This window comes from Capsicum annuum, unplaced genomic scaffold, assembly GCF_002878395.1.
Source record: "Capsicum annuum cultivar UCD-10X-F1 unplaced genomic scaffold, UCD10Xv1.1 ctg3524, whole genome shotgun sequence".
Lineage (NCBI taxonomy): Eukaryota > Viridiplantae > Streptophyta > Magnoliopsida > Solanales > Solanaceae > Capsicum > Capsicum annuum.
This window is the reverse complement of record NW_025842141.1, coordinates 421,076-565,254: the sequence shown is the minus strand read 5'-3', so window position 1 is coordinate 565,254 and position 144,179 is coordinate 421,076. Positions and strand designations below refer to the sequence as shown.

Sequence of the window (144,179 nt, the reverse complement as noted above, 5' to 3'; positions counted from 1 at the left end):
AAGGTATGGAGTAGAGAATATGAATTGCAAGTATTGGTATGACGATACCAATACGGATAAAGCCATAACAAACTCAGAATAAAATAGAAATTAGATTTCACTCCAATTTTTAGATTTTTGAATTTAGAAAGTTACACATTTAGAAAAGGTTAAAAAGGGGCTTAAATAGAGTTAGATGATTACTTGTAATACCCTTAACTTTTCCTTAAGCCTAATTTCTCTTTAGAAGGTTAAGGAATGACTTCCTAAGTGAGTAATGTTTAAACCATATAGAGTTTTCCTAATTTTGATTTTTATCATGTGGGAAATTTAATTATCTTTCCAACGATATAAGATCCGTCCAAATCCGATAACCGGACAAGAAGTTATGGCTAATTTAAATTCTAGTCATAAACCACCATCATTTTAGTGTTTGGCGCATCACGGAGAGGGTCTATTTAACAATTTTTAAATTTTAGTAGAACTCTACAATAGTGGAGCGTCATGGAGGACCCCAATTTCCCAATAGTTAATTTTCAGTGGCCTAGCGCGATTGTGATGCTTCGGCTGAAGTTCTAAGTTTCAACCAATGGGACAATGCGATGGCTTCACGTCGTGGTGACTCCCAAATTCCCATTTGTCAATTTTCAGTTAAATTTTTTAGTTTCGTACAGAAGTTAACAAAAGGCACTTTGAACTTTTTACAATCCTCTTAAACCAAACAAACATCAGAATTAAGGTCACTACAAGCGTCATATGAGATTTTTCTCAATATTTCCCTCTACCAAAAACCCTAAGCATCAAAATCCTCTTCCAAGAATCTCAAGGGTTCACTATATATTTTCTAAATTGAGTCAAGTTCAAGGTTCCTAAGTCAGAGGCTTCAAGAACCCTCATTCAAGAGTACGAATAGAGTTCTAAAAGCTAGAGTTGATCCAAAGCTTCTAATTCAAGGTATGTGGGGTTTGAACAAGAATAATCCTTTCGTTCATGTGCCCAAAACTAGATTTTTATTACGAAAGCTATTTGATTTTAGATGTTTCCCTATGAAATTGATGTATGGGTTTATACCCTATGTTATTATTTCTTGAGATTATGATGGTTTCAATGTTTTAGAAATTGAAGTACATGAGTATGTTGAGATTATAATGCATTTTGCTAAAAAAAATTCTAGATTTCTATATGATTTATGAATCTTTATGATATAGAGTATGAATTTTGGTACGTCTTAACCTGAGATTGAATTATGGGTCATTAATCAGTACTTGAGATTGTAATTTTAAGAATTTTGGGGCTATAAGCACCCATGAATTGAGTATTTTGAGATTATTGAGAAAGTTTTGACCTTGATGGTCATAGTAGCATTGAAATCCACTTTACTAAATGAGATCACAGATTTTATAGTTGGGTTATTTATGAACCATGAGATTATTTTAAAGTGGATTTCCATGATATGAGCGTAGCTAACTTAAGGGATTAGTAGTTAGCACCGAGTCGGGTAAGTTACTATGGTTTTATACCCTAGAACTACGTGCCACCATAGGATTGAGATTTATGGGCCTGAGGCCGAGATAGTAATCACTGAGTTGAGGTTATAATCCCTGGCAAGATTATGACTCCTCTCCCCAACGTGAGGTTTCTTCCTTAGGATAACAAAATGTTGGAATCCATGTAGCTCGCATGGTGTATGTCGGTTAAGAGAACCTCCCTACTAGTAAAACTAAATAATCAGCTTTTGAGTATTTTTCCCTAATAGTAAGATTTTCAGAGTAGTTTTCTTAAAATATATAAAAAAAATTCTTAAAGAGAGTATTTTTTTCCTACTAGTAAGAGTAAATGATCAGTTCCTAAAGCAAAGTATATTCCTTTGAGATGAGTTATTGTTCCCTAAATGTAAAGCCTCACAGACTTATCCGAATATTATTTTTACTTTAGATTTCAGTTTTAAAGTTACAGTCTTAACTTCCAGATGCAGAGGTGAGAATTGGATCACTTAGTCTATATGTTTTGAGAAGGCACTAAAACTACAGGTTTCTGAAACAAGTATATTGACTCACGAGATTTATACTAGGTGTTCCATTATTCATAATGTATGATAATTTTGAGTTAGTCAAGCTATGTGAGTCAGTTATATCAGCATGCATGATTTCTATAAAGATTGATGACATTATTGTTTAATTATTTGATATACCCCCATATACTCAGTAAATCCTCAAAGTACTGATCCACATATACGTCTGTGTGCTACATTATCTCATAATGTAGGTTTAGGTGCTCAACCCCAGCAGCAAAAGTGATCTCTGGGCACCTCATCTACATCTTTATCCTTGGTGAGTCCTCATAGTTTGACGACCTATATCTGTAGTTTTCCTTCTTTAATAGTGTTTTGAGTATTACTTTTAGACCAATTCCAGTCAGTTGGGGGTCTATCCTAATGGCTTTCCAGTTTGAGTATAGAGGCTTTGTCAGACTAGACTATCAATTGTGTTTCTGAATTTTTAGTATTTGATATTCAAAATATGTTTTCTCGTTATTTCAATTCAAATTTGATGTGATACGGCGTTATTGCTTAATTATCCATCTTAAGGTAAGTGTTAGATGTAATAGTAGTCTCAAAGGGTTAGCTTAGGGCTACTAGTAGCCTTAAGCACAATGTGACATCTCGGGATGAGATTTTGGGGCGTTACAAACTTGGTATCAAAGCCTAAGGTTTAAGGAGTCCTAGGGAGTCTGACAAACCGCGTTACATAGATTCTTGACCATTGGTGTGTAGCATGCCACATCTATGAGTAAGAGGCTACAAGATATTTTAGGAAAAAGTCATCCCTTTTTTTCAGAATCTATCGTGTTTATAGTTGTCTCTCTCAGCTATTGGCTCATGCTCTGTTATTTAAAAAAATGCCTCCCCGAAAAGCGAATGCCCACAGAAACAATAATGAGCAAGCCCAGCCTGTTGATCCCTTGAATGAGACTGTGTCTCATGCTGAGTTTTAAGTTGCCTTTCAAGCATTAGCCCAAGCAGTCACCGTTAATGTTCAGGCCAATAACCAAGCTGCAGTTCCATATTAGAAAGGAGGTGATTTAGCCACTACTAGGATCCATGATTTTATGAGAATGAATCTACCAGAGTTCTATGGGTCTAAGGTAGGTGAGGACCCACAGTTGTATCTCAAGAAGGTAAGAAAGATCAAACAAGTGATGCATATTTTTTAGGAAGAAAATGTTAAGCTAGCATCTTATAGGTTGAAGGACATTGCTTATGACTGGGTTGTTGTATGGAGGAAGGATAAAGGGGAAGATTCTGCCCCTATCACTTGGCGGGTATTGCAGAATACATTCTTGGATAAGTTCTTCCTACTTGAGATGTGGGAATCAAAGATTGAGGAGTTTATAAACTTGAGATAGGGCTCCATGACTACTAAAGAGTATTGTCTTAAGTTCAACCAGCTAGCTAAGTATGCTCCGAATTTGATTTCTAACACCTGAGCTAGTATGAGTAAGTTCATGACTAGAGTATCTAGACTGGTGTTGAAAGAGTGTAAGACTGCTACGCTCAATAGGGATATGGATCTTGCTAGGCTGTTGATGCATGCCCAGCAAATTAAAGCAGATAAGATAAGGAAGAGGGACAGAGTAAGAGAAAATAAGTGGGCTAGATCAGAGCAGTATGAGCATGGTCAGAGTAGATTCCATGGAGGGAACCGTCCAGAGTTTCAGAGTCGTTCGTCTATTCCAGCGCCTTTATCAGATAGTGCTCCCACACCCAAAAACAGACAGGAGCAAGGGAATAGGCCTTTTATGTCTAGATCCCAGAACACTGTAAGTAATAGACCTCATTATCCTCCATGTAGTAAGTGTGGTAGGGACCATCCCGGTGAGTACTTGGCTGATTAGAGGGGTTGTTTTGGTTGTGAAAAGATGGGCCATAGACTTAGAGAGTACCTACATACTAGGTAGGGAAATAGAGATGTCCGACCTCAGACGTAGACTACCAGTGCACCAGCTCCTTTAGCCCGTCTAGATCCTTTTTAGGGCGCTTCATCTAGTACCAGTGGCGGTCAGTGCTAAAACTGATTGTATGCTTTACTATCCTGTCAGGAGCAGAAGGATTCTCCTAATGTTGTTACAGGTATACTTCATGTCTTTTGTTTGATGTGTATGTGTTATTAGACCATGGGTCAAGTTTCTCTTATGTGATCCCATTAGTTGCTGTGAACTTTGAAATGAGTCCCAAAAAGATTCCTGAGCCTTTCTTAGTTTTTACTCTAGTAGGTGAGTCTGTTGTTGCTAAGGAAGTGTATAAAAAGTTCCATGTTACTGTTCTTTATAGAGTCATATTTGCTGATTTGATAGAGTTTGATATGGTCTATTTTGATCTTATTCTGGGTATGACTGGCTTTATTCTTGTTATGCATCTATAGACTATCATACCCGCATGGTTATGTTCCAGTTTCCAGATGAGCCTATTTTTGAGTGGTCCAAAAATTCTGTATCTCCTAAGAGTTATTTTATATCCCATCTCAAAGATAGAAAGCTAATATCCAAAGGTTGCATCTATCATTTAGTTAGAGTTAAAGATACTAAGTTTGAGACTCCAACTATTTAGTCAGTCAACATTGTTAATGAGTTTCCTAATGTTTTTCCAGAATATCTCCCAGGGGTACCTCCCGATAGAGAGATAGAATTTGGGATTGACCTTCTTCCTAACACACAACCTATTTCTATTCCTTCATACCATATGGCACCCGTAGATCTTAAGGAGTTAAAAGAACAAATCAAAGATCTTCTAGATAAAGGTTTCATAAGTCTCAGTGTTTCGCCTTGGGGCGCACCTGTCTTGTTTGTGTAGAAGAAAGATGGTTCTTTGCATATGTATATTGACTATCGCCATCTTAATAAGATCACAGTCAAGAATAAGTACCCTCTTCCTAGAATTGATGACCTAGTTGATCAATTGCAATGTGCAAGTTATTTCTCAAAGATAGACCTTAGATTCGACTATCATCAACATAAAGTAAGGGAGTGTGATATCCTAAAGATAGCCTTACGAACCCGTTATGTACACTTTGAGTTTTTAGTCATGTCTTTTGGGCTAATCAATGCTCCAGTGGCCCTCATGGACCTCATGAATCGAGTGTTCAAGCAGTACTTAGAATGACCATGCAGATCATCTTAGAATTGTTTTGCAAAATCTTAGAGATCATCAATTGTTTGCCAAATTTAGCAAGTGTGAGTTTTAGCTAAGGTCCGTAGCTTTTTTAGGTCATATTATTTAAGCCAAAGCCGTTGGAGTCAATCCCCAAAAGACAGAAGCTGTGAAAAATTACTCTAGACCTATCTCTCCTTCCGACATTAGGAGTTTCTTGGGTTTAGTTGGCTATTACTGCCGTTTTTTGAAGGTTTCTCATCTATTGTGTCTCCCATGACCCGATTGACCAAGAAAAAAGTTAAGTTCCTTTAGTTAGATTCTTGTGAGAAAAGTTTTCAAGAGTTGAATACTCGACTCACTTCAACCCTGGTGTTGACTTTGCCTGATAGTATGGATGGTTTTGTGGTTTATTACGATGCCTCTAAAGTTGGCTTGGGTTGTGTTTTGATGTAAAAGGGTAAGGTTATAGCTTATGCCTCTAGACAGTTGAAGCCGCATAAAAAGAATTAACTAACCCACGATCTTGAGTTAGGAGTTGTGGTCTTTTCTTTGAAAATATGGCAACACTATCTTTATGGTGTTCATGTTGATGTGTTTACTGATCACAAGAGCCTGAAGTATATGTTTACTCATAGCGAGTTAAATTTTAGATAGAAGAGATGGTTAGAGTTGCTAAATAATTATAATATGATTGTGGTATATCACTCGAGCAAGGCTAATGTAGTGGTGAATGCCTTTAGCAAGATGTCTATGGGTAGTGTTACTTATGTATAGGAAGATAAGAAAGAGTTAGGTCGTGAGGTGCATCGTTTGGCTAGACTGGGCGTTAGGTTGCTTGATTATGCTGAGGGGAATAGTTTGGTTCAGAGTAGTTTTGAATCCTCTTTAGTTTCGAAAGTAAAGAAGAAGCAAGATAAGGATCCCAGTTTGGTCAGACTGAAGGAGTCAGTTAAGGACCAAAAGGTAGAGGTTTTCTCCCTAGTGGGAGATGGTGTGTTGAGATTACAGGGTAGATTGTGTGTTCCTTGTGTTGATGATCTGAGGCAGAGAATTATGGTTGAAATGCATAGAACACGGTATTCCATTCATCTCGGTGCCACCAAGATGTACCGCAACTTTTGGGAAATCTATTAGTGGAGTCGCATAAAGAAAGATATAGCAAAGTTTATGGAGAAGTGTAAAGCCTACCAACAGATTAAGGTAGAGCACCAAAGTCCTGGTGGTGTGATGCAAGAGTTTGGTATACCCACTTTGAAGTGGAAAGAGGTGAATACGGATTTTGTGACTGGTTTACCTCTTTCACGTCGTCATCATGATTCTATCTGGGTTGTGGTAGATAGGCTAACTAAGACAACGCATTTCTTGCCTGTGCATATATTTTATATAGCTGAGGATTATGTTAGATTATATATTCGAGAGTTAGTCAAATTGCATGAAGTCCCCTTGTCAATCATCTCATATAGGGGTACTCAGTTTACCTCCCAATTTTGGAAAGCTTTTCAGAGAGGTCTTGGTACCCAAGTGCATTTAAGTTCCACTTTTTATCCGCAGACAGAAGGTCAGACTGAGAGGACCATCCAAACCTTAGAGGATATGTTGAGGGCATGTGCTCTTGATTTCAAGGGTAGTTGGGATGAGTATTTACCACTGATTGAGTTTGCCTATAACAATAGTTACCATGCTAGCATCAAGATGGCACCATTTGAGGCTTTGTATAAGAAAAGGTGTAGATCACCTATAGGTTAGTTTGAAATAGGTGAATCTGCTTTGGTTAGACCTAATGCAGTGTTTGAGTCTATGGGGAAAGTGAAGTCGATTAGAGAAAGGTTGAAGACAGCTCAGAGTCATCAAAAGTCATATGCAAATATAAGAAGAAGAGACCTTAAGTTTTAAGTTAATGATTTGGTGTATCTGAAAATTTTGCCCATGAAAAGGGTGGAAAGGTTTTTCAAGTAGGGGAAGCTTAGTCCTCGGTATGTGGGCCCTTATAGAATCCTAAGTCTTATGGGGAAAGTAGCCTATGAGATTAAGTTACCCATAGAGTTGTCAGTTGTGCATCCTATTTTTCATGTCTCCACGCTTAAGAAGCACATTGGTGATTCCATTGTAGTGGATCCTTCAGAGAGCCCAGATATCCCAACTAGCCTTTTGTTTAAAGAGATTCCAGTTGAGATTCTAGATCACCAGATCCGTAGACTGAGGAACAAATAGGTTCCCTTGGTCAAAGTGTTGTGGAAAAACCAATCAGTTGAGGGTACTACTTGGAAAGTCGAGGCAAATATGCGATCCAAGTACCCGCACCTCTTCTCCGCAAGTTCAGATCAAGTCAATAGTACTATTCTTCCTTAATTCATCCCCTTTTCCAATTAAAGTTTCAGCTATATATCTATTCTTAATATAAGTACATGCATTCTCCGAGATATTCTAGAGTTTAGAATGATGTAGAGTCAGTTTAGCAAGTTTTTTTAGCTGTGCATACTCAGTTTTCTCCGTATCCTTAGCCTAGTTAGCGACATTCGAGGACGAATGTTCCCAAGGGGAAGATATTGTAATACCCCAAACTTTTCCTTAAGCCTAATTTCGTCTCTAGAAGATTAAGGAATGACTTCATAAGTGAGTAACGTTTAAACCATATAGAGTTTCCCTAATTTCGACATTTTATCATGTGAGAAATTTAATTAGCTTTCAAACTATATAAGATCCACCCAAATCCGATGACCTAGCAATAAGTTATGGCTAATTTAAGTTCTAGTAATAAACCACCATCATTTTAGTGTTTGGCACATCGCAGAGAGGGTCCATTTAAAAATTGTCAAATTCCAGTGGAACTCCGCGATAGTGGCACATCTCGGAGGACCCTAATTTCCCAATAGTCAATTTCTAGTGGCCTAGCACAATTGTGATGGGTCGTGCTGAAGTTCCACATCCCAACAGTGGGACAACGCAATGGCTTCGCATCGTGTTGACTCCCAGATTCCCATTTGTCAATTTCAAGTAAGCCACCGCAATAGTGGGGCGTCGCGGTGCCCAAAAAGTTGGGTTTCCAATTCAATTTTTCCAGATTTGTACAGAAGTTAAAAAGGGCACTTTGGGCTTTTTTCAAGCCTATTAAACCGTACAAACATCAGAAATATGGTCACTACAAGCGTCATATGAATTTTTCTCAAGATTTCCCTCAACCAAAAACCCTAAGTATCCAAATCCTATTCCAAGAATCTCAAGGGTTCACCATAGATTTTCTAAATTGAGTCAAGATTCAAGGTTCCCATGTCAAAGGCTTTAAGAACCCTTATTCAAGAGTATGAATATAGTCCCAAAATCTAGAGCTCATCCAAAACTTCTAATTCAAGGTATGTGGGGTTTGAACAAGAACAATCCTTTCATTCTTGTGCCCAAAAATAGTTTTTATTATGAAAGCTATTTGATTTTATGTGTTTCCCTATGAAATTGAAGTATGGGTTTATACTCTATGTTATTATTTCTTGAGATTATGATGGTTTCAATGTTTTAGAAATTGAAGTACATGAGTATGTTGAGATTATAATGCATTTAGCTAAAAAATTTCCAAATTTCTATGTGATTTATGAATCTTTATGATATCGAGTATGAATTTTGATACGTCTTAACCTAAGATTAAATTATGGGTAATTAAGCCCTACTTGAGATTGTAATTGTAAGAATTTTACTATGTTATAAGCACCCATGAATTGAGTATTTTGAGATTATTGAGAAAGTTCTGACCTTGATAGTCATAGTAGCTTTGAAATCCACTTTACTAAATCAGATCACAGATTTTACAATTGGGTTCTTTATGAACCATGAGATTATTTTAAAGTGGATTTCCATGAGATGATCATAGCTAACTTAAGGGAGTAGTATTTATCACCGAGTCAGGTAAGTTACTACGGTTTCATACCCCAGAACTTGATGTGTGAGCAGATGCTAAAACATTTGAGGTTTTTAACTGAGAATAATTGCAAAGTCTTAAGCAACTTTTGTTATTTTTGATTGTTTTATCTTTGATTTTGTAGTAGAAGCCAAGATGCAAGAGAACCACCAAGGACGAAAGCAAAAGAGTTGAAATCTGAAGCAAATAGAAGAGAAGTATGGCTGACGACATTCTTGATAAGTCATCAGCCTTATGATAAGCTATCAGAATCGCTATTAGCCTTAAACAGAGAATAGACCACAACTGAAAGTTGCGACGACATTTGGTGATAGGCCATCATAAGTGTGATAAGACGTCAGGTTTGTCGTTAGCCTAAGGCAGAACATGAGAACTGAAGTGAATAATTGACGACATCTATGATAAGTCATCAAAAAGTTGATAAGTCATCAGGTTTCATCGTCAGCCTTAAGCAGGAAGTGCTAAAACTAAAGAAGGAGCTGAAGATATTTTTGATAAGTCGTCAGACTCCTGATAAGGTGTCATGAATGTCATCATCTAATCCGAGAAATTACTGAACTTGGTGATTTTGTTGATATAATTAGGGTGAACTATTTAAAGCATAGTTTAGGGTTTTCTAAAACGATTCCAAACCTGCTTTGGGACACACATATTTCGTTATTTTTCTCTCTAGTTTCTTGGCTTGAAAAATAATTAACTTTGAAGATATTTTCATCAATATTTTGGAATTTCTATTGTGATCTAAACCAAGAATCACTAGTTACTATTCTTCTTGTGGTAAGTCCATATTTCAAATTATGAATACATCTAGTTGTTTTGCTTATTACATTATGAGTGGCTAAATCTCTTTAACTCAAATTATTGGATCTATGGGTTAAGTCTTGGTAAGATGCTATGTGTTTAAGATTCTAAAGGTAGTAGGAATCCTTGATACTTTCGAGATTTTAATTATTGTCTATTGGTTGCAAACGATAGATAGCACCACCTACTTGAGATAAGAAATCAAATATAGTAGGAAGTGAATTATTGACAGGGACTTGGAAACACTAAAATTCCATTTAATAATTGACGCTGTAACAACGTTGATTAACCTGAGATGAAGTCTAGTTAGTAAATATAAATTTCCTAAATCCAAGAGGATTAGGTAATTAAATGCTTAAGTAGGTCGAGAGACATTTAGGCATAACTTTGATAAATATAATCTGTTGTCCTACCTACTATGACAATCTTGAATCACTTTTAGCATCTGTCAAATACTAAAACCCATAGTGAACATAATTCTGGTTTTCCATAAAATCTTGATTACAAACACTGAAACAAAAGTGACCAACAATTATTGGCTAATCTCCAAAATCCCCATTTTAGGAAACATCCAACTATCAGTTGATTAAATTGCAAACAACTTAAGTTCACACCATATTCCCTGTGGGATTCGACCCCAGCCTAGTTGGGTTATATATTGACAACCAAATTACACCTCTCTTACGAGAGAGTAAGCGGTCGCTGTCAAAAATAGAACCCAACCAGGTTGGGTGTCGAATCCCACAGGGAATACTGTGTTACTAAGTATTGTAGTTGTTACTGGACCGTTGGTCAGAGGTTCCTGAATGGGGGATTTTGGTTTAAATTTGAAATGATAGTTACAATATAACAATGAAGCAATATGTGTATTAATATTTGATCACAGAGAATGACAAGTTAGGGTTATGTCCACCTTGTAGCTTTTACTTCTCTATTAACTATGAGTAATAAGGATTTATACATGCATGCACTTATAGAGATATGCATTCTAATTCTAAATCCAAGTGTTTCTCAACCATCAAGGATTTATTCACCTTAGTTCTCTCAAAACCAAGTAGTTAATCCTGCTAAGGCATTAACGTGTAAAATAGAGGTTGGAAACCCTATTTTCTTATCACTACTCGCTTTTCCAAACAGTAACTTTTCTATCGAACAAGTTATTGCTATAATGGCACATTCCCTATTTTGTAACCACGAGAATTCAATCATAACGAAGAGAGTAATGATATAAGTAATTTAACACATCATAAATTCAAAAACCCATAGCAATAGAGAGTATACTACAAGGTTTCCATAACCCTAAAAAATAAACTTAGCTACTCATGAATAAAATGGAAATCACAATAGAAATATTCAACATAACAAAACTTAGAACGATCTTAGAGGAGAAGATGAATAGCAAAAATAAGAGAGAAAAATATTTCTCTCTTTCTCCTCAAGCTAAACCACTTTTTCTCCTTTTTGAAATAATATAGAATAATGAATAATCCCTAAAAATTCAGCCATAAGGCTTTTAATAACATCCTTCTCTAATAAATTGCTACTACATCCTTAACTATTTAAAAATATTGAGTTTGCCCAGGAAAAAGTTTCCATATATCACATTCAGTCCGAAAGCTGCTTTCCTTTTATGTGAAGTTTCCTTTGCTATTCATAGGTCCCCAAAGTGTTGTAATCTTCCTCATTAGTACCTGAAAAGCATGCTAATCACATAGGTCAGCTCACTTAACTAAAAATAGACAAAGTGCAAGAATTATGTATTTTATCCTCAAAACTTAGCTAAAATATGGGTAAGTTATGGCGATTAGACGTATAAATATGCCCAACATCACCCAGCCTATTGATCCCTTGAATGAGACTATGTCTCATGCTGAGTTTTGGGTTGCCTTTCAGGCACTAGCCCAAGCAATCACCACTAACATTTAGGCCAATAACTAGGTTGCAATTTCGTATCAGCATGGAAGTAATTTAGCCACTACTATGATCTGTGATTTCATGAGGATGAATCCACAAGAGTTCTATGGGTCTAAGTTAGGTGAGGACCCACAGTTGTAACTCAAGAAGGTGAGGAAGATCACAACATTATTTCTTCATTTCAGTTGTGTTTTAGACTTTTCAGTATTTGATATTCAGAATATGTTTTCCAGTTATTTCAGTTCAGATTTGACGTGATATAGCGTTATTGCTTGATTATCCATCTTAAAGTAAGTGTTAGATGTAGTAGTAGGCTCAAAGGGCTATCTTAGTGCTACTAGTAGCCTTAAGCATCGTGTGATGTCTCGGGATGAGATTTTGGGGAGTTATATTACCCGAAGAAAGTACGAGTTGTAAGACTCTATGCTAGAAACCATGATTTGCCGACACGGGATTATGGTACCATGCTTTGTGATTTTGTTTACTGTAACAACCCAAATCTGGTACCCGAGATGTTACATGGTGCTCATGACCCCAAAGGACCACAAGCTAACCCATGACTGATATCTATAACTGAGCAGTGAAAAATATACTTAAATTATACAGAATACGTAAAAGATATAAGGCCATAAGGTTCAAAACTGAATAAACATTTGATAAAATAATGTCTGGAAATGGTACAACAAATGCCGAAACAAATCTAATGTAACTATCTAGCATGCTATAGTCTGAAAGCCTCTAAACTATCTGAATAAGGAGTTGATGGGATATGTCCCCAACTAACTCCGACTACTAAAATAAACTGAAAACTGAAATAGTAATGTGATCATCATGTTCTCAAAGAATGAGGACTCACTGCTAACTCTGATCGCTGAACTGGGATACTACTGGTTCTCTGGAGCTCATGCTTCTAAACCTATGGTATAAGACACCATTGCATAAATGCATCAGTATTTTGAATATACTGGTATGCAAGTGAGGTAGGATAACTGAAAATGGTTCATATGCATGAACAATTCTAACTGACTGACTAACGTAAATGGGAGAATGCATGCATGACTACGTAACTATAACTAAGATCGTGATAGGACTGGATGCTGAATCTAGTTATATTGATCCCTGAATTACTGATAAGTGAGAAAGACTGATACTATATTACTAAATACTGAGTGTCTGAAACTATGTTACTGATACATGAATAACTATTTCTAGCAGTTCTGATTATGAAGAACTGGTCTGGTTGACTGTATTTGACAGTCCTGAAGCTGAATACTAATAACATAAGTTCTGAGAACTAATCTATCAGATAACATATGTGATTGTATCTGACAGTCCGTAATTTGATGGAACTAGATGAGTTTCGTACTGTATCTGAATTTGACTATATCTGACAATCCTGAAATTTAAAAAACTATCTGAGTTCTTTTACTGAGACTCAGACTGAGACTGTGGGAGGTAATCATCGAATTGACATGCCTCGAAACTGAACTGGTGGGGTCCAACTTGTAACCCCAGTTGCAAGCAAGGGTGTCAATACCATGCCACGGGTAAAGACTTGCTGTGAGTATACCCTCGCTTATAGGGAGCTCTTCCGTCAACCCTTCCTAGTAGGTAACCTAAATGATATGTATATATATATATATATCCCTAAATACGTAGGGTGAATCTTAACCTATTCTGGATATGTAGTTCTGGAACACAAGGATTACTTCTAAGGATCATACCCTCCACTGAATAACAGGTGAGTCCCCATTCTTAGTTAACTAGATGCTGAATCCTACTCCCAACTGAATAGACACTAAACTAATTAACTAAAATGGACTGATTAACTGATGGTATCATTTAGCAAAGATAAAACTGAATTTACTGAGTTTTGTTGACCAACGGAATGCTACTGAGATCTGAGGACTGACTAAGAGTACTGAAGTTACTAAGACTTACTGGGAATACTGAGATCACGAAGGTTACTGAACTACTGAGATTACTGAGATTTCTAAGATTTTTGAGATTTCTCGAGTCACATGACTGACTGAGTTCTATGGATCATTACTTGTATGAGAGTATCATGAAAACATGATATGGATCTAGGCATACAGCTAAGTTGTCGGGTACAAGTACCCCCAGGACTTGATGGAAAGAAACTGACATAACATGACTTACTCGAACACATGACCAACAACACAATTCATAATTCATATATTGAAACACTTCATCAAACATGTGATATGCATAAACTTGTACATAAATGGGGATTTCATAATATCATGCTAGTTGGGCACTTTTCCTTCATATAGGCTTTCAATCAAACACATGGTAGGCATAGTATATGTAAACAACAATGTACAACAATTAGACATCATGGTTCAATTCTAATTTCATTGTTATAGGGTTTAATCATAAATTCACATGAATATACATCTATACTAATCAATTCCACATAAAATTGATCACCCAACATAGATTAGAATTCATTTAATCATTCTCAACATGAACAAAACAAACCCAACATGAAACTCATAAAGAAATCCATAAAGTTGAAGTTGGAAAAAAGATTCTTGGGCTTTATGGACGTAAAGAGTCCATGAATGAACACTACACATACCTTGATTCATAAGTACACGAAGATTGATGGAGGAAATTCTTGAACTTGAATCTTCTATGAAAAACCCTAATGTGTTCTTGAGAGGATTTTGAGAGAATAGAGTATATTTTGAGCTTATATAGGATAGGGAAATTGATACTTTTAACCCTACGACACATATTTTAATTCTTGTGAAAATTTCCCAATTTTCATCCTTGACGCGCGCGCCACTATCGCGTCAAGTCACTGGAACTGGACAATTAGAAATTTGCATGGTGGCTCGACGCGGAGCTAATGCATTGCCACCTTTTTTATGACCTGGAAGTTTGGCGCGATGCGACACTATCACGGAGCAACACTGGAAATTGACAATTGCTATTTAAGATGGCTCCGCGACATGCTAATGGCTCAGGTGATACACTGTCTCACTAAAAAGGCTCTAAATCTTTGTCTGGGTGTCGGATTTAGGCGAACCTGGTATCAATGGAAAGCTTATAGAATTTCCCATATGAAAAAAAGTTAAAATCTTAAAAATACCACATCTATAAAAGTGTATTAATCTTTCAAAGAAAGCTTCTAACATTCTTGGGGGGAAATTTCAAGCTAGGAAAAGTACAGGTATTATAATATCTCCCCCATGAGAACATTCGTCCTCTAATGAGACTGAGTGAGAGGGGAGAAGATGAACTGATGTACATACTAAATATGAATAACTAAAACATGATCTCATGAATGACATGACTGAAGAGCTGAATATAACATACTAAACATACATGTCTGATGCTTAACTGATAAGCTGAATTCATGCATATCTGATGCATGGATATTGACTTATGAATACATGACTGAATATTCTGATGAACTAAATTTCTTGCAGTTAGAATTCATATCTGATGCATAATTACATAATTGAACTGGTATATTAATGCATGACTTAATATGCAAGAGTACCTAGTATCAAGTTTGTAATGGGGATTTGAGCATGAACTGAATACCAAGTTTGTAATGGTAGTTTGAACTTGGAGCTGAGTAATTTTAAGAAAACTATTACATGACTGAAAGGCACTGATGACTCCATGATTATGCTAGAAGTATGCATGAACGGGGACCTGAGAACATGACTGGGGCTGAAACATAGAATATAAACTAAATTTCATGAACTGGTCCAAGCCCTTAAATACATGGCTCACGACTGAGATTCGAACTTAAGGGTCAACTTATGAGTATAACCTACTTTAAAATGGATTTATTTCATAAGAAGAGAATGGGATGCTTATGTTATAAAGGTTCAGGGGATCATAGCATATCTCCCCCTTAGGACACTAGATCCCTCTAGGAATACTGTCTTGGCTGAGCTACTGAGGGGAAACTGAGGTGATGCACAAGGCACCTTGTATCTAAATTGTGATTCATTATCTAAGATATGAAACTTGAGGCCTGATACATCATCTAAGATGAAGAAACTAAGCTTCATGCACTACAATTGAAACTACTGAAAGATTTATGAGGTGCAGAGCACAAATGCATAAACATACTAACTTATCTAATTAACTGGATAAATGATAGCTGAATACTGGGTATGAGACACTGGTATGTACTTAGTCTGACTAGCAGGACTAAGGCTGTAAAACCTTATGCATAGGAGATAATGATTGACTGGATAACGTGAGGTAACTGAGAATGAATGAGCAAAACTACATCACCTTAAAAATGCAAGACTAGACGTATATCATGGTATAGAAACATTCTATTGTCTGAGATACTAAACACTACTAACTGAGTGACTAATAGCTGTAGCATTGGTCAAGCAAGTCTGGAACTGAACTGAGTTTCTAATCTGATTACTGAACTGAAGTTGGTATTATTTCTAAAACTGTAACTGAGATTCTGACTGGAACCGAATGTTGGGTTCTGATAATTAAGGTTTAGACTGATATTAAAGTACTAAGACTGGATACTAATAACTACTTGGGGAAATATTGGCATAGGCAAGGATTCGATGCTCAAATAAATACTATATCAACCTAAACAATCGACTAAGGCCTCAGGAACCGAGTACCAACATTATGGATTTATCAAGAGATTTAAACTGGAGGTATATTTGATGTAATCTGAGCTTGACTGGTCACTAGGATATGTCATGAGTCATTTAGATAGAACATATAGTAAAACATGACATGAGTGCCTGAGTCATGAGCTGCATAACTTAAGTCTGAAATTTCTATGTTCATGGACCGTGGCTCATACTACTGAGGGTGTTGGAACCCGTCCTGCTAGGAATTCAATACGCACATGATTCTATGGGAAGCATGTGAAACGTGCATAGGTAAGGTGATGACTGTGGTACAAAATAATTGCACTAAGATAAGAGTAGGTCGGGAATCATCTTCCCTTAGTGATTACCTACACATACTGGAACTATAACTAGAATCTGAAGGCTTAATTTCTGACCCTATGGTTTAACTGTTATGCAAGGTTTCAAAAGAAAAAGGAACGCATGAATATGAAGAAGCATGAACATATAAATGAGAGATCTATAACATACTCGTGACTACATCAGGAGGATTTTCTTGATTCTGCCAGGACCGAAGAGCATAGAGTCTGCTTGGGCGTTGCCCACTGATAGCACTGGAATTAGCACCCTACTGATTCAGGCAACCAGACTGTAATGATGAGAAGAGATGACTCTGATAACCTGACTGGGGGCAGTCTCTAACCTTATGACCTAACTCACCATACCTAAAACACACACCATTGTCGGCTCTACACACACCCTTATGATGCTTACCATACTCAGCGCAAAATAGATAATTAAGAATCCTACTCTTACTATTTTGAGCCTTGGATCCTCATGCCCCATTCTTATGGTTATTTCTGAACTTTGGTCCTGGGGCACTAGCTGAAGAGTGAATTGGGGATGAATATTTCTGGCACAATTGAGAACGGTTACCACCCTGTGACCAATGTTGTGCAAAACTATAACTAACTATTCTGGCTCTCTTATTTTATCTCTCCATCTTCTTAAGCTTCTGCTCCTCCATCTATTGGTCATATATCATAAGCACAGATATGTCCATGTCACCAATCAACATCGCAGTCCTGCACTCCTTAACTACTCTATCTGATACCTCTGACACAAACTTACTCATTCTAGATCTGCTATCTGCTACTACATGGAGAGCGTACCTGGCTAACTTAATGAACTTGAAAGAGTATTCTTTTACGCTCATTGCACCTTGTCTGAGATTTATGAACTCTTACACTTTATCCTCCTTCATTTCTATGGGAAAGAACCTATTTAATAAAGCTGTAGTGAACTCTTCCCACTCTATGGGCTCTAAATCTATACCCCTATCTACCTTTCACTATTTATACCACGTATGGGATATATCTTGTAGCTAATAGGTGTCTAAATCTATGCTCCCACTAGAAGTCACTCCCATGATGTCAGTGACTTTCTAAACTTGATTGAGGAACTCCTATAGATCCTCTTTAGACTTGAAACTGGTAAATAGAGGAGGATTCATTCGAGTGAAGTCCTGAATCCTAATTGCAGCAGAATTTTCCACTGGGATGGCTGGAACAGCAGCTGGCCGTTCATTCTGGGTTATGATAGAACAGGCTAGAGTAGTGAATACAGTCCTAAATTCTACATGAGAGACATACTCATCCAGAGGATCTGGCTGGATGGGCTGAGGTGCTGACTGATTTCCCTTTCCCCTATTGCTAGCCTTTTTGGGAGGCATGATCTGTAAATGAAGGAAAAAAGTAGATTAAACTGAGAGTTTAAATTTGAGCCTATTCTCACTGGCACGACATGAATACTAAAATAAGGGAAACTGTTCCTAAAACATCTCATAGCCTTCTGCACATAAGTGTGGTGCATGACACACGTATGTACAAGACTCTACTAGATGCGGCTTTTCAGACTTCCTAGGACACTATTGAACCTTAGGCTCTAATACCAAGTTTGTAACACCTCAAATCTGGTACCCAATACATTACATAGTGCTCATTATCCTAAAGGACCAAAAGCTAACCCATGACTGACATCTATAACAGAGCACTGAAAAATATACTAAAATTATGTGGAATACGTAAAAGTTGTAAGGTCATAAGTTTCAAAACTGAATAAACATCTGATAAAACAATGTATGGAAATGGTACAACAACTACCAAAACAAATTTGAAGTAACTGTCTGGCATGCTATAGTCTGAAAGCCTCTAAACTGTCTGAATAAGGAGTTGATCGGATATGTCCCCAACTAAATTTGACTACTAAAATAAACTGAAAACTAAAATAGTAATGTGATAATTATGTCCTCAAAAGATAAGGACTCACTTCTAACTCTGATCGATGAACTGGGATACTACTGGTTCTTTGGAGCTCGTGCTTCTAAACCTATGGTATAAGACACCATAGTGCAAATGTGTTAGTACTTTGAATGTACTGGTATGAAAGTGAGGTAGGCTGAATACAAATAGTTCATATGCATGAACAATACTAACTTACTGACTAATACGAATGTGAGAATACATGCATGACTACATAATTGTAATTGAGATCGTGATAGGACTAGATACTGAGTCTAATGATATTGACCCCTAAGTCGTTGATAAGTAAGAAAGACTGAAACTGTATTACTAAATACTAAGGGTCTAATACTATGTTACTGATACATGAATAACTATTTTTTATAGTTCTAATTATGAAAAACTGATCTGGTTGACTGTATCTGACAGTCCTGAAGCTAAATACTGATAACATAAGTTCTGAGAACTGATATAACTAATAACATGAGTGACTGTATTTGACAGTCCTGAATTTGATGGAACTAGCTGAGTTCCGTACTGTATCTGAATTTGACTATATATGACAGTCCTAAAATCTAAAGAACTATCTGAGTTCTTTTACTGAGACTGAGATTGAGACTAAGACTGAGACTATGGGAGGTAATCATCTAATCGACATACCCTGAAAATGAACTGGTGGGGTCTAATTTGTAAACCTAGCTGGAAGGGTGTTAATATCATGCCATGGGTAAAGACCTTTTTGAGTATACCCTCGCTTACAGGGAGCTGTTCTGTCAACCCCTCCTAGTAGGTAACCTAAATGAGATGTATATATATATATCACTAAATGCGTAGGGTGCATCTCAACTTACACTGGCTATGTATTTCTGGAATACAAGGATTGCTTCTACGGATCACACCCTTCCCTGAATAACAGGTGAGTCCCCATCCTTGGATTCACTTGGTGCTAAATCCTACTCCCAACTGAATAGACACTGAACTGAGTAACTAAACTAAACTGATTAACTGATGGTATCATTTAGCATAGCTAAAACTGAATTTACTGAGTTCTATTGACCGACAGAATGCTACTGAAATCTGAGGACTGACTGAGAGTACTAAGTTACTAAGACTTACTGGGAATACTGAGATAATGGAGGTTACTGAACGACTAAGATTCCTAAGATTTTTGAGATTTCCTGAGTCATATGACTGACTGAGTTCTATGGATCATGACTTTTCTAAGAGTATCGTGAAAATATGACATGGCTCTAGGCACACAGCTAAGTTGTAGGGTACAAGTACCTCTAAGACTCGATAGAAAGAAACAAACACAACATGGCTTACTTGAACACATGACCAATAACACAATTCATAATTCATATATTGAAGCACTTCATCAAACATGTGATATGCATAAACTTGTACATAAATGGGGATTTCATAATATCATGCTAGTTGGGCACTTTTCCTTCATATAGGCTTTCAATCAAACACATGGTAGGCATAGTATATGTAAACAATATTGGACAATAATTAGATATCATGGTTCAATTCTAATTTCATCATTATAGGGTTTAATCGTAAGTTCACATGAATATACATCTATACTAATCAATTCCACATAAAATTGATCACCCAACATAGATTAGAATTCAATTAATCATTCTCAACATGAACAAAACAAACCCAACATGAAATTCATAAAGAAATCCATAAAGTTGAAGTTGGAAAAGAGATTCTTGGGCTTCATGGACGTAAAGAGTCCATGAATGAACACTATGCATACCTTGGTTCATAAATACATGAAGATTGATGGAGGAAATTCTTGAACTTGAATCTTCTATGAAAAACCCTAATGTGTTCTTGAGAGGATTTTGAGAGAATAGAGTATATTTTGGTGTAATAGAGGCTCAAATCAATATTTTTGAGATTATATAGGGTAGGGAAATTGACACTTTTAACCCTAGTAAATTTATTTTAATTCTTGTGAAAATTTTCCAATTTTCATCCTTGGTGCGACGCACCACTATCGCGCCAAGTCACTGGAACTGGATAATTGGGAATCTGCATGATGGCGCGACACGGAGCTATCGCGTTGCCACCTTGTTTGAGTCCTGAATGTTTGGCGCGATGTGCCATTATCACAGAGCAACACTGTAAATTGACAATTTCCATTTAAGCTAGCTCCGCGACACGCTGATGGCTCAGGTGATACATTGTCTCACTAAAAAGGCTCTAACTCTTCGCTCGAGTGTCGAATTTGGGAAAATTTGATATCGATGGAAAGATTATGGAATTTAACATATGAAAAAAAGTGACAATCTTGAAAATACCACATCTATAAAAGTAGATTCATATTTCAAAGAAAGCTTTTAACATTCTTGGAAGAAAATTTCAAGCTAGGAAAAGTATGGGTATTATATGTACCTTAATTCATGTCATCCCAAATTAGGACTATGGTTAGGATCCCTACTTTTTGATATTATGCACTACCAGGACATGTTGACTTGATTGGGGACTATGACACCCTGCTTTGTGATCTTATGTGTCCCCCCTTTGCTGATACTCTAATCCTTACGGCAAACTTGGATTGGAGGCTTGGCCGCTGAGTCAAGGGTGAATTCCATATATCCCATGGACTTACAGATTGTAGGGTGTACCATTTAGCTCAGAAGTAACATAAAGAGTGGTTTATAATTTTAAAAAAATGTTTCAAGATTTTTAAAGTGTGCCCATGTGTTTTCATATATTATATGTAAAATATTTTATGAATTACTCTCACCTATGTTTTATATAAAAGTACATTATTTTGGATTGCTCTGCGTACCAATACATCTGTATTGACCACCTATATTTCAGAATTCTGAGACACAGTCTTGGGGTCTCGATAAGCTGTAGATTGACTTGTCAGAAGTTGTAGTTGGTGAGCCTTCTCTATTCCGGAAGGCCTGATTTTTAGATTTCATTGGTTCTTTTTTTATGGTCTACTAGGGGCCTTGTCCCAGTTTTGTCTCAGACGTATGATGATTATTGTAATGTTAGAGATTTTGTAGATGGTTGTCACATGTTTAGCATATTCAGAATTTTGCTTTTTAAATTGTTCATGTTTATGAGATTTACCATGGTTCTGTCATGTATTATTTTTCATAAATTTTCTTATACTATATGAATATTGTGCATGATTACCAAATTAGAAAAGCATTCGGCCCTTCAGGGTTCGGGATGTTCATTACAGCCAGGGGCCCGACTCGGGTCATGACAAACTTGGTATCAAAGTACGGTTCATGGTCCCAGGGTGTCTACAAAATCATGTCTAGTATAGTCTTGCTTATGGTTGTGTTGTGCATCATATTTATAATCAGGAGGCTACCAGGCATTTAGAAGTTATTTCCTATTTTTTTATACTCTAATTTGTACTATAGAGTCATCCATAAGAAATTTATCCAAGTTCATTCCTCACTCTAATTTCATGGTCCATGCCTCATTATCAAGGCGATATGATTCCAAGTGTCTTAACTCCCCCAGTGATGTGGTTCTCTCTAATTGAGTTGTCCATAAAGTGTGTTGGTTTAAGCGCATGATTGAGTTCATTGAGTTGTCTAACTTACCCAGGTGATATGATTGAGTTTTCTAACTCTCTCAAGCGATATGAATTTGTACAAGGACTCAGGAGGAGTCCATGAGTGCTCTAAAGTGTGTTCGTTTAAGCGCATACCCCTATCTATATCAGTTGTGTGGTTGAGCCTAAGGTATGGAGTATATTCAATCTCCTTTAATAAAATTATTGTTAGGGATGTGATGTGTAAGGGTAATTATGTGTAGTAGAATATTGGAATCATATTTCTACCCAGGTAGTAGTGTATGTTAAAGTGTCATGACTTATTTATAGTAAGTTGGTCCAGAAGTTGATGATATTAAGTCACAAGGGTAGAACTCAGAGTTAGGGTGACTTTTATGTAAATAAATAGTTTTAGTTGTTTAACCATTGATTGAGATATGGTTTGCCATTTTATAGCGATAGACTAATATGGTAGCAATAATTGTAGATTGTATAGTAGTCTGTGAAAGAAGTGACTGGATATGATTATTACTTATTCAAAATAGATAAGGAGCTTAAAATAGATAGTTATGGTGGTTGTAGAAATCATTTATAGGTTGTAAGTGAAAAGGGGTAGGTTTGTTAATAAGTTGTTGGTAGAGGCTCATTAGTGTTTATTGAATTTTCAAGATCATTGTGATGTATGATTGGGTAAGTAAGTATGATATGAGAAATTAAAATATGTTGATAAGATTGAAATGGATTATATTACAAGATTAAGATCGACTAATCCTATCATATAACTTTACCCTTTTGAAGGTCTTTTTTTTAGTAGTAGTAAACTAGTACTTCATGTGAGAAGGTATATAGTGGATTTTGAGTGGTAATAGTAAGGTTATGGCAGGGTTGTGATAGTAGGTAGTAGGTAAGTGAAGTGAAATATTTGGGTTGATTTCCCAATTTGATGGACTAGTATAGTATGTGGCATGCTTTACCAGTGCTATATAATTGAGAATAGACAATAGGCTTAAACCTTAGATGGGGTGTGTAGTGGTGGTGAGAATAGTAGCTCGAGATTGATAATGCATATTTTATTTGAATGAATCCGTTGGGTTGTAGTGTTAGAAATAGTGTAGGTTGGCGACCTGTGAAATAAGGAGTGAATAATTATGATATTTATGTACAAGAGGACGGGTGTTAAAATGATAAATTATGGTTGAGTCATTAAGGTGATAAGAGTGGTAGTCATATAAGAATAAGTTGAACCCCAGATAGCATGTTGTTAGATAAGGTTTTATGGTATAAGTGTCATGTCCATCTAGTTGTGTTTTTGAATTTTGTAGTATGGAGAAGTCTAGGGAGTTGTTGTATAGTGTTCATTAAAGTTGAACTTTAGGAAATATAGGTAGAAAATATGCGCCTTTGGTATAGTTTTTCAAGTTTTGTTAAGTTCTAAGTTATGTGATTAGAGGTGTAATGATAGTATTCTAAGGAATTAAGCGTTAAGTGTTTATAGGTGTAGGTGTCTATGCCCATGAAAATATTAGTTGTAAGTTGATGACTTTGGGAGTTAGAGGAAGTTACGATTAGTATCCCTGGAAGGGGAGTCTTAGAAAAAATTTAGTGTCTTTATATCTAAATTATTAAGGGGAGTTATGTTCATGTGTATATTGATACCCCCCCCCCCCTTATGATAAGGAGTGTAGATGTGTGCGCTCATGAGAGTGAGAGTTGTAGAGTGTTGGCTATAGAGGCTAGCGAAAGTTAAGAGTAGCGTTTACAGAAAATCAAGGCCTTCAAAGTATAGTTCTTCAGGAAGAGTTTAGAGTTTAAGTATGTGGTGATGTTTCTTGTATGTTGAGAATTGTGGCTATAGATTTGATAAAGGGATATGTCTGTAAGTCTAGGATTCTGACTTTGATCTAAGGGGGAGATGGTGAATTAAGTTAGTTCCTGAATTTTTCTCAATATGGTAAGTTACGCGGAGGAACCATGATGGACCTAATTCTACTTAAACATAATCCTCCTACTTTAATTTAGGAGAGTATCCTGCCAATGTCTTACATCATCTGTTCAAGTCATGCCTATGCCTATGGTTTGAGTTCTCTATGGACTTGTGTTTATGATCTGACCTCCAAACTAGAAGCAATTATGTTTCACAGTAATTCAGTTTTTCATGTATTTAAGCCATATGTTATCTTGTTCGTGATCCATGAAAAATCTATGTCTGTCATCATGTTTGGTCGTAAGGAAATATGTTCTATATGTCACCGATTCATCCTTTGTCGGATTTAGCCAAAGAAATAATGTTTATGCTAACTCATGGAAAATTCCAGCTCTTTAAATGAGGATCAATCGCATCAAGTGGCAATCCTTGTCTTAGTTGTTAACTACATAAATTTTGGCTTTATGCCATATAGCTCATGATATGTGCATCCAGGTTTCTCATTTTGGTTTGTCCTAAGAAAACCATGTTGTGTTGTGTTCATGCCGAATGACTCTTTACTTATGATCCAAACATTGATATATAACGCATGTTGTGTCTATTCAATCGTATCTTCACCTTATGTCCCTCCTTGAGAAGTGTAATGAGTATAAGTTATGGGTTGACAAGTGTTACTTCCATTTATGATGTTTATGCTCAGATCCCTCAATGACCCTCCGTATGTTAGTATGATGGTTGTTGTGGAAGCGTAGTAATGGGTTAGGTAGGGGAGTAGATGTTCTTGAAGGTGAAAATTTTTATGTAGTTTCTTGAGCTAGGGCTATAGGAGAATGGGGAAGAAGGAGATGAACTTTCGTTACGTGAGACAGTTAAGAAGGAGTTATTTTGCGAAAACCTTAGTGAGAATGATTGAATTGGATGGTCATAGTGGGGAGATCCATGAAGGGGGTGTAGAAATGGTAGGCTTGAATGTTGTGATTATTGAAAATACAAAACAATGTATTGTATGGTTAGTACTCCTTGATTTAAAACTCGAGTATGTTTGATGGTGGTGAAAAGGTGAAGTAATTTTCTTAATGGGGTGTGGAGTATAGGCTCCTGTAGCTAAAGCTAGCACCTCTTCCCTCCAAATTAGGCTTCAACATAAAATTACTATGAAGTGAGACTCAAACTCGTGTGGTTAGATGTTTATTGGGAGAATTATAAGTTGGGAATGATGAGGCATGTAATTTATTGTTTGGGGCGTAGACTAGTAGTGTCTCTGAGTTTAAGTCTATTCATTGTATCAGGAAAGGTAGAGAATGCTTCTATCCCTATCTTCCGCAAAATCTTAATTCTTGATTAGTACCGATGAAAATCATGCCTATGATAACCAAATAAGCTCATACCATATTTTGTGATGATTTTTATCCCTATAATTTATGTACAAGGTCATATCTATGTCAATCATTATTACCTCACGTATCGTGCTTACACAATTTACTTGGCGACGTCAGGAACATTTTTGTTGAGGTATGTGTAAGTTTCCTTCAGAGAAAATTCTTAGAGTAAGGTTACATCCTTTATTCCTTATTTTTAGAGTGTCAACAAGTCCCTACCCATCATTCGGGAATGAACGATCCCAAGGGGGAGATAATCTAACACCCCGCATTTTCAAGCTAGAAATCAAAACGTCATTCCTACACGTGTAAACTCTAATCCCATAATTTGATTTTAAATTCTGGTGTCATGATCTTTATCATAGTATATTAAGTGATTATAAGGTGAAAAATGTACATAGAAATGGCCTAAAGCAAAGTTGAGCTAAGAACCTTTCATTCATCCAAAAATTGGATATTCGACTATACAAAGATCTACTTTGAACATGTATAACTTGTGATACACATAGAATTTTGCATATCAAGACCCACTAAATTGTATATAATTGAATTACCTTTCCAACGATACCAATTTCGCATAAATCAGTTAACCGAGTAAAAAGTTATGCCCATTTTTGTATGAGGCAGTAAGGGGTCGCGATAGCCCCGCGACGCGAGGGCTGCTTGACCCAAATAGGGGTTGCGTCGATAGGGCTGCTTGATCCAACTAGGGTTCGCGACGTGGGGGATATTCCCCCACAGTTTTAGATCCTTAAGTGTCAAGGGTCACTTTGGTCCTTTTCCCTCAACCCCAAACGTCCAAAGCACGAATTATAACACCCAAAAGAGCATTTTTTGCCTATCTTCTTCAAATCAACTCATGTAAAAACCTTTTCCCTTTCCCCAAGAACAAAATTCACTCTTCTTCTCCAAGTAATCTATAATTCAATCCTTTCAAGTTCAATATTCTCAAGAAAGTTTCAAGAATAGGACTTCATTCTTCAAATCAAGAACACAATAGTAGAAAAACAACTAGGGTTTGGGCACTCAAGCTTAAAGGTCCAATCTTTTCAAAATTTCTTCATGATTTCTATGAAACCTAAGGTACGTGGGGTTTTCCTAAACTACATGGGAATGGTCAAAACGTTTTTAATAATGTTTTATATGTTGAGAAATCATTAACTTGCAATGGGTTTTGAATTATGTTTAAAATCTTGCATTATGAATTTTTTAATGGTATTAATGTTTTGGTCTTGGGGCCTTTCCCCCAAATTGATTTGTACTCGTGTATATGTATGTATTAAATTGTATTTGAGAAATTAATTGAGAGCATGAAAATATAGAATCCCTCTCTTGTTATGATTTCACATTCTCTTCATACGATATGGATTATTTTGAATGCATGTTGAGAAGCATGATACAAATGTCTCAATTCTTGTTTATGACTTGATTATGTTTTTGAATTGAAGATATGGGGTTTTACATATTGATAAATGTTGAACATATATAATTAAAGAATTGCATGATTTGTTAAAAATACATAACCACCACATGTTTGTTGAAATATCGAAAAGAGAGATTCTTTGCACTGTTTAACATATGTTTTAAAGTATGAATTCTCTTGAACTGTTTGAATGATTTGGTGGTCCAAACTTTATGTTTTGAATGAGTAGTGGTAATATGATAAGGTATGGTATATAGAATATGAATTGCAAGTCTTGGTATGACACTACCAATACAGATAAAGCCATAACAGACACACAATAAAATAGAAATCAGATTTCACTCAGATTTTAGAATTCATACAGTTACATGTTTAGAAAAGGTTAAAAGGGGGCTTAAATATAGTTATATGTTTACCCTAAGAAAGTACGAGTTGCAAGACTCTGTGCTAGAAATCGTGATTTGCCGACACGGGATTATGGTATCATGCTTTGTGATCTTGTGTACCTTGATTCATGTCGTCCCAAATTGGGACTATGGTTAGGATCCCTGCTTTGTGATCTTGTACACTACCATGACATGTTGACTTGATTGGGGATTATGACACCCTGCTTTGTCATCTTGTGTGCCCCCCTTGCTAATACTTTAATCCTTACGACAAACTTGGATTGGAGACTTGGCCACCGATTTAAGGGCAGATTCCATATAGCCCATGGAATTACAGATTGTATGGTGTACCATCTAGCTCAGAAGTAACATAAAGAGTGGTTTATGATTTCAAATAAATGTTTCAAGGTCTTTAAAGTGCGCCCATGTGTTTTTATATATTATATGTAAAATATTTTATGAATTGCTCTCACCTATGTTTTATATAAAAGTATATTATTTTGGATTGCTCTCTTGTTATGGTTCTGTCATGTATTGTTTTCCATAAATTTTCTTATACTATATGAATATTGTGCATGATTACTAGATTTAGAAGAGCCTCCGGGCCTTAAAGGTTCGGGATGCTCGTTACGGCCAAAGACCTGGCTCGGTTCGTGACATCTACCCGATGTGATTTCACAAACACCCTGGGACCATGAACCATGCTCTGATACCAAGTTAGTCACAACCCAAGCCAGGGCCCAAATTATGAAGGCCCGAGAGCTATCTTAACTTATGATCATATGCACCATTCTTCTATTATCAAAATACGGAAGTAAATTTATATCAGTTAAATAATATGGATATAAATTTATAAGATGCAAAACTATCTAACATAAGTCTACGAAATTTCTATAAACTGAAAACAACATCTGTATGAAATCGGGACAAGGCCCCCAATCGGACCATGAACTAAAAAAAAATGAAAGCATCATGTGAAACAAAGCCTTCCGAAATAAGGGAGGCTTACCAACTTCATATGTCTGACAACTATCTACTTCTTAGTGATACTACTAGACTGAGCCTCTGATCATAAAATATAGAGCCTCAATATAAATGTACTGATACGCAGAGCAATGCAAAATAGTATACTTTTATACAACATACGTGAGAGCAATTCATAAAACATTTTACATACAATATATGAAACACATAGGAATACTTTAAAGACTTTGAAGGCTCTCAGATTCTTGTAGTGATGTCAGTATGATATAGAATATCAGGAAGTGAGGGTGAGACTCAACCCATTCTTATCTCAGTATTTTTCAATTATCCCAATACTTACTCATGCTTTACGTTTTAGTTCCATTATCATAGTTTATGCTCATGTATATAATAGAGAATCACGTGCTCTTCTAGTTCTAGAATGAGGAGTTCCAGTTTATTCAGTAGTCGAAATCATATTCCATATGTTATGAACTTCAAATTGAGGTCATGCAGCTGATGACTCATGTACTCACTCTTTATAGTGTGCTCAGTTACTATAATTCATGTTATACTCTTTATGATTGATGAGATTCAGCTTATAGTCATGTATGCCCCAATTCAGATCACTTTGATGAATCCCTGATATTGATTTGCTATTCTTTCGACCTCAGTTAAGTGTCAAGTCTCGTATAATATCCTCCCATATTTCAAGGTCTTACGTTCTAACCTATTAGTGACTCCTCCATATGTGAAGATGGTGATGATGAGTAAATATTTTTTGTCAAAAAAGATCATAGTATACTTGTTTTGGATAAGGCCATAAGTGTGAAGTAAGATCTGGGGCCAAGTCTTTGATAGATATGATGGTTAGTGGAAATTTGTGTGTGTATATTCTTGGGGTAGTGTGTAGGAGTTATGTTGTTAGTGGATTAGAGAATATGTGAAGTATGTCCTCATAGGTGTTTGCCTTGGAGTTTATATGTGGTTATAAAGATAGGCCGGAATAACGTGTTGAGCTTTAAGTAGAGGAACGCAATATGCACTAGTGAATCCATAGTAAGAGATCAGAGTTAGTCGTTGAAGTAGTAAGGCATATTATGATTAGGGTGTGATCTCTAAAAAGGGTATAGAAGATTGAATCATATGGTTTGGACTATTATCGTGGTATGGTATGTTGTATTTTGTGATTTAAAGTTAGGCTTGATCATGGTGAGAGGACTTATGTTACTTTAGGCATTAGTAGAAAGATTTATCAATGCTTATATGAGGATTATAATTTGAATCAACGAGTATGGTATTTAAAGGGAATAATATATTTAAGGGAGTATTCGAGAAGTGCACTCAGCGTGAAAGTAAGAAGTCCATTGCCTAAGGCCTGGTAGTTTTATCCTAGTTTATAAGTTATATATCTATATTCCATGCTATAGAGTAGTGTCATTGTTGTGATTCCTTAGTTGGATGTCTTGTGTAACTAGTGCCTGAGATTCTTTGCTCCCTAACACTGCTATGACTTCTTTAGAAAGAGTATTGAATGAGATACTCCAGTTAAGTATGAGGGTCCAGCATAATTCAATCTGTATAGCCAGTAAATCATTTGAACAGTCAGATAGACAAGCTACTGTGGTTTTCCATCTTTTCACTCAGTCCTACTATCTGAAGTATCAAGCGTATGACGATACCAAGAGATAATATATTTCATCCATGTAAGTTGCAAATTCAGTTCAGTCAAAGCATCATGTTTCAGATTCAGCTACTTAGTCATGACTCGGTTCATAAAAATGCAGAGCATAATTTCAAATGTTTCCAAGTATTTTAGCTCAGGCAGTACAGTAACCTGGTGCGATCTTAGACATATTGCCTCATGATTTGTACTTGCATAAGTTATCAATTCTCAGTCAATATGTATGATTTGAGCATGAACACTTTAATGGAATCTTAAACTCTCAGCATGAATTAGCCCCTTGAAGTAAGTGAAGTCAAGTCAACTCAAAATTCAGTTTCATGATAGAAGTTTAAATATTTCAGATCAGTCATATCTTTTCTTAGAAGACACATCAGTTCCATGTTATTCCATACCTTTAAGCTTCAACGTTACTACCCATCATTCGGGGATGAATGATCCCAAGGGGGAGATATTGTAACGCCCCGTGTTTCAGGCTAGAATAAATACCGTCATTTCTATGTGTAGATGATCCAAAAGCCATAAATCCTACGCAAATTTTCCATGTTAATCAACTATGTAGTGTGGTAACCTATTTGAGCATGAATTAAGATCATAAAGGTCCCCTAACTCAGGGTCAAGTTGAAAGTTTCCTATCGTTTGAGTTTTAGTGAGCGTCGAAACTTGAGTCAACTTCAATCGATCATATATCCTTTTATAAAATGAACTAGGTGGCCTACTATATATCAAATGAAATATCTTCAAATTAGCTTTCCATCGATACCAAATTTGCCTAAAATAGACACTCGTTGAAGAATTTAGAGCATTTTTAGTGTCAGCATTCCCGATTGACTGCCACCGCATCGCGATGAGCCTTAAATTGACAATTGTCAATTCCAGTAGCACACCATGATTTCCAGTGCATTGCGGTAAAGCTTTTTATGGAGTTCTAGTCCTGGATTTTAAATTCTAAGTTCAAACTAGACATTTCCCATGGCCCCAAACCCATCCAAATACGGGATTTAATCTTAAATAAATATACTTTCACCAAAATTCATCAAGAACACTCTCTAGAGTTTCAAACAAGAATCCCAAATAACTCAAGATTCAATCATGGGTTTTCAAAAGCGATTGAAGATTTGGAATCCCCAATCCCAAGCATTGAGAATTACCTATTATCTTTCGAGGTTAAGGTACGCAGGGTTTTCCTAAAATCTCATGGGCATAGAAATCATGTTTTTAAGAAAGGGGTTTTCAGATTTATGAATACATTCAAGTTTTAGAAATCTTGACGGTATTGTTTTGGTCTTTGGACCTTCCCCATATTGATTTGAAATTGTATATATATATATATATATATATGTATGTGATTTAAGTTACTATTCAAATTGAGAGCATGACTTACATAAAATCCCTCTCTTGATATAATTATTTCCATGTTTCACATAATATGGATTGTTTTTGAAATGCATCTTGAAAAGCATGTTACGAAGTGTCTTGATTTATGAATGATTTGGTTATGAATCTTGAATTCAAAAGAAAGGGTTGTTTGTATTAAAAAATGTTGAAAATACATCTAATGAAAGAGTGCATGAATTTTGCCAAAAGCACATGACCACCTTATGTTTGAAAAGTTCTTGCATAGTTTTAACTTATGCTTTCGGAACATGAAATCTCTTATACTATTTGCATGTTTGGGTGGTCTGAACTATGTTTTAAATAAAAAATCATACTTAATGCATATGGCTCAGAAATAGGACTTGCAAGTCTTGGTGTGACGACACCAGTTCAGATTATGCCATGATAATTTCATAACAGAATAGAATGTATGTTTGAAATCAGACTTTTCAGATATTGAAACTAGAAAATACATGATTCAAAACAGGATAAAAATAGACATAAAGAGAGCTTAGGTGGTTCCCCGAAGAAGGCATGAGTTCAGACAACTCATTGTCCAAAATCATGATTTACCAATCCGGGTATATTATATTACGCTTTCCTAGTGTTGTCTGGCGTATCAGAATCAGAAACTCTAACCCTTGCAGCACACTCGGGTTGGGGGCTTCCCCGTCGAGTCAATGGCAGATTTCATACCACCTGTGGAATATCAGAATTGTAGGGGAGTGCCACCTAACTCAAAATTTATACAAAGATCAGACATTGCATTGACTGGAATGATTTGTGATTTTCAGAAAGTTCCCATGTGCTTTAGAACTATTTCATGAATGGTATTTGACAAATTGCTCTCCAACTATTTTATTTATATAAAAACTTTATTTTGGAATACTTTGCATATTAGTACATCTGTATTAACCCCCTTCCTCCTTTTAGGTTCTGAGGCTCAATCTAGGGGTCTAGAAAGGCAGTAGATCATTTCAAACAGAGTTATTGTGTCCAATTGGTGAGCCTTCTCTATTCCAGAATGCCTGTCCTTTCAGATTATGTCACTTATTATCGTTTTGGTCTATTGGGGGCCTTGTCCTAGTTTTCAGATAGTTGTCAGATTTTTATGTAGCAGAGATTTTGGAGACTGAGTCAGATATTATTTAGATGTAGTTGCACTACAATTTCCATACTTATGTTGAAATTAGAATTTGATCATGTTTCTGTAGCTAATTATGTTTCCGCATCTTCTTTATTTATATGAATGTTGTGCATGATTACTAGATAGAGAAAGTCATTTTGGACCTTCATGGTTCAGGATGTCCATCACGGCCAAGCCCTAGTTCAGGTCATGACATAATGTTACCATGAGTTCCGGTTCGAGTCCGGCGTTTGATTATTATTATTACTATGATCTCCGGTTCGAGTCTGGCATTCGATTATGGTTGTGGTTCCTCTGAGTTATGGTTTGAGTCCGGCATCTGATTATGAGTTATATATATGTGGCCTATCATTATTACCCACTATGTCTAGTTCGAATCCGGCACGTGTCCTCTTGTTATTATCTATTACTACCAGTTTGAGTCCGGTGTCTGGCCTCTCGTTACTACCCATTGGTGCTAGTTCAAGTCCAATGAACATCTGGATGACTATCATGATTTATTGGGATCAGCATAGTTATAGATTATTTATGTTTATTTTCATTACTTGTGTGTCCCACCGGCTTATGGGGGTACGGTTTGATTAATTATCTTTTTCAGTATGCCTCGTGGGCTTATGGGGGCCTAGCTAAGTTATGTTTGACTTGTCTATTATTACTACATTATTTATTTTCCGTACAGCTTACATTTATTCCTTTATCTCATTAGCGTAGCTTAAGAGTTGTTTACTCTTTCTGTCCTTTTACTGTTGACTTGGATTACATCTTGGCATTGTAGTTATACCTTTTTTATATTGAGCTCAGGCTTTGATACTCATACTACACTTCTGCATCTTTTTCCTAATGCAGATCCGGGTACTAGCAGTCGATGCTAACGTGACTCCTACCTTCCAGTACTGATTTAGAGTAGGGTGAGCTTGTTGTCGTCCAAGGTTGATCCCCTTCTATCTACTCTTGTTAGTCTTTTACACTCGAGACTACGTATGTATATTGTATACATTTTAGATTTTTGTCTAGTGCTTTGGGTACCTGTTAGTAGTGGCTCTAGTATTGACCTTATCAGGTATTGGGAGGGATTCATTTGTATAGTTGGTACTTTTTCCTCCTCTCATTTTGATATAATATATATTCTCCCTTCTTATTTTTCACTTGTTATTGTTGTTGTTATCATTATACGTGATTTTTTATGTGGTCTCTGCCTGTTAGCCTGTTACTTATCATGTCAAACTATGGCTTGGCTTGCCTACTGGTGGTTTAAAGTAGGCGCCATCAAGACTTGAGAAATTGGGTCATGACAGCTTGGTATTAGAGCTTAGGTCTTACTGGTATTATTAAGACTGGATTCGATGTTTAGTAGAGTCCCGCAGATCAGTATGGAGATATCTGTATCCTATCCTTGGGAGGCTACTGAGCATTTTTAGGGAAAAATCTCATTTTCTTGATCTATTTTTGTACATTGAGTCTGAGTTGGTTGTAATCTTTTTTATTGGTTCACTCTCTACGCAGATGGCTAGGACGCGAGGTTTAAGAGAAGGGGCTCAGGACCGCGGGTCTGCTTTTAGAGGTCTAGCTTGAGGTCGAGGTTGACCCAGATATCATGGGCAGGGTAGATCAGTAGCCCCTATTCGGGATTAGGCCAAGGATCTAGTACCTAATCCTATTATAGCTCCGGGGATTGAGAGAGCTATAGGTATTCTGCTATATCTGTAGGTGGGCCAGGGGGCAGCCCAGGCTCCACCCGACTGTATATCTTCTTTGGTTATTTGGGATACATTAGTTCAATTATTGGGGTTAGTTGGCGGTCCACCGGTCGTAGGAGCTCAACTAGTAGCACAGGGTGGTGTTGATTTAGGGGCACAGCCTGCGGCAGCGGCGCCTAGGGTAGAGGTTCCGCCAGCACCAGTAGTCCTACAGCCGGTAGTAGCGCAGCCACTTATGTCTATAGAGGAGCAAAATATGTTGGATCAATTTTTTAGATTGACTCCACCTAGGTTTGCCGAGGCCCCAAAAGAGGATACTTATCAGTTCCTATCTAGTTGTGAGGAGCGGTTGTAGAATTTAAGAATGTTTAAGGTGCGAGGAGTAGACTTTGTTTCTTATTAGTTTGACATGGCAGCGAGGAGGTAGTGAAGAGGTTACCATGATTCCAGACCAGCTGGATCTCCACCAGTGACTTGTACTTAGTTCTCTGAGGTTTTCTTGGGGAAGTATATGCCTTGTAGCATGCGTGAGCGTCTTCGGGATAAGGTTACCACATTGAGGCAGGGTTCTACGATTGTAGCTGAGTATGAGGCGAGGTTTCATGAGTTATCCTGACACACCACTATGATTCTAGATACGGAGAACGAGCAAATTCGATGCTTTGTCAGGGGATTGAGATTGTCACTTCGTAGGGCTATACAAAGTTTAGTAACTTTAGGGATGTCTATTTTAGAGATAGTCGGGCATGTTTATTCCATAGAAGAGATGGATCGTGAGGTCCAAGGGGGCAGCATAAGAGACCACACTACCAGGGCAGTTACAGCAGTTCAAAGTTCTCGGGCTGAGGATTTCATGGTCACTACCCTTATCAGCAGGCTTCTCAGCATGAGGGTCAGCCTAGTCGGCCAGTTCAAGCATCACTTTAGATATCCGACAGGGATCATCCCATCTATAGTAGTTCTAGTGGTCAGAGTAGCAACCATCCGCAGAGAGTTATTCAGTCAAGATCGTCGAGTAGAGGTGGTTATTTTATATTTTTCGGACCTTCTAGACAGATCAGGGTGCCTGGGGTATGTTATGACTATGGGGTTGTTGGTCACTTTGCCCATGAGTGTCCTCAGCATAGGATGATTGTGATCACAGGTACTATTTCTGTGTTCCATCAGCCAGCTTCTATTTTGTTTGATCCCGGTTCCACATTTTCATATGTTTATGCTTATTTTTCATCGTGACTGGGTTTATGTTTGGAGTCTTTATCTGTGCCATTACATGTGGCTACCCCAGTGGGTGATTCTTTAGTAGTGGATTGGGTATATAGATCTTGTTTGGTGACTATTCGGGAGTTTGATACTCATATTGACATCATTGTCCTAGATATGGTAGATTTTGATGTGATTCTAGGCATGGATTAGCTAAATCCTTACCATGAGGTCTTGGATTGTTTTTTCTAAGATCGTTACTTTAGTTTTTCCTGGCATACCCCTAGTTTTGTTGCCGCACACCAAAGGGGATTATTTTATACATCTGGGCTAGGAGACTAATATCGCGGGGTTGTGAGTCATTTCTTGAATATGTTCGGGATGTTTTGACTCCGTCCCTATTGTTTGCAAGTTTTCTAATGTATTTCCGACCGACCTACCTGGACTTCCTCCTGAGCGTGATGTAGAGTTTATTATTGACCTCGAGCCAGGCACTTAACCTATTTCTATGACTCCATATTGTATGGCTCCTGCTGAGTTGAAGGATCTGAATAGTCAGCTTTAAGATCTTCTGGGTAAGGTTTTTATCAGACCGAGTGTATCTCCTTGAGGTGCTCTATTTCTGTTTGTAAAGAAGAAAGATGGCTTCTTGCGTATATGTATTGACTACAGGCAGTTAAATAAGGTGACTGTGAATAATAAGCATCATTTGCCTCATATTAATGATTTTTTTGATCAACTAGAGGGTGCAACGATGTTTTCTAGGATAGATTTGAGGTTCGGTTACCATCAGTTGAGATTTAGGGCTGCGGACATCCCTAAGACAGCCTTCAAGACTCGTTATGGTCATTATGAGTTCCTAGTGATGTCTTTTGGGTTGACCAATGCTCCAGCAGCTTTTATGGATCTGATGAATCGCGTGTTCAGGCCATATTTGAACTCCTTCATGACAGTATTTATTGATGACATTCTAGTATATTTGAGGAGTAAAGAGAAGCACGAGCAGCATTTGAGGACTGTACTCCGCACTTGAGAGACCACAAGCTTTATGCCAAGTTCTCAAAGTATGAGTTTTGGCTTGAGTCTGTAGCTTTATTGGGGCACGTAATGTCCAAGAACGGTATTACGGTGGACCTAGCCAAGATTGAGGCTATTCATAGTTAGGCCAGGATTACGTCACCTTCTGAGGTTCACAACTTTATTAGGTTGGCAGGTTACTACAGGCGATTCATTGAGGGCTTTTCTTCTATTACAGCCCCTATGACTAGATTGACCAGGAAGGAGGTTCTATTTCAGTGATCTGCGAGTTGTGAGGCGAGCTTTATGAAGCTCAAGGATTTGCTTACTTCAGCTCCTATTCTGACTCTTCCTGTTGAGAGCAAGGATTTTACCATCTATTGCTATGCGTCTGGTGTTGGTTTGGGGTGTGTCCTTATTCAGCGTGTCCGTGTTAATATATATGCATCGAGACAATTGAAGGTGCATGAGCGCAACTACCCCACTCATGACTTAGAGTTGGCAGCGGTAGTATTTGCACTTAGGATTTAGATAGCTTATTTGTATAGGGTTTGCTGTGAGATATTTACTGATTACCACAGTCTTCAGTATATTATAACCTAGAAGGAGCTTAATTTGAGGCAGCGTAGGTGGATTAAGTTGTTGAAGGACTATGATATCCTTATTCTCTACCATCCGAGCAAGGCGGATATGGTAGCGGACGCCTTGAGTCGGAAGTCAGTAAGTATGGGTAGCTTATCTTGCATTTCAGCTTCTCAGTGGTCGTTGGCGTTGGACATTCAGTCCTTAGCTAACTTGATGGTTTGTTTGGATATTTCTGACCCTCAGAGAATCATTGCTAGTGTTGAGGCCAGATCTACCTTGTTGGAGCAGATTCGGAGTCATTAGTTTAAGGATATAAGGCTTTGTAGCATTTGAGAGCACGTGTTGAGAGGTGAGTCTCAGTGTGCTACCCTAGATTCTGAGGGTGTCTTGAGGTTTGACAGTCGTATTTGTGTTCTAAGGGTTGGAAAATTGATCTAGTTGATTCTTCGTGAGGCTCATAGCTTCAGATACTCTATTTATCTGGGGACAACTAAGATATATAGGGATTTGAGGCAACATTATTGGTGGAGTGGTATGCTGAGAGATATAGTAAGATTTGTGGCTCGATGTTTTTGTTGTCAGGAGGTAAAGGCCGAGCATCAGAGACCTGGTAGATTGCTTCAACAGCTATCCATTCCCGAGTGGAAATTAGAGTGAGTTACTATGGATTTCATAGGTAGACTGCCTCGTACTTCATGTAGTTTTGATAGCACTTGGGTTATCTTGGATCGATTGACCAAGTCTGCACATTTTATCCCCGTTCGAGTTTCCTACAGTGTCAAGAGATTAGCTCGTGTTTACATCTAGGAGGTGGTTTGCCTACATGGGTCCCTGTGTCTATTATTTCCGATCGTGGCTCTCAGTTCACTTCTAGCTTTTGGAGGGCATTTCAAGAGGAGTTAGGGGCCCAGGTTGACCTTAGCACAGCCTTTCATTCCCAGACGGACGGACAGTCAGAGCGGACTATCCAGGTCTTTGAGGATATGCTCCATGCTTGTGTGTTAGATTTTGGGGGTCAGTGGGATCAATTCCTACCTTTGGCAGAGTTTACATATAATAACAAATTTCACTCGAGTATTCAAATGGCCCCATTTGAGGCATTGTATGGTAGGCGATGTCGATCTCCTATTGGTTGGTTTGAAACTTCTAAGGCTAGGCCTCATGGAACAAATTTGATTCGTGATTCATTAGACCGATTTTGAGTTATTCAAGATAGACTACGAGCAGCTCAAAGTAGACAACTGAGTTATGTTGGTCACAGACATCATCCATTGAGTTTCAGAGTTGGTGATAGGGTCTTCCTACAAGTATCGGCTATGAAAGGCGTGATGAGGTTCGGGAGGAGGGGCAAGCTTCGCCCTAGATATATTGGACCTTTTGAGATCCTACAGAGAATTGGGGAGGTAGCCTATGTGTTGGCATTACCACCTGTCTTCTCAGCCATTCACCCGGTGTTTCATGTATCTATGTTGCGGTAGTATATTCCAGATGAGTCACACGTACTTCAGTGGGACTTGGTTCAGTTGGATGAGGGATTGAAGTTTGTAGAGGAGCCAGTGTCTATTTTGGCGAGGGATGTCAGGCGGTTCCGCTCCAGGGATATTCCGGTTGTTAAGGTTTAGTGGTGTCACCATCCAATTGAGAAGGCTACCTGGGAAATCGAGGGTGATATGCGCGCCCAGTATCCCTACCTGTTTGAGACTTCTGGTATGGCCTTATGTTTTATTTTCATGGACAAAAGTCCTTTTAGTAGTGGATGTTTTAATGACCCTCGGTCATTTCTCTGTATTTTCATATAATTTTAGTACTATCTAAATGTATCGTGGATTATTTACTTTAATTTGGCATTTGGTAGAAATATAATTTAGTATTCTTCTAGAATATTTTCGATATAGGTAAAATTCTTTAAGTGGTGATATATTTATATTATTTTATAATAAATTTTATGATTTATTAATATTTTAAGCGGAGATGGTAAATTTTGAAATGTTAAAATATTATTATTTTTATAAATGTATTTAAATATCTATCAAGATCTAGTTGGTATATATGTCTTTTAGTCAGAAACTAGGAGTATTTTTCCCTATAAATAGAGGGCTTTTGTTCCTTATATTCTTAACAATCTTATAATCTCATCTTCAATAAAGAAGTTTCTCTTATTCTCTCTATTTATTCTTGTTCTTGCTTTATATTTCATAACATGTTATCATCACGATGGTGTAACCAATTGAGCTATAACCAATTGAGTAATTGAAATAAAGCCGCCCAATGTTTTCAGTCCATTGCTTAACTTGTTTGAGGTATGATTTATTTTATTAAATAATTCCTTATCTTTATCTGATCCGACATCGAGCAACAGTCCACGTTTTGGATAGAACTTTTTTTAATTCCACAGCATTAACATCTTAAGCAAATATTAATTAATACTCAATTGAATAATTTTGATTTGAAAAAGAAATTTTTTTTTTTAAAAAAAAAAAGATTATCGTACAGAAGTCCATACATATCTCGATTTGCATGATACGGGAGATTGAGAAGAAAAAATTGATTGAGAAAATTTCCTTCTCTCTGCCCGTGTTTATAATTTACACAATCTTATATATTTCTATATTATATTATTATAAGGTATCTGTTGACATTAAGTCTTCTATGTAAATTCACAATTTTGGCTTTTAAATTGCTTATATTATGGATATAATCACTAAAAGTGATTATTATATTTTTAAAGTGCTGGAAGGTTAAATTTTAATGCAGTGTCATTCATTGATGGTGAGATGGAAGATTTAAAGTCGATCTAATTATAAGGGCAAGACATCAGAATAGTTTCAGTGCACCAAAATTGGTTTATGCCTAAGACGTCTTTATATGGATAAGACATTGGGTTTGAATCTCAATGCATCATATTGATGATATTATGATGGCTAAGGCAAAATAATGTATTTTGGATGAAAAGACATGAAATCTGTCCATTGAATATGCTTCATTATGATAAGTCTGAAAGATGACAATTTGCTCCATTCTTGAAGTGAATGTGATAGCAACATAGAGAAATTTTCTCTATCATATTTATGCCTCGATTTACTCCTGAAGTAGCAATATCATGAAAGAAGTTCTAAGCTATCAAAATTTGATAGACTTAAGACACGATTATATTTCATTTCTGGGGAATGAGAATTTCGATTGTTTCAATACAAACGTGCACTTGATTGTGGTGGTATCATAACTCACCCCCGAAAGAGGCAAAATAATTGAGAAGAGTTATTTTGAAATCTACTTCTGAAGAAGTAAATTCGAAAATTTTCATGTAATAGTAAATCTGAAATTTACTAAAGTAAAATGACGCATGTCATGGTAAACTTGGAGTTTACTAGAATAAAAGTTCATAAATTGATATGAATGATTGTGACAGTTCGAAGATGTGCATATTGAATATTAGACATATATTGAAGAACTAGAAGATTCTTCGAGAATTGTTTATGTTGCTTGTTCTCATAATAAGTTGGTTGGACCAACTAATATTGGGATTGGATCCCTTAAAATTTTAAAAGTATAAAAGGTGAAAAAAGGCTCGTTCACCTATTATGTGATATATTGAAAAGATGCATCAATAAGATGATCACATGTACATTCATGGTTAGCCTGCAGTTTGACATTCATTAAGTTGTTGCTCAATAAAATTGAGTTAAGAGCATAACTTTCAGATTGTGTAATCAAGACAATTCATCTTGATGATGATGGTTTGACATTGAATGTCTTCAATAAATAGCTAAACCATTGTTATTGAGAACAAAGCTTCATGTGTTGGTCTGAAATATGATATGTTGCATACAATAGCACATGTATGCATTAGACCAATAAATTATGATTATTTCTTCCCTCTCAATTGGTTCAAGGCCAGGAACTAATTATTCCATCTAATAATTTTGATGTGTGGTATACGATTAATAAATATACCATGATGTACAAAAATGGATTCCTCAAAGAAGATGGAGGATATATGTTAGTTTTCCTAACATAAGGGGAGATTATAAGCAGCTATGAAGTATGTTAGGAATTATCATCAGATCTTCTTCAAAAGATAATTCAAGTCAAATGCCGAAAGCATCTCATATTAAGCTGCAAGTACTCCTATTTTGTGTCCTTAAAGGACAAAGTCCATGCATGCGTGAAGTATGGTAGACCAATCGGTTCCAAATGAAATAATCCTTGAAAAATAAGGAGCAAATAATCATAATAAGAAGGCAATGTGCTCTTAAAGAGCCTATGACATAACACTTCATGAAACCTTATGAGAGGTTCAGGTACTTGAAAATAATGAAGTGGTGAGATCTCAAAATGTTATGTCAAAATATGAACCGATACGAAATGATATATCATCATTATCTTTGATACAATATTATGAAAGACTACGAGGATCAGAATTCTACGTTTATTTAAGTATGCTAACGTAGAAACATTTATCAAGTGACCTGAAAGGATGCATTTTGATAAGCGTAAAACTTACTTGATTTGCAATCCATACACTTGAAGATGTCACACTTGACATGTTGGATATTGTTACTTGACAATTCATATGAAAATCCCTAAAAGATTCAAAATGCCTGAAGCATATAAAGTTTCTGAGAAACTTGTTTATTATCCTTATAAGGGATAAATTGATGATTTGAAAATTATTAAAATTCTTGGAGAGTTTTCAAAAGCAATAAGATTCTTTGCTGAAATGAGAAACATAACGAATTGGATTGGTCCTGAAGTACCATATCTTAGTTCAATTGGTGTACTAATGTATCTTGCAAATACTACAAGGCATGATATAGCCTTTCGGTTATTTTGTTAGCAAGGTATATTTCTACTCCTAATAGGAGACATCAAAATAGGATAAAAGACATGAGCTTACTTTATTCTAAAGCTTGCCCGATTTTGTTGGCTATGCTGATGTTGGGTGCTTATCTGATCCGCATAAAGCTCGGTCTCAAATAGGCTATGTGTTCATATGTGGGTATACTTCCATATCTTGGAGATATACAAACAGTCTATCTAGCCACTTCATTAAACCATGATGAGATAATAGCAATTTATGAAGCTAGCCGAGAATGTGTGTGATTGAGGTCCATGATATATGTCATTCGAAAAAAATATGGTTTGAAATGTGATAATGTTCTCACAGTTTTATACAGAGATAATGTAGCATGCATAACACATCTTAATGAGGGATTCATAAAAGGAGATAGAACGAAGCACACTTCATCAAAGCTTTTCTAGATACATAAGCTGTAAAAGAATGGTGATATTAACGTGCAACAGATTCGTTCAAGTGACAATGTGGCTGATTTATTTACCAAGTCTCCTCCAATTGCAACTTTCAAAAAGATGATGCACAAGATCGGGATGCAAAGGCTCAAGGATGTTCTCATTAGGGAGAGTTAATATGCGTTGTACTCTTTTTTTCTTCTAAGGTTTTGTCCCACTGGGTTTTCCTTGTAAGGTTTTTAATGAGGCAACCTATATGCGTATTGTTAGAGATGCGTACTCTTTTTCCTTCACTAGATTTTTTTCACTGAATTTTTCTAGTAAAGTTTTAACGAGGCACATTATCTATCTAGACATTCAAGGGAGAGTGTTACAAATGTATTTACGTTATAGTAAATATCTATCAAGATCTAATAAGATCTATCAAGATTTAGTTGGTATCTATCATGATTTGAAATATCTGTCTTTTAGTCAAAAATTAGGAGCATTTTTCCCTATAAATAAAGGGGTTTTGTTCCTTGTATTCTTAATAATCTTATGATCTCATATTCAATAAGAAGTTTCTCTTATTCTCTCTATTTATTCTTGTTCTTACTTTATATTTCATAACAATTATATTTTCTCTATGTATTCTTGTTCTTACTTTATATTTCATAACAATTATTATATAATAGAGGTTTTGTTAGAAATAATTTTTTATTAATTATGATACATTCAAAATATTATAATTATTTTATCACAAATTTATGCAATATCCGAATATATTCGTAGTGTAGAAAATTAATTGATATGGCCACCACTATCATACGTGTAAATGTGAAAAGGGTGGACCACTTTTTGGATGGCTGCCTACCATTACCTCTACGTGTAGTAACTTTAACTTTTTTTTAGAAAAAAAGGGAAAAAAGGGTGAAATTTCATTCAATAGCTTTTATATACTATAAATATCCATGTAGGTCTGTATTTTTTCATATATTTGGTCTTTCTTGATTTGCTTTCTTATTTTAGAAAAATTGATTAGAAATCTTAGTTAGTCTTATAAAGTTGCATATAAATTAAGAGGCATGGTGGAAAATAATTTCTTTGATGTCATTTAAATTTGGGTTCTTCCGAGATACTATTTGGAGGTTTCGCAAAAAGCTAATATAGCTTTGGCGTCCAGATAGGCTAGGTTTACCTTACCTTTAGATTAAGCTTACTTATGGAAATTGTAAACTATTATGCTAGCTTTGGATAAGTGCTCGTAGATGCATATTATTTGATATATATAAACTGTCTTATTTATCCAGATTAGGATCCCGTTCTAGTAATTATTGGAATTTTATCTTTTAATATAATACAGCATCTATTACTTTAGGATGTGAAACTAAAATGCAAAATCTTGAATTTATCCCTTTTTAATTAAAATTGGCGGATGATTATTTAGACATTGACATTGTTATGATATGGTATGAATTTTAATATTACCGTTGGGTATGACTACTATGAGTTCCGGTTCGAGTCCGGCATTTGATTATTAGTGTTACTATGAATTCCGGTTTGAGTTCGGCATTTGATTATTAATGTTACTATGAGTTTCGGTTTGAGTCCGGCATTTGATTGTTAATGTTATCATGAGTTTCGGTTCTAGTTCGGTGTTTTATTATTATTGTTACTATGAGCTCCGATTCGAGTCCGGCATCTGATTATGGTTGTGGTTCCTCTGAGTTCCAGTTTGAGTCCAGCATCTGATTATGAGCTATATATATATGGCCTATCGCTATTACCCACTATGTCCGGTTTGAATCTGACACGCGTCCTCTTGTTATTATCCATTACTACCGGTTCAAGTTCGGCGTCTGGCCTCTCGTTACTACCCATTGGTGCCGGTTCAAGTCCGGTGCACATTTGGATGACCATCATGATTTATTGGGATCAGCGCAGTTATAGATTATTTATGTTTATTTTAATTACTTGTGTGTCCCACTAATTTATGAAGTACGATTGGGTTAATTGTCTTCTTTAGTATGCCTAGCGGGCTTATAGGGGTCCAGCTAGGTTATGTTTGACTTGTCTGTCATTACTGCATTATTTATTTTCTGTCCCTTTACTGTTGACTTGGATTACATCTTCGCATTATAGTTATACCTTTTCTGTATTGAGATCAGTCGGCCGATGATGCCTACTGAGTACCCATGGCTTTGGTACTCACACTATACTTCTGTATCTTTTTCCTGATGTAGATCCGGGTACTAGCAGTTGACGCTGATGTGACTCCTACCTTCCAGTACTAATTCAGAGCAGGGTGAGCTTGCTATTGTCCGAGGCTAATCCCCCTCTATCTACTTTTGTTAGTCTTTTGCACTCGAGACTACTTGTGTATATTGTATACATTTTAGATTTTTGTCTAGTACTCTGGGTACCTATTAGTAGTGACTCTAGTACTGACCTTATCAGGTATTGGAAGGGATTCATTTGTATAGTTGGTTCTTTTTCCTCCTCTCGTTTTGATATAATATATATGCTCCCTTCTTAGTTTTCACTTGTTATTATTGTTGTTATCATTATACATGATCTTTTATTTGGTCTCTGCCTGTTAGCTTGTTACTTATCACTCCAGACTATGGCTTGGCTTACCTACTGGTGGGTTAAAGTAGGCGCCATCACGACTTGAGAAATTGGATCGTGACACAAAAAAACTGCTCTTATGTTTCTCAGAACAGTTGAATCTGTTAAGTCAAACATCGCACATAGCAAGACAATCAGAATAGGAGGTGGTCCATCTAATGCTTAGATAATTTTTCCATTTAGAGACCATCTCATAAAAATTAAAGACTATGGAAGTGGAAAAGAGGAAAATCACTTTTCAAACGAAAGTATAAAACAATAAGTTTCACTGGTGTCATTCTAAGTTCATTATCTTCTTCCTACCATTAACGCCCCAGTACCCAACCTTTGACCATCCTGCCCCCAAATCCCCAATTCTCACCTTCCATAAAATTATGCTAGATTATATATAAATACTTTTTGAATAATATATTTTTTTCTTTTACAAAATTATGCTAGATTATATATAAATGCTCTTTGAATAATATTTTTGTTTGCTTACTTATCAAATAGTAGAAACTAAGTAAGAAATGCACCTATTTTTCAAGAGACATTTCCCGTGAATAACATTTTTCTTCAAACTGAACACACTCATTAACAATGTTTGCCAGGAAAATATATACGTGAATTTCTTAGTTATTTTCTTTTGTTTGATAAGTCCACATGAATTTCTTAGTTGTTTTGCTTGTGTTTGATAAGTACTGTAAGAGTATTATCCTAAAAATATTTCTATATAATAATTTAGATAAACACTTCAAGACGGGTGGGGTAAGGGGTGTGGGATGGTAAGGAGGGGGACTACGAGGGTTGGGGTGAAAATGAAGTGTGTGGAGGCCGGAGAGGACACCATAAATGTAGAATTATAGAAAAAAATCATATTATTATAGTGCTTTTCATTAATTCATCTTCAAGATTTGATCCCCCTAAGAATGTAGGTTTGGTTCTATTAGGCATTTGTCTTTTAAGTAATTATAGAAAATGCTACATAGAAGATCGGATTGAAAGCGAGGATGCTTATCATTCGAACAACTCCCTCTTGTCGATTTTGTGATATTTATATTTTAAGAGGCCTTACTCCCTCTTGCCGATTTTGTGATATTTATATTTTAAGAGGCCTTGCAATTTCTGTACAATAAATTTTTTAAAAAAAGATTCCTTAACATATTAAACCTAACATTTGTGTGGCAATACGTCATTTTATGAAGGGTAAAAGTCAAATTTCTGAAGTTTTATGGAGTAGTACTGTCTGATAATAGAAAAATGATAATCTTTATGGTACAGATTTTTTTTTTAGAAAAAATGTGCCTATACAAATTGGGAAATAAGAAGTACCATTTAGGCAAACTTTTTTATTTTGACCATGAATTACGGACATACAACATTTAAGTTTTTTTTAGAAATAATATACTTATCTAGATATCACATAGTATAAGATACAATGATTAATTAACAATTAAAGTACTTAAAGGACATATGAATAAATCATGGTAAAAAAAAAAAAATTATTTGACGTTTGAAATCTAAATTATGTCACATAAATTAGGACGGAGAGAGTAACGGATAACATGTTGCATGTGTTTAATAGCCTAACAAGTAGGGGAGGAGCTAAGGTGGTGCTAGAGTGGTGGGCTGAACCCACTTTGCTAGAAATTAATTATATATGTAGGTCAAATCTTACTTTATATTGTTACAAATTGAATTTTGAACACCCTTTGAAACAATTGAAGTAATTTAGTTAGATACATATTATTGCTTAGTTTGATTTTAACAATTTTTGGTGCACCCAATCGCCGGGGAAATAATTTTATTTGCTATCTAAAATTTGAACATTCTTCGTGAGATTTTTGGCTACACCACTAGTCACAAGAGAGTAGAAATGATTTTCAGTAATTTGGTTTCCATTTCGAAAACTTGCAGTTTCTTGGATAAAAATTGTGCCACTTGGACTGCAGGTTATAGCCTCAAGGTTTCTGTCAAAGTTGCATGAACATAATGCATTTTCTCATTTCCATCAAAATGAAGCTTTTCAGATGCGTGTTGATTGTTCGTGAACTGTAAACTGCGATGAGATAAATTAAAGTTCATATAACTTCTATTCGTAATTCAGGACACAGGGGTTATTGCACATTTCCACTGAAAATAACAAACTAACATGGCATGGAAATGGCGTAGGAGAGTAAAACAAGGAAAATGTGAATGTATAACATTGACACCTTCGTTAGATGTTGGACCTAATTTTTATCGGCTCAACAATGTTATTTCATAGGCTATTTATGGATACTGATGTCATACATGGTGTTCAGGAAGAAGATGATGTCATATTTTCTATCTTTGGTTTACAGAACATAGTAAATACATGTAACATATATATTTATTGCTCTCTTTTATGGCCCTATTTGTGAAAGGCATCAACATGCAGTCCCCCGTTGATGTGAAATTAATCAATGTCATGTAGTCGACAATTTTCTTGTCATCACTCAACTTGAAAACAAAGTAATGTAACAACACAGCAGCGAATATCTTCATTTGCCTATAAGCAAACTCCTTCCACAAGCAGATCCTCGCCCTACCTGTTTCATCAACAGAAGAATGTCACAATATATAGGCGGTAGGCAAATTAAGTATATACTCATGATCAGGCTTTACAAATGACAAATTGATAATTAAAGCCAATAACGAGCTTTGATCAACCTGGAATGCTGAAATTGAAGGGGTTCTCTGGCCTGAAGAGTGAAGAAACCATCCCCATCAAGCCATCTCTCTGGTTTATATTCTTCTTCATCATCACCCCTTATAAATTTCGTTCTTCCCTTTGCATATGGTAGGTAACATACCATGTCCCCTTTTCTCACGTTGAATCCAACTGGTAAGGTATCATCCTGAAAAGCATATATTCCATCCTGCAGTAAGTGGAAAAACAAAAGTAACAACTTAGAACCTGCATCTACTTGGCAGTTTATATATGATAAAAGAAGTTCTTTATTACCAGTCGAACTGTTGCATAGAGCCTAAGAGTCTCCGTCAATGCTGCATGAAGACGTTGCATGTTTTCAAGTGCTTCTTCACTCACATTAGCAGAAAAATCCGTTATGTCAGTTGCATTTTTTTTCTCAGTGGTTGTTTCTTTAATCTCTTGTGCTATTTTTTCCTGTAAATGAGGGTACTTGCAAAGCATATATACGAACCAAGATAGGGTGGTCACAGTTGTATCTCTGCATGCTATGATGAAGCAATATTATATCACGCAAATTCTTTGGATCTTTACCAGTTATTTTTGCGGAAACCGTATGTCTTCTTTCTTCCATTGCAACAGGCAAAAGATTCTAATGTCTAAGCATCTATCTGCACTAATAAAAGTAGTAGCCATAAGGCAATTAACTTACAGATAAATCAGCTTCTGGTTTACTCATCTGCTCAGTTTTTATGAGGATCAGCTTATAAACAAGTGAATCAACAATTCTTATATTGTACCGTAACTTGGCCTCCTGAGAGCTCTTTTTATCTTCCATAAGACATCAACATATCTCCAAACTGTTATTGCATTTGCATTGTCAAATGCATCTAAGTTTTTTGCTCTCTTCATTTGAAACACTCATGCTGTCTAGCTCAACTCCAAAAGGAAACACTGAATATTGAATCTAAAGTTGATTTCAAGAATAGATCCTAGATTGACAAACTAGGTTTACTTGTCTGGTAAAAAACATCAGAAGGGTTGTTGAAGCAGAGTCATATAATGTAACACCCCGCATTTTTTTGGACTAGAAATCGAAGCGTCGTATATTGACCCGAACTAGATGATTCTTTGTTAATATATGTGTGGTGATAAATCCTACAGTGTGGGAATACCTTTGGATACGAATTGAGGTCACAAAAATCCCCGTACTAAAAAACGAGTTGAAAACAATTCCATCGAGTACGTTTTAGTGGACACTTCAACTTGGGTCAACTTTCGTCGAACATAACTTCTGTTATATAATGAACTGGGTGGCCTTCTATATATCAAATGAAAGGCCTTTGAGTCCTATTTCCAACGCAATTTATTTCGTCAAAATCCAACATCGGAGTAAAAAGTTATACCCAATTTACTTCAGCATGTCAGTCTGTCAAACAGAGGGACTACAGCGGTGTTTTTTATTTCCTTAGGGGTATTTTGATATTTTTCATCATCCCAAACTTCTTCCACACGATTTAAATCATCTAAAACACACTATAATCCATTTCTTTTATCAGTTTTAATCTCTCAATTCCTCTCCTCTCTCAAGAGTAAAATGGAAACTAGGCTTCTTTCAAGATCAAGAATCAATCTCGTAAGTCCAAGATTTCTATAAAACAAATCAAGATTCAAGTTCTACTCTTCAAACCTTGTAATCTAAGGTACGTGGGGTTTTCCTGAATCTACATGGGCATGGTAAATTCTTATTAATCATGTTAAAGGTTTAGAAATTATGAATTTACAAAAAAGGGGTTTTGGATTTATAATTAGACTCATGCTTTTAAAGTTTTTGATGATATTAATTTGGTCTTGAGGCCTTTCCTCCAAATCTGATTTATAACCATGTTTAAGTAGATATATGTATTAGTTTGATGAGTTTGAATTATGAATTGAGAGCATGAACTATTTGAAATCCCTCTCTTATTTACAAGTCTCTTAACTTCGTAAAATATGATGTGTTCGAAATGTGATATTGGAAATATAATTCAATATAAAAGCCTTGACTTTGTTTATGACTTGATTATGATTTTTGAATTGAAGAGAGAGGGTTTTACATGTTGGTAAGTGCTCAATATATATATATATATATATATATGAAAAAAATTTCGTAGGTTGTTGAAACTTATGACCACCACATGTTTGTTGAAATGATTGAAAAGAATGACCTTTGTGTAATTTGATAAATGTTTTGGAAGAATGAATCTTTCGGAATTGTTTGAAGTATGGTGGTCTAACCTTTGTATTTTGAAAGAGAAAGCTGTAAGGGATATTTTATGGCTCAGAATTATGACTTGCAAGTCTTGGTATGACGATACCAAATCATATAAAGTCATGATAAAACTCAGAACAGGATACAAGTTTCATTTTAGATTTCAGATTTTGAATTCAAAAAGATGCATGTTTAGAATGGGTTAAAAACTGGGCACTAAGAGAGTTAGATGGTTACCCGAAGAAGGCACAAGTCATATGATTCATTTTTTGAAATCGTGCTTTGCCGATACGGGTATATAATTATACGCTGGCCTAGTGCCCTGGGGCGTATCAGATTCAGATACTTCAACCCTTGCGAAAAACTTGGGTTGGGGGCTTGGCCGTCGAGTTAATGGCGGATTTCATATTTCCCGTGGGAAACTTTCAGATATGTAGGGTATACCACTTACCTCAGAAGTAAAAAATTAAAGAATAGTTTTACATCTACAGATTTGCATTGAATGATTATTTTAAGTTGCCCATGTGTTTTAAATTATTTCTTGCTTAACATTTTTATGAAATGCTCTCACCTATGTTGTATATAAAAGTACATTATTTTGGATTGCTCTACGTACCAGTATATCTGTATTAACCCCCTCCATCTCAGGATCTAAGGCATAGTCTCGGGGTCCAGTTCAGCAATAGGTTTGAGTGCGTCGGAAGTTGCAATTGGTGAGCCTCCCTTACTTTGAAAGGCCTATATTAGAACTTGTTATTGTTATTTCATTTTGATTCATAGCCCGACTGGGGGCTTATCCCAGATTTTAGACAAATGTCATTTTCAGTTGTTAGAGATTTTGCATACTGATGTTAGACGTTGTTTAGAGGTTTATGTTTTTCATTCCAGATTATTCAATTGAATTATGATATCGACCACGATTCCGTTTTGTTTTGTATTTCCGTAGTTCCCCTCTGTAAATGAATGATGTATATGATTACAAGTTAGAAGGGCTCTCGAGCCTTCATGGTTCGGGTCCCCGTCACGGCCAGGGCCCAGGTTTGGGTCGTGACATGGAAACTTACTTGAATGTCAATTGTCTGGCAGGAATTGGCAGCTTCAGACAATATGTGAGCTAGCTTTGTCACATCTTTCTGAAGACCACACTGCTGAAATCCCTCAAGACCCTCGTGGAGAAGTCTAGGGGCAGCTCAACAAATTTGGTGGCCTAAAACCAAATCTTAATGTTGAAGTGGGTAAAAGTCCCACATTAGTTGGGGAATGGACCGATAGTTTTCTTACATGGACTTGGGTAATCCTCCCCTCGTTAGCTAGGTTTGGGGTTGAGTTAAGCCCAGGTGTTGTTATGGAGATAACGGAGTTCTGAAAATTATCCATAGAAACCACTGTCATGTCCTTGTGCAAATTTGGCTTATCATGTATTGCTAAAATACTTTTTTTTTACTTAATTCATCTTCATCTTGAATTTTTTTTTGGTTTTATACAATCTTTTTTGCATCAGCAATCTTGTACAATTTTCTGTGCATCAAAAATTTATGTATACTTTTTTGTCTCTATTATTTCCTTGTTTGTCTTTTTTCCTGAAAAATCTTGTGAGCTTATTAGTCTGATGGTCCTTTTGATATTGGATAAATCTGAAGCAAAGTGCCAAAATGTGTACATGCCATGTTTGTCCGTCCTGCTTTATAGGGTATATGATCTGATCTAGTCAATCAAACTTTATGATCTATTGTGCTATATGTTCCACTAATGAGGCAAATTGGACAACAGGGAGCTACATAATTTTGAGTTGTCGAAATTGAAGTAAAAACACATGAGATGGATAAAATCTCCATTGTTGCAGAGAGAAACAATCCGCTATGTATGAGCTGGGAGAAGAAGAGAGAGGAAATATTTGTGAAAATCCAAAATTAACAGTCATTATGTGGATGTAGCTCAACATATATACAAGTGTGGAGGAAGATGACAGTTGTGGACAGCTGTAGATCATTCTGCTAACTACCTGAGACTACACTACTTGACTACAAGCACCATTATGATTTCAACTAACTAACTAATTATTACAATAAAGTCAACTAATTAATCTATAAAGATAAACACTCATGTACTTGATGCAAACTATTAATGTTTCAACACCCCCCCTCAAGTTGAAGGTGGAAAATACACTGCCAACTTGTCAAGAACAGTGTGATATTGTACTCCAGTTAATGCCTTTGTTAAGATATCAGCTAGTTGTGCATTAGTGGAAACATGTTGCAAGAAAATGAGTCCTTCCTGTAGTTTGTCTCTGACAAAGTGGCAATCCACTTCTATATGCTTTGTTCTCTCATGAAAAACTGGATTGTGAGCTATGTGAACTGCTGCTTGACTATCACAAAACACCTGTATAGGTTTAGGAGGAGAATTATCAAACTTAGCGAGTAGCCTTTCTAACCAAACTAATTCTCCAACCACCTTTCTGATGGATCTGTATTCTGCCTCTGCTGATGATAGTAACACTGTAGGTTGTTTCTTTGATTTCCAACTAATAGGACAATCTCTAAGGAACATAATAAAACCACTAACAGACCTCCTAGAATCTGGACATGCTGCCCAATTAGAGTCACAATGAGCTGAAATTCTGAAGTCGGGATTGTTGGACAAGAAGATTCCCAGACTAGGATCTCCTTTCAGATATCTAAGTACATGAAGTGCAGCCTTGTAATAAGTTTCTCTTGGCACTTGCATAAATTGACTCAAGTGTTGTACACTAAATGCAATGTATCTTCTTGTATTAGTGAGGTAGTTGAGTTTTCCTACTAGCTTCCTGTAACATGTTGGATCCTTCAACTATATCCCATCAGCTGCTTTCAACTTAATAGTAGAATCAAGAGGAGAGGGGGCAGTTGTAAAATTTAGACAATCATATTCTCTAAGTAAGTCAGTGCAGAACTTTCTTTGTGAAATAAGTATTCCACTGTCCTTGTATAATACCTCTAAGCCCAGAAAGTAGTGTAGTTATCCTAGATCCTTGATTTTGAATTTGTTATGAAGAAACAACTTGAGTTGGTCAATTTCATCAAGGTCATTTCCAGTTATGATAACATCATCAACATAAATAGCAACAAACACCACTGATGTCCCATTTTTCTTATAAAACAAAGAATAATCATGCATGGAGTGAGTAAAACCTTTTGAAAACAAAGATGTGGCAAGTTTATCATACCATTGCCTACTAGCTTGCTTTAAGCCGTACAAAAATTTTCTTAATCTACACACCATTCCTACAGATTCTAAAACCAGACCTCGAGGAGCTTCTATGTAGACTTCCTCATGTAAATCTCCATGGAGAAATGCATTATTCACATCCAGTTGGAACAGAGTCCATTCCTTCTTCACAGCTAAACCAAGTAAAACTCTTACAGTGGTCATTTTCACCACTGGGGAAAAATTCTCAGTATAATCTACTCCATATTGTTGAGTGTAACCTTTAACCACTAGCCTTTCCTTGAATCTCTCAACACTTCCATCTGCCTTGTGTTTAATTTTATATACCCATTTGCAGCCTATTGCCTTCTTCCCAACAGGTAACTCTACCAATTCCCAAGTATGATTAGCATATAAAACTTCAAATTTTTGTGTCATTGCAGTTTGCCAAGAAGGTTGCTATGCTGCCTCTTCATAACAAGATGGTTCAAGATCAAGTGACATGTTTTTCATTAATTGCTAACTATTTAGACTAAAAGAGGTAAAATAAAAGTGATCTGAACTGGTGATTAATGATTTGGCTGAAGTAAGTGAAGTAGGAATATGTAGTGATGAAGAGGAAGGAAGGTTAGGCAACTTGTAATTGTAGTCTTGCAAATATGCAAGTATGTTGTGTGGCCTAGATGACCTTCTACATTCAGAAACAGGTTGGTTACAAATATTTCTATCACTAGGTAAAGTTGGAATATCAATATCATTTGGTGTATGAGATATTAAATTCTCTGATGTAGATGGTCCTTCTGTGAGAATGGAGTTGGATGAATTGCTACAAGTATCAGTAAAAGAACCAGAAGTTGGAGTTGGATCTATATAAATTGTGTCAAAATGATTTGTGGCATGACTTAAACTATGTAAATTAGTAGACAACAATCTCAACACAGAAGGAAAAGAAGAATGAGCAGAATCTAAAGAGAGGAAAAACATGTTCATAAAACAATACATCTCTAGAAATATGTAATCTTTTAGTTTCCAGGTTTAGGACTTTGTAACCTTTTGTGCCAAAGGGATATCCCATGAATATGTGTGGGGTTGACCTTGGTTCAAACTTATCTTTGCGTGTCTTGGTGTGGTTGGAAAAAACAGACAACCAAAGGCTCTTAAATGAGAATAGAGTGGTTTTTCTTGATAAAGAATTTCATAAGGACATTTTCCTTTCAAAACTGTAGAAGGTGGCCTGTTTATCAAGTATGTGGCTGTTAAAACACATTCTCCCCAGTACTTGAGGGGTAATTTGGATTGATATAATAGAGCTCTTGCAGTTTCAAGGAGATGTTTATGTTTTCTTTCCACTATCCCATTTTGTTGGGGTGTATAAGGGCATGTCTTTTGATGAATGATGCCCTTCTCCTGGAAGAATGCGGCAGATGCATTATTTACAAATTCGAGCCCATTGTAGGATCTAATGACTTTGATAGTAGTGGAAAACTGATTTTATATAAGGTTGACAAAGGCTTTAATGGTCCAAAATGCATTGCTTTTACAACTAATTAGTTGTGTCTATGTTGCTCTACTGTAATCATCAACTAGGGTGATCAAATACCTATAGTTATCATGTGTGGAAATGTGATAAGGGCCCCGTATGTCAACACGTAAGAGATCAAACAACTTAGTAGTGATTGAGGTTCTCTGAGGAAATGAAAATCTAGTTTGTCTGGCCATGGGACAAATAGGGCATACAAAAGTTTGTTTTGGAGCGAAGTGAGCTTGTATACATGGAATCCCTTTCATCTTCACAAAAAGCACATGCCCTAGACTTTGGTGCCATAAAAGACCATCATTATTGCTATGAGAAGATGTAGAAGATAGGCAAGGAGTAAAAATAGAACAGATTCTTTTATTAAAATGACATGACTTATTTACAAGATTAGATGAAAGAGGTGATGAAATCTGTTTATTACTCACAGGAGAACTATCACACATAGAATTGACTAAAACTTGTAAGGATGGATATACAGATGAAGGACTTAAAGAGCTGGTTTTGTGACAGCTGGTGCAAAAGTAGTATAGTCCATCACTAGCTTTACCAATCACCAGAGGCCTCTTCAGTGAAGGGGCCTGCATGACACAGAAAGAATTGCTGAAACTAATAATGCTTTGAAGAGAAGAGGTCAAGCAATGTATAGAAATGAGATTGAACTTGAAACTTGGTACAAACAATACCCTACATAATGTTAATGTAGAACCAAGATGCACATCACCAACTTCTGTTACTTTTACTTTGTAACCATTAGGTAAGCTCACTAGGCCAGGGTAAGGTAAAATCACAATGTTAGTCAGTAAGTCTTTCTTATAGGTCATGTGATGGGAAGCACCAGAGTCTAGTATCCATGAGTCAGCAGATAATGTTTTACAAGAACAAGAAAGATTACCAATCTCAGTTATAGAAGAATGGCAAGCAAGTACACCTGCTAGATTCACTGCTCCACCAATGAAGCGATTAGGATCATGACCTGCAGTGTCAACAACAGAAAAATTCTTCAGCAGCTGCATAAGTTGATTGTACTGGTCTTGAGTGAGATTGTGAGATGCTGGAATGTCACCACTATGCCCATGAGTTGAGGTAAGTTTACCATATGAAGAATCACCACTGGTGATATGAGTATTAACTGCAGATGTTGTGTTCTTTCCTTTCAAAAGTTTAAAGTCTGGGGGGAAACCATGCAATTTATAGCACTTCTCTTTAAGGTGCCCAAGTTTCTTACAATACTCACAAAACAAATTTACTCTATTACCGTAGCCTTCTCAATTCATATTAGATCCACTAGCTCCATAATGGTTTCCATAGTGGTTACCAGTAGAATTACTGACATGATATAGATTCCCAGAATGATTTCCTTTATTATACTGACTTGCACTAGACCTGTCTGACTAATAATTTATTCTGAATGCTCCATTCGCATTAGCTTGAGTGTCGAGAGATGTAGACTCTAAGAGGAGTTGATTTCGGGGTCGAACTTCTCTTTGTTTCTTTTCTTGGATCAAAATAGAGAATGCTTGAGCAATACTAGGCAACAAATTCATCATAAGAATGCTACCCCTTACAATCGTGTAGACCTCATTTAAACCCATCAGAAATTGAATCAACCTCCTGTCCTGTTTAGCTTTGTGTAAACTTGCCTTAGCACCACAAGTGCACTCATATGAGCAGCTAGCGCTTGCATCAATTGTCCCAAGTTCTTCCCAGAATCGCTTCATTTTGGTATAATATCGGGTAATATCAAGAGTACCTTGAGAGAGATCATTTATCTCCTTTTACAATTGATAAAGTTTTGCACCATTCGTTTGATCATACCTATCTTCCAGCGCTTGCCAGAGTTCTTGGGCATTATTAACGTATTGAAGGCTATCAGCCAAATCCTTTGAGAGAGAATTTAAAAGCCATAAAGTGACTATATCATCACACCTCTCCCAGTGTGTTCGGACGGAGAATCCTCAGCAGGTCTTTTGCATTTTCCATTGATAAAGCCCATCTTATTGTTTACAGAGAGTGCTTGAAGAACACTACGGTTCCACGATCGGTATCCATTTTCATCGAACACGACTGGAAGAAGTGTGGATCCAGTATTTTCAGAAGGATGCACATAAAGAGGGCTAGTGACGTCAATAACATCAGGTGTGTTATGTGGTTGATTTACTTATTCAGTAGCCATAGATCAAGGAAGACAATGAAAATAGTAACAGTAATTATAAGAGCTTTGAGAGGAAAACAATCGAACAGTTGTCCAGCGAAAACAACAATGCGAACCAAAAATTTGATTGAAGAACTAACCAATTCGATTGAAGAATTGCGAACAACTGACCAGCGAAGACAACAATGCGAAACAAAATTCGATTGAAGAATTAACCAATTCTTAGCTAGATCCAGCAAAATCAAAGGCTAAAACATCCACAATCAGCGGAATTGAGGTAAGAAAAGCGAAACGAAGATCGTAACTGAATCAGGGAACATTCACGCAACAACGAAGACAACAAAATTGATGAGAAATGATCACACCGGGCTCTGATACTATGTCGAAATTGAAGTAAAAACACATGAGATGGATAAAATCTCCATTGTTGCAGAGAAAAACAATCTGTTATGTATGAGCTGGGAGAAGAAAGAGAGGAAATATTTGCGAAAATCCAAAATTAACTGTCATTATGTGGATTTAGATCAGTATATATACAAGTGTGGAGGAAGATGACAGCTGTGGACAGTTGTAGATCATTCTGCTAACTACCTGAGACTACACTACTTGACTACAAGCACCATTACGATTCCAACTAACTAACTAATCATTACAATAAAGTAAACTAATTAATCTATAAAGATAAATACTCCTTTACTTTATGCAAACTATTAATTTTTCAAAACGAGTCCTACTTTTTACTTGGTTATTTAAGTTCACTAGAAAAACCAACATTTTGAATATGGAATCCAGGAGTGCAACATTTTACTAATATGAAGCCATTTCGTACTTCTAAGAAGACATCAAGAACTTGATGAAATAGTACTAGTATACACCTTCTTGACACAAAGTTGTGAATAGTTGAAATAATAGTTCAAATTGTCAAAAATGGACAGTCATGACTTCTGTATATTAGCTTTAAAGATGACATTCAAAATGCCTTCTGCATTTCAGCCTCCTACTAATTCTCATCTTGGAACTGCATGAACTGGAAGCCCTTCATTGATATGAAGTGTAAACATGGTTCTGTAAGTTACTACTTTCGTCTCATCGGATAATTTGAACCTGAAGAAATGAAGAAGAGCCATTGCTAAAATCTTCATTTGCTTGTAAGCAAAATCTTTGCCTAGACATATTCGTGGACCAGCCTGTGAATCAAGAAAACAAACAACTTAGAGAAAGGATAATATTGAAATTTTTGTTGGTTGTCCCTTCTTTGGGACAGATGTTTAGTAAGTGATCCTCTTTTTTTAGTTCTCTTACAACTTATGGACCTTTTAGACCACGATCTAAGATCCCCTTTGAGCAGACTGAATATCTTATGAGAAAACATTTGACTGCAGTCTAGAATTTTGTAAGTTATCACAACCATTAGATGACGGTATGATATTTTTGTGTGCAAGGTCAATATATGAACAAACATTAGGCTCGAATCTAACATTGTACGGAAGGTAATTTATCAAGGGTTATGTTTGTACAACAGCTTAACTTCTTTAGGTCTCTACTAAAACTTGGCATCTTTGAGACTAATCTCTTATTTTTTGCAATATGCTTCCCAACAAATGTAGAGCCTCAACAATAAATACCAATTCACGAGTTACCAAGTATGAAGGTTTAATACATACATGAAATGCTATGAATTTGAATGGTGACTCTGGCTGGAAAATCCCATCTTTCAACCATCTTTCAGGTCGGAAATCTTCAGCATCATTCCCCCAAATATAAGGCATTCTTCCCATTGCATAGGATATATAATTGACTTCATCCCCCTTTCTGATGTGAAAGCCATCAGGAAGAACATCATCTGCATCTGCACACCTGCCATCCTGAATATGAACAAATAACGTGTTACACGTGTCAAATAGTCACTCGAGAGAGTAGAACGAATAGAGTAGTTTGGTTTCAATTTTGAGAAATTGCAGTTTCTTGGCCAAGAATTGTACCAATGGGACTGCAGGGTATAGCCTCAAGGTTTCTGTCAATGCTGCATGAAGATAATGCATTTTCTCAAGGATTCCTTCTGTAATACTGGCAACAAAATCTTCCAAATGTTCCTCGTCCTTTATGTTATTACCAGTAACTTCTGTTATTTCCGCAACCACCTTTTCTTGTATCAATGGGTTCTTGCAAAGCATGTAGAAAAACCATGAAAGAGTATTAGCGGTAGTGTCTTTTCCAGCAAGCAAAAAATTCAGTATTATGTCTGTGAGATACTGATCAGTCATTTTCTCTGGATCCTTCTTGCTCTCTACCAGAAACCTTGACAGTATATCCTCCTTATCAATCTTGCAGAACAGACAAAACATTCATAAATAATGATAAGAGTCAACAAGATTCCGTACTTTAAAGGATGTAAGTATAAAGGTCTGGCGTTCCTAACACGCTAATAATACTCAAATTAAGGCTTACAGAATCTTGTTTCACTTCTAGCTGTTTGCGCCTTGTTCTAATCAGTTCATCAACAAATTCGTGGATGAATTTGATGTTCTTTTTCAGGAGAGCTTCAGAGCCGATATTGAAGTATCTCTTAAGCTTCCAGAATGAATCGGCATAACGCCAATATATCAGTTCATTGGAATCATCAAAGGCCTTGATGAAATTGTTATCATCTCTTCCTGATCTATCCAGGCAGTTCAGATCAACTCCAAAGCCAACTTTGAATATTGAATCCAAGGAACATCTCATTAGCAGTTCCTACAAGTATGGTGGCATAAATAGCGTCGTGATAACAACTGACTATTGAAATAATACTAATAGTGTTAAGTTGTTTAGGAACTCATAAAGTTGAAAAGAAGTGCTAAAGGAGTTGTTCAGCGACTTACTTGCACATCAAAAACTTGGTTGGAGATAGAGAACTGAAAAACTTTTCTGACTAATTTGACTGCTCTTTTTCTGAAAACTGTGCAGCTAAAGTCTCTCAATACCCTAGCTGAGAACTCCAGGCTTGCAAGCTTTCTCTGCTGCTTCCATTTGTCACCATCAACTGCAAAAATCCCTTCTCCAAACAAATCCATTATTATCTCTTGATTACGCTTGCCTTTAGAATACTTGCCAAATTTCGTCTTAAGAATGTGCTCAACATTTCTTGGATCAGTGGTGCATATTATACTCTCACCTGGAGCTAGAAATCGGGAAGTAGGGAGTTTCTTGGCGATTTCTGTTTGATAATCATAGAGTCTTTTGAAGTAGAAGAGTTGATGTAACACAGTTCCTACCACTGGTGCATATTTGGGGTTTCTGATTGACTTGTCAGCATAGATCCTTAGTATTAAAACTAAGAAGGAAGTGAAAGCAATGACAGAGAGAGTTCCTGTACAGGTGAAGATGGTATAGAGGACATCCATTTTTTTTTTCTAATATGGAGAGGTGACAACCATCTATCTGTATATACACACGGGCAAAGTCAAAACTGAAAGTTCGTTCACTTGTCAGTTCATTTGCCGTTAGGATCTGAACAGCTCTCTGGTCAAGTTTAGTATAAATCTCGAATCCTATTGGTACTAGAGAGGATATACTTAAGAAGCTTCACTGATACTTTTTTAATTCTTAGTAGATTTATCAAAACAGTTTTCTTGGAGGGAACTGTTAGTTTCGATTCTTGCTGGGCTGGACTGCTAAAATATTACTAGTCACATCATAGAAAATGAACTGAAAGAAACTGACAGAGTAAAGAAAAGAACATGTCCCTATCACATACCGTATGGTTTATCTTGCCTGCAACTTCCTCTCCTGTTTTTTCTTGTTTGTCCTAACCTCACCAATCGGCTCCTGTAGTCTCTATGCTTTATTGATTATTATAATTAACCTGAGTAACAAGAATATACATAAACTAATCAAGAAGCATGCTTAATCATTAGAAAGAAGTTTCTGTTGTAGATTTTTCTCAAGGTAACATTTTGGAATTAATGCATAGTTGATTGATTGATAGAGAACCACAGATTAAGGGCGCATGCAGATTCAATTGCAATTTTCTGTGTATCAGAAACTTCTACTCAATTCTCTGTTTCATTGTTAAGTTTTATTCAAGCTCTCTCTCTCTCCCCCTCCCTCTCTCTCCTAGTTCCTTTGTCTTTTTCCTCTTTATTTCCTGAAAACTCTTGAGCTCATCTGTTTGATGGTCCATCTGGTAAAAGTCTCAAGCTGATATTAGTTCCTTGTGAGTTAGGCAGCTGCTGCAATTTCAACTTTTCTATGCCACATCTGTTCATCCTAGGTATTCGCACTGGGATGGCGACTCAAGATCAGTCTCATGAGAACTTTTATAGGGTGTAATCTGATCTAATTGATCGAATTTTGTGTTCTCGATAACATCAGAAGTTCATAACTCAGTGTGTTACATGTTTCAGTAAGAAGGAAAAAAGAGCATTAAAATTGATAATAGTTTGTCATAACTCCTAATTTTAGTTTGTTATTCAAGTTCATTAAAAAAAGCCAAGTTAGGAATATGGAATTCAGGGTGCAACATCTCACTAACATGAAGCCATTCCTTACTTTTAAGAAGAAATCAAGAACTTGATGAAATATTAGCATCCGCTTTCTTGTCAGAAAGTTGTGAATAGTTGAACTTATAGTTCATATGGTGGAATAGACAGTCATTACATCTGTAGATCATCTTTAAAGATGACTTTTTATATTGTTTGAATTAGAAAGTGCCTGCTGCATTTCATGCTTCTACTAATCCTCTTCTTGGAACGGCATGAACCTGAAGCCCTTCTTTAATTTGGAGCGTAAACATGGTTCTATAAGTTACTTCTCTCGTATCATCGGATAATTTGAACCTGAAGAAATGTAGAAGAGCCATTGATAATATCTTCATTTGCCGGTAAGCAAAATCTTTGCCTAGACATATTCTTGGACCAGCCTGCATATTTAATGAAACAATGAGTTAGAGAAAAGATAGTACGATGCTGCCCCTGCATCAAGGAAGCTTTAGCATTATATAGCTTATGGTATTGTAATCCCAATTAATGCCCAGGCCCAACTGACACTGGCACTGGCGCGTGGACCGAGAGCCCAAAACAGGGATGGACCTAGCTCTAATACCATGTCAAGAATGGACCTTGGGCCTAACTCAACCTCAAAAGCTAGCTCAAAAGGTGAGGATTACCCAACTTCATATAAGCAAACCACTAGTCCATTCCCCAACCAATGTGGGACTTTTACCCACTCTAACACAGATTACATACAATACAGGCCAAAAGTTCTTTAGACCAAAGCAAACTGCTATCTTCTCGGTTCCAAACTAACATAATCATCAAAAGCCCTTGACGAGATCTTAATCAGCTCTCTGCTAAAACTTGACATGCTTGAGCATAATCACCCTACTTTCAAACTATACTTAAAAGCGACTGTATATCCTTAGTGATCACCTATATCAGTTCAGAAGACACTACATATGAAGGTATAATATAATTAAAACATACTCTTACATGAAATGCTATGAATTTGAATGGTGACTCTGGCTGGAAAATCCCATCTTTCAACCATCGATCAGGTCGGAAATCCTCAGCATCATTCCCCCAAATGTAAGTCATTCTCCCCATTGCATAGGCCATATAGGAGACCCCATCCCCTTTCCTGATGTGAAAGCCATCAGGAAGAACATCATCTGTGTCCGCACACCTGCCATCCTGAATATCAACAAATAACATATTGCAAATGATAAATACTCCAAGATAGATATAGAAGAGTAGAAACAATAGATTTATTTGGTTTTGGTTATGCATATATTGCAGTTTTGTGGACAGAAGTAGTACCAGTGGGACAGCAGGGTATAGCCTCAAGGTCTCTGTCAATGTTGCATGAAGATAATGCATTTTCTCGAGGACTTCTTCTGTAATACTTGTTACAAAATCATCCACACTTCCATTATCCTTCATGTTATTACCAATAACTTCTCTTATTTCCTGAACAATCTTTACTTGGATCAAGGGATTCTTGCAAAGAACATAGAAAAACCATGAAAGAGTATTAGCAGTAGTATCTTTGCCAGCAAGCATGAAATTCAGTATAATATCTCTGAGATACTGATCAGTCATTTTCTCTGGATCTTTTTTGCTTTCTACCAGAAACCTTGAGAGTATGTCCTCCTTATCCATCTTGCAGAACAGATAAAAGGTTAATAATTATGTTAGACTCAAAGGCGTTAAAAGATGAAAAGGCTACATTTCTAGCTCTCCAAACATTCTAATAATAAAAGATCAAGACTTAACAGAATCTTGTTTCATTTCTAGATGTTTGCGTCTTGTTCTAATCAATTCATCAACGAATTCTCCGATGAATTTGATGTTCTTTTTCAGGAGAAATTCAGAGCCGATGTTGAAGTATCTCTTAAGCTTCCAGAATGGATCGACATAGCGCCAATATGTCAATGCATTTGAATCATCAAAAGCCTTAATGAATTCGTTATCATCTCCACTTGATCCGTCTAGACAGTTCAGATCAACTCCAAAGCCAACTTTGAATATTGAATCCAGAGAGCATCTCATTAGCAGTTCCTACAAGTATGGTAGCATATTTTAGTGATAAGACTGGCTAGTGATAACCCTGAAATTTATTTAGTTGTTCAATGACTTACTTGCATATCAAAAACATGGTTGGCAACAGACAACTCAAAAACCTTGCCGACCAATTTGGCTGCTCCTTTTCTGAAAACTGTGCAACTAAAGTCTCTCAATACTCTAGCTGAGAACTCAAGACTTGAAAGCTTTCTCTGTTGCTTCCATTTCTCACCATCCACCGCGAAAATCCCTTTGCCAAACAAATCGTCTATAACCTCTTGATTTTGCTTTCCTTTGGAATACTTGCCAAAGTTGGTCTTAAGTATGTGTTCAATATTTCTTGAATCTGTGGTATATATTTCACTTTGCTCCGGCGACAGAAGCCGGGAAGTAGGGGTCTTTTTAGCCACTTCTGTTTGATAATCATAGAGTGTTTTGAAGTAGAAGAGTTGATGAAACACAGTTCCCACCACTGGTGCATATTTGGGGTTTCTGATTGACTTGCCAATATAGATCCTTACTATTAAAACTAATATAGGAGCTACACAAATGAACAAGAGAATAGCTACACAGGTGAAGATGGTATAGAGAATATCCATTTCCATTTCCATTTCAGAAAGGTTGTATATTTGGAGAGCTAACAATAGTCTGTATATACTATATATCACACAAATGCAAAGTCAAATCAAGAAACTTTTTCACAATCGATATGATCATGGAAAAACCAAGGTCCTATTCATACAGAAACTGAATTGAAAGAGACTTGTAGAATAAACAAAAGAACATGTCACTGTTGCTTTGAAGCAAGGATAAATTATACATTAATATATACTATTATAGGTTGGGACCCCTGTGGATTTAAATATAGATATGACGTTTCATCTTCACACGTAATTAAGGTTTATATAGTCTGCAACTTGCTCTGCTGTTTTTGCTTGTTTGTCCTCAGACCAGTAATTACTTAATTATATTTTCATCCAAGGTATTTGCGCTTGGATGGCAGGTCAAGATCAGCTTCATTATAACCTTTATAGGGCATAATCTGGTCTAGTATATCAAATTTTGTAGTCTAGGTAAATATCAGAAGTTCTTAACTCATTGTGTGTTATTTGTTTCAGTAACAAGGAAAAAGAGCATTAAATTGGACTTTGTAGTTTTTTATAATTTGAACTCCTAATATTTAGTTTTTATTCAATTTCACTAAAAAAAGCCAAGTTAGGAATATGGAATCCAGTAGCAAGTTAGAAATCAAGAACTTGATGAAATATTAGCATCCACTTTCTCGTAAGAAAGTTGTGAATAGTTGAAGTTGTAGTTCATATGATAGTCATTACATCTGTAGATTAGCTTTAAATATGACATTTTGTATCATTCGAATTTATAATTGCCTACTAATCCTCTTCTTGGAACTGCATGAACCAGAAGCCCGTCATTGATATGGAGTGTAAACATGGTTCGATAAGTTACTTCTTTCGTGTCATCGGATAATTTGAACCTGAAGAAATGTAGAAGAGCCATTGATAATATCTTCATTTGTCCGTAAGCAAAATCTTTGCCTAGACATATTCTTGGACCAGCCTGTAAATTAAATAAACCAATGAGTTAGAGAAAAGATAACATATATATACAGATTTAGCAGTATATCCCTTATGGTTTTCTAATCCAATTACAGATTAGTAGATTACATACAATACAGCCAAAAGAATACATAAATTCTTTAGACCAAAGTAAAAATATTATCTTTGCGGCTAAAAACTAACATAAGCATCAAAAGCCCCTGGCAAGATTTTGAGCAGTTCTCTGCTAAAACTTGACATCCTTGAGCATAATCTCCTATTTTGTGAACTATACTTAACAGCACCTATATAGCCCCAGTGATCACCTATCAGTAGACGCAAAGTATGAGTGTATAAAATAATTAAAACATTCTCTTACATGAAATGCTATAAATTTGAATGGCGACTCTGGCTGGAAAATCCCACCTTTCAACCATCTTTCTGGCCGGAAATCCTCAGCATCATTCCCCCAAATGTAAGGCATTCTCCCCATTGCATAGGACAGATAATAGACCCCATCCCCTTTACTGATGTGAAAGCCATCAGGAAGAACATCATATGCATCCGCACACCTGCCATCCTGAATATGAACAAATAACATGTCGCACAGGACAAATAGTCACAGAGAGATGCAAAAGAGCAGAAACGATATAGTATTTATTTGGTTTTGGTAACGCATATATTGCAGTTTTATGGACAGAAGCAGTACCACTGGGACAGCTGGGTATAGTCTCAAGGTCTCGGTCAATGTTGCATGAAGATAATGCATTTTCTCGAGGACTTCTTCTGTAATACTTATTACAAAATCATCCACACTTCCATTATCTTTCATGTTTTTGCCAATGACTTCTCTTATTTCCTCAACAATCTTTACTTGGATCAATGGGTTCTTGCAAAGCACATAGAAAAACCATGAAAGAGTATTAGCAGTACTATCTTTGCCAGCAAGCATGAAATTCAGTATTATGTCTCTGAGATACTGATCAGTCATTTTCTCTGGATCTTTCTTGCTCTCTACCAGAAACCTTGACAGTATGTCCTCCTTATCCGTCTTGCATAACAGATAAAAGGTTAATAATTATGTTAGACTCAAAAGTGATTTTGAAATAACATACAAAAGATTAAAAATCATTTCTTGCTCTCCTAACATTCTAATAACTAAGACTTACAAAATCTTGTTTCATTTCTAGCTGTTTGCGTCTTGTTTTAATCAATTCATCAACAAATTCTCTAATAAATTTAATGTTCTTTTTCAGGAGAAATTCAGAGCCGATGTTGAAGTATCTCTTAAGCTTCCAGAATGGATCGACATAACGCCAATATGTCAATTCATTTGAATCATCAAAGGCCTTGATGAATTCGCTATCACCACCACCTGATCCATCCAGGCAGTTCAGATCAACTCCAAATCCAACTTTGAATATTGAATACAAGGAGCATCTCATTAGCAGTTCCTACAAGTACAGTAGCATAGTTTAGTGACAAAGACTGGATAGTGATATAATCCTGAAATTTTACCAAGTTCTTAAATGACTTACTTGCATATCAAAAACTTGGTTGGCAAGAGAGAACTCAAAAACCTTGCTGACCAATTTGGCCGCTCCTTTTCTGAAAACTGTGCAGCTAAAGTCTCTTAATACTCTAGCTGAGAACTCAAAACTTGCAAGCTTTCTCTGTTGCTTCCATTTCTCACCATCTACGGCAAAGATCCCTTCGCCAAACAAATCCATAAAAATCTCTTGATTCCGTTTGCCTTTGGAGTACTTGCCAAAGTTGGTCTTAAGAATGTGTTCAATATTTCTTGAATCAGTAGTATATATTTCACTCTGCTCGGGCGCTAGAAGCCGGAATGTAGTGGTCTTTTTAGCCACTTCTGTTTGATAATCATAGAGTCTGTTGAAGTACAAGAGTTGATGAAACACGGTTCCCATCACTGGTGCATATTTGGGGTCTCTGATTGACTTGCCAGCATAGATACTTAGTATTAAAACTAAAATGGAAGCAACACAAACGAAGAAGAGGATTGCTACACAGGTGAAGATGGTATAGAGAAAATCCATTCTTTTTTTTTTCAAAAGTGGTGTATATTTGGAGAAATGACAACCATAAATATAGATTACTATATAACACACATGCAAAGACAAATCAAGAAACTTAACGAATCACAATGGTTTGGATTCTTGCTTGAGTGGGAGCAAGGAAAAATCAATGTACTAGTCAGGGCAGCCACTATTTTGTATATGGATAAAGTTATTTTTTTTTTTTCATACATTAGTTGTTGAACCTTTGGCTTCTTCATGTGTCTACTTTTTTTATTTTTTGATGAAAAATCTGGCTCCACCACCTCCTACTCATATAGAAAATGAATGGTTGAAAGAAACTTGAATAAACAAAAGAACATTTCACTAGTCGCTCCTACTCACTTGGTATAAGCATTAAACTATTATCGGTTGGGCCCCCTGTGGATTTAAATATAGATATCAGATATGGTGTTTCATCATCACACGTAGCTTAAGGTTTGTATAGTCTGCAAGTGCAACATACCCTGCTGTATTTGCTTGTTTGTCCTCACATCAGCATTAACCATCGTTAACTCTATGCATATGAGCACTAATTTAGCTTTACTAACAAAACTCTAACAAAAACACAAACGTAACCTGTCAGGTAATTTACTCAGCATATAATTGTGTTTGGTTGGAAAACAATTATTTCGAGATAAATTATGTATATGGAATAAATTATTCCATCAGTGTAATTGATGGGATAAATGATCCCGATAGTAACTAATACCTCATATCAAACATAATCCTTCGCTTTATTCCAAAATTATTTATTCCTCATACCTCATATCAAACGATCGTATACTTGATGGTGGAAGGTAGTAAGTGGTAAGTACCTGTCAAATAGTTCAGCTAACACACCACGGTTGGAAAAGAAAATTGCTAATACAAACTAGTCAAGAACCATAGTCATTTGAAAACTGTTTTATGGTAGAAATTTCTCGATGCAACAGTTTGTTACATGTTGATAATCCAGATATAGCATGAATCCACACGACGTTCCTTTGAAATGGGAAAGAAGGCCAAGCTCCGTAAAAGTCCAATGGGCTTCTCTTATACTCCTCCGTCCCAAATTACTCATCCTAAATTGAAATGGACATTCATTAAGAAAAATAATTAATATCAGGACTAGTTTATCATAATGTCCCTATTAAATAATATTTACATTTTAATTTGAAGAAAAAATAATTAATATAAAGAATAAAACATGAATTTTTTTTTTATCTCTTCTTGATTAATAAAAAAGAATAAGTTAAATAGGAAATCAAATTAGAAAATTAGGGACAGCTAATTTGTGATGGACAGAGTAATACAAACTCCACATTAATGACGAATCTAACAAGTAGATGTAGCATCATGGTTCATAATCTTCTCGCTATCTATTGTGTTGATACACTTGGCTATAATTCTCGGTCCCTCCCCTAAGTACATCTCAATTTAATATTAAAAAAATAAAAGGTTCAAATTAGAATATTTCTCTCTCTAATTTAAATAATATTATTATATTAATATAAGAATATGATATGTGCGAGTTTCTTACCGCAAAATGTGCTGATCGAGGAACAAATGATTAGTCTCACGGCTGCTGATTGTGGGGATTTTTGGGCACCCAAAAAAAATGATATGTGACTATCTTATTTAAATAATATTATTATATTAAGATAAAAATATGATATGTGATTATCTTATTTAAATAATATTATTAAATCACTCTCTCATCTCAAATTGTATGTAGTTATCATTTTCTACTATTTTACCCTCATTTATTTCTTTAGATTTATCAAATATTTATTTTATTGAGATATTTGTAATCTTCATGAATAATTATTAATCATTACAGATAAAATAAAAAAGAAAAGATAAGTAGTCTTGTCATAATTTAAAATAATTATTTTAAAAAAAAATCACAATATATAATTTGAGAAAAAAAGAGTATGTATTTGAGATTTCATAATTGAATTGATGTAAAGTGATGCAACCTTATATTTTTTTGTGAGATTTCATAATTGAATTGAAGGAAAGTGATGCAACCTCACATTTTTTTTTTCGACCATCTTAATATTTATTGGTTGTTAAATTAATTAATTGTTGTATTACTTAATTTTTTTCAAATAGTCGAGCAAGAAAATAAAAGCAATTCTGAAAACCGTACGTGCTCCATGATTATTCAGAATAAAAGCACTTTACTTCATCCAAACATCCAAACAGGGCCTTAATGGTACCAAATTTTCCAATTCACCATTAATACAATTTTCTCTCCCAAATGAGTTTTCTAAAAGACCTAGCAGAAACCCTAAGCTCGATGTTCACCGATACACCATCGCCACCGTCTTCTTCTCCGAACGATAATCCTCAGCAAAACTCCGGCGATCGGACGATGGATGGCGTTGCTACCGGAAATGAACGGACGGCGTATAAGCTAAAAGGATACTTTGAATTGGCGAAAGGAGAGATCGATAAAGCTGTTAGAGCTGAAGAATGGGGGTTGGTCGATGATGCAATTTCACATTATCATAATGCTCAAAAGATACTTGCTGAAGGTGTTTCTACCCCGGTTCCTTCTTATATAACTTCTAGGTATTCTGTTTTTTTCCCTCCCATTGAATTCAATTTTAGATCTTTTTGGTGTATTTTGTGTGTGTTGTGTATTTTTTTTTTTTTATAATTCCACGGAATTTCTGCCACCTCCCACCGGCAAGAGATATTAGGTAAACTTCTTTTGTGATAACTGTGGTATCTGGGTCAGCTTTCACGCACCTCGACTAATTTCACGGGATACCTTCACCAGCAACATATATCAGGCAACTATGTCCACCAAGGCTAGGATAGATGGCAAGACATCACCTAGTGTTTTGGTCTTAGCTGGGATTTGAATATAAGACCTCATGGTTCTCAACCACTTTATTGACCACTAGGCCACATCCTTGAATGCACAAGGTAACTTTTTCCACTAAGGCTAGGACAGATTGGAAGAATCACCTAGTGGTTTCTTTTAATTGTCTCTAAGGTTTCTCAACCCACTTCATTGACCTAGGCCGCATTGTTGGGTGCATATTATTGTTTGATTAGAATCATTAGAGGCTTAATGCTACAATATTTTAATGAAAAGGATTTTGACAGAGGCAAATCCAAGAATTTAAGGGGACGTTTGGCCATGAAATTTTTCGCTTTTTCCGGAGTTGAATTCAGGAAAATGTGTTTGGCCATAAAATTCTGGAACTAAGTTGAATTTCGGAATTTTCCAAAATGTGAAAAAATGAGTAGTGTTGTCTCTTTTTTCACTCCCAAATTACTCACAAAAATTCAAAAAACAACTCCAATTTGTATTCATGACCAAACACAACTCCAATTTTCAAATATTATTTTCACTTTGAAAACAAAAACTACTTTTTCCAAATTTCACAATAAAACATGTCCAAACACCCACTAAGTCAGTGCGAAGTCTACTGCAGGCATCCTTTTTTTGTTACAGTGAGTGCAGATTTTCTGGAAATATATAGTTAGAAAAATTGTCAACTTGGCACGCATATGTATAGTTCAAGGTGAGAGTAGGGGGTATGATCAACCTTAGCTCATTGTTTGCCTAAATATGTTTAAATTGAATGGGTGTATGTTATCTAATTTGCTTAAGTGTTGGTGTTAGGGAAGATAAAAATAATCTAATGCTTATTGGTTGAGTGGAACGGATATAGAAGATTATATAGTCAACCCCAATTAGTTTGGGATCGAGGTATATTTGATTGATTGATTATTTGGTTGGGCTGGGAATTCTGAAGATTGAATGCAGTGCACTCTCTTTGACCTGTAGAATTCTATCTAACTTTCTAAACATAACTTGTGACATATGATTGTCATGTCTGCGTTTTACGCTTCAGTGCGGCAAAAGGGATATTACTGCATCTGCATGTATATTTTCAAACATATATATGGTTTAGCATCATGGGTAAGTGGTAACCTAGAGAACCATGACAAATCTGTTTCTTATATGAGTTGGCTTCTTCTTTAATCGTGGAAATGCCATGTCAGGCGCACCTATCACAATTGGAACAGACCAGTTACCAGATCCACCTATCATCGCCGGCATAACCATAAAAGAAGATCTTTTAAAAAGCGTGAGCTGTTATTAACGTTGATGATGCCCACCAAGAAGTTGATCGTCGGGTCGTGCTAATTCCATACGAATCAAACTAACACTGCTCTTACTCTTCGTAATAGGAGTTTTATGTGTATAATTAAATTTCTGAATTTTCTTTTGAGTATTCTTTCTCCTATTTGTGTGCAATTGAGCATCATACACATGTTCAGAATGCTAATTCATTGAACACCAAGATCCTGCAGCTCTGTCTGCATAGACTGGATTTGTTTTTCTTTGATAAGGTAAGTGTGTTTCATTCATAAACAAGGGCGAGTTGGCCATATACAAAGAAAAATCCAAAAGGCAAAGAATCTGCAAAATCTGATTCTCTACATAGTCCACTCATTCTTCTATATGACTAGGGGTTTTATAGGTGAATCAGAAGAAAATAAGAGACCGGAGGCAATTCTTCACTTGAGAAAAACTCGATTCTACCCCCTCAAAAGCTCTCCTATTTCGCTAATTCAAATAATCCACATCAACGCAAGAGAGACCAAGTTCCATGCTTTACGGCTCCTTCTATTCCCGTTTCTCCGACAAAACATTAAATTTTTCACAGGTTTTGGCATAACCCAAGAAACTCCGAACCACTGAAACATATCCCACCATAATCTCATGTTAAAGACACAATTGTCAGTCTCTTTCTCTTTCTCTTTCTGCAGCAAGAGTTCCTTTGATCTTCTATGTGATTTTTTAGATTTTTGAAGTAGCATGTCAGCAGTTGTAGGTACATAGGATGGAAAATGGGTTGGTTTCCTTCCGTACACCTAGTAAAATGAACAGAAAACCTTATGATTAAAGTAATATGTGGTAGCTCATTGTTTTCTGTCATATGTGATTTTCTTAGCCATCTGATGGATTATGGAGTAATTGAGACACAACTCTCCTCTTGTGGTTTTTAAACAGTGAACACGAGAAGGTGAAATCATATCGTCAAAAGATATCAAAATGGCAGTGTCAAGTTTCAGACAGGCTTCAGACTCTAAGTCGACGGACAGGTTCAAAAATCCTATTGTTTCTTGGATTGGTTTTAATCATATCTCAGCTATCAGAGAGAATAACTGAGTAATTTTCTTTCTTCCCTTTGCGCATACTCCCATTTCAGGTGGCACATCTTCAGTCAAGGTATGAACTGCTGTGTGAAGTGTAAGCTTGTTCTGTTGAATAGACAATTTCAGATGTTCATTTTTAGGAAACAAATACATCTTTTCCATCCGATGGAATGCTAATAACTCTACTTCTCCTTTTCTAATCTTGGAACTTCACCACGAGCTCTTGATGTTAATATGGAGCAATGTTGTTGCTCAAAGTGGTTCTTCTCTTTGATGCATCTGCTTGCTGTCATTTCTATGTTTTTTTTCCAATTTCTTAGTTATGATGTCCTAATGATAATTTTGTCAATAAAAGTAATGTATTTAGTCATTCACATGTTGGGGGCTGTGAAAGAAACCTTGTTTATTGGGGCCTTTAGAAGACAAAAGAGAAGATGCAGGGCATGGGATGTGTCTCCCCTAGCACTTATGTGGACCATGTGGAGAGAGGAATAGCAAAGATTTTGAGTAGAGAAAGACTTTGTGTGCACCCATGAGGTTCCTATTTGTACAGATTATTGGCTGTCATTTATGGAAAACCATCTTTTTTTAGAGAGAAGTATACATTAGCCCCCTGAACTTGTCACATTTTATTCATGGTACGTCTAACTTTGACTAATTCTAAGTACCCCCGAACTTGTTCTTTTAGTATGTCTCGTGGCCCCTTTTTGCTTGACTATCCACTGCGTGTAATACACTCGCGGACATGTGGAAAAAAGTGCTGACGTGGTGTCCACGTGGATAAATACCATCCATTTCCCTTATATTTATCCTATATTAAAAAATAACTCACTTCTACCCTTAATTATTCGATGTCTCTCTAAAAAAATTATATTTTTCAGTTTTCCTCAACTCCAAAATAGTGAAAGGTTGAATTTTTGTCGATCAAGTAAGCTATTATCTAAAAATTTATATTTTTTTGTGTGTTAAAAATATGAAATTATTTTTTTTGGTTAGTGTTTCATAGTAGTTTCCAATTAGTGTTTCGATTAGTATTTTGAGGAGACTCACATGCACAAATATGTTTCTTGTTATAATTAATGGAGTAAGAAATTGCAATTTAAGTTAGGGGTGTACAAAAATTGAATCGATAAAAATGTTATTGATTTATCGTTATTGGGTTAACGATTTTTTAATGATTTTGTAAAAAAAAATCATTGGGTCATTGATTCGATTTTGATTTTTTTTATTGGGTTATTGGGTAAACCGATAACCCAATAAGTTTATGCTAAATTACTATTTTACACCCCATAAGTAGGATTTTGGTTGTGGCTAAAATTCGGTTTTTTTATGTTAGTTACTACTTTTTCTATTTTATGAATGTTTTCTTATCAGTTCAATAAAAAATCAAATCGTTAGGAACTAAAAATAGATAACCAATATAACTACATTTATTATAAGTACGTGTCTTAGTTTCTTTAGTATTTGTTTATTTATTATTTTTTAAATTATCTGCTTCGATATTTAGTACTCCCTCCGTTTAAAAAAGAATGATCCCTTTCCTTTTTTGGCAATACTTTAATTTCAACTTTCCAAATGGCATGTTTAGGACCACAAGATTAAAGGACATTTTGGTACATTTGACACAACTTTAATTTAAGACCAGAAGATTCAAAAGTCTTCTTTATTTTCTTAAACCTTGTGCCAAGTCAAAGTAGGTCATTCTTTTTGAAACGGAGGGAGTACATTGTTTTAGTTACAAAAACTCATATGATATATATAAGTAAGATTACAAAATTGAAGGAGTTTTATAGGAATGGAAACTGAAGTTTTAGATTGGATTAATAAATGGAACTTTTTTAGATTAATAAAAGAAATTTTTACAAAATTAATAAAAAGATGATTTTTTTATTTCATAAACTAATTAATAAACTGTAGTTTTACAAAATTAATAAATGGATAAAACTTTTTTTTAGATTGGAAGTAATGGAGGAAGAGGGGATAATTGAATTTTTTGAAAAAATTAAATAAAAATGGTTTTTTTTTTCCTTTTTTTAATCATTAAAAATGCTGATGTGGCTGAAAATTCACTCCATCACGCGCGTGATGGAGTGTGAACCCAAACATTTTGCCACATCAGCATTTTTACTCCATCACGCGCGTGATGGAGTGTGAAACCAAACAGTTTGCCACATCAGCATTTTTAATCATTAAAAATGCTGATGTGGCCATGGATATAGCTAGGCCAAACTTTATCTAGAAGGCTTGAGCATAGCCCAATCACTTTACCATATGAAGGGTCCCAGGGACAAGACTAATAAAGGAAGTTTATTACGAGTCATTTGGTAAACTTTGAACATGGCCGTCAAATCATTTTGAAATGAAATTATGTTATCATAGAAAGTTTTACGATCTGAGAAAGACATTTGCCACCAGCTGGTTTTATTCATGGTACCCCTACTCCCTCTGGTTTGTACTTTTGAATAAAGCCAGAGTTGGACATCATGTGAATTTCTGGGATTTAAGTTGCGAAGCGGGTTAAGTATCATGTGATCATAATGTGTTTTGGCATGTTCTCCCCAGCATTCAGCACCACAAACCCAAAGAGTGACTGTTCCACAATCAAGTTTGTCTGCTCGAAAAGCAGTATCTCGATCCGCGCCTAGTTCATGGAAAGACAGCTCTGTTATGAAGGTTCCTGGTAATAGCATATTAAGCCATAAGCCTTCACAGGAATCTGCTGCTGCTAGTGGGTATGATCCAAAGTTGGTAGACATGATTAATTCAGTAATTGTGGATAGAAGCCCTTCTGTTAAATGGGAAGATATTGGTGAGAAGCCAAACTTTTATCCTCTCCGCTGCCTCCTACCCCTATGTAATGATTTATTAAATATTTTAATCATGAATTTTGTTTTCCTGCAGCTGGCCTTGAAAAGGCAAAGCAGGCTCTGTTAGAGATGGTAATTCTACCAACCAAAAGAAAAGACCTCTTCACTGGCTTAAGAAGGCCTGCTAGAGGTATTACTTCTCTGCGTGAATAACATTGTAGCTTACACAGGAACTTTTTTCTGACAAGGTTGATGTTACTGTATTACAGGTCTACTTCTTTTTGGCCCACCAGGTACCGGAAAAACCATGCTTGCTAAAGCCGTAGCATCAGAGTCGCAGGCAACATTTTTTAATGTGTCTGCTTCTTCGTTAACATCAAAGTGGGTGTGTGTCTCCTTTGTTTGTGCCTTTTGATTGAGTTTGTTTTGTGTCATTTTGATATACTGAGCTTCGCATTTTGACAGGTCGGAGAGGGTGAAAAGCTTGTCAAGACACTTTTCATGGTTGCCATTTCCAGACAGCCCTCTGTAATTTTCATGGATGAGGTGAGTGTTTTATCAGAAATTATTGTGTCAGTTGATGCCTCAGCTAATATAATTAATTCAATGCTTTTCCTACTAGGCCTTCATTTAATCAATACAAGAAATATCCACAAAAAAAGTTTTAAGAGTCCTAGACAATTGTCTTCTTCACTCTATTTGGGGCCATTCTTCTAAGAAATAATAAAAGTAGGGCATTAGCTGACTCTTCACACTTAACCCCCTCTGCTTCAAATTCATCGTGCTGGGTGCTGACTTCTCTGAATCTAACAAGGAAACAAATAGTTCATCTGTATCTGAAGAGTAAGTAGGAGAGGAAGTCGAATTTAATTCTTTGTTTTTTACAAAAACTTTGCAAAAAACAGAAAGAAGAAAAAGGCTTGTGACTAGGATCTTTTAAATGTATAATAAATTACAGGTTTAGCTCTCTTTCTTGTGGGATTTTACCGGGTATGTTGTTGTTTTATTTAGCTCTTTTCCATCAAATATGGACTTTCTTTGGTGGGTGGGGGACAAATTAAATAGAAAAAAGTAAAAGACTGTTATAAGTGAAAATTGCTTTTTCCTGATAAAAGTGGAGCCGGACCATCTCGAACTCCCCTTTACAAACAAAAAAGGGCAGCTTGGGGCACTAAGCTCCTGCTATGCATGGGGCATGGGGTCTGTGGAAGGAAGTACCACATTGGGTTTGTTATAACTTGTAAGCAACCTTATCTTGCATTTTTAGCAAGAGGCTATTCCACAGTTTGAAATTGTGACCTTCTGGTCACAGGGAGGATGTTCTTACCATGGCCTTCACACTCCTCACAAACCTATAGAAAGTAGAAAAAAGAACTGAAGAGTAGCTCCACTTGCCTTTCCACCTCAAACTTTTGCTGGATTCCTTCATGATCTGGATAAGTGCACCTTCTATCTTGACCTACTTCAATGCCTTTGAAATTAGCTAATCGCTGGCTGACAACTGTCTGTTATTAAGTTTTGTTGTCGGCTTCCAAAGTCTAATGAACTTGGCACATCTACCAGGTGAAAGTAAAGCTTTCTGGTCGAGTCTTGGATAGACCTCTATAGGGTTTGCAATATTTGCTATGTAATTTTGGAAAGTGATCAGCTATGTATTGGTTATATATTTGCCTTGAAAAAGTCTTGGATAGACCTCTCTAGGATTTGCAATATTTGCTGTGCGATTTTGGAAAGTAATTAGCTATGTATAGATTATCTGTTTGCCTCGAACTGATTGGCATTCTGACTTTCATCCTTGATATGTGTGTAATGTGTCTTTGTTTTGATTCTGTGTATGAAGTCTCGTATGGTTCTTGCAGATACCCTGGTCAAAACCGCCTGCGTTTTTTTCTCTCCACTCATTCAAAAGAAAAATAATATAATCAATATTCTTTTTTTAGACTTTACTGCTTAAAAGTACATATCTCTCTCTAGGTTTGCTTGGGTCTTTCATTGGTAAGACATCTAAATGTGCATCCGTCACTTATTGGTAGCAAACCTTACTTTCAGCTTTGTGGTTAACAGATAGATAGTATTATGTCAACTAGGACTACCAATGAGAATGAAGCAAGCAGAAGGTTGAAGTCAGAGTTTTTAGTTCAGTTTGATGGGGTGACATCAAATTCTGATGGCCTGGTAATTGTAATTGGTAAGTTTCTTTCTGTTTCTGAACTATTATATTAGTTATGGTGTCTCTCTCACAGATGACCTATCCTGCTAACTGATGCTCATGTCTTAGTGTTTTCTGGGTGTAATCATCTGTCAAAAGGTCATTTTCCAAGCCCTTTCTAGTCTGAAACTTTACATGGGCCTAGCATCTCTTGGAAACAGCCTCTCTGCCTACAAGGTAGTGGTAAAGTCTGCGTTCACTCTTGTCCACCCAGACCCCACTTGTGGGAATCCACTGTATATGTTGTTGTTGTTGTTGTTTCTAGTCTGAAACTCTGGTATGCTAGGAATTTTACTGTCAAACTGTTTCTGATGCAGTGACTTTTTGAGGGGCCCTCTGAAAGTTCCGTTACTAGCCGATTCCTTTTTTTTTTTAAAAATACAACCCTCCTGCCCATGGAAATTTGAGAACTATAAGTTTTCATGATTCTTGAGCATATGTTATCAGTCTACAGAAGTTGAACTTTTTGGTCCTTGTATTCTCTAGTTGCTGCGTCTGAGCTGTCTGCGTATGCTAATGCAGGTGCAACAAATAAGCCACAGGATTTGGATGACGCTGTTCTAAGGAGATTGGTAAGTGCTGGTATTTGATCAGAATGCAATTTGTCTGTGGGAACATGGTTGTGAATTCATTATTGGCTTGCTTAAATATGTTTTTCCTTCGGCCTGATAGGTAAAGTCAATAATACTGACAAAAGGGATGGACATGAATATAGAGTTTTTTCTTGACAAAATCGACATAATTCTCGTGTAAGAAGCCTTTACTTGGTAAAAAGATCCTCTAGTGTGTATGAAGTTACATATGCCCATGTTCTCTAACAAATCATCAAAATAATCCAATTAATTCTTGATCAAAGAAAAAACCAGTTAACGTTTTCAGTTCTCACTTTGATATCCTTGCAGCATCCTACTTGGAAATTCAAATGTGGATTGTGGGAGTACGTGTGCCGCATTACCTAAGTACTCTTTGACTCTAGAAACTAGGTGAAATGATCTGAATCTGCTTAGTGGCTAATAATAAGAAGAATGTAAATTAGTAGAGAAACTAAATTGCAAATTGCTTCACAAGCTGTCCCCTATTAAATGAATAGTTTCCTTTCATCATCTCTGATCACAGAAGCTTAATTAGTATTGTACAGGCGAGTATATTTCTAATTTCTCGAGAACAACATGAATTGTTCTTTAAAAATATTATAGAAATCTGTAGAATTGTTTTCTTCTCAACGTGCTTGTTTGAAACAGGTGAAAAGAATATATATACCTCTACCTGATGCTAGTGTTAGAAGACAACTTCTGAAACACAGACTAAAGGGAAACGCTTTTTCTTTGCCTGGTGAGATTGCATTTGAAAACTAGATGCATTATTATTTTGTGATGGCTAACTGCTGTCTGTTTGTAGACCATAAAGTAGAGTTCCCATTTAGAATGAGTAGTTCTAATATTGACCCCCTCTCCCCCAAGGCTCTTCCCTCTTCCCACTCTTTTAAAAATTTTAATGAAGTGAGTCGATTTTGTGATCTATGTACTGGTCTTATCTGGATGCTTCAGTTATCAAAACCAGTAAGTAATATGAGATGTGAAATGTGGATAATAGCTAAATACATTCATGATGATGTGCAAGTTCATCAAATAATCTAATATACAAAATTTTAAGAAATGAAAAAAGGAAACATCAAAAGACCTTGAAATTTTTGTCTAATTCAAACTGGGGGCATAAGGAATCTCTTGAAATGCGTCCCCCTCCCTTTTTTTTTTCTTCCATCTAAGCTCGGCAAAAGTCATTGTGATTGAACTTGTGAGCAAAAAGTAAGATAGTTGCAAGCCAGAGTTCTTTTAAATAATGGAGCTTGTGTCTCACAGTATCACTAATTTTCCCTCCTACAGAATCTTGTGCGCTTGCCTGCTGCCTTAAGGCCAACATCCCTCCTTTTTTTCCTTTTTTTTTTTGGGGGGGGGGGGGGGGGGGGGATATGGCACAAATTTGTCCTCTATATGAGTTTGAATTTGTGGTGTTATAACTAAGTTCAATGTGCATTATGGACTTATCTTTCTTAAGCTTACTGATAATCCTTCTCACTTTTTTATGCTCAAACTGTTTTTCTTATACAATCTTTATGAGGATGACACAGCATCAAATCTAACAATTTCAAGGACTTACTGTATTTGGAGAGACCATTTCTTTTTATTTTGTGAAATATTAAGGAGAGTCCTTAGTTGAATTGCCTGTTATTGCAATGTAACCTAATTCAGTGTTGTTTACTGGATGATAGATGGAGATCTAGAACGATTAGTGAGAGACACTGAAGGTAAAAGTGCTAAAGGTTTTTCCCTTAGAAATTCTTTTAACTGAACATCTGATTCTTAAGAACCTTTATCAACATATATTGTGGAAGCTCATCTGAAATGTACTTTTCCACAGGGTATTCAGGAAGTGATCTGCAAGCCTTATGTGAGGAAGCTGCAATGATGCCAATCAGAGAGCTTGGTGCCAACATTCTCTCAGTCAAGGCAAATCAGGTGGGAGCTCTCTTCTGAAGTTTACAGTACTACGTCTTGAATTTGTTTTTCCAGTAGTAGTTAATGTGATTCTGCATGAAGTAAAAAGCATATTGCCAGAGTAGATGAAATACTGCTCCACAGATATGTCCTTGTATTCGTATATGAAGTTGAAATCTGAATACTCTTCCCATGCTCAATTAGGTACTCCATCCCTGTCCCAACTTGTTGGACACACTTCTCATTTTGGGCTGTCTAAAAATGTTTAGACTCTTTAATGAATTTGTACAAATTAAATATTATCGAGAATTAAATTCGTTTGAAATTTGAGCTCTCTGCTCAGTCAACCTTGTCATATATAGGATCTAATAGTTCCATTGAAAACCCCGAGGTTGATGTCATTTGTCTTAGATGTCAGTTTGAATTTGTTATACACCTTTGGGTGCATCATCTGAAATTGGATAGCAATTTATCTTAAAAGCTTAGTGAAGAGGAGAGTTAAGACAATTTGGAAATAGCATTTTTAAAGCTCTAGGTTCCTTTTGTAATTCCATAATTATCTGGTTCTATATCTGAGGGTTGAAACTCTCTCTCTCTCTCTCTCTCTCTCTCATCTTGATGACCAGCACTTGGAAGTAAGTCAGAATGCAAAAATCATGGGTATTGACTCATCCAATATTGATGTTCTGATTTTGCAGGTGAGGGGTTTAAGATATGGAGATTTTCAGAAAGCCATGACAGTGATTAGGCCTAGTCTGCAAAAGAGCAAGTGGGGGGAGCTTGAAAGGTGGAATCAAGAGTTTGGTGCAAACTAAGGCCCAACTCTTGAATATTTGTTGCAATTTCAAGTAAGCTAAAGCAGAAGTTTGACAGGCCAGCGGACGGTAATACTTGTTTTTTGGGCAGGCCTGTACGTGTACATAACAACTTACATTGAATATTAACCAAAATTTGGATATTCCTAGGTACATAATTCCCAGCGAAGCATGTCTAGATCACATGTGATACACGTTTTGTGGTTCCCCTTTTTGTTAGACGTTTGTATAGGAACTAGTTATTGAATACACACTATTGTCATAGTGGAAGACACTAGCTCTCCCAACACTTACCAATAGCCTAAAAATAAATACATTTGCGAGGGGAATGATGTATAACCTCCTCAATTAATTTGAGTTTGGAGTGAGCATCATTATTATGTTACAAACGTCTACTTTCAACCAAGCACATGATCAAGTAATCGCACATTTTATTCAGAATTATTATCCCTTATCCTCTGAACTAGACAGTCTAGGTTTCCCAGGCCATTCTATTTTGACATTACAAGATGCTCTACTCTCCCAACACGTCTTATTCTAGTTGGGCTAAGTTATTTGTTCACAGTATAGTAACAATAACTTCGAGCAGCGAATAGGATAAGAGATGCTTCAACTGCTCCATACGGGTCGTCGGTCGACTTTTGGCCCCTGCGCCCGGGCTCTAGGCCCACCCTGTATGACCTCCTCAATTAATTTGAGTTTGGTGTGAGCATCATTATGTTTTATACGTCTACTTTCAACCAAGCACATGATCAAGTAATCGCACATTTTATTCAGAATTATTATCCCTTATCCTCCGAACTAAACAGTCCATACTTGGTTTCCCAGGCCATTCTATTTTGACATTACAAGATGCTCTACTCTCCCAACACGTCTTATTCTAGTTGGGCTAAGTTATTTGTTCACAGTATAGTAACAATAACTTCGAGCAGTGAATAGGATAAGAGATGCTTCAATTGCCCCATACCCTGTCGGGGGGTCTTCGGTTGACTTTTGGCCCAAACTACGCCCAGGCTCTAGTAGGTCCACCCTGAGAATCGTGAGCTAACGCCCATCAAATTCGCTTGAAAATGGCCTATTTGCATTGTTTTGCTCGTTTGACCACTCCAATGACCCTGTCGGCCTTGTCAGGCCACCCTCACCTGCTCCACACCTCGTTGGGGGGTTGTCGATCGATTCTGGGCCCCGAGCCCACCTGGAGAATCATGGGCTAAAACCACCTGATTGGCTCGTTTGTGTTGTTTCGCTCGCTTGACCACCTAAATAGCCTTGCTGACCACCCTTACCGGCTCTACACCTCGTCGGGGGGTCGTCGGTCGACTTTCGGCCCAAACCATTCTTAAACCTCAGATTCACCTTGAGCATCGTGGGCTAGCACTATTGAATTGACTCGAATATGGCCCATTCTTGTCATTTTGCCCATTTGGCCACCCAAATGGCCCCGTCGAGCCACCCTCGCTAGCTTCACACCCCGTCGGGGGGCCGTCGATTGATTTTAGGCCTAAACCGCGCCTAGGCCCAAGGTCCACCACGAGAACTGTGGGCTAACACCCACCGGATTAGCTCGAAAATGGCCTTTTCGCGCTGTTTCTCCTGTTAGACTACCCAAATAGCCCTGCCAACCACGTCGGCCCAACCTCACCCCGCTCCTAGGCCCAAGGTCCATCACGAGAATTGTGGGCTAACACCCATCGAATTAGCTCGAAAATGGTCTGTTTGCAGTGTTTCTCCCGTTAGACCACCCAATTAGCCCCGCCGACCATGTCGACCCAACCTCACCCGCTCCATACCCTGTTGGGGGCCCTCGATCAATTTTTATCCCAAACTGCGCCCAAGTCTCGGGTCCACCATAAAAACCGGGGGGCCTCCGATCGATTTTCATCCCGAAACTTGTTTGGGCCCCAAGCACACCTAAAAAATCGTGTGTTAACACCCATCAGTTTGGCTTGAAAAAGGTACTTTCGTGCCATGTCGCCCGTTTGACCACACAAACGGCCCTGGCGATGCCGCCGACCCATCCCTGGCCGATCCAAAGCCCGCCTGGGGGCCTCCGATTGATTTTCGGTCCAAAACACACTTGGGTACATCCAGAAAACCGTGGTCTAATACCCACCGATTTGGCTCGAAAATGATCCGTTCGCGTTGTCATCGGTTTGACCACCTAAACAGCTTAGGCGACGGCGCATGCCCACCTATAACCGATCCACAACTCGCTGGGGGGACCTCCGATCGATTTTTGGTCCAAAATATGCTCGAGCATACCTAGAAAACTGTGGGTTAACACCCACCAATTTGTCTTGAAAATGGTTTGTTCGCGATGTTTCGCTCGTTTAACCATCCAAACGGCCCCGACGATGCCGTTAGCCCACCCCTTGCCGATCTACAGCCTGCCTGAGGGCCTTCATTCGATTTTTAGCCCAAAATACGCCCAGTCCCCGAATACACCCAGAAAATTATGGGCTATAGCACACCGATTTGATCTGAAAATAACCCATTCGCACCGTTTCGCCTGTTTGACCATCCAAACAGCCCCATCGACGCTGCTGGCTGATCCACAACCTTCCTGGTGGCCTTTGGTCAATTTTCGACCCAAAAAATGTCTGGGCCACAGTGCATCCAGAAAATCGTGGGTTATACCACATTAATTTGGCCCGAAAATGGCCCGTTCATGCTATTTAGCCTGTTTTACCACCCAATCGACCCACCCAACGCGGCTGGCCCACCCCTGGCAGATCCACAGCATGCCTGGGGTCCTCTGATATTTTTCGACCAAAAACATTTATGGGCCCAGGGCACGCCCATAAAATCGTGGGCTATAGCACCTCGATTCAGCTCAAAATGGCCCGTTCACGATGTTTTGCCTGATTGGCCACCCAAATAGCCCACCCCTAGCCGATCCATAGCCTGTCTGAAGGCTTTCAATCGACGTTCGGCCCAAACCACGCTCGAGCTTCAGGAACACCTATAAAACTGCGGGCTATAGCATATCAATTTGGCTTAAAAATGGCCCATTCGTACTGTTTTTCCATTTGACCACCCAAATGGCCCCACCGACGCCGTTAGGCTACTCCTGGCCGATCTACACCCTTCCTGGGACCTCCAATCGATTTTTGGCCCAAAACATGCCTGGGCCTAGGCACACCAAGAAAATCATGGGCTATAGCACACCGATTTGGCTTGAAAATGGCTTGTTCGCGATATTTTGCTTGCTTGACCACCCAAACGGCCTCGCCGATGCCACTGGCCCGCCGCTGGCCCTCCCATGGCCGATCCACAGCCTGCTTGGAGGCCTACGGTCGTTTTTTAGCCCAAAACATGCCTGGGACCCGGGCACAATAAAAAAACCATGGGCTATAGCACACCGATTTGGCCCAAAAATAGCCTGTTTGCGTTGTTTCACCCATTTGGCAACCCAAATGCCCCGCCGATGCTGTTAGTCCACCCCTGGCCAATCCACAACCCGCCTGGGGGCCTCCGATCAATTTTCAGCCTAAAACACAATCGGGCCCAGGTACACCTAGAAAACTGTGGGCTATAGTACACCAATTTAGCTCGAAAATGGACCGTTCGCACTGTTTGACCACCTAAACGACCCCTCTGGTGCCGTTGGCCCATCCCTAGCTGATCCACAGCCTATCTGAGGGCTTTTGGTCGAGTTTCGTCGAAAAAAATGCCCTGGTCCCATGCACACATAGAAAACTGTAGGCTATGGCACACCGATTTGGCCCAAAAATAGCTCGTTTGTGCCGTTTCACCCGTTTGACCATTCACATGGCCCACCTAACACCACTGGCCCACTCTCGATCGATCCACAGCCTGCCTGGGGGCCTCCGATTGATTTTTGTCCCATACCACGCCCGAGCCCTTGGATCACCCAAAAAATTGTGGGCTTATATAGCAAACCGATTTGGCCCCAAAATGACTCGTTCACCTATTTGACCACCTAAATGACCCCGCCAATACCAATGGCCAACCCTAATTGATCCACATCCTGCCTAGGGCCTCCGATCAATTTTTGGCCCACAACACGCTCAGGCCCTGGGTACACCTAGAAAATATAGGCAATAGAACACTGATTTGGCTCGAAAATGGTCCGTTTGCTCCATTTTGCCCGTTTGACCATCAAAATAGCCCACCAACGCTGCTGGCGCACCCTTGACTGATCCACAGCCTGCCTGGGGGAATCTGATCAATTTTTGGCCTAAAACACGCTTGGGCCTTAGGCACACCCAGAAAATCGTAGGCTATAAAACACCGATTTGGCTTTAAATTAGCCCATTCGCGGCGTTTCTCCCCTTTGACCACCCAAATAGCCCCGTCGACACCGTTGGCCCTCACCCGACCGTTCCACAACTTGCTTGGGGGCCTATGGTCAATTTTTTATCCAAAACACACTCGGGCCCCAGGCACACCTTGAAAGCCGTTATAGCACAACGATTTGGCCCAAAAATAGCCCGTTTATGTTGTTCCGCCCATTTGTCCATGATGTTCCGGCTTTTGACGAAACATTGTGCATCTTTTTCTTGGGAAAATTACATATTTTCAAGCAACCAAGGTTGCATTTAATGCTGGATTTTAGTTTTTCAGGGTAAGGAGCTAGCTGAAGGAGACGACTCAGGAAATTAGCAGAAAAACACCACTGGTGGTCAAAATGGTGGACCACCAGTTTTGTGGTGGACCAGCAAACTTACTACCAGACCTAAAACAGAATTCAGGTTTTCAGAAAACCTAGTGATGGTCAAAATGGTGGACCCCCAGTTTTGTGGTGGACCACCAACCTGACCACCAGATTCAGGATTTCAGAAGACCACTGGTGGTCAAAATAGTGGACCACCAGTTTTGCGGTGGACCACCAAACTGACCACCAGACCCAAACAAAATTCAGGATTTCAGAACACTCAGCGACGATCAAAATGGTGGACCCCCAGTTTTGCGGTGGACCACCAGTTTTGCGGTGGACCACCAACTTGACCACCAGATTCAAGTTTTCAGAAGACCCACTGGTGGTCAAAATGGTGGACCACCAGTTTTACAGTAGACAACCAACCTGACCACCAGACCCAAATAGAATTCAGGATTTCAGAACACTCAGCGACGGTCAAAATAGTGGACCACCAGTTTTGCCGTGGACCACCAATTTGGATGCATTTTTTTCTGAATTTAAATTTTAAATCCTTTTTACATGGGAACATTTAAATCCACAGTTTTAGATTTTATTAGGCATATTTTTATTTTTTATGAGGGTTTTCCATACTTGAAAAATATTGTACGTAGTTTTTCTCTTAGATTCATTTGAGAGTTGCGGATCTAGATTCCTTTATCATATTTTCTATAGAAGATTGAAGAACAATAATTGTGACTTTTGAAAGTAAATTCTGAATTAACTTATGAATATCACAATGATTTCTTCTCTTTCTATGATGTAGATGTGTGGCTAAGCTCCCATAACTAGGGTTATGGGAGCCTTGATGTGAATAGCTGATTGGGGGTTGTGAATCTAGTAGATTCGCACGATTAATTGATATTGCATAAACCCTTCTTCACTTTAATGACTTTTCTTGGTTGCAAACTTGAAAAGTTAGCCCAGGAATATCACTTGTTCGAATAGAAAAGTGTTTGTTGGGAAAAGAAAGGGTTTACACAAATCTAAAGGCTTTAACCTTTGGATAGAGGGTAGATGCCTTAACCGGATCAACCCGTGTGAGAATATAGTTGAATAAATAATATGTTCCTTAAGTATGAAAGAATTAAGGGATAAACTACTCATTTAGGTTGAGAAACTAATGGGTAAACCATAGAATTCAATTACTCTTGCAATTAGAATTGTTCATTGGGAATTCAAAATAGTTCACAACCTTAGCTTTTTAAGCATCTTGGTAGGCATAACTCTAGTTTGACTACTTTTACTGAATTACTATTTGCAAATGTAATCTACAGTTGGATCACTTTCTGTGACAAACATTTGATTATAATTGATAAATCAAAACCCCCTTTTATTCTGGAACATTTGATCAACAGTCTAATAACAACCACAATACTTAGTGAACACAGTATTCCCTGTGGGATTCGACATCCAACCCAGTTGGGTTTTATATTTGACAGCGCCTCTTACACTCTCTAACGAGAGTTGTAATTTGGGCGTATCAATCTACCTAAATGACCACGTCAAGCCCACCCCTGGCCGATCCACAGCCTGCTTAGGGGCCTCTGCTTGATTTTCGTCCCAAAACACACCCGAGCCCCGGGCACACTCAGAAAACCGTGGGTTATAGCACACCAATTTGGGCTATAGTACACCGATTTGGCATGAAAATGCCCCGTTCTCGCTGTTTTGCCCGTTAGACCACCCAAATGGCCTCGAATAAATAAACGGACCAAACTGGGATGATCTCTAACCTTCTTGGCATGCCCCGATCGATTTTCTACCCACGGCACCCCTGAACTCTGGGCCCACCCCCAAAACTGTGGGCTATAGCCCACCGATTGGCCCAAAAAATGCCCTGTTTGTACTATTTTGCCCATTTAACCACCCAAATGGCCTCAAATAATTAAACAGACCATATTGGGATGATACCCAACCTCCCTGGCATGCCCCGGTTGATTTTTAACCCACGGTACCCCCGTACCCTGGGCCCACCCTCAAAACCGTGGGCTATAGCACACTGATTTGGCTAAAAAATGCCCCATTCGCGCCATTTTGCCCGTTTGACCACCCAAATGTCCTCGAATAAATAAACGGACCACACTGGGACTTGGACTCGATCAATTTTTGGCCCACGATGCCCTTGGACTCCGTACCTACCCCTGAAACCATTGGCTATAGCACACCGATTTTTCTTGAAAATGCCTCGTTTGCGCCATTTTATTCGTTTGACCACCCAAATGGCCTCGAATAAATAAATGGACCATACTGGGACGATCCCCAACCTCCTTGGAATGTCCCGGACGATTTTTGGCCCACGGCACTGATACCAAATGGTATCTACAACACCAAAATAGTCCACAAACAACCTACAATCACAAGCCTTTACCCGCAAAAAAAAGACAACAATATGATACGAGAAGCAAACATAAACTTAAAAAGAGTAAAAAATAGCTAACTTGACACAAAGAGAACCCATTAAGAGCAACTAAAGAGTGTATCAAAACTCTAAAACCTCTACAAAACAAGTTAATAAGTACTAAGTTCTTACAGTGACCGCTAAAGGAATCAACTCACCTCAAGATCCAACGTTTCCAAGAAAGAACAATATTGGCTTTTCTAAGCCCTACACTAATGGCTTATCCTAGCCCTACACTAAGGGTGTTACACTCTCAAAGAGAGAAGAAGACTTTCATATATTTATCCTTCAAAAACTAAAGAGCAAATGACTTAATAGAAGACTATATAGAGGCTAGCTTGTTACATAACAAAAATGACCACAATACTCTTAATGAAAGGGGTGGCCATGAAGTGTCTTTCTAACAAAGTGTGATCCCCAAAACACCCTTAATGAAGGGTTCTTCTTCAATGCTCCACAACCGTGGGGTCATTCTTCAACACTTGTAGTCTCGGGTTGGCATCAAAGGTAAGCCCCCACACAATCTTCCATACACGGGTTTGCCTTATGTCATCCTCAAAATGGGTCCTCCATGCATGTTCTTGTGTCCTCGAGGTGACCAAGTATTGAGTCTTTATGCGTTGGCATCCAATGGTGTCTTCAAAAGTATAGATGGCCATTTGGCTCGTATCATCTTCCCCTTCTTGAAAAGGATTCGACCTCGAGTCCATACCTTGCAAAACTATAGAAAGGACGAACAAGCACAACTTTCTCATGGCATAAGGGTTAGGGTTAGTACAACAAATAACATCATCATGCCAAGGTGGCACATACTTGAGATATAACCATGAATCCTTTGTATTAGTCATCAAAAGTTTAGTGAGAATGCTACAAAGGAAATGGCTATGACAAGTATCAAGAGATAAAGATACTACAAAGGTCGTAATGGTATCACTAAGTCCAAAAAGTAACGCTACCCTTGTCTTAGGAACCATAAAGCACAATTATTTCATTACTTCTTCATGTGGCCTCATCAGACGTGGTGCCACTATTGGTGTCAAAGTCCTCCAATCCCACATAACTTTGTCATTCAAACAAGTGGACCAACCAACAAGACCTATACCTCTACTTAATGCAAACCCGAAACTAGCATAGATGTCATTATAGGCAAAGAGGTAGTATAGGAAAGAATCAAGTGTAAAGACATGCACGGGTGAAGACAAAGCATTTAAGCACATACACTCTCTTTTCTTCAAACAAATAGAAAACTTGGCATCCACAAGTTGGGATTCATGCAATTTAAGCAAAAATGTGTCAAACAAGGGTGCACATTTAGAAACATTACCCTAAGGAATCAATGACACCTTTGCCCTCAGGTTGTCAAGAAGGACTATACATTCCTTACCCTTAAGAGTACTTTTATCTTGCAAAAAGAGATTTCCATATTTAGAAGGAATGTTGTCACACCATAGTGGGTTAGAATATAGGCTATAGCCTTCAAGACAAGCTATACCATCATTCTCACCATTAGGTTCATTGGGAGTGATTATACCATCTTCAAACAAGACATTATACCTAAAGAGAGCATGATCTATCCCGCGGGCAAATTTGGAACAAGTAAGTTCACTCTCTAAAAGTTCATTATCAAGTTTTAAAGATGTTTCAAGCACATGATTATCCCTATGATCCAAGCAAATATTAGAATCAAAGGGAAAGCTCACGGGTTCACTCCTATTCCTTTGATCAACATTTTCAACATTATCACACACTTGAGATTCATTAATCACATCACACACATTCTCGAGTGGTGGGCAATTTTCACACAAAAGTTGATCAACATAAATTTTACAAGATGATGTACTTTCATTTAACACAATGGTTTCAACACCAGGTAGACATAAATTAATCTTACAAGAAGGGTCGATTCGGTCATCAATAGGATCAACTAGTGTATCCACACTCACAACAAGTACATTATCATCAAGTGGTAAAGATACAATAGACTCACATATAGGCAAGCTACAACTCACACTCAATGGGCTACTAGCCACACAATTATCATTCCCATGTACAAAAGTGTAAGATTTAGTTATTTTACCTTGACATTCATGAGTATGTTCGTCTCTACCTCGGTGTGAAAGTCCATCACAAGCTTGGGTAGCAACTTTCTTCGGGAAGCTCTCACCAGAAGTTGTTTGGACAATTGGATTTTGAGGGAAGAGTTTGGGTAACAATTGGCGTATACTTTCAAAGTGTTGTTGCATATCTTCAAGATCGTCATGGATGCGATTACACATGGCCTTGAAATTATGGGCAGCCATTGTACCTAACCAAAGAAAAAAGACAACAAACAAACAAGATTAGTAGTAAAAGCTGCTCACAGACACTCGTAGACACTCACTTTGGTGATCCTCACAATTGGAGCGGCAAATATTGAAAGTTGCTTATACTTCGGTAGTCAATAAGATGTCAATTCTACTTAGCGTCCGGAATAGATTCTTGTTTGATCGACTCAAGACACAAAATAAAAAATTCTACTTACGAACTTGAAACAAAAAGTTATGACGAATTAAAAATGAGAAAAGCACACAAATAATGAAGACACGACAAAAACGGATTCAAAAACTAATTCACAATCTAGTAGGTGATTACTAGTTGCTAATTAGTACTAGAATCAAGAAATGAAACTAATGAAACAAAAAAAAGAAACTTTAAAATCTGAAATTTGAGCTTCAAGTTTTTTTGGAATGTTGATGACGTGGCACTTAGATGACATGGCAATTTGGTGACATGCCAATTTTGGTGACATGGCAGTTTGCAATTTGGATTGGTCAAATTTTTAATTTGGGAGAGTGAAAAATCAGCTAAAGGAGGGAAAGCACAAGACTTAGAGCCTTTTTCAAAATTCAAAAGACTTTGACTTTCCTTGCACCCTTTTGGCAAGATACCTTTTTGAAAGCCTTTGTCTCCTTTCCTCTTTCGTTTGTCTTGGTATGTGTCCTTACTCCCTTTTGGTAATGAGTCTTTTTGAAAGTTCTATTGTCCGCTTTCTTTTTTTGTATGTTCTTTGGGCTGTGTTTCAAGACTAACAAAAGACTACACTCTTTTCTCCACTCTTTAAGATCAAACCACACCTATTGAATGTTCTTGTTCAACAATAAATGATGAACATGAATAACAAGAACACTCAAAAGATTGAAACTAAACTAAATGAACTCCAAACTGAATGATTTCGGATTCCTTTTGCTCACGTTAAACTCCACAATACAACCATACGTTTTTCAAGCCACAATAGCAACAACAACCCTTCCAATTTCGAGTTTCATCTTACTAATTTATTCAACCTTAAACTCAACAATGGTGAACAACTCAAAACCACCCGGATTAAGCTCAAATTCAAGATCTAGACTCACTTAGTGTTAGGGAACAAGAACCTAAAACTAGAAACAAACAAAACACATTAAAATCTCCTAAATCTAATTCTCAAATTTCAGCTAAACACAAAAACGGGACAAATTTCTTTTTTTGAGATTTTTTATTTTTCAACACTTTTTTTTAATTTTTCAACTAACAAGCCCAAGATTGATTTTGTTGGAACAAAATCAATCCTTGCTCTGCTACCAAATGATACCAAACGGCATCTACAACAACAAAATAGTCCGCAAACAACCCACAATCACAAGCCTTTACCCGTAAAAAAAAGACAACAACAGGATACGAGAAGCAAACATAAGCTTAAAAAGAGTAAAAGATAGCTAACTTGACACAAAGAAAACCCATTAGGTAGCAACTAAAGAGTGTATCAAAACTCTAAAACCTCTACAAAACAAGTTAATAAGTACCAATTTCTTACAGTAACTGCCAAGGGAATCAACTCACCTCAAGATCCACCGTTTCCAAGCAAAGAACAATATTGGCTTTTCCAAGCCCTACACTAATGGCTTATCCCAGCCCTACACTAAGGGTGTTACACTCTCAAAGAGAGAAGAAGACTTTTATATATTTATCCTTCAAAAACTAAAGAGCAAATGACTTAATAGAAGACTATATAGAGGCTAGCTTATTACATAACAAAAATGACCACAATACTCTTAATGAAAGGGGTGGCCATGAAGTGTCTTTCTAACAAAATGTGATCCCCAAAACACCCTTAATGAAGGGTTCTTATTCAATGCTCCATAACTGTGGGGTCATTCTTCAACACTTGTAGTCTCGGGTTGGCATCAAAGGTAAGCCCCCACGCAATCTTCCACACACGGGTTTGCCTTATGTCATGCTCAAAATGGGTCCTCCATCCATGTTCTTGTGTCCTCGAGGTGACCAAGTCTTGAGTCTTTATACGTTGGTATCTAATGACGTCTTTAAAAGCATAGATGGCCATTTTGCTCGTATCAGGCACCCCCAGAACCAGGGCCTACCCCCGAATCGTGGGCTATAGCACACCGATTTAGCCCAAAAATGCCTCGTTCGTGCTGTTTCATCCGTTTGACCACCCAAATGGCCTCGAATAAATAAAAGAACCACATTGGGATGATCCCCAAGCTTCCTGGCATGTCTCGATCGATTTTTAGCCCACGACACCCCTGGATACTGTGCCTACCCCTGAAATCATTGACTATATGTAATGCTCTGAGAACCTGTCCCGAGATGTCACACGGTGCTTAGGTCTATACGTAGCCCCAAGCTAAAAGTTGGAACCTAACACCACCTCAAGGAAATCAATTCAACAATAATCGTGCATAAGAAAGAGACATACCACACGGGTTCAAGAGATAATAATCGTGCATAAGAAAGAGACATACCACATCGGGTTCAAGAGAGATACTAAAAATACTAAACTGTACAACCAAAATACATATTGAATGTCTGTACATACCCTCTCTCTAGTCTAACAAAGCCTCTATACATCAAAATCAAGGAGCCATTGGAACAAACCCCAACTGACTCAACAGTACTGAAAGCCACAACAACAAAACCACATCATAAAATATAGACAAAGTCCTCGAACCATGAGGACTCACCAACTATACAGATGTAGTGAAGGTACTTGAAAATCACTGTCGCTGCTAAGACTGAGCACCTGAACCTATATCACAAGAAAATATAGTGCACAAAAGAGTATGAGAGTCAGTACTTGGGAATGTACTGAGTATGTGGGGGTGCATGCAACATTTTAAATAATATCATAAATGTGTAAGGAAATCATGCATGCTAACAGTAATAACTCTCTTCGCTTGAATTACCTGAAACATTACTTCCATAAATCATCAATAAAACACATGCTTCGTAAATTCGTAAATCATTTGACTCAACTCAAACTCTTCAACTCATGACTTGGAGTGACTCGGTAACTCAAGAACTTAAATAGTTAGGAACTTGAGTGTTTCTTATAACCGACATAAACTACACCATGTGAGCCGCATGGAGTCCAACGTTTTGCCCTCCTAAGGAGAGAACCTCACATTAGCGGGAGCATCGCTCTTTCCAGAGAGTACAACCTCAATTTCACAATCACAATCCCATACTCAGCCTTTGGCCCACAATTATCAACATCAATCCTACGGTGGCACATAGTTTTGTGGAAATACCATATTTCCTGCTCAGTGCTAAATACTCCTCCCAGACTCAGCTCAGAATGCGTTAGGAAATCCACCTTAATCAATATCAACTCATGGGTCTATTATAAATACCAAAACATAAATATATATCTCATCTGTGAATCATAAACATCTTGTGGATTCCTAACTCGACTCAACTCAATACAATCTTTCTCAATATCAAGTACATTTTCTTATCAAATCATTTCAAATATCAAAAACTTGGAGGAAACATCATAGGACTCATTCTTGACTCTCAAGTTCAATATCCATATGTATTCAACAATCAACTTCTCATGGAAGGCTTAAATCATGACACTTATCTCAAATTATTCGAAAATCATCAATTCATAATAAGAATATTCAACTCATGGCATAAATCCTTGATTCAAGAAATATGATGGTAAATATATCATAATTTCAAACTTAATCAACTCAAATCTCATAAATCATTAATAGAGAAACTTGGGTGAAATCCCACTTTGCAAATTCATGTAAATCAATAATAGAAGTTAAATCTTTAGGCACAAGAACGGAAGGAGTGTTATTGTTCAAACCCCAATTGACCAATTGACCACCCAAATGGCCTCAAAAAATAAATAGACCACACTGGGACGATCCCCAACCTCCTTGAATGCCCCGATCGATTTTTGTCCATGAAACCCCCGTACCCCGATCCCACCCCCAAAATTCTGGGCTATAGCACACCAATTTGGCCCAAAAACTTCATGTTCGGGCCGTTTCGCTTGTTTGACCACCTTAATGGCTTCGAATAAATAAACGTACCATACTGGGATGATCCTCAACCTTCCTGGCATGCTTCACTAAATTTTCAGCCCACGACACCCCCGAACCCGTGCCCACCCTTGAAATCATAGGCTGTAGCACACCGATTTGGCCCAAAAATACCCTGTTCACGCTGTTTTTCCTGTCTGACCTCCCAAATAGCCTCGATAAATAAACGGACCACACTAGGACGATCCACAACCACCCTGGCATGCCCTGGTTGATTTTCATCTGGCGGCACCCCGGGACCCCGAGTCCACCCCTAAAACTGTGGGCTACAACACACCATTTTGGCCTGAAAATTCCTCGTTCTCGCTGTTTTACCCGTTAGACCACCCAAATGGCCTCAAATAAATAAACGAACCATACTAAGATGATCCCCAACCTCCCTTGCATGCCTCGGTCAATTTTTTGCCTGCGGCACCCACGAACCCCGAAAACACATGATATAATACATCGGTTTGGCAGAAAATGCCCCTTCACATCGTTTTGCTTGTTTGACCACCCAAATGGCCTAGAATAAATAAAAAGACCACCTTGGGATGATCCCCAACCTCCCTGGCATACCTCGGTTGATATTCAGCCCAGGAACCCCTGGACCCCAGACCCATACCCAAAATCGTAGGCTATAACAGACCGATTTGGCTTGAAAATGCCACGTGCATGCCGTTTTGCCCATTTAACCACCCAAATGGCCTCGAATAAATAAATGGACCATACTGGGACGATCCCCAACCTCCCTGACATGCCTTAGTCGATTTTTGACCCACGACACCCTCGTACCCAGGGCCCACTCCCAAAACCGTTGGCTATAGCACATCAATTTGTTCCTAAAATGCCCTATTCGCATTATTTTGCCTGTTTGACTACCCAAATTGGCTCAAATAAATAAAATGACCACACTGGGATGATACCCAACCTCCCTGGCATATCCCGATCAACATTTGGCCCACGGAACCCCTAGATCCCGGGACCACCCCCAAAATCATGGTCTATAGTATACCGATTTGGCAAAAAAAATGCCCCAAGCATTGTTTTGTCCGTTTGGCCAACCAAATGGCCTCGAATAAATAAACGGACCATACTAGGACGATCCCCAACCTCCCTGGCATGCCCCGATTAATTTTTAGCCCACAGCACCCTCGAACCTCGGGGCCACCCCCAAAACCGTAGGCTATAGCACCTCGATTTGGCCCAAAAATGCCCCGTTCACACTTTTTTGCCCGTTTGACCTACCAAATGGCCTTGAATAAATAAACGGACCACACTGGAATGATCCCCAACCTCCCTCACATACCCCGATCAATTTTTGGCCCACGATACCCTCGAACCTTGGGGCCACCCCTAAAACCGTGGGCTATAGCACATCGATTTAGCCTAAAAATGCCCCGTTAGCACCAGTTTACCCGTTTGACCAACCAAATGGCCTCAAATAAATAAACAAACCACACTGGGACGATCCCCAACCTCCCTAGCATGCCTCGGTTGATTTTTGGCCCACAGTACCCCCAGACTCCAGTCCCACCCCTAAAACTGTGGGCTATAGCACATCGATTTGGCTCAAAAATACCCCGTTTATGCTGTTTTGCCTGTTTGACCACCGAAATGGCCTTGAATAAATAAACAGACCACACTGGGATGATCCGCGACCTCCGTCGCATGACCCAATCAATTTTCAGCCTACGATACCCCTGGACCCCTGGTCCACCAACGAAATTATGGGTAACACACCGATTTGATCAAAAATGCCCAATTCGCACCATTTTGCCCATTTGACTACCCAAATGGCCTCAAATAAATAAACGGATCATACTGGGATGATCCTCAACCCCCCTGGCATGCCCTGGTCAATTTTATGCCCATGGTACCCCCATACCCCTGGCCCACCCCCAAAACTGTGGGCTATAACATACCTATTTAGGCAAACAATGCCCCATTCACGCCATTTTGCCTTTTTGACCACCTAAACAGCCTCGAATAAATAAATGGACCATACTGGGATGATCCCTAACCTCCCTCGCACATCCCGATCGATTTTTGGTCTACGGCACCCCAGACCCCAGGCCCACCCTTGAAACCGTGGGCTATAGCATACCTATTTGGCCCAAAAATGCCCTATTCTCGTTGTTTCTCCTGTTTGACCACCCAAATGGCCTTGAATAAATAAATGGACCACACTAGGATGATCCCCAACTTCCCTGGCATCCCCCGATTGATTTTTGACCCACTACACCTCTAACCTCGAGACCACCCCAAAACCGTGGGCTATAGCATACTAATTTAGCCCAAAAATGCCTCGTTCACACCGTTTTGCCCGTTTAACCACACAAATAATGTCGAATAAATAAACAGACCACACTGAGATAATCCCAAACTTTCCTGGCATGTCCCGGTCAATTTTGAGCCCATGATACCCCCGTACCCGGGCCTACCCCTAAAATCATAGGCTATAACATACCGATTTGGCCCAAAAATGCCTCGATCACATCGTTTTGCATATTTGACCACCCAAATGGCCTCGAATAAATAAACAGACTGCACTGAGAGGATCCCCAACCTCCCTGGCACGCCCTGGTCAATTTTCAACCCACAAAATCCTGGTACCCCGAGTTCACCCCCAAAACCGTAGGCTATAGCACATCGAGTTGGCCGAAAATATCCCGTATGTGCTGTTTCGCCCGTTTGAACACCCAAATAGCCTTGAATAAATAAACGGGCCACACTGGGATGATCCCCAACCTCCGTGGAATGACCCAATAAATTTTTGGACCACGGTACCCCCCAAACCCCGATCCCACCCCTGAAACCATGGGCTATAGCATACCGATTTGATCGAAAATGCCCCGTTTGCGTTGTTTCACCCATTTGACCACCCAAATGGTCTCGAATAAATAAACGAACCATATTTGGACGATCTCCAACCTCCCTGGCAAGACTATGTCAAATTTTGGCCCACGACACCCTCGAACCCCGAGCCCACCCCCAAATCGTGGGCTATAATAGCACACCAATTTATCTTGAAAATGCCCCATTCACGCTGTTTTGCCCGTTTGAACTCCTAAATGGCTTCGAATAAATAAATAGACCACATAGGGACAATCCCCAACCTCCCTGGCATGCTTCAATTGATTTTTGGCCCATGGTACCCCTGGACCTCAAGGCCACTCCCAAAACTGTGGGCTACAACACACCTATTTGGGCCGAAAATGTCTCATTCATGCCTTTTTGCCTGTTTGACCACCCAAATGGCCTCAAATAAATAAATGGACCACTCTGGGATTATCCCCAATCTCCCTGGCACGTACCGATCAATTTTTGATCAAAGGCACCCCCAGACCCCGAGCCCACCCCTAAAACTGTGGGTGATAGCATACCGATTTAACCAAAAAATGCCCCATTCGTGCTGTTTTGCCTATTTGACCACCCAATGGCCTCAAATAAATAACTGAACCACACTGAATGATTCCCAACCTCCCTGGAATGCCTCGGTCGGTTTTCAACCCACGGTACCCCCAGACCTTGGGCTCACCCCCAAAATCGTGGGCTATAGAACACTAATATGCTCGAAAATACCCCGTTCGTGCCATTTTGCCTATTTGACAATCCAAATGGCCTCGAATAAATATATGGACCACACTGGGATGATCATAACCTCCCTGGCATGCCCTGGTCAATTTTCAACCCACAGCACCTCAGACCCTGAGCCCACCCCCAAAACCGTAGGCTATAACACACCAATTTGGCTCGAAAATGCCTCGATCACGCTATTTTGCCCATTTGACCTGCCAAATAGCCTCGAATAACTAAATAGACCACACTAGGACGATCCCCAACCTCCCTAGCACGTCCCGATAGATTTTTGGCCCATGGCACTCCCGGACCCAGGGCCCACCCCCAAAACCATGGGCTATAGCACACCGATTTGGCTCAAAAATACCGTGTTCGCGCCATTTAACCTATTTAACCACACAAATGGCCTCGAATAAATAAACGAACCACACTAAGATGATCCCCAACCTTCCTGGCATGCCCGAATTAATTTTTTGCCCACGACACCCCCGAACCCTGAGCCCACCCCCTAAATCGTGGGCTATAACACGCTGATTTAGCTCGAAAATGCCCCGTTAGCACTGTTTCACCCATTTGACCACCCAAATGCCTTCAAATAAAGAAACTGACCATACTGGGATGATCCCGAACTCCCTGGCACGCTCTGATCAATTTTCAGCCTATGGTACCCCCAAATCCTGTGCCCACCCCTAAAACCGTGGAATATAGCATACTAATTTGGCCCAAAAATACCCCGTTTGCATCGTTCCACCAGTTTGACCATCCAAATGGCCTCGAATAAATAAACAGACCATACTGAGACAATCCCCAGCCTCCCAGGCATGCCCCGGTCGATTTTTGACCCAAGAACCCCCGAACCCTAATCCCACCCTCAAAACCGTGGTCTATAGCACATCGCTTTAGCCCAAAAATGCCCTATTTGCGTTGTTTTGCTCGTTTGACCATCCAAATAGCCTCGAATAAATAAACGGACCATACTGGGATAATCTCCAACCTCCTTGGCATGGCCCAGTTAATTTTTACCTCTCAGAACCCCTAGTCCTCGGGCTCACCCCCGCAATCATTGGCTATAGCATACCAATTTGGCTCAAAAATGCCCCGTTCGTGCCGTTTCGCCCATTTAACCATCAAAATAGCCACAAATAAATATACGAACCATACTGGAACGATCCCAAACCTCCCTGGGTCACCCCAATCAATTTTTGGCCCCCAACTCTCCTGGACCCCGGCTTACCCCTGAAACCGTGGGCTATAGCACACCAATTTAGCATAAAAATGCCCGTTTGACCACCCAAATGACCTCGAATAAATAAATAGACCATACCGGGATAATCCCCAGTTTCCCTGACATGACCCAGTCTTTTTTAAACTCAAGACACCCCTGAAACCCGAGACCACCCCCAAAATCATGGGCTATAGCACACCAGTTTGGCCCAAAAATGCCCTGATCGCACCATTTTACCCATTTGACCACCCAAATGGCCTCTAATAAATAAGTGGACCACATTGGGATGATCCCCAACCTACTTGGCATGCCCTGATCGATTTTTAGCTTACCATACCCCCAAACCTCGAGGACACCCCCAAAACCATGGGCTATAGTCCACCAATTTAGCCTAAATGCCCTGTTCATATCATTTCTCCTATTTGACCACACAAAAGGCCTCGAATAAATAAATAAACCACACTGGGATGATGCCCAACCTCTCTGGCATGCCCGATCAATTTTTGGCCCATGGCAGCCTCGGACCCCAGACCCACCCCAAAATCGTGGGTTATAGCACAATAATTTGGCCTAAAAATGCCTCATTTTTCCCGTTTGACCACCCAAATAACCTCGAATAAATAAATGAACCATACTGAGATGATCCCCAACCTACCTGGCATGCCTCGATAATTTTTTGGCCCACAGAACCCCCGTACTCTAGGCCCACCCCCAAAACTGATACGGGATAAATGGACATCTTGTCTTTTGATGACATCTTTAGAGGCCAACACATAGAGGCTCAAGAATTGGTCACCTCGAGGATACGAGAACATGCATAGAGGACCCATTTTGAGCATGCCATTAAACAAACTTGTGTGTGGAAGATTGCATGGGGGCTTACATTTGATGCCAATTCAAGACTACAAGTTTTGAAGTGTGACCCCATGGTTGTGGAGCATTAAAGAAGCACCCTTCATTAAGGGTATTTTGGGGTTTGCACATGTTAAAGAAACAACCCATGACCTCCCCTTTCTTTAAGGGTATTTTGGTCTATTATACTATGTAATAAGTTAGGCTATATATAGTCTCTTGTTAGGTCTTTTCTCTTGCGTTTATGAAAGATGAAAAATTGAAACACTTGAAATCTTCTCTATTGAGAGTAGACTACCTTAGTATAGTCTTAGTTAGGACTTGGAAAAGTTATCCTTAGCATAGGGCTTGGAAAAGCCAATATTGTTCTTTGCTTGGAAATGGTGGATCTTGAGGTGAGTCGATTACCTTGGCGGTCACCATAAGAGTGTGATTTTGATTATTACATTCATCAGGGGTTAATGTTGAAATATACTTGGTTCTTAATCTTGTAAAATTCTTGGTTTTACTATCTATCCTTTTATTATTTTGCAAATCTGTGTGTTTTTGTATTTGTCATCTTGTATCCCTTTGTGTTGCTTGTTCTTCTCGCATTTTGTGGACTGTTTTGGCATCTTGATGGACTGATTTGTATGATTTGGTATCAGAGCAAGGATTGATTTTGTTCCAACAAAATTAATCTTGGGCTTGTTAGTTGAAAAAAAAGTGTTGAAAAACCAAAAATCTAAAAAAAAAAAGAAATCTGTCCCGTTTTTGTGTTTGAGCTAAAATTTGAGACTTAGATTTAGGAGATTTTAGTGTGTTTTATTTTTTTTTCTAGTGTTAGGTTCTTGTTTCCTAACACTAAGTGAGTCTAGATCTTGGATTTGAGCTTAATCCGGGTAGTTTTGAGTTTTTCACCATTGTTGAGTTTAAGGTTGAAGAAACTAGTAAGGTGAAGATTGAAATTCGAAGGGTTGTTGGTGATATTGTGGCCTTGAAAAATGCCTGGTTGTGTTATGGTGTTTAACGTGGGCAAAAGGAATCCAAAATCATTCAATTTAGAGTTCATTTGGTTTAGTTTCAATCTTTTGAGTGTTCTTGTTGTTCTTCATGTTCATCATTTATTGTTGAACAAGAACATTCAATAGGTGTGGTTTGATCTTAAAGAGGGGAGAAAAGAGTGTAGTCTTTTGTTAGTCTTGAAACATATCCCAAAGAACATACAAAAAAAGAAAGGGGATAATAGGACTTTCGAAAATAATCATTACCAAAAGAGAGTAAGGGCACATACCAAGACAAACAAAAGAGGAAAGGAGACAAAGACTTTCAAAAAGGTGTCTTGCCAAAAAGGTGCAAGGAAAGTCAAAGTCTTTTGAGTGTTGAAATGGCTATAAGTCTTGTTCTTTCCCTCCTTTAGCTGATTTTTCACTCTCCCAAATTAAAAATTTGACCAATACAAATTGCAAACTACCATGTCACCAAATTACCAAGTCACCAAACTGCCACGTCATCTAAGTTCCATGTCATCAACGTTTCAAAAAACCTTGAAGCTCAAATTTCAGATTTGAAAGTTTCTTTTCTTTGTTTTGTTAGTTTCATTTCTTGATTCTAGTACTAATTAGCAACTCGTAATCACCTACTAGATTGTGAATTAGTTTTTGAATTCGTTTTTGCCGTGTCTTCATTATTTGTGTGCTTTTCTCATTTTTCATTCATCGTAACTTTTTGTTTCAAGTTTGTAAGTAGAATTTATCAAACAAGAATCTATTCTGGCCGCCAAGTAGAATTGACATCCTATTGACTACTAGAGTATAAGAAACTTTCAATATTTTCCGCTCCAATTGTGAGAATCACAAGGGTGGGTGTATATGAGTGTTGGTGAGGAGCTTTTACTACTAATCTTGTTTGTTCATTGTGTAGGTACAAAGGTGATATAAGGGGAACATGTCTTCGATAGACGGGGATTATTGTGACTACAACATGGGAGACTATGATTGTAGTGAGGGGTTTTATGGCTACAAAGTTGAGGGAGATTGAGGAGGCTATGAAAATAGCCATGACCAAAACTTGGGAAGATTTCAGAGTTACGATTTTGAGGGAGAAAATGAAATGCCTAGTGTTTATGGTGAACTTGGAGATGATGTAGGACCTCGTGATGGATCTTATGATGACATTGAGGCATGTGAGGAGTATTACACTTCTCACTCCGAACCTAGATTTGGTGTTAGGTATAACCCGTTTCATTCTCAAAGCTTATGAGAGATATGATGAGAGTACACATGAGGAGTGTGAAGATTCATATCCTCCACCATGTAGTACTTCTTATCAAGGTCAATGTACTATGAATGGTTATACTAGCTCTAGTGGAGGTTGTCCAATGAGAAGAAAAGGGTATGCATCTCCAAAATTGAGAGGTACTCGTGTTCCTTACAATGTTGATCCGAGAAGGAGTGTACACTCTGGAAAGGTGACCATTTGTGGGATACCGGGCTTCCTCGTTGTGTTAAATGATAGGTACTATAGAAACTACATCCTTCCATCCATGGTTGACTACTTGGGGTTGTTTCGGGAGCCTTTACTTGTTCCATACTTCTTGAATGGGTTTAAGGTTACCAAGAGGGTCAAAGTTATCTTCTCCCAATTTGAATACCATGAGAAGGTGTGGTGAGATATTCTTCAATTGACATACGGTTATGTATGCTTAGGTGCCGATTGGTTTTCACAATATAGAGTTCCAAATATTCAAAATTGGCCTAATGTTGTAAGAGACTGGTGGGGAAATCCCCTCGTGACATACATGCTACCCGAGCCGTAAAGAGAAGTGAATACTTACTCCAATCCAAATGCTTATAAAAGACAAAAAGATTGAGATAAGTAAGCACGTGCAAGGTGATAATCCGAAAGTGGAAAAAGGAGAGGTTGTGTGGAGCGAAGTGAGGGGATTGCCACCAAACCAAGCTAACATTGTTTGTCCTTCTATTTCTAAGGACATTTGCATAGGTACCGACATGGCAAGTGAAGGAGAGCAATGCCAAAGTGAATTTTTTGCCCAAGATTGTGGAGGACCTTCACAACACAACATAGGAGATTCGACTCAAGAACTTTAAGGTAAAATAGCTAATTCTTACACTTTTGTGCATGTGAATGATAATTGTGTGGCTAGTAGTCTATTGAGTGTGAGTAGTAGCTTACTTATTTGTAAGTCTAATGATTCTTTGCCTTTTGTTGATGATGTACATGTTGTGAGTGTGGATACACTAATTGATCCTATTGATGACCAAATTGATTTTTTTTGTGAGATGAATTTATGTCCACCTAGTGTTAAAGCCTATATGTTGAATGGAAGTACATCGTCTTGTGTAATTGGTGTTGATCAACCTATTTGTGAAAATTTTCCACCGCTTGAGTATGTGTGTGATGTGATTAATCAAACTCAAGTGAGTGAAGTATTTGAAAAAGTTTGTCAACAAAAGGGGAGTGAACCCGAGAGCTATTCTTGGGACAATTTTGTGCTTGAAGCTGCTTTGAAACTTGATATTGATCTCTTAGAGAGTGAGAAACTTGCTTCTTCCAAATCTGCCCGTGGGTTGGATCATGCGCTCTTTAGGTATAATGTCTTGTTTGAAAATGATATAAACACTCCTAATGAGCCTTGTGGTGAAAAAAATGGTATAGCTTAACTTGGAGGCTATAGCCTATATGTTGACCCACTATGGTGTGACAACATTCCTCCTAAAGATGGAAATCTCTTCTCAAAATATGAAAGTACTCTTAAGGGTAACGAATGTGTAGTCTTGGAAGTTACTCCTTCTACTTTGTGTGACTTTATTGTTAAGACTACTCATGGTGATGATTGGGAAACTAGTAGTGAATACACAAATGAGGGCACCTTAGTAGAAGTCAACTTGAGTGATACTTTTCTCTACTCTCTATTTTTTTTCGATGATATGTATGCTATTGTAGAGAGTATGTCATTTAGTTTGGGTGGAGACCACGAGAAAGGGAAGTGTTGTCTAGACCCGTGTCTATGGCCACTCTTCCCGTTTGACTCCGGTGCCAAATATGGAAATGGTGATGTTGGTGCACCCAACTTGTTGCTTGGTCTACATGACAAGCAAAGTGTCACTCTTGGTGAATCCCATAACCAAATCCTTCTTACATATTTCATTGAGTTTTTAATATTTCATTCAAAAGATCCTTGGTTATATTGCAAATATGTCCAAACTTGGCATGTTGAGATGATTTGTTGTGCTAACCCTAACCCTCATGCCATGAGGAGTTTGTATTTGTTTGTCCTCTCTTCGATTTTGCAAGGTTTGGATTCGAGGTCGAATCTTTTTCAAGAAGGGAAGGATGATATAGGACAAATGGCCATCTTATCTTTTGATGACATCTTTAGAGTCCAACACATAGAGGCTCAAGACTTAGTCACCTCGAGAATATGAGAAGATGCATGGAGGACTCGTTTTGAGTATGCCATTAAACAAACCCATGTGTGGAAGATTGGGCGGAGACTTACATTTGATGCCAATTCAAGACCACAAGTTTTGAAGTGTGACCCCATGGTTGTGGAGCATTAAAGAAGTACCCTTCATTAAGGGTATTTTGGGGTTTGCACATGTTAAAGAAACAACCCAGGACCTCCCATTTCCTTAAGGGTATTTTGGTCTATTATACTAGGTAATAAGTTAGGCTATATATAGTATCTTATTAGGTCTTTTCTCTCGAGTTTATGAAAGATGAAAAATTGAAACACTTGAAATCCTCTCTTTTGAGAGTAGACCACCTTAGTATAGTCTTAGTTAGGACTTGGAAAAGTCATCCTTAGTATAGGGCTTGGAAAAGCCAATATTGTTCTTTGCTTGAAAACGGTGAATCTTGAGGTGAGTCAATTACCTTGGTGGTCACCGTAAGAGTGTGGTTTTGATTATTACATTCATTAGGGGTTAATGTTGAAATATACTTGGTTCTTAATCTTGTAAAAATCTTGGTTTTACTATCTATCCTTTTATTATTTTGCAAATCCGTGTGTTTTTGTATTTGTCATCTTGTATCCCTTTATGTTGCTTGTTCTTCTCACATTTTGTGGACTATTTTGGCATCTTGGTGGACTGATTTGTATCAAAAATCGTGTGCTATAGCACAGCAATTTGGCTCAAAAAATCCCCGTTCACGTTGCTTCGCCCGTTTGCCCACTCAAATGGACACAAAAAATTAAACGGACCACACTGGGATGATTCCCAACTTCCTTGGCACACCTCGGTCGATTTTTGGCCCACAGCACGCCCGGAACCCAGGCCCACTCCTGAAATTGTGGGCTATGGTACACCAATTTGGCCCAAAAATGCCCCGTTCGCACCGTTTTGTTCGTTTGTCCACCCAAATAGCCACGAAAAATTGAAGAGACAACACTAGGATGATCCCCAACCTCCCTGGCATGCCCCAGTCGATTCTCGACCCACAGCACGCCCGGACCCCGGTCCCACCTTTGAAATCGTGGGCTATAGCACACCGATTTTTCCCAAAAATGCCCCGTTCGCATCATTTTGCCCGTTTGTCCACCCTAATGGCCACGAAAAATTAAACAAGCATACTGGGATGATCCCCAACCTCCCTAGCATGCCCCAATCAATTTTCAGCCCATAGTACGTCGGGCCCTGGGCCCACCCCCAAAATCGAGGGCTATAGCTCACCGATTTGGTTAAAAATGCCCCATTCGCGTCCTTTCACCCGTTTGTCCATCTAAATGGCCACAAAGATTCAAATGGACCACACTGGGATGATACCAACCTCCCTGGAACACCCCGGTAGATTTTGGACCCACAACACGCCCGGACGTCTTGCCCACCCCCAAAATCGTGGCCTATAACACACCGATTTGACCCAAAAATTCCCCATTTGTGCCATTTAGCCCGTTTGTCCAGCCAAATGGCCACAAAAAATTAAATGGACTACAATGTCATGATCCCCATCCTCCCTAGTACGCCCAAGCCTACCCCGGAAATCGTGGGTTATAGCATAATGATTTGGACCAAAAACGCCCTGTTTCGCCTGTTTGACCATCCAAATGACCTCAAATAAATAAAAAAACCACATTGGGCGATCCCTAACCTACCTGGCATGCCTCGGTCTTTTTTCATCCTACATAAACCCTGTACTTTGGGCCCACCCCCAAAATCGTGTGCTATAGCACACCGATTTGGCTCGAAAATGCTCCGTGTACGTCGTTTTTCCCGTTTGCCCAAATGGCCACAAAAAATTAAATGAACCACACTGGGATGATACCAAACTTCCTTGCATGCGTCGGTTGATTTTTAGCCCACAGCACACTCGAAACTCGGGCCAACCCCTAAAATCGTAGGCTATAGCACATCGATTTGGCCCAAAAATGTCCTATTCGCGCCGTTTTGCCCGTTTGTCCAGCCAAATGGTCACAAAAGTTTAAACAGACCATACTGGGATGATCCCCAATCTCCCTGGAATGTCCCGGTCAATTCTTGGCCCACAACACGCCCAAATCCCGAGCCAACCCCTAAAACCATGGGCTATAGCACACCGATTTGGCCCAAAAATGCCCTGTTCATGTTTTGCCCGTTTGTTCACCCTAATGGCCATGAAAAATTAAACGAACCATACTGGGATGATCCCCAACCTCCCTGGCATCCCCCGATTGATTTTTGGCCTACAGCACGCCTGGACCCCAGGCCCACCCCCAAAACCGAGGGCTATAGCTCACTGATTTGGCTCTAAATTACCTTATTCACGTTGTTTCCCATGTTTGTCCACCCAAATAGCCACCAAAAATTTAACGGACCACACTGGGACGATTCCAACCTCCCTGGAAAGCCCCGATAGATTTTCATCCCACAGCACGCCCGAACGCCGAGCACACCCCCAAAATCAGGGGCTATAGTACACCGATTTGGCAAAAAAATTTCTCATTCGTGTCGTTTCTCCTGTTTGTCCACAAAAAATTAAATGGACTACACTGGGATGATCCCAAACCTCCTTGGCATGCCCCGTTCGATTTTTCGCCCACAGTACACCCGAACCTCGAGCCTACCCCTAAAACCGTGGGCTGTAGCACACCGATTTGGCCTGATAAAGCGTCGTTCACGTTGTTTCGCCGTTTGTAAGCCTCGTTCACGCTGTTTCACCCGTTTGTCCCACTTAATGGGCACAAAAAATTAAACAGACTATACTGGGATAATCTCCAACCTCTCTAGCAAGCCTTGATCGATTTTTGGCCAATAGCACGCCTGGACACTGAGCCCACCCCTAAAATTGTGGACTATGCATACCAATTTGGCTCGAAAATGCCCTGTTCACGCCGTTTCGCCCGGTTCTCCACCCAAATGGCCACGAAAAATTTAACGGACCACAATAAGATGATCCCCAACCTTCTTGGCATGCCCCGGTCGATTTTTAGCCCACTGCATGCCCGGACCCAGGCCTACCCCTAAAACCGTGGGCTATAGCACATCGATTTGGCCTAAAAATATACCGTTCGCGCCATTTCTCCCATTTGTCCACCCAAGTAGCCACGAAAAATTAAACGAACCATGCTGGGATGATCCCCAACCTCCTTGACATTCCCCGATCAGTTTTCATCCCATTACATGCTCGAACACCGGGCCTACCTCCGAAATCGTGGGCTATAGCACATCGATTTGCCCCAAAAATACACTATTAGTGCCAGTTCGCCCGTTTGTCCACCCAAATGTCCACAAAAAATTAAACGGACCACACTGGGATGATCTCCAACCTCCCTAGCACAGCTGGGTTGATTTTGACCCACAACACACATAAATCCCGAGTTCACCCCCCAAACCGTGGGCTATAGCATACCGATTTGGCCCAAAAATGCCCCATTCGTGCTGTTTCGTGTCCACCCAAATGGCCACAAAAAATTAAATGAACGACACTGGGATGATCCCCAACCTCCCTGGCACAGCACCCAAAATCATGGGCCATAGTACACCAATTTGGCCCAAAAATTCCCCATTCGCGCTGTTTTTCCTATTGTCTACCCAAATGACCACAAAAAATTAAACGGACCGCACTGGAATGTTTCACAACCCACCTAGCATGCCTCGATCAATTTTTGGCCCACAACGCGCTTGGACCCCGGCCCACCCATAAAATCGTGAGCTATAGCACACCGATTTAGCCCGAAAATGTCTCGTTCGTGCTGTTTTACCCTTTTGTCAATTAAAATGGCCACAAAAAATTAAACGGACTACAATGGTCATCCTAACCTCTATGGAATACCCATGTCAATTTTTGGCCCACGGCACGCTCGAACCCCAGGCCCACCCCTAAAACCGTGGGCTATAGCACACTAATTTAGCCCAAAAATGGCCCGTTTACACCGTTTCGCCAGTCTGTCCACCCAAATGGCAACAAAACTTACTGGGACGATCTCCAACCTCCTTCTCACTCCCCAATCTATTTTCGGCCCATAGCACGCCCGAACCCTGGGCCCATCCCAAAAATTGTGGGCTATATAGCACACCGATTTAGCCTGAAAATGCTCCGTTCGCACCGTTTAGCTTGATTGTCCACCAAAATGTCCATAATAAATTAAACGAACCACACTGGGACGATCCTATACTCCCCAATCTATTTTCATCCCACAGCACGCCAGGACCCCAGGCCCTCCCTTAAAACTGTGGCCTATAGCACATCGATTTTGCCAGAAAATGCCCCGTTTGTTTCCGTTTCACCCGTTTGTCCGCCCAAATGGCCACAAAAAATTAAATGGACCACACTGTAATGATTTTTGAACTCTTTGGCTTAGCCCGATCAATTTTCAGCCTACAGCACGCTCGGACATCAGGCCCACCCCTAAAACCGTGGACTATAGCACACCGATTTGGCCTGAAAATGCTCTGTTCACATCGTTTTGCCTATTTATCCACCCCAATGGCCACAAAAAATAAAACGAACCACATTGAGATGATCCCCAACCTCCTTGACATGCCTCAGTCGATTTTTGGCCCACAGCATGCCCAGACCTAGGACCCACCCCCGAAATCGTGGGCTATAGCACATCGATTTGTCCCAAAATTGGCCATAAAAAATTAAAATGTCCACAATGGGATATCCCCAACCCTCATGGCATGCCCTGATCGATTTTCAGCCCACAGCACACCCAGACCTCGGACCCACCCCAAAATCATGGGCTATAGCAAACCAATTAGGCCTGACAATGCCTCGTTCATGCCGTTTCGCCCGTTTGTCCACCCAAATAGGCACGAAAAATTAAACGGACCACGCTGGGATGATCCCCAACCTCTCTAGAATTCCTCGATTAATTTCCAGCTGACAGCACACCTAAACCAGGGTCCACCCTAAAAACCATGGGCTATAGCACATCAATTTGGCCTAAAAATAGCTCGTTTGCGCTGCTTTGCCCGTTTGTCCACCCAAATGGCCACAAAAATTAAACGGACCACACTGGGATACTCCCCAACCTCCTTGGCATGACCCAATTGGTTTTCATCCCATTACATGCCCGGACACCAGGCATACTGCTGAAATCGTGGGCTATAACACACCGATTTGGCCCAAAAAGGCCCTATTCGTGCCGGTTCGCCCGTTTGTCTACCCAAATGGCCACAAAAAATTAAACGAACCACATTGGGATGATCCCCAACCTCCCTAGCATAGCTGGGTCAATTTTTGACCCACAACACGCACGAATCCCAAGTCCACCCCCAAAACCGTGGGCTAGAGCACACTGATTTGGCCCGAAAATGCCCCATTCGCGTTGTTTCACCCGGTTGTCCACCCAAATGGCTACAAAAAATTAAACGGACCACAATGGAATGATCCCCAACCTTCCTGGCATGCCCCGATTGATTTTCTTCCCATTGCATGCCCGAACGCCGACCTACCCCTAAAATCATGGGCAATATCACACCGATTTTGCTCGAAAATGCCCCATTCGTGCTGTTTTGTCCGTTTGTCCACCCAAATGACCACAAAAAATTAAACGAACCATACTGGAATGATCCCTAATCTCCCTGACTTGCCCTGATTGATTTATGGACCAGAGCACACCCGGATCTCGGGCCCACCCCCAAAACCGTGGGCTATACCGCACCAATTTAGCCCAAAAATACCCCCTTCACGCTGTTTCACCCATTTGTCCACCCAAATGGCCTCAAAAAATTAAACGGACCATAATGGGACGATCCCCAATCTCCCTGGCATGCCCCAATCAATTTTTAGCCCACAACACGCCCGGACCCTGGGCCCACCCCCAAAATCGTGGGCTATAGCACACCAATTTAACCCAAAAATGCCTCGTTCATGCCGCTTCGCCAGTTTGTCCTCCCAAATGGCCACAAAAAATTAAATGGACTATACTGGGACCCTGGGCCCACCCCCAAAACCATGGGCTATAGCACACCAATTTAACCCAAAAATGCCTCGTTCATGCCGCTTCGCCAGTTTGTCCTCCCAAATGGCCACAAAAAATTAAATGGACTATATTGGGATGATTCCCAACCTCCCTGAAACATCCTGATCGATTTTCAGCGCACAGCACGCTCGAACCCTGGGTCTACCCCTGAAACCATGGGCTATAGCAGATCGATTTAGCCGGAAAATGCTTGATTCGCGCTGTTCCACCCATTTGTCCACCCAAATGGCCACGAAAAATTAAACGGACCACACTGGGATGATCCCTAATCTCCCTGACATGCCTTGGTTGATTTTCGGACCACAACACGCTCGGACCTTGGGTCCACCCCCAAAATCGTGGGCTATACCACATCAATTTTGCCTGAAAATGCCCACTTCATGCCGTTTCACCTATTTGTCTACCCAAATGGCCAAAAAAAAATTAAACGGACCATATTGGGATGATCCCCAACCTCCCTGGCATGCCCCAATCAATTTTTGGCTCGCAGCACGCCCAGACCCTAGGCCCACCCCCAAAACCGTGGGCTATAGCACACCAATTTGAGCCAAAAATGCCTCGTTCGTGCCGCTTCGCCCGTTTGTCCTCCCAAATGGCCACAAAAAATTAAAAGGACCACACTCGAGTGATCCCTAACCCGTCGGTTGATTTTTGGCCCACAGCATGTCTAGAACCCGAGCCCACCCCAAAATCTGAGCTATACCACATCGATTTGGCCTTAAAATTGCCCGTTTACACCGTTACGACTGTTTGACTGCCCAAATAGCCACGAAAAATTAAACGGACCATACTGGTATGATCCCAACCTCCCTGTCATGGTCCGGTTGATTTTCAGCCCACAGAACGCCCAGATCCCAGGCCCACCCCCAAAATCGTGGGATATATCACACCGATTTAGCCCTAAAATGTCTCGTTCGTGCTGTTTCACCTATTTGTCCACTCAAATGGCCATGAAAAATTAAATGGACCACACTGGGATGATCCTCAACCTCTCTGGCACGCCCTGGTCAATTTTAGGCTCACAGCACATCTGAACCTCGGGCCCTCTCAAAAAACTGTGGGCTATAACACACCGATTTTGGCCCGATAATGCACTATTCACGCCGTTACGCCCATTTGTCCACCTAAATGGCTTCAAAAAATTACACGAACCACACTAGGACGATCGCAACCTCCCTATCACACCTCGATCAATTTTTGGTCCACAGCACGCCCGGATCTTGGGTCCACCCCAAAAGTCGTCGATTATAGCACACCGATTTGGCTCGCAAAATGCCCCATTCACACAGTTTTGCCCGTTTGTCCACCAAAATAGCCATATAAAATTAAACGAACTATACTGGGATAATCCCCAACCTCCCTAGAACCGCCCAATCGATTTTTTGCCTGGGCTATAGCACATCGATTTAGCCTGAAAATGCCTTGTTTATGCTGTATCGCCTATTTGTCCACCCAAATGGCCACGAAAAATAAAATGGACCACACTGGGATGATCTTCAGCCTCTCTAGCATGCCCCGATCAATTTTTAGCCCCCAGAATATCAAAATTCGGGCTCACCCCCTAAACTGTGGGCTATAGCACATCGATTTGGCCCGAAAATAGTCCGTTCATGCTGTTTTGCCCTTTTGTCTACTGAAATGGCCACAAAAAATTAAACGGACCACACTGGAATGATCCCCAAACTCCTTGCCAAGCCTCAATTGATTTTTGGCCCACTACACACTTGATCTTGGGCCCACCTGCAAAACCGTGGGCTATAGCACATCGATTTAGCCCCAAAATACCCTATTCATACTGTTTTTCCTGTTTATCCACCCAAATAGCCACGAAAAATTTAACGGACCACACTGGGATGATCCCCAACCTACCTGGCATAGCTCAATCAATTTTTGACCTACAGCACGCCCGAACCACGAGCCCATCCCCAAAATCGTGGGTTATAGCACACCATTTTGGCCTAAAAATGCCTCGTTCGCGATGTTTTGCCCTTTTGTCCACTCAAATGGCCATGAAAAATTAAACGGACTACACTGGAATGATTCCCAACCCCCTGGCACGCCTCGGTCAATTTTTGGCCTACAGAACGCCCGAACCCCTGGCCTACCCGTTCGTGCTGTTTCGCCTGTTTGTCCACCCAAATGGCCACGAAAATTTAAACGGACTACACTGGGATGATCCCCAACCTCTATGGACTGCCCTTGTAGTTTTTTAACCCACAACACGCCCGAACATCGGACCCACCCCCAAAACCGTGGGCTATAACACACCAATTTGGTCTAAAAATACCCTGTTCACACTGTTTCGCCCATTTGTCCACCCAAATGGCCATTAAAAATTAAACAGACCATACTTGGAAGATCCCTAACTTCCCTGGTATTCCTTGGTAAATTTTTGGCCAACAAAATGCCCGAACCCCGAGGTCTCCCCTGGAACCGTAGGCTGTAGCACACTGATTTGGCCAAAAAATGGCCCGTTTGCATTGTTTCATCTGTTTGTCAGCCCAAATAGCCATGAAAAGTTAAACGAAACATACTGGAACTATCCCAAACCTCCCTTGCATGCCCCGATATATTTTCAGCCCACAGCACGCCAAGACCTCAGGCTCACGCCTAAAACCATGGGCTATAGCACATCGATTTATCCCGAAAATGCCCCATTTGCGCCGTTCATCCGTTTGTCCACCCAAATGGCGATGAAAAATTAAACGGACCACACTTGGACGATCCCCAACCTCCCTGGTATGACCTAATCAATTTTCAGCCAATAGCACGCCCGGAACCCAGGCCCACCCCCGCACTTGGAATGATCCCCAACCTTCCTGGCATTCCCCGGCTGATTTTTAGCCCACTGTATGCCCAAATCCCGGCGTACCCCTAAAACCGTGGGCTATAGCACACCGATTTGGCCCGAAAATGCCCCATTTGTGCCATTTCACCCGTTTGTCTACCCAAATGGCCTCGAAAAATTAAATGAATCACGCTGGGATGATCCCCAACCTCCCTAGCATGCCCCGATCAATTTTCATCCCACAGCATAGCGGAACCCGGGCACACCCCAAAAACCGTGGGCTTTAGCACATTGATTTGGCCCAAAAATGGCCCATTCATGCTGTTTCATCCGTTTGTCCACCCAAATGGCCATGAAAAATTAAATGGACCACACTGGGATGATCCTCAACCTCCTAGGCACGCACTGATTATTTTTCTGCCTACTACACGATCGGACCCTGAGCTTACCCCCGAAACCGTGGGCTATAGCACATCAATTTGGCTCAAAAATGCCCCGTTCGCATAGTTTCTCTTGGTTGTCCACCCAAATGTCCATAAAAAATTAAACGGACCATAATGGGATGATTGATAACCTTCCTAGCACGCCCCGGTCGATTTTCAGCCCACTGCACGCTCGGACCCTGGCCTACCCCTGAAACTATGGCTATCGCTCATTGATTTTGCCCAAAAATGCCCTATTTGCGCCATTTTGCCCGTTCCCAAATGACCACGAAAAAATAAATGCACCATACTAGGACGATCCCCAACCACCCTATCATGACTTGGTCAATTTTTTGCCCACCGTATGCACAAACCATGGGGCCACCTCCAAAACCATGGGCTATAGCACACTGATTTAACCCAAAAATGCCCCGTTCGCGCCGCTTCGCCCGTTTATCCAGCCAAATGGCCATAAAAATTAGAAGGGCCACACTGGGATGATCCCCAACCCCCGATTGATTTTTAGCCTACAACACGCCCAGACCCTGTGCCCATACCAAAACCGTGGGCTATATCACACCGATTTGGCCCAAAAATGCCCCGTTTGTACCGTTACACCTGTTTGTCCGCCCAAATAGCCACAAAAAATTAAATGGACCATACTGGAACAATCTCCAACCTCCCTGTCATTGTTCGGTCTATTTTCATCCCATATCACGCCCGTACCCCAGGCCCACCCCCAAAATCGTGGGCTATATCACACCGATTTGGTCCAAAAATGCCCCGTTCGTGCTGTTTTGCCTGTTTGTCCATGTAAATGGCCATGAAAAATTAAACGAACCATACTGGGATGATCCCCAACCTCCCTGGCATGCTCCGGTCGATTTTTGTCCCACAGTACGGTCGAACCTCGGGCCCTCCCCCAAAACTGTGGGTTATAGCACACCGATTTGGCTCGATAATACCCTGTTCGCGCCCTTTTGCCCATTTGTCCACCAAAATGGCTACGAAAAATTAAATGGACCATACTAGGATGATTCCCAACCTCCCTGACACGCCTCGATCAATTTTTGGCCCACAGTATGCTCGAACCTCGGGCCCACCCCCAAAATTGTTGGCTATAGCACACCAATTTGGCCCGAAAATGCCCCGTTCGCACAGTTTCGCCCGTTTGTCCACCCAAATGGCCATAAAAAATTAAAAGGACTATACTGGGATGATCCCCAACCTCCCTAGCGTGGCCCTATTGATTTTTGGCCAACATCACGCCCGAACCCCAGGCCCACCCCCAAAATCGTGGGCTATAGCACACCGACTTAGCCTTAAAATGCCCCGTTCATGGCGTTTCGCCTGTTTCTCCACCTAAATGGCCACAAAAAATTCAATGGTCCACACTGGAATGATCCACAACCTCCCTGGCATGCCCCATATGATTTCGACCCACAGTATGCCCGGACCCCGGGTCCACCCCCAAAACCGTGTGCTGTATCACATCGAGTTGGCATAAAAATGCCCCGTTCGCGTTGTTTCTCCTATTTTCCACCCAAATGGCCATGAAATATTAAACGAACCACATGGGATGAGCCCCCAACCTCCCTGAAACGCCAGGTTGATTTTAGGCCCACAGTATACCTCCGGTCCCCACCCCAAAACCGTGGGCTATAGCATACCGATTTGGCCTAAAAATGCTCCACTCGCGCTATTTCGCCCGTTTGTTCACCCAAATGACCACAAAAAATTAAATGGACCACACTGGGGTGATCCCCAATTTCCTTGGCACACTCCAATCGATTTTGGCCCCACAGCACTCCCGAACCCCAGGCCCACCTCCAAAATTATGGGCTATAGCACATCGATTTAGCCTAAAAATGCCTCGTTTGCATTTTTTGCCCGTTTATCCACCCAAATGGCCACAAAAAATTAAACGAACCACACTGGAACGATTCCAACCTCCCTGGAATGCCCCAGTCAATTTTTGTCCTACAACACACCCGTACCCCCGGTCCACCCCCAAAACCGTAGGCTATAGCACATCGATTTAGCCCGAAAATGACCCGTTTGCGCTGTTTCTCCTGTTTGTCCACCCAAATGTCCACGAAAAAATAAAAGGATCATATTAGGTTGATCCCTAACCTCCCTAGCACGCCCAGGTCAATTTTGGGCCCACAGCACGCTCGGACCCCGGCGCACCCCTAGAACTGTGGACTATAGCACATTGATTTGGCCTAAAAATGCTTTGTTCGCGCCGTTTTGCCTATTTATCCACCCCAATGGACAAAAAAAATTAAACGGACCATACTTGGATGATCTGCAACCTTCTTGGCACGCCTGATCATTTTTCAGCCAACAACACGTCCGAACCCTGGGCCCACCCCCAAAACCATGGGTTATAGCACATCAATTTGGCCCGAAAATGTCTAATCCACACCGTTTCACTCATTTGTCCACCCGAATGGCCACAAAAATTTAAATGGACCACACTGGGATGATCCTCAACCCCCTTGGCACATCCCAATAGATTTTCATCCCACATCACGCCCGGACCCAGGGCCCACCCCCAAAAACATGGGCCATAGCACACCGACTTAGCTCCAAAATGCATCGTTCACGTCGTTTCGCCTTTTTGTCCACCCAAATGGCCATAAAAAATTAAAAGGACTATACTGTGACAATCCCTAATGTCCTTGGCATGCCTCGGTTGATTTTTGGCCCACAGAGCGCCCGGACATAGGGCTCACCCCCAAAACCATGGGCAATAGCACACCGATTTGGCCCGAAAATGCCCCGTTTGCACCGTTTTACCCGTTTGTCCACCCAAATGATCACAAAAAATTAAACGGACCACACTAAATGATCACAAATCCTTCGATCAATTTTTGGCCCACAACACCCCATAACTAAGGACCACTCCCAAAACTGTGGGCTATAGTAAACTAATATGGACTGAAAATACCTCATTCGCACCATTTCACCCGTTTGTCCTCCCAAATAGCCACAAAAAATTAAATGGACCATACTGGGATGATTCCTAACCTCTTTGGCACCGACCAATAATTTTTTGGACCATAGCACGCTCAGATCTCGGGCCCACCCCCAAAACTGTGCGCTCTAGCACAATGATTTGGCCTAAAAATGCCCCGTTCAGGCCGTTTCACCTGTTTGTCTACCCAAATAGCCATGAAAAATTAAACGGACCACATTGGGACGATCCTAACCTCCCTGGAATGTCCCGATCAATTTTTGGCCCACAGTACACTTGGACCTCAGGCGCTCCCCCAAAAATGTTTGCTATAGTACACCGATTTGGCCTGAAAATGTCCCGTTCATGCCGTTTTGCACGTTTGTCCACCCAAATAACCACGAAAAATTAAATGGACCACACTAGAATGATCCACAATGTCCTTGGCATGCCCCAGATGATTATTGACCCATAGAACGCCCGTACCCCTGGCCCATCCCCAAAATCGTGTGCTATAGCACACTGATTTAGCCCAAAAATGCCCCATTCACACCGTTTGACCTGTTTGTCCATCCAAATAGACATAAAAAAAATAAACGGACCATACTAGGATGATCCTCAGCCTCTCTAGCATAGCCCGGTCAATTTTTGACCTACAAAACGTCTGAACCCCAGGCCCACCCCAAAAACCATGGGCTATAGCACACCGATTTAGCCTAAAAACACCCTGTTCGCACCATTTTTCCTGTTTGTCCACCCAAATGGTTATGAAAAATTAAACAGACCACACTGGGACGATCCTCAACCTCCTAAGCATGCCCCGATCAATTTTGAGCCCACAGCACGCTCGGACCACGGACCCTCCCCTGAAACCGTGAACTATAGCACACTGATTTGGCCTAAACATGCCCCGTTCACACCTTTTCGACTATTTGTCCACCCAAATGGCCATAAAAAATTAAACGAACCACACCGGGACGATCCCTAAATCCCTGGCATGCCCCGATCAATTTTTGACGCACAGCACGCCCGAACCTCGGGCCCACCCCCCAAACTGTGGTCTATAGCACATCGATTTGGCCTGAAAATGCCCCGTTCGTGCTGTTTTACCCATTTGTCTACCCAAATCGCCATGAAAAATTAAACGGACCACACTGGGATGATCCCCAACCTCCCTAGCATGCCTCGATCAATTTTCAGCCAACAGCACACCTGAACCCAGGGCCTACCCTAAAAATCGTTGGCTATAGCACACCGATTTGGCTCAAAATGCCCCATTCACTCCATTTTACCCGTTTGTCGACCCAAATTGCCACAAAAAATTAAATGGACTATACTGGGATGATCCCTAATCTCCCTAGCATGACGCAATTGATTTTTTGCCTACAGCGCGCTCGAAACCCGGGCCCAACTCCAAAACTGTGGGTTATAGCACACCGATTTGGCCTAAAAATGCCCCATTTGCCCCGTTTCACCCGTTTGTCCACCCAAATGGCCACAAAAAATTAAACGGACCACACTGAGATGATCCCCAACCTCCCTGGACCACGCCAGTTGATTTTCAGCCCACAGCACGCCCGAAAGCCAAGCCTATCCCAAAACTGTGGGCTATTTGCACACTGATATGGCCCGAAAATACCTTGTTCGTGCTATTTCACCCATTTTTCTATCCAAATGGCAACGAAAAATTAAACAAAACATACTGAGATGATCACCAACCTCTATGGCATGCCCCAGTTGATTTTCATCCCACAGTTCGCTCGAATGCCGGGGCAACCCCCGAAACCGTCGGCTATATAGCATTCTAATTTTTCCAAAAAATGCCCCGTTCGTGTTGTTTCACCCGTTTGTCTTCCCAAATAGCCATGAAAAATTAAACGGACCATACTGAGATGATCCCCAACCCTCCAATTGATTTTAGGCCCACCCCCAAAACTATGGACTACAGCACACCGATTTAGCCCAAAAATTCCCCGTTCGTCCCGTTTCGCCCGTTTGTCCATCAAAATGGCTACAATAAATTAAATGGACCATACTAAGACGATCCCCAAACCCCTGGTCGATTTTCGACCCACAGCACGCCCAGACCCCAGGCCCACTGATAACGCTCAAATTACACCTCTATTACGAGAGAGTAAGCTGTCGTTGTCAAATATATAACCCAACTAGGTTGGGGTCGAATCCCACAGGAAATATAGTGCTAATTAAGTTGTATGCAGATTAGTTGACTTTTAATCGTTTGTTTTCATAAAATAAATAGGGGGATTTGATTCAATTCACATATTAATGGTTTCAGTTTAACAAGATGAAATATGTGTAGTAGTATTCAAATTTAGAGAAACAGCAACCTAGGGTTATGTCGACTTTGTAGTTTTCAATATTTTCTAACTATGGGCTTTACGAATTCATACATGCATCGTGTTTATAGAGAAACGTATTGTATTTACAAGATAATCCTAGTGTTTCTCAACCATCAAGGACTAATTTACTTTAGTTCTCTCAAATCAAAAGCGTTGCCAAAAACAATACGAAATCTCCACGTAGTTAATCCTGCTAAGACATTAACTTATGAAATAGGGGTTGGTAATCCTATTTTCTTCTCACTACTCTCTTTTCCAAACATCAGCATTTCTTTCGAACAAGTTGCATTTTAAGGCATATCCTCTATGTTTGCAACCACGAGAATTAAACATAAGCGAAGAGAGTATGATGTAAACAAATCAATGCATAATGAATTCAAAACCCAAAGTGATAGATTGTATGCTACAACATTTCCATAACCCTAACTAATAAACTTAGCTACTCATGAATAAAATGAAAAGCATCACAAATATATTCATCATACCAAAAACTAGAAGAAGATCTTGGTGTGTGAATCGTGTAAAGAAGAGAGAAAATATTTCTCTCTCTGTAGGCTAAGCTGTCACTCTCCTCTTTCCGAATAATACAGAATAATTGAATAATGAATAAAAATTCAGCAATTAAGTCTTTTAATAATCTCTTCTCTCATGATTTCCTTCTAAGTCCCTGAACTAATTATAAATGACAAATTAGTCTTGGACATAGTTTCTAGGCGCCACATTTGGTCCAGATTGCTGCTCTCTCTTGTGTCATATGCCATCCGCATTCCATAGTTCCATTATTTGTTCATCTACCTCATTAATACCTGAAATCGTGCTAATCACAACAGTTAGCTCAATTACATAGAAGTAGAGTAAAAACATAAGAAACTAGGCACTTTGTTCTCTAAACTTAGCTAAAATATGGATAAATTATGGTGCTAAGGCGTATAAATACACCCAAGATCACCCACCCCAAAACTGTGGAATATCACACTAATTTGGTCTGAAAATGCTCAGTTCGCGCTATTAAACGGACCATACTAGGATGATCCCTAACCTCCCTGGCAGGCCCCTGTAAATTTTTGACCCACAGCGCACCCGAACCCCGGGCCCATCCCTGAAACTGTGGGCTAGAGCATACCGATTTGGCCCAAAAATGTCCCGTTCGGGCTGTTTCACCTGCTTGTCAACCCCGAATGGCCACAAAAAATTATATGGACCAAATTGGGATGATCCTCAACCTCCCTAGCATACCCCGATAGATTTTTGGGCCATAGCACGCCCAAACCCAGGGCCCACACCCAAAACCGTGGGCTACAGCACACCGATTTAGCCCTAAAATGCCCCATTCGCGCTGTTTTACCTATTTGTCCACCCAAATGGCCATGAAAAATTCAAAGGACCACACTGGGATGATCCCCAACCTCCCTGGCATACCCTGTTGATTTTCAGCTCACAGCATGCCTGGACCCCAGGCCCACCCCCAAATCTGTGGGCTATAGCACACCGATTTGGGTCAAAAATGTCCTGTTTGACCCGTTTTGCCCGTTTGTCCACCCAAATGGCCATGAAAAATTAAACGGACCACATTGGGAAGATCCCCAACTTCCTTTGCATGCCCCAATTGATTTTCAGCGTACAGCATACCCGGTCGATTTTCAGCGAACAGCACACCCGGACCCCGAGCCCACCCCTTAAATCGTGGGCTATAGATGACTGATTTGGCCTGAAAATGCCCCATTCACGCCGTTCTGCCCGTTTGTCTACCCAAATGGCCACAAAAAATTAAACAAACCACACTGGGACATCCCCAACCACCCTGACATGGCCTGGTTGATTTTTGGACCACAGTACGCCCAGACCTTTGGCCCACCCCCAAAACCGTGGGCTATACCACACTGATTTAGCTAAAAAATGCCCCTTCATGTCGTTTCGCATATTTGTCCACCCAAATGACAGTGAAAAATTAAATGAACCACACTGGGACGATCCTCAACTTCCTTGGCATGACCCGATTGATTTTCAGCCCACAGCACACCCGAACCCCAGGAACACCCTCAAAACCGTGGGCCATAGCACACCGATTTAGCCCAAAAATGCCCCATTCATTCTGTTTTGCCCGTTTGTCCATCGAAATGGCCACAAAAAATTAAACGGACCATACTGGGATGATCATCAACCTCTCTGACATGGTTCGATCAATTTTCAGCCCACAGCACACCCAGACCCCAGGGCTACCCATAAAATTGTGGGTTATAACACACTGATTTTTCTCAAAAATGCCCCGTTCGTGTCGTTTTGCCCGTTTGTCCACCATATTGGCCACAAAAAGTTAAACAGACTACACTGGGACAATCCCCAACCTCCCTGCAATACCCCGGTCAAATTTTGGTCCACAGCACGCCCGGACCTCGGGTCCTCCCCCAAAACCGTGGGCTATAGCACACTGATTTGTCTTGAAAATGCCCCGTTCGCGCTGTTTCGCCCGTTTGTCCATCAAATGGCCACGAAAATTAAACGGACCATACTGGGATGATTCCCAACTTCCCTGGTTACCCCGGTATATTTTTGGCCTACAGCAAGCCCGGACCCCAGGCCCACCTCTGAAATCATAGGCTCTAGCATACCGATTTAGCCCAAAAATGCCCCATTCATGTCGTTTCTCCCATTTGTCCACCCAAATGGCCACAAAAAATTAAACGGATTATACTGGAATGATCCCCAATCTCTCTGGCATGGCTCGGTCAATTTTCAGCCAATAACACGCTCGGACGCCAGGTCCACCCCCAAAACTGTGGGTTATAACATACTGATTTGGCATGAAAATACCTCGTTAGCTCCATTTCGCTCGTTTGTCCAACTCAATGGCCATAAAAAATTAAACGGACTATACTGTGATGATCCCCAACCTCCTTGGCATAACTCGATTAATCTTCGATCCATAGCATGCCCGGACCTCGGGCCCTCCTCCAAAATCGTGTCCTATAGCACATCGATTTGGCCCGAAAATGCCCCATTCATGCTGTTTCGCATGTTTCTACATCCAAATGGCCACGCAAAATTAAACGGACCACACTAGAATGATCCTCAATTTCCCTGGCATGCCTCGATAAATTTTTGGCCCACAGCATGCCCGAACCTTGGGCCCACCCCCGAAATCGTGGGCTATAACACACTAATTTGGCCTAAAAATGACCTGTTCAGTTCCTCTTGTTTGTCCACCCAAATGGCTACGAAAAATTAAAAGGACCATACTGGGATGATCCCTAACCTCTCTGGCATACCTTGGTTGATTGTTGGCCCACAGTACACTCGGAACCCAGGCCCACCCCAGAAATCGTGGGCTATAGCACACCGATTTGGCCCGAAAATGCCTCGTTCGTGCCATTTCGCCCGTTTGTCCATCCAAATGGCCACGAAAAATTAAACGGACCTACTGGGATGAACCCCAACCTCCCTGGCACGCCCCGATCAATTTTTGGTCCACAGCACACCTGGAACCTGAGCCCACCCCTAAAATCGTGGGCTATAACACACCGATTTTGCCCAAAAATGCTTCATTCGTGCCGTTTCGCACATTTGTTAACTTAAATTGCCACAAAAAAATAAACAAATGAGACTAGGATGATTCCTAACCTCCCTGGCATGCCCCGATCAATTTTTGGCTTACAGCATGCCCGAACCCCACCCCTAAAATCATGGGCTATAGCACACTGATTTGGCCCGAATAGGCCCCATTCATGGCGTTCCGCCCGTTTATCCACCCAAATGGCCATAAAAAATTAAACGGACCATACTGGGATGATCCCCAACCTTCCTGGCATGGCTCAGTTGAGTTTCGACCAGTAGCACGCCCGGACCTCGGGCCTAACCCCAAAACTGTGGGCTATAGCACACCGATTTAGTCCGAAAATGCCCCGTTCGTGCCATTTTGCCCGTTTGTCCACCCAAATGGCCCTGAAAAATTAAAAAGACCTCACTAAAATGATCCCCAACCTCTCTGGCACGCCCTTGATCAATTTTCAGCCTACAGTACTCTCGGACCTTGAGCCCACCCCCAAAACCGTGTGCTATAGCACACCAATTTGGCCCAAAAATGCCCCGTTCCCGTTGTTTTGCCCGTTTGTCCACCCAAATGGCCACAAAAAATTAAACGAACCATACTAGGATGATCCCCAACCTCTCTGGCATACCCCAATCATTTTCAGCCTACAGGACGCCCGAACCCCAAGCCCACCCCCAAAACTGTGGGCTATAGCACACCATTTGGCCCAAAAATGCCCCATTCGGTTTGTTTCGCCCGTTTGTCCACTCAAATGGCTACGAAAAATTAAACAGACCACACTAGGATGATCCCCAATCCTTCAATCTATTTTCGGCCCATAGCACGTCGGACCCCGGGCCCACCCCTAAAATTGTGGGCTATATCACAACGATTTGTCCTAAAATGCCTCGTTTAAATCATTTTGCCCGTGTATTCTCCCAAATGTCCACGAAAAATTAAACAGACCATACTGAGATGATACCCAACCTCCCTGGCATGCCCATACTGATTTTTCACCTACAGCACGCCCATACCCCGAGCCCACCCCCAAAACTGTGGGCTATAGCACACAATTTGTCCAGAAAATACCCCGTTTGCATCATTTTACCCGTTTGTCAACTCAAATGGCCACAAAAAATTAAACGGACCATACTAGGATGATTCCTAACCTTCCTATCATGTCCTGGTCAATTTTTCACCCACAAAATGCTCATACCCCGGGTCCACCAATAAAACCGTAGGGTATAGAACACCGATTTAGCCCGAAAATACCCCGTTTATGTTGTTTCACCCGTTTCTCTGCCCAAATGGCCACGAAAAATTAAATGGACCATACTGGGATGATCCCCAACCTCTCTGTCATGGCCTAATTGATTTTCATCCCACAGCACATCCGGACCCCGATCCTACCCCTAAAATTGTAGGCTATAGCACACCAATTTGCCCTAAAAATGACCTGTTTACACCGTTTCACCTATTTGTCCACCCAAATATTCACAAAAAAATAAACGGACCACACTGGGACAATTCCCAACCTCCCTAGCTGATATTAACCAGTAGTTACAACACCTAAACAGTCCACAAATAACCTACAATCACAAGCCTTTACCCGCAACAACAAGACAACAACACGATATGAGAAGCAAACATAAACTGAAAAATGTAAAAGATAGCTAACTTGACATGAAGAGAACCCATTAGGTAGCAACTAAAGAGTGTATCAAAACTCTAAAACCTCTACAAAACAAGTTAACAGGTACCAAGTTCTTACGGTGACCGCCAACGGAATCAACTCACCTCAAGATCCACCGTTTCCAAGCAAAGAATAATATTGGATTTTCCAAGTCCTACACTAATGTCTTATCCAAGCCCTACACTAAGGGTGTTACACTCTCAAAGAGAGAAGAATTATTTCACATATTTATCCTTTAAAAACTAAAGAGAAAATGACATAATAGAAGACTATATAGAGGCTAGATTATTACATAACAAAAATGACCACAATACCCTTAATGAAAGGGGTGGCCATGAAGTGTCTTTCTAACAAAGTGTGATCCCCAAAACACCCTTAATGAAGGGTTGTTCTTCAATGATCCACAACCGTGGAGTCATTCTTCAACACTTGTAGTCTCGGATTGGCATCAAAGATAAGCCCCCACGCAATCTTCCATACACGGGTTTTCCTTATGTCATGCTCAAAATGGGTCCTCCATACATGTTCTTGTGTTCTCTAGGTGACCAAGTCTTGAGTCTTTATACGTTGGCATCCAATGACATCTTCAAAATCATAGATGGCCATTTGTATCGTATTATCCTCCCCTTCTTGAAAAGGATTTGACCTCGAATCCATACCCTGCAAAACTAAAGAAAGGACAAACAAGCACAACTTCCTCATGGCATAAGGGTTAGGGTTAGAACAACAAATAACATCATCATGCTAAGGTGGTTCATACTTGAGATATAACCATGAATTCTTTGTATTAGTCATGAAAAGTTTAGCAAGAATTTTACAAAGAAAATGGCTATGACAAGTATCAAGTGATAAAGAAACTACAAAGGTCGTAATGGTATCACTACGTCCAAAAAGTAAGGCTACCCTTGTCTTAGGAACCATAAAGCACAATTATGTCATTACCTATTTAAGTGACCTCATCAAATATGGTTACATTATTGGTATCAAAGTCCACCAATCCCACATAACTTTGTCATTCAAACAAGTGGACCAACCAACAAGACTTATACCTCTACTTAATGCAAACTCGAAACTAGCATGGATATCATCATAGGCAAAGAGGTAGTATAGGAAAGAATCAAGTGTAAAGACATGCACGGGTGAAGACAAAGCATTTAAGCACATACACTCTCTTTTCTTCAAACAAATAGACAACTTGGCATCCACAAGTTGGGAATCATTCAATTTAAGCAAAAGTGTGTCAAGCAAGGATGCACATTTAGAAAAATTACCCCAAGGAATCAATGACACCTTTTCCCTCGGGTTGTCAGGAAGGACTATACATTCCTTACCCTTAAGAGTACTCTCATCTTGCAAAAAGAGATTTCCATCTGTAGGAGGAATGTTGTCACACCATAGTGGGTTAGCATATAGGCTATAGCCTTCAAGACAAGCTATACCATCACTCTCACCACTAGGTTCATTGGGAGTAATTATACCATCTTCAAACAAGACATTATACCTAAAGATAGAGTGATCTATCCCATGGGTAGATTTGGAACAAGTAATTTCACTCTCTAAAAGTTCATTATCAAGTTTTAAAGATGTTTGAAGCACATGATTATCCCTATGAGCCAAGCAAAAATTAGAATCAAAGGGCAAGCTCATGGGTTCACTCCTATTTCTTTGATCAACATTTTCAATATCATTACAGACTTGAGATTCATTAATCACATCACACACATCCTTGAGCGTTGAGAAATTTTCACACAAAAGTTGATCAACATAAATTTCACAAGACGATCTTTCATTCAACACAATGGTTTCAACACTAGGTGGACATAAATCGATCTTACAAGAAGGGTCGATTCGGTCATCAATAGGATCAACTAGTGTATCCATACTCACAACAAGTACATCATCTTCAAGTGGCAAAGAAATAATAGACTCACATCTAGGCAACCTACAACTCACACTCAATGGTCTACTAGCAACATAATTATCATTCGCATGTACAAAAGTATAAGAGTTAGCTATTTTACCTTGACGTTCATGAGTATGTTCATCTTTACCTCGATGTGAAAGTCCATCAGAATCTTAGGCAGCAATTTTCTTCGGGAAGCTCTCATCGCAAGTTGTTTGGACAATTGGATTTTGAGGGAAGAGTTTGGGTAACAATTGGCGTATAATTTCAATGTGCCGTTGCATATCTTTAAGATTGTCATGGATGCGATTACACGTGGCCTTAAAATTATGGGCATCCATGGTACCTAAATAAAAATTAAAAAAAATTACAACAACAAACAAAAGAAAACAAACAAGATTAGTAGTAAAAGCTCCTTACCAACACTCGATACACTCACCTTTGTGATTCTCACAATTGGAGCGGCGAATATTGAAAGTTGCTTATACTCCAGTAGTCAATAAGATGTCAATCCTACTTGGCGTACGGAATGGATTCTTGTTTTGATTGAATCAAGACACAAAAAAAATTCACTTACGAACTTGAAACAAAGAAGTTACTACGAGTTACAAGAAAGAAAATCATACAAATAACGAAGACACGAAAGAAACGTATTCAAAAACTAATTAACAACCTAGTAGGTGATTACTAGTTTGTCTATTAGTACTAGGATCAAGAAAATTGAAACTAAAGAAAAAAGAAATGAAACTTAGAAATCTGAAATTTTGAGCCTAAGGGTCGTTTTTTAGGGTGATGACATGGCAACCTCCTATTGGACATTAAAATTGTTGAAAGTTTGAAAAGTTTTCTTGTCTTCAAATTGTAATGATCAAATTCCAAGTGGTGAATGGTGGAACTTCGGCTATGGAAGGGTAACAACAAGACTTTGGAGCCCCTTTTTCAAGTTCAAAAAGTGTTTGACTTTTTTGCACCTTTTTGGCTAAACACCTTTTTAAAAGACTTTTGGCTCTTTCCCCTTTTGTAAGTCTTGGTAGGTGGACTTTCTCCCTTTTGGAAAGACAACTTTTGAAACCCTTTTGTCCCTTTTCCCCTTTGAATGTCTTAGAGTTGTGTCTTTCAAGACTAAAAACAAGACATACTCTCTTTCTTCAATTTCTAAGATCAAACAATCATTTTCTCTTCAATAAAATATAAAGATAGTGAAGAACACCAAGAACACAACTTTTGAATCTTAGAGTTCTATGGTTCAAGTTGGATCCCACACATCAACAACACATTTTTCAAGCTCCAAACCTTAACAACAACATAAAAAAAATGTTTTTAAGCCACAATCTCAACAACAAAATTCAACGACACTCTTTCAAGCCACCAATCCTTAATAAACAGCAACCTTCAAAGTTCAAAAACAACCTAGAAATGACTCAAAATTTAGATCTAGACTCTATAAGTGTTAGTGAAGAAGGGACTAACACAAGAAATGAAAAAACACACTGAAATATCCTAAATCTAAGTTTCAAATTTCAGCTCAAATAAAAAAAGGGGACAAATTTCTTTTTTTGAGATTTTCGTATTTCAACACTTCTTTTTATTTTTCAACTAACAAGCCAAAGATTGATTTTGTTGGAACAAAATCAATCCTTTCTTTGATACCAAACGGTATCTACAACACCAAAATAGTTCACAAACAACGCACAATCATAATCCTTTACCCGCAACAACAAGACAACAACACGATATGAGAAGCAAACATAAACTTAAAAAGAGTAGAAGATAGCAAACTTGACACAAAAAGAACCCATTAGGTAGCAACTAAAGAGTGTATCAAAACTCTATAACCTCTACAAAACAAGTTAAAAAGTACCAAGTTCTTACAGTGACTGACAAGGGAATCAACTCACCTCAAGATCCACCGTTTCTAAGCAAAGAACAATATTGGCTTTTCCAAGCCCTACACTAATGGCTTATCCAAGCCCTACACTAAGGGTGTTACACTCTCAAAGAGAGAAGAATTCTTTCACATATTTATCCTTTAAAAACTAAAGAGCAAATGACATAATACAAAACTATATAGAGGCTAGCTTATTATATAACAAAAATGACAAAATACCCTTAATGAAAGGGGTGGCCATGAAGTGTCTTTCTAACAAAGTGTGATCCCCAAAACACCCTTAATAAAGGGTTCTTCTTCAATGCTCCACAACCGTGGGGCCATTCTTCAACACTTATAGTCTCGGATTGGCATCAAAGGCAAGCCCCCATGCAATCTTCCACACACAGGTTTGCCTTATGTCATGCTCAAAATGGGTTCTCCATACATGTTCTTTTGTCCTCGAGGTGATCAAGTCTTGAGTCTTTATGCGTTGGCATCCAATGACATCTTCAAAAGCATAGATGGCCATTTGGCTGATATCACTGGCATACCCCGATCAATTTTTGGCTTACATCATGCCCGGACCCAGGGCCCACCACCAAAACCGTATGCTATAGCACACCGATTTTGCACGAATAGGCCTCATTCATGCCGTTTTGCCCATTTGTACACCCAAATGTCCACAAAAAATTAAAAGGACCATAGTGGGATGATCCTCAACCTCCCTAGCATGGCTCGGTCGATTTTTGACCAACAGCATGCCCAGAGCCCGAGCCCACCCCCAAAATCGTGGAGTATAGCACATCGATTTGGCCCGAAAATGCCCCATTCATGCAGTTTCGCCCATCTGTCCATGTAAATGGCCACAATAAATTAAACGGACCATACTGAAATGATCCCCAACCTTCCTGCCATGCCCTTGATCAATTTTTGGCCCACAGTATGCTCAGACCCTGGGCCCACCCCCAAAATCGTGTGCTATAGCACACCAATTTGGCCTGAAAATGCCTCATTCGCTTTATTACGCTCGTTTATCCACCCAAATGGCCACGAAAAATTAAACGAACCACACGGGATGATCCTCAACCTCCCTGGAATGCCCATGTCAATTTTTAGCCCACAACACGTCCTAAACCCAGGCCCACCAAAAAAAATATGAGCTATAGCATACTGATTTGGTCTGAAAACCCAGGCCCACCAAAAAAATTATAGGCTATAGCATACTGATTTGGTCTGAAAATTTCCTATTACTGTTGTTTCTCCTATTTGTCTACCAAAATGGCCATGAAAAATTAAACGGATCACACGGGATGTTCCCCAACCTCCCTAGAATAACCAGGTCAATTTTTAGCCCACAACATGCTTAGAACCCAGGACCACCCCCAAAACTGTAGGCTATAGCACACTGATTTATCCCAAAAATGCCCCGTTCGCGCTGTTTCCCTCGTTTGTCCACCCAAATGGCCACAAGAAATTAAACGGACCACACTTGGATGATCCCCAACCTCCCTGTCTAACCTCGATCGATTTTGTGCCTAGAGAGCGCTCAGAATCTGGGCGTACCCCCAAAACTGTGGACTATAGCAGATCAATTTGGCTCAAAAATGCCCTGTTTGCGCCATTTCGCTCGTTTGTCCACCCAAATGGCAACAAAAAACTTAAATGGACCACACTGGGTTGATCCCAACCTCTTTGGCATGCGCCGGTCAATTTTTGGCCAACCGCACGCCTGGACCCCAGGCCCACCCCCAAAACCGTGGGCTATAGCACACTGATATGGCCTAAAAATGGCCTATTCACGTCGTTTTGCTCGTTTGTTCAGCCAAATAGCCATGAATAATTAAAAAAAACATACTGGGATGATCCCCAACATCCCTGAATTTTCCTAGCCATTTTTTGGCCCACAGCACGCTCGGACCCTGGGCCCACCCCAAAAACCATGGGCTATAGCACATCAAATTGGCCCAAAAATGCCTTATTCGTACCGTTTCGCCTGTTTGTCCACCCAAATGGCAACGAAAAATTAAACGAACTACACTGGGATGATCCCCAACCTACCGATCAATTTTTGGCCCACAGCATGCCCGGACCCCGGGCCCACCCCTAAAACTGTTGGATACAGCACACTGATTTGGCCCGAAAATGCCCCATTCATGCTGTTTTGCTTATTTGTCCATCCAAATGGCCACAAAAAATTAAACGGACCACACGGGATGATCCTAATCTCCCTGGAATACCCAGGATGATTTTTGGCCCACAGCACACCAGGACCCCTGGCCCACCCCTAAAATAGTAGGCTGTAGCACACTGATTTGGCTCGAAATGCCTCGTTCGCACTGTTTCACCTGTTCACCCACCCAAATGGCCACGAAAAATTAAACGTACCACACTGGGATGATCCCCAACCTCTCTATCTTGCCCCATTGATTTTGGGCCTATAGCACGACCACTCCCGGGGTGCACCCCTAAAACCGTGGGCTATAGCGCATCGATTTGGCCCAAAAATGCCTCGTTCGCGATATTTCGCCCGTTTGTCCACCCAAAGGGCCACGAAAAATTAAACGGACCACATGGGATGATCCCCAACCTCCCTGGCATGCCCCAATAGATTTTCGGCCCACAGCATGCCCGTACCCCAGGCCCATCCCCAAAACTGTGGGCTATAACACACTGATTTGGCTAGAAAATGCTCCATTCGCGCCGTTTCGCCCGTTTGTCCACCCAAATGGCCATAAAAAATTAAACGAACCATACTGGGATGATACGTAACCTCCCTGGCACACCCCAGTCATTTTTTGGCCAACAGCACACCCATTCCCCAGGCCCACCCCCAAAACCATGGGCTATAGTACACAGATTTATCCTGAAAATGCCCCATTCGTGCTGTTTTGTTGATTTGTCCACCCAAATGGATACAAATAATTAAATGGACCACAATGGGATGATCTCGAACCCCTCGATTGATTTTTGGCCCACAGCACGCTGGACCTCGGGCCCACCCTCAAAACTGTGGGCTATCACACCGATTTGGCCCAAAAATAACCTATTTGCGCCGTTTCGCCCGTTTGTTCTCCCAAATGGCCACGAAAAATTAAACAGAGCATACTAGGATGATCCCCAACCTTCCTAGCATGCCCCTATTAATGTTTGGCGTACAGCAGCTCGAATCCCAAGCCCTCCTCCGAAACTGTGGGTTATAGCACAACAATTTGGCCAAAAAACACCCTATTTGCACCGTTTCACCCATTTGTCAACCCAAATGGCAACAAAAAATTAAACAAAACACACTGGGATAATCCCTAACCTCCCTGGCATGCCCTGGTCAATTTTTGTCCCACAACATGCCCGAACCCCTGGCCCACCCATAAAATCGTGGGATATAGCACACTTATTAGGCCCGAAAACACCCCATACTGGGATGATCCCCAACCTCTCTGGAATGACTTGGTTGATTTTAAGCCACAGCATGCCCGGACCTCGAGCCCACCCCCAAAACCATAGGCTATAGCATACCGATTTGGCCTAAAAATGACCCATTCGCGTTGTTTCACCCATTTGTCAACTCAAATAGCCGCAAAAAATTATACAGACCACACTAGGACTATCCCCAACCTCCCTGGCATGCCCCGATAAATTTTTGGCATATAGCATGCTCGGACCCTAGGCCTACCCCCAAAACTTGTGCTATAGCACACCGATTTGGCCTAAAAAGGCCCCATTCGCGCTGTTTTGCCCGTTTGTCCACCTTGAAGCCCACAAAAAATTAAATAAATCACACTGGGATGATCCCCAACCACCCTGACACGGCTCAGCTAATTTTTGGCTAATAGCACACCCAGACTCCCAAAATCGTGGGCTATAGCACACCAATTTGGCTCAAAAATGCTCTGTTCATGCCGTTTTGCCCGTTTGTCCACCCAAGTGGCCATAAAAAAATTAAATAGATCACACTAGAATGATCACCAACCTCCCTGGAATGCCCCCGATTGATTTTTGGCCCATAGTACGCTCGGACCCTGGGCCCATCCCCAAAACTGTGTGCTATAGCATACCAATTTGGCCTGAAATTGCCCTGTTCGCGTTGTTTCGCCCATTTGTCCACCCAAATGGCAATGAAAAATTAAATGAACCACATGAGACAATCCACAACCTCCCTGTAATGTCCAGGTCGATTTTATACCCACAGCACGTACGGACCCCAGGCCCACCCATGAAACAGTGGGTTATAGCATACTGATTTAGCCCAAAAATGCACCGTTCGCGTCGTTTCGCCCGTTTGTACACCTAGATGGCCACGAAAAATTAATCAGACCACACGGGATGATCCCCAACCTCCTTGGAATGCCCAGGTTAATTTTTGACCTACAGCACGACCGAATCCCAAGCTCACCCCCAAAACTATGGGCTACACTACTTATGAAAGCCCGGTGAGGCCTCAACCAACAACCTTGCTTCATTCTGCGGCGGTTTTCAAGCTAGCACCCATTTCAGCATATCATCTCGCTCGATTCCAAAAAAAAAATATGCCATTTTTTATTATCCAGTTCTATATAAAAAATGAGCCGTTGATCCCATGAAAGCAACGATGGCTTTGTTGCAGGTTTAACTAGAATTGTAAGAGCAAACTGATTACGCCCAAAAATACCCCGTTCGCATCGTTTCGCCCATTTGTCCACCCAACTAGCCATGAAAAATTAAATGGACCATAATTGGACGATCCCCAACCTCCCTGGCTTACCCCGATTGATTTTGGACATAGAGAACGCCCGGACCCTGGGCGTACCCCCAAAACCGTGGGCTATATCACATCGATTTGGGCCAAAAATGCCCCATTCGCGTCGTTTCGCCCGTTTGTCCATCCAAATGGCCACGAAAAATTAAATGGACCTTACTGGGATGATCCCAACCTCCTTAGCATGCCCTAGTCGATTTTCGGCCCACATCAAGCTCGGACCCCAGGCCCACCCCTAAAACCGTGGGTTATAGCACACTGATTAGCCCAAAAATGTCCCATTCGCGTCGTTTCACCCGTTTGTCCACCTAAATGGCCCTAAAAAATTAAACGAACCATACTGGGACAATCCCCAACCTACCTGGATCATCCCAGACATTTTTTCCCACAGCACGCTCAGACCCCAAGCCAATCCCCAAAACTGTAGGCTATAGCTCACCGATTTGGCCCTAAAATGCCTTGTTCGTGCTGTTTTGCCCGTTTGTCCACCCAAATGGCTATGAAAAATTAAACGGACCACTAGGACGATCCCCAACCCTCCATTCAATTTTAAACCCATAGCAAGTCGAACCCCGGGACCACCCCTAAAACTGTGGGCTGTATCACACCGATTTGGCCCAAAAATGCCCCATTAGGGCTATTTCGCCCGTTTGTTCACCTAAATGGACACGAAATATTAAACAGACCATAATGGGATGATATCAAAACTCCCTAGCACACCCCTATTGATTTTCATCACACACCAGGCCCGAACCCCAGGCCCACCCCAAAACTGCGGGCTATAGCACACCGATTTAGCCCAAAAATTCCCCATTCGCGCAGTTTCACCCGTTTGTCAACCCAAATGGCCATAAAAAATTTAACGGACCATACAGGGATTATCCCTAACCCCCCTGCCACGCCCAGGACAATTTTTGGTCCACAGCACGCCCGGACCCTGGGCCCACCCATAAAACCATAGGCTATAGCACAACTATTTGGCACAAAAATGCCCCTTTTGCGCTGTTTTGCCCGTTTCTCTGACCAAATAGCCATGAAAAATTAAACGGACCATACTAGGACAATTCTTAACCTCTCTGGCATGTTCGGTCAATTTTCAACTCACCACCCTTAATACCATGGGCTATAGCACTCCAATTTGACCCAAAAATGCCCCATTCACACTTTCGCCTATTTGTCCATCCAAATGACCACAAAAAATTAAACGGACCACACTAGGATGATCCCCAACCTCCCTGGCATGCCTCAATCTATTTTTGGCTTACAGCATGCCCGAACCCTGGGACCACCCCCAAAATCGTGGGCTATATCACACCAATTTGGCCTGAAAAGACCCCATTTGCATTGTTTCGCCCGTTGGTCCTCCCAAATAGCCACAAAAAATTAAACGGACCATACTGGGATGATCTAAATCCTCCATGGCATGAATTGGTCAATTTTTGGCCAACAGCATGCCCGAGCTATAGCACATCGATTTGGCCTGAAAATGCCCTGTTTGCACTGTTACTTCCGTTTATGCACCCAAATGGCTACAAAAAATTAAATGAACATACTGAAGTGATCCCGAACCTCACTGGCATGACCCGATTGATTTTTCTCCCACAGCACGCCCGAACCCCAAGCCTATCCCCAAAATTGTGTGCTATAGCACACCAATTTCACCGAAAAATGCCCCGTTCGCGTTGTTTTGCCCGTTTGTCCTCCCAAATGTCCACAAAAAATTAAACGGACCACATGGGATGATCCCCAAACTACCTAGAATACCCAGGTTGATTTTTGGTCCACAGCACGCTCGAACCCCAAACCCACCCACGAAACTGTGGGTTATACCATACTGATTTAGCCCTAAAATGCCCTGTTCACATCGTTTCACCCATTTGTCTACCCAAATAACCACTAAAAACTAAACGGAGCATACTGGGATGATCCCCAACGTCTTTGGCTCGCCCCGGTCAATTTTTAGCCTACAGCATGCCCGGACCCCCGGCACACCCCCAAAATCATGGGCTATAGCACATCAATTTGGTTTGAAAATGCCCCATACGCGCTGTTTCGCCCGTTTGTCCACCCAAATGGCCATAAAAAATTAAAAGGACCATACTGCGATGATCCCCAACCTCCCTGGCATGCACCAATCAATTTTTAGCCCACAGCACACCCGGCCCCCAGGCCTACCCCTAAAACCGTGGGCTATAGCACACCAATTTGGCCCAAAAATACCCCATTCTCGCAGTTTCTCCCATTTGTCCACCCAAATAGCCACAAAAAATTAAGCGGACCATACTAGGATGATCCCCAACCTCCCTGGCATGCCCCGATCAAATTTTGGCCCATAGAAAGCCCGGACCTTAGGCCCACTTCCAAAATCGTGGCCTATAACACACGGATTTGGCCCAAAAAATGCCCCATTCATTCCGTTTCGCCCGTTTATCCACCCAAATAGCCACAAAAATTAAACAAATCATTCTGGAAGGATTCCCAACCTTCCTCACATGCCCCAGTCGATGTTTGGCCCATAGCACACCCGGATCCCAGGTCCACCCCTGAAACCATGTTCTATAGCACACCGTTTTGTCCTGAAAATGCCTTGTTCACGATATATCGCCTGTTTGTCCACCCAAATGGCCATCAAAAATTAAACAGACCACACTGATATGATCCCCAACCTCTCTGGAATGCCTAGGTTTATTTTCAGCCCACAGCACGCCTGGACCCAGGCCCACCCCCAAAACTGTGGGCTATAGCACACTGATTTGGCCTGAATGATGATGAAAAAGTAAATGGACTACACTTGGGAGATGCCCAACCTCCCTGGCACACCTTGGTCAATTTCTGACCCACAACACGCTTGGACCTCGAGCCTTCCTTCGAAATCATGGCCTATACTACACCGATTTATCCTGAAATTTCCTTATTCGAGCTATTTCGCCCGTTCGCCCTCCGAAATGGCCACGAAAAATTAAACGGACCACACGGGGATGATTTTCAACTTCCCTAGCATTCCTCAAATAATTTTTAACCTACAGCACACTCAGACCTTGGACCCACCCCCAAAACCCTGAGCTATAGCACATCGATTTGGCCCGAAGATGCCACGTTCGCGCTATTTCGCCCGTTTTTCCACTCAAATGGCCATGAAAAATTAAACGGACCACACTGGGACGATCTCCAACCTCCCTGGCATACCCCAATCGATTCTTGGCCAACAGTAAATCTGGACCTTGGGACCACCCCCAAAACCGTGGACTATATCACACCGATTTGGCCCATAAATGCCCCGTTCATTTCGTTTTGTCCGTTTGTCCACCCAAATGACCATGAAAAATTAAACGGACCACACTAGGATGATCACAACCTTCTGTGGCACCCTCGATCAATTTTTGGCCGACAGCATGTCCAAACCCCAGGCCCACCCTCAAAACTGTGGGCTATAACACATCGATTTGGCTCGAAAATGCCCTATACGTATCAGTTTGCCCATTTGTCCACCCAAATGGATACGAAAAATTAAAAGGACCACACTGGGATGATCCCCAACCTTCCTGGCACACTCCGGTTGATTTTTGGCAGACAACACTCTCGGACCCCAGACCCACCCACAAAATTATGGGCCATAGCATATTGATTTGGCCCGAAAAAGGCCCGTTCGCGCCGTTTCGCCCGTTTGTCCACCCAAATGGCCATAAAAAATTAAACGGACCATACTGGGATGAATCCCAACCTCCCTAGCATGCCCCGGTGAATTTTTGGCTAACAGCACGCCCAGACCCCAAGCCCACCACAAAAACCGTGGGCTATAGCACACCGATTTAGCCCGAAAATGCCCAATTCACGCTGTTTCGCCCGTTTGTCCAGCCAAATGGCCAAGAAAAATTAAATGAACCACACTGGGATGATCCCCAATCCCTCGATCAATTTTCAGCCCACAAAACGACCAGACTCCGGGCCCACCCCTAAAACTGTGGGCTATATCACACCATTTTGGCTCGAAAATGCCTCGTTCGCTGCCGTTTCGCCCGTTTGTTCACCCAAATAGATATGAAAAATAAAATGAAGCATACTAGGATGATCTCCAACCTTCCTTTCACACCTCTTTTGATTATTATCCCTTAGCACGATCGCACCCTGGGCCCACACCTAAAATTGTGGGCTTTAGCACATCGATTTAGCCTGAAAACACATCGTTCACGCCGTTTTGCCTGTTTGTCAACCCAAATGGCCACGAAAATTTAAATGGATCACACTGGAATAATCCCTTACCTCCATGACACGCCCCGATTAATTTTTGGTCCACTACACGCTCGGACCCCGGGCCCACCCCAAAAACCGTGGGCTATAGCACACTGATTTAGCCTAAAAATTCTCCATTCATGCTGTTTTGCCCATTTGTCAACCTAAATAGCCATGAAAAGTTAAACAGACCACACTGGGATAATCCCCAACCTTCCTGTCATGCGCCAATCAATTTTTGGCCTACAACATGCCCGAACCTCGGGCCCACCCCCAAAACCATGGGATATAGCACACCAATTTAACCCAAAAAAGCCCAGATCGTGTTGTTTCACCCGTGTGTCCATCCAAATGGCCACGAAAAATTAACCGGACCATAATAGGATGATCCCCAACCACCCTGGCATGCTCTATAGATTTTTGAAACACAGCACGCCCGAACCCCGTACCTACCCCAAAACTATGGGCTAAAGCAAATTGATTTGGCCCAAAAATACCTGATTTGCACCATTTTTCCAGTTTGTCCGCCTAAATGGCCACAAAAAATTAAATGAATCATACTGGGGTGATCCCCAACCTCCCATGCACGGCCTGATTAATTTTCAGAGTACAGTATGCCCAGAATCGGGCCCACCCCCGAAACTGTGGGCTATAGCACACTGATTTGGCTCGAAAACACTCCTAGCACACCGTTTCGCCCGTTTGTCCACCCAAATGGCCACGAAAAATTAAACGAACCACACCGAGATGATCCCCAACCTCCCTGGTATACCTCGGTTGATTTTTGGCCCACAGCACACTCGGACCTTGGGCCTTCCCCTGAAATTGTGGGCTATGTCATACCTATTTGGCCCAAAAATTTCCCATTCGCACCATTTCGCCCATTTGTCCACCCAAATGGCCACAAAAAATTAAACGAACCACACTGGACGATCCCCAACCTCTCTGACATGTCCTGATCAATTTTTGGCCCACAGCATGCCCAAACCTCGTGCCGACCCTCAAAACCGTGGGCCATAGAACACCGATTTGTCACAAGAATGCCCCATTCATGCCGTTTGGCCTGTTTGGCCACCCAAATGGCTACAAGAAATTAAACGGACCATACTAGGATGATCCTTAACCTCCCTGGCATGCCCCTATCAATTTTTGTCTCACAGCACTCCCGGACCCTGAGTCCACCCTAAAATCATGGGCCATAGCACACCTATTTGGCCCAAAAACATCCCTTACGTGATGTTTTGCCCGTTTGTCCACCCAAATGGCCATGAAAAATTAAACGAACCACATTGAAATGATACCTAACTTCCCTGGTACCCCCCAGTTGATTTTTGGCCCAACCCATGCCTGAACCTCGGGCCCACCCCTAAAATTGTGGGCCATAGCACATCAATTTTGCTCAAAAATACCCCATTCATGTTGTTTTGCCCATTTGTCCATGCAAATAGCCACAAAAAATTAAACAGATTATACTGGGATGATCCCCAACCACCCTAGCATGCCCCTGTAGATTTTTGGCCCAAAACACACCCAGACCCAGGCCCACCCCAAAACTGTGGGCTACAATACACTGCTTTGGCTCGAAAATGCCTCGTTTGCGCTGTTTCACCCGTTTGTCCGCCCAAATGGCCACAAAAAATTAAATGGACCACACTAGGTTGATCCCCAACCTCCCATGCATGGCTCGATCGATTTTCAGGGCATAATAATCCTGGAACCCAAGTCCACCCCCGTAATCATGGGCTATAGCACACCGATTTGGCCCAAAAATGACCCTAGCATGACGTTTCACCCGTTAGTCTAGCCAAATGGCCACAAAAAATTAAATGGATCAAACTGGGATGATCCCTAACCTTCCTGGCATACCCTATTTGGCACATAGCACGCCCAAACCTCGAGCCCACCCCCAAAACCATGGGCTTTGGCACACCGATTTATCCCAAAAATTCCCCGTTTGCGCTATTTTACCCATTTCTCCACCTAAATGGCCACAAAAAAATAAATGGACCACACTGGAATGATCCCCAACTTCCCTGGCATGCCCCGATCAATTTTTGGTCTACTAAACGCCCGAACTTGGGCCCAACCTCAAAACCATGGGCCATAGCACACTAATTTGGCTCGAAAATGCCACGTTCATGCGGTTTTACCTGTTTGTCGACCCAAATAGCCATAAAAATTAAACGGACCAGACTAGGATTATCAACAACCTCACAGGCATGCCCTGATCGATTTTTGGCCCACAACATGCTCGGACCCCGGGCCCATCCCCTAAACCATGGGCTATAGCACACTGATTTGATCCAAAAATGCCCCGTTTGTGCCGTTTCGCCCATTTGTCTTCCCAAATAGCTACAAAAAATTAAACAAACCACCATGGGATGATTCCCAACCTCCCTGGCATGCCTCGGTCAATTTTTGGCCCAAAGCACGCCCAAAACATGGCCCTCCCCAAAATCGTGGGCTATAGCACACTTATTTATCCCGAAAACACCCCGTACACGTTGTATTGCCCATTTATTCACCCAAATAGGCGTGAAAAATTAAATGAACCACATTGGGATGATCTCCAACCTCCCTGGCATGGCCCGTTCAGTTTTTGTTCCACAGCACGCCCGAACCTTTGATCCACCCCCAAAACTGTAGGCTACAGCACATCGATTTGGCTCGAAAATGCCCCGTTCACGCTGTTTCATCATTCTGTCCACCCAAATAGCCATGAAAAATTGAACGGACAACACTAGGATGATCCCCAACCTTCCTGCATACCCCGGTCAATTTTCTACCCACAGCACACCCAGTACCAGGACCACCCCCAAAATCGTGGGCTGTAGCAGACCGATTTGACCCGAAAATGCCCCGTTCGTGCCATTTTGCTCGTTTGTCCAGCCAAATGGCCACGAAAATTTAAACGGACTATGCTGGGACGATCCCCAATTCTCTGAGATGCCCCAGTTAATTTTTTTCCCATAGCACACCCGAACACCGGGCCTACCCCCAAAACCGTAGGCTATACCACATCGACTTAGCCCTAAAATGCACCGTTTTGCCCGTTTGTTCACATAAATAGTAACAAAAAATTAAACTGACCACACTAGGATAATCCCCAGCATCCTTGGCATGCCCTGGTTAATTTTCAACCCACAGCACTCCCAAAACCCTAGGCCTACCCCCAAAACATGGGCTATAGAGCACCAATTTTTCCCAAAATTGCCCCATTCGCATCGTTTCTCCCGTTTGTCCAAACAAATGGCTCTGAAAAATTAAACAGACCACACTGGGAGGATCCCTACTTTCCTGGCATGCCCTGATCAATTTTTGGCCCACACCATGCCTGACCCCAGGCCCACCCCAAAACCATGGGCTATGCACATCAATTTGGCTCGAAAACGGCCCGTTCCCATTATTTTATCCGTTTGTCCATCCAAATAGCCACAAAAAATTAAACGAGCCATACTGGGATGATCATCAACCTTCCTAAAATGGACCGGTTGATTTTCAGCCCGCCACATATCCGAATCCCGAGCCCACACCCAAAACTGAGTCCTATAGCACACCGATTTAGCTCGAAAATACCCCATTCGTGCTGTTTCGCCTATTTGTCTACCCAAATAGTTATGAAAAATTAAACGGACCATACTGGATGATCCCCAATGTCCCTGTCATGTCCTGGTCATTTTTCATCCCACAGCACGCTTGGACCCCGGGACCACCCCAAAACCGTAGGCTATAGCACACCGATTTGGGCTAAAAATACCCCGTTCGCACCCTTGTTCATCCAAATGGCCAAAAAAACTAAAAGAACTACACTGGTATGATCCCCAACCTACATAGCATGCCCCAATCAATTTTTAGCCCATAGCACACTCAGACCTTGGGCCACCTCCGAAATCGTGGCCTATAGCACATCAATTTGGCCCAAAAACTCCTCATTTGCACCGTTTCGCCTTTTTGTCAGTGCAAATAGCCATGAAAAATTAAATGGACCATACTGGGATGATCCCTAAGCTCTCTGACACACCTCATTTTATTTTTGGCACACAACACGCCCGAACCTCGAGGCCACCGGCAAAACCGTGGGCTATTGCACACCGATTTGGCCCAAAAATGCCTCGTTCGTGCCGTTTTCCTCATTTGTCCACACAAACGTCCACGAAAAATTAAACCGACCATATCGGGATGATCCCCAATCTCCCTGGTATGCCCCGATCAATTTTTGGCCCACAGCACACCCGAACCTCAGGGCCACCCCCAAAACCATGGGCTATAGCCCACCAATTTGGCCCAAAAATGCCCTGTTCGGGCTATTTTGCCTATTTGTCCAATTAAATGGCCACAAAAAATTAAACGGACCACACTGGGATGATCCCCAAACTCCCTAGTATACCCTGATCGATTTTCAGCCCACAACCACACCGAACCCCTGGCCCACCCCCAAAACCATAGGCTACCACACAATAATTTGGCGGAAAAATGCCACGTTTACACCGTTTCGCCCATTTGTCCACCTAAATGGACACAAAATATTAAACGAACCACACTGAGACGATCCCCAACCTTCCTGGCACGCCCCAATCAATTTTTGGACCACATCACTCCTGGACTCTTTTCCCACCCTAGGAACCGTGGGCTATAGAACACTGATTTGGCTTGAAATTGCCCCATTCGCGCTGTTTCGCCCGTTTGTCCACCCAAATAGCCATGAAAAATTAAATGGACTACACTGGGATGATCCCCAACCTTCCTAGAATGCCCTGACAAATTTTTACCTGCAACACCCCCAGTCCCCAGGCCCAACCCTGAAACCATCAGCTATAGCACACCGATTTGGCCCAAAATGCCCTGTTCACGCTTTTTTGCCTGTTTGTCCACCCAAATAGCCACAAAAAATTAAACAGATCACATTGGGATGATCCCCAACCTTTGTGGCATGTGTCGATCAATTTTTGGCCCATAGCATGCGTGGACCCGGGCCCACCCCTAAAACTATGGGCTATAGCACACCGATTTTGCTTGAAAATGCCCTGTTCACGTCGTTTTGCCCGTTTGTCCACCCAAATAGCCACGAAAAATTAAACAGACCATATTGGGATGATCCCCAACCTCCCTATCACGTCCTGGTTGATTTTCGGCCCACACCACTCTTGGACCCCAGGCCCACCCCAAAACCATGGGCTATAGCATACCGATTTGGCCCGAAAATGCCCTGTTCATACCATCTCTCCCGTTTATTCACCCAAATAGCCATAAAAAAACTAAACAAACAATACTGGGACAATCCCCAACCTCCCTGATAAGCGCCAATCAATTTTTGGCCCATAGTACACTCGAACCTTGCGCCCACCTCCAAAATTATGGGTTATAGCACAATGATTTAGCTCGAAAATACCCCATTCATGCTGTTTCACCCGTTTGTCAACCCAAATGGCCATGAAAATATAAATGGACCAAACTGGGGCGTTCCCCAACCTCCCTGGCATGCCGTAGTCAATTTTCAACCTACAGCATGCCCAAACCCCAAGCTCACCCCCAAAACCGTGGGCTATAGCACAACGATTTGACCCAAAAATACCCCGTTTGGGCTGTTTTGCCCGTTTGTCCATCCAAATGGCCACAAAATATTAAACATATCCCACTGGGATGATTCCAAACATCACTGGCATACCTCAATCAATTTTTGTTCTACAGCACGCCCGGACCCTAGGCCCACCCCATAAACCATGGGCTTAGCACACCGATTTGGCCCAAATATGTCCTGTTTGCACTGTTTCGCCTATTTATCCACCCAAATGGCCACGAAAAATCAAATGGACCACACTGGGACGATCCCCAACTTCCTTGGAATGCTTTGGTTGATTTTTGCCCCACAGAATGCCCGAACCCCGGGCCCACCCCTAAAACTGTAGGCTATAGCACACCGATTTTGTCTAAAATTGCCCTATTCAGGTCGTTTTGCTAGTTTTTCCACCCAAATGGCCATGAAAAATTAAACGAACCACACTGAGATGATCCCTAACCTCCCTGGCACGCCCCGATCAAATTTTGGCCCACAGCATGCCCGAACCCCAGGCTGACCCTCAAAACCGTGGGCTATAGCACACCAATTTTGCCTGAAAATGCCCCGTTCGTGTTGTTTCGCCCATTTGTCCACCCAAATGGGCACAAAAAATTATATGGACCATACTAGGACGATCCCCAACCCCCTAGAAAGCCTCGATCAATTTTTGGCCCACAACATGCCCAAACATCGAGCCCACCCCTAATTCCATGGGCTATAGCACACCGATTTGGCTCAAAAATACCCCGTTGGCGTCGTTTCTCCAGTTTGTCCACCCAAATGGACATGAAAAATTAAATGGACCATACTATGATGATCACCAACCTCCCTGGCATACCTCGATTGATTTTTGACCCACAGCATGCCTGAACCTTCTACCCACCCCTGAAACCGTGGGCTATAGCATACCGTTTTGGCTCAAAAATGCCATGTTTGCGGTGTTTTCCCTTTGTCAAACTAAATGGCCACAAAAAATTAAACGGACCACACTTGGACGATCCCCAACCTCTCTGTTATGTCCCGGTTGATTTTCGGCCCACAGCATGCCCGGACCTCAGGCCCAACTCTGAAACCATGGGCTACAGCACACCAATTTAGCCCAAAAATGCCTCGTTCGGGCTGTTTCGTCCGTTGGTCTCCCCAAATGGCCATGTAGAATTAAATGGACCATAATGGGATGATCCCCAACCTCCCTGGCACGCCCCGGACTATTTCGGTCCAAAATAGGCCCAGACCTGGGCCCACCCCTAAAATCGTGTTATAGCACCCAATTTGGCATGAAAATACCCCGTTCGTACCGTTTTGCCTATTTGTCTATCTAAATGGCCATGAAAAATTAAACGAATCATACTGGAATGATCCCCAACATCTCTGTCATACCCTGGTTGATTTTCGGACCATGGCATGCCCAGACCCTAGGCCAACCCCACAAAACCATAGGCTACAGCAACCGATTAGCCCAAAAATGCCCCACTCGCATTATTTTGCCTGTTTGTCTACCCAAATAGCAACAAAATATTAAATGGACCACACTGGGATGATCCCCAACCTCCCTGTCATATGCCGATCAATTTCTGGCCCACAGCACGCTTAAAACTCGAGCCCATCCCCAAAACCATGGGCTATAGCACACTAATTTTGCTCGAAAATGCCCTATTAGCGCTATTTCACCGGTTTGTCCACCCAAATGACCATGAAAAATTAAACAGACCACACTGGGATGATCCCTAACCACTCTGAAATGCCCCGGTCAATTTTTAGACCCCAAAACGCTTAGACCTCGGGCCCACCCTTAAACCGTGGGCTATAGCACATCGATTTAGCTTGAAATGCCATGTTCGCGCCAATACGCCCGTTTGTCTACCCAAATGGCCATGAAAAATTATATGGACCTTATTGGAATAATCCCAACCTCCTTGGTATGCCCCAGTCGATTTTCAGCCCACATCACGCCCGAAACCCAGGCCTACCCCCAAAACCGTGGGTTATAGAACACTGAATAGTCTGAAAATCCCCCGTTCACACCATTACACCCGTTGGTCCACCCAAATAGCCATAAAAAATTAAACGGACCATACTAAGATAATCCCTAAGATCCTTGGTACGCCCCGGTTGATTTTTGATCGAACCCCGAGCCCACCCCCAAAACCGTGAGCTATAGTGCACCAATTTATCCTGAAAATGCCCTGTTCGTGCCATTTCTCCTGTTTGTCCACCCAAATTACCATGAAAAATTAAATGGACCACACTGTGATGATCCCCAACCTCCCTGGAATGCCCCTGTAAATTTTTTGCCCACAGCACACCCAGACCCTGGGCCCACCTCCAAATCGTACGCTATAGCACACCGATCTATCCCAAGAATGCACCGTTCATACCGTTTCACCTG

The 144,179-nt window shown here is 40.2% G+C and overlaps 4 protein-coding genes and 1 pseudogene across 8 annotated transcripts; 1 reads left to right on the top strand and 4 right to left on the bottom strand.

The window, feature by feature from the left end:
* Positions 1–47,196: 47,196 nt before the first annotated feature.
* On the bottom strand, positions 47,197–52,453 carry LOC124891428 (annotated as a pseudogene).
* A 4,858-nt stretch (positions 52,454–57,311) lies between these two features.
* On the bottom strand, positions 57,312–60,343 carry LOC107839147 (cytochrome P450 704C1). The gene is made up of 5 exons (XM_016682513.2): positions 59,463–60,343; positions 59,050–59,334; positions 58,584–58,925; positions 58,266–58,466; positions 57,312–57,788 (listed from the first exon to the last, which is right to left on the bottom strand). The coding sequence occupies exons 1-5, from the start codon at positions 59,982–59,984 to the stop codon at positions 57,609–57,611; spliced, it is 1,530 nt and encodes a 509-aa protein (XP_016537999.2). The 5' UTR covers positions 59,985–60,343; the 3' UTR covers positions 57,312–57,608.
* A 761-nt stretch (positions 60,344–61,104) lies between these two features.
* Positions 61,105–63,910, bottom strand: LOC107839146 (cytochrome P450 704C1). Its single transcript, XM_016682512.2, has 5 exons — positions 63,218–63,910; positions 62,853–63,137; positions 62,397–62,738; positions 62,070–62,270; positions 61,105–61,501 (listed from the first exon to the last, which is right to left on the bottom strand). The coding sequence occupies exons 1-5, from the start codon at positions 63,749–63,751 to the stop codon at positions 61,304–61,306; spliced, it is 1,560 nt and encodes a 519-aa protein (XP_016537998.2). The 5' UTR covers positions 63,752–63,910; the 3' UTR covers positions 61,105–61,303.
* Positions 63,911–64,381: 471 nt separating this feature from the next.
* Positions 64,382–66,917, bottom strand: LOC107839144 (cytochrome P450 704C1). 3 transcript variants are annotated; one of them, XM_016682509.2, is made up of 6 exons: positions 66,235–66,917; positions 65,866–66,150; positions 65,406–65,747; positions 65,123–65,276; positions 64,901–65,022; positions 64,382–64,718 (listed from the first exon to the last, which is right to left on the bottom strand). In XM_016682509.2, exons 1-6 carry the CDS (start codon positions 66,754–66,756, stop codon positions 64,509–64,511), a joined length of 1,635 nt encoding a protein of 544 aa, XP_016537995.2. In that variant the 5' UTR covers positions 66,757–66,917; the 3' UTR covers positions 64,382–64,508. The 3 variants fall into 3 exon arrangements, with proteins under 3 accessions (XP_016537995.2, XP_016537997.2, XP_016537996.2); XM_016682511.2 differs by lacking the exon at positions 64,901–65,022 and having other exon boundaries at positions 66,235–66,913; XM_016682510.2 differs by lacking the exon at positions 64,901–65,022 and having other exon boundaries at positions 65,076–65,276; positions 66,235–66,908.
* Positions 66,918–68,874: 1,957 nt separating this feature from the next.
* On the top strand, positions 68,875–80,675 carry LOC107839148 (spastin). Of its 3 annotated transcripts, none has more exons than XM_016682515.2 (13): positions 68,875–69,333; positions 71,798–71,889; positions 71,997–72,016; positions 74,506–74,752; positions 74,845–74,940; positions 75,020–75,135; positions 75,216–75,296; positions 76,815–76,938; positions 77,482–77,531; positions 78,201–78,291; positions 79,229–79,264; positions 79,378–79,475; positions 80,153–80,675. In XM_016682515.2, exons 1-13 carry the CDS (start codon positions 69,020–69,022, stop codon positions 80,267–80,269), a joined length of 1,482 nt encoding a protein of 493 aa, XP_016538001.2. In that variant the 5' UTR covers positions 68,875–69,019; the 3' UTR covers positions 80,270–80,675. The 3 variants fall into 3 exon arrangements, 2 of the variants coding, with proteins under 2 accessions (XP_016538001.2, XP_016538000.2); XM_016682514.2 differs by having other exon boundaries at positions 68,893–69,333; positions 79,229–79,279; XR_001665054.2 differs by lacking the exons at positions 79,378–79,475; positions 80,153–80,675 and adding an exon at positions 77,632–77,708 and having other exon boundaries at positions 68,886–69,333.
* The last annotated feature ends 63,504 nt before the right edge of the window (positions 80,676–144,179 follow it).

Coding starts and splice junctions, on each gene's coding strand:
- LOC107839146 (XM_016682512.2), bottom strand. CDS start 63,751: ATGGAAATGGAAATGGATATTCTCTATACCATCTTCACCTGTGTAGCT. Junction 62,739..62,852: donor TAGAAATGAAACAAGATTCT/GTTAAGTCTTGA, acceptor CTGTTCTGCAAG/ATGGATAAGGAGGACATACT. Junction 61,502..62,069: donor TCAAATTCATAGCATTTCAT/GTAAGAGTATGT, acceptor TTAAATATGCAG/GCTGGTCCAAGAATATGTCT.
- LOC107839144 (XM_016682509.2), bottom strand. CDS start 66,756: ATGGATTTTCTCTATACCATCTTCACCTGTGTAGCAATCCTCTTCTTC. Junction 65,748..65,865: donor TAGAAATGAAACAAGATTTT/GTAAGTCTTAGT, acceptor CTGTTATGCAAG/ACGGATAAGGAGGACATACT. Junction 65,023..65,122: donor GCCAGAAAGATGGTTGAAAG/GTGGGATTTTCC, acceptor GTCTACTGATAG/GTGATCACTGGGGCTATATA.
- LOC107839148 (XM_016682514.2), top strand. CDS start 69,020: ATGAGTTTTCTAAAAGACCTAGCAGAAACCCTAAGCTCGATGTTCACC. Junction 71,890..71,996: donor GACTCTAAGTCGACGGACAG/GTTCAAAAATCC, acceptor CTCCCATTTCAG/GTGGCACATCTTCAGTCAAG. Junction 72,017..74,505: donor GTGGCACATCTTCAGTCAAG/GTATGAACTGCT, acceptor TGTTCTCCCCAG/CATTCAGCACCACAAACCCA.
- LOC107839147 (XM_016682513.2), bottom strand. CDS start 59,984: ATGGATGTCCTCTATACCATCTTCACCTGTACAGGAACTCTCTCTGTC. Junction 58,467..58,583: donor TATACCCTGCAGTCCCATTG/GTACAATTCTTG, acceptor GTTCATATTCAG/GATGGCAGGTGTGCAGATGC. Junction 57,789..58,265: donor TCAAATTCATAGCATTTCAT/GTATGTATTAAA, acceptor CTTGATTCACAG/GCTGGTCCACGAATATGTCT.